The following is a 125,515-nucleotide window of genomic DNA, read 5'->3' as shown; positions in this document are numbered from 1 at the left end:
AAGGGAGGGAGGAAGGGGGGGTGGGAGGCAGGGGTGAAGGAGGGGTCTGACTTAATCTGACCCACTGCTCAGGTCAGTGAGCTGCTTACTGGGTCTATCCAAACATAGGGGCTTGTTTTGCTAAAGCTGTGGAAAGAAGAAGTACCCTCTTAAATCAATGCTTTACTTAGAGCTGTGCACATGCAAGGTTGTTATGCGTGAAACCACAGGAGGCAGAGCTGGCACACAACCAGCAGTGTGCTCCTCTCCTTCTTACTCCCCTCACCATGGAAGCAAAGAAAAAAGGAAACTCGCTTCTGTGCACGGTCAAAAACTTTTTGAATGCCAATAGCTGTATTGCTTCATTTTTAAAGTGCAAGTCTGTGCAATAATTCCCCCTACAATTGGTGTGGTGCACTAAAATGCATTTACAGTTGGGCCCTAACACAGCATGTGCTCTTCGTATGACAAAAGGGAATTGCTCTCTGAAATGCATCCAGCTGGGTGTACTTATCCTTTTCTCTTGACATATTTTCACCAGAAAGTCCGGCCCTGATCTAATCGTGACGCTGCAGAGAGACCAGGCCCAGCAGCTCACATGTATGTTTGTTGTGCACTGCAGGCTGCGAGCAGTTTGTGTTTTTACTCTGCTGTTCAGGTATCATATGATCTAAAGAGGAATGTCAAAATCAGCCAGATTTATTGTTCCTGTTTGACTGAGCGTTTGCAAAGGAAAAGAGAGAAATGTTTTCTTTAGCTTGAGGAGGCATTTAAGGCATCTTTGAAGTAGCTGTAAGCAGGGCAGGGCACTAAACTGCCTTGTTACGGAGAGGGTCAGATGCATTGCACACTACAGAGGTGAATTGTCATTTAGATTGAATTTTTATGAGCACCCAGAGGCACTTCTCTCAAACAGACCTGAGGTTCTTTGCTTTCAGCAAGGTAAGGCGTTGTGAAGTCATCACGCCTGACACTGGAAAGAGAGGAATTCACATTATCACGTGTTTCTTCTGCAGAGGTAACTCAAACAGTTGCACGTACCATATGTATAAAGGGGCAGTAAACTTCGATCCAGGCTGTGTGGGGCTTCTGACAAACAAGGCAAGTGGTAAAAGGCTCTTGTTGTGACTGTAAACAAAGGCTCTAATTCACCATAATGGCTCTATGGGTCCAGTGCACTGGGAGATACACTGGCCAGTCTCAGTAGCTTAATTATCTTTCTAATTTGTATTAGCACTGGCTATCCTCTCAGGGATAATTATGTATCTAGTGTATGAGCGAACTTAATGAGGTTAACTTAAGTCTTTACATGGAATAAGGGTTCAGTCACCTTATAGTTGAAAATAGAAAGGGCCCACTGCTGGTGTGTTTTCCTCCGATACACACATGAAGTCTCGTAAATCCCAGTGGAGAGTTGAAGTAAACTGAACTTGTTCACATGGTAACACTAAAGCAGAGGAGACGACAGGAAGTTAGTTTGTGGTTCTGGTTGAAGGACGGTGTGTTTAATCAGTTGAGAGAGGCGCTCTACACTGGCTAAACCTCGTCCATGCTGATCTGTTGCAGATAAAGGTCAAAGACTGTTCCTATCAGCTCAATACAACCTCTGCAGCACCTCTACCAGCTGAAAATCACTGTGCACTGAAGTGAATCATGTTTAGCAGTTATTGATAAGGCCGATAAGAGCTCTAGCTTGCTTCTCGATATCCTCTGAATTCCCAAAGTCTTGTGATCGTGTCGTTTCCCTCTCGGTTCATGTATGATATACAACGCATCACCAGCAAAAAAAGCATATTTTCTCTTATGACTAAGAGTAATCCACAGCTAAAGAGCCCTCATTTATTTGCTGCACCCCTCCTATTTTTGCTTGCTCAGTACTTAGCTGTTTTTACTGCAGCTTAGGAAGGGAAACCATCTTATCTGTGACTGGGGGGATTTATTAGTGCGAAAAAGATAATTGCTATTCATAGGCCACTGGGGGCTGATTTACAACCACTAATATTTAGGATTCCTAGAGCCGTTTTTCAGCTTTTTTTATCTGCAGCCCTGCCTGGAGCACAGAGGGGAGAGAGGTCAAGATGGACGGGGAGGGATGGGCGGGGCGAGGCGGGGCGAGGCCTCTACTCAGAGCAATTTGGCTGAAGACTAATGTGTGAGGAAGTAGCCGACATGAAAAGGTCTCTTGCACGTAGGTCTGCCTGGAGCTGACAAACACCTGTTCTATTTAACTGGTAATGAGTCTGCAACTCAGATCGCTCTTCTTGTCTGTGACAGCCGTCCTAAGAAAACAAAAGTGTTGATGAAGGAGACAAATCTAGAACAATGCTACTTTAAAATATCTTCTTTTATGTTGAATATATGAAAAAAAACATTTGAATGACCACATCAAAAATTGAACATTACTTAAAAGCCCCTCATTTACCATCATCCCTCTGGCTTCTCTGGTTTGTGACCTGCCAGTGGAAACCTGCCTTGTCCTCATAAAGGTCATACCTTGGTTATGTTGATTATATTAACTGAACCACAGGTAGCATTTTTTTTAGTTTGGGAAAGGTTGGTTGCAGGCGAAACAGGAAATGAAGAGTTTTGGGCCTGTCTGTCCACGCTGATCCTCCAGCTAACCGGGAGGCAGCAGGGGCTTCAGCGAGAGCACTCAGATGTGAGGTCACAGGTTCAAAGCCCAGGTGTTGTGCCTTGCAGCAGGACACTTCCCAGTCTAAACAGTGTAAATGATTTTAGAGAATGTAGAGGTTAACCCAAGATCAAACAGAGCCACCTCTGAAGAAAATCGTTCTACTGTATCTGTAAAGGACATCGGTTTGTTAACACAATGATCTGCTCCGATCTGGTGTGTGTGTCTTTGCATGGGTGTGTGGTTATTTGTTGTCCGGAGTTAAGGACTTAATTTTGGGTCACACCAAGTTTTCCCATTTGTCAGATCAGAGCAAAATCAAATAGCAAATTGAAACAAATCTCCTACCACGTGTTGATGAATGAATGTCATTCTTTGGCCGCTATTGGGTCTCTCAATCAGAACAACAAAAGACCTAGTTTGATGATGTTGTGAAGCAGCATATGATCATGGGAGTGGGTTGTTGTCTTCACCACCTTTATTGATGAAAATCTACCTGACACGACAGACGCAAATCATGTTCATGGATGAGGTCAAGTATTAGTTTTATTCACGTGATGCAGAAAGCGTCGATAAATAATCATGATCCGTTATCAGTGACAAATACAAACACTGGAAGGCAAAAACAGCCTACTGGCTAACTGGCTAGCGTTTTTTCCCCTCCTCATATGTTGTTTTCCCCTAAAGTTACAGCAGAGACGTGCGACGATGAAATCTGAACGCAACCAAAACAAAATGTCCCATTAGCTTGAATAAAATTGGGAATGTCTCTGGGTTTGAACATTGTTGGAAACACTTAGAATAATGTAAGCACAGCATTTCCAACAGAATTAATTTGATCTGTAGAGGTAGTGGAGGTGCACACATACAAACAATAAGCGACACATATTGAGTGACAGGGACACAGACTAAATTTGAAAGGGAAGTTCCATCGTAAGAGAGAGATATCTGTATTTCATGCCTCTTGCTGGTATGTGCACAACTGCAGCTAAAACCATGAGGTCTGGCTGTCTGCAAATACATGTGTAGCAGTGCACACAGCAAGTTAAAGTGTAAAAAAAAAATTGGTTCGTTATAAAATTGCTGTGGGACAAATGAGAATAAACTTAATAGGATAAAATAAATAGGAAATTACACAAGTCAATCAAATTCACAACATAGGTCAAGTTGTTTTTGACATTTAAATGAAGAATTGTTATATTATATCTGTAAACACTTATCAAGTGTAATTTAAAAATGTTTTGTCCAAATGAAAGAGCAGTCAGTGGATATAAACTGTGATTTTATAGCACTCTGGGAAAAAAGACATGCACTGCCTGAGAGAATCCCAAGAACATGCAGCTGCTTCCTTTTGATTCTTCATTTCATTGATTTAATTTCTCATCCTTAAGAGATGTCACTTTGTCTGAAAATGTATTCATCCTGCATATGCGACTCTTAATAATGCTAATCTTTTTGCCAGAGCAGAAATCTCATGGAGGGATAATCTGAGATAAATATAGTTAATTGAGGCCAGGTGAACTTTCTTTATCAGCAGCACAGTCAACCAATCTGGAGTAAATGCGATAATTAGAACGGAGATGTCTTCACCGAGAACAGAGCGCGGTCCTGTCCCGAAGCCATTTCCCTCAAATTATATCTGATTTCACAACACATCAGAAATCTATAAGAAATTAGTGGGCCAGCAAATGCTGTAATGTTTCTATAGACAAATGTAAACATGATCATCTGGAAGAAATAACCAAGAGGGACATATTCAGATTGCATGTTTCTAAAATGACACTGCAACACTTTTATATTAACATTCTATTATAGTAAGTGCAGCAAATAAGAAGAAGCTTCTTCCCTGAAAATGTGTGAAAAGCAAGCACTCCTCTCTCTCTTTCATTTACTGCTGAGCTAAGAAAGGGTGCTCTCTTCAGCCATACATGCAGCCCGTGCTCCGCTGAGCCTGACCACCATTAACACCCCTGAGGAACCACGTCCTAATTACTCATTCAGCCTGACAGAATCTCCTTAATTACAAACTTCATTAGCCTGCAGGACTTTGTTTTTCTCCAGAAAAGGAGGGAGCAGGGGACAGCTCAGGCCAAGGTGCAGGAGGAGGTAAAGCGTAGGTGCTTTAGCACCTTATTCCTCCATGCGTTTCTTCTTTTTTTTTCCAAAGGAGATGTTAAGACCTCAGTCAGAGATCTAATTAGATTCATGGTGAGAATCAGACACCTTTTAACTAGCCTCTGGAGTCCCCCCTAAAAGGACAGTGAGATCCAGGGTAAGAGAGGCACAGAGAATTAAATGGACCCACTGCTGCCTTTCATGTGTGAAGTGGTCTTATTCGCTATGTCCTCACCTCCAAATACAAAATAACCTGCAGCACTTACACGCCCTGCTGCCATTATACCTCGCTTATAAACACATAGGACAGCCCTTGGGGGGGGCAAAAGCTGTAACAAGACTGTGCACAATGGCTTCTGGCTTTTGCACTAATTGGACTTGAAAGGATGTATATTACCATTACCTTGTTTCATATATTGTACAGTCAGTGTTGCACCTGTTTCTTCTGACTGCCGTTTTATAGTCCAAAATCATTTGAGATGTTCGCGTAGATTATTGCACATCACATGGCTTCACAGTCACCCCCAACTTATTTCTGTCAGGTTCACAGTTCACATGTTCATGCTGCATGCAATTATATGCTAGCCCCCACTGCAGGTGGAGAAGTAATCGTTTCACCTTAAGCTTACATAAACCCAAGAAGTTATGCTTGTTATTAATTAGAAGCTCTCAGAAACTCCACTTGAAATCTTTAGACAACGTTAGCATCCCTCTCCTTCAATGGTTAAGCTCTGCAATGTGCAGGAAGAACACTGTGAGTGCATGAGAGTGAATGATTAGCATGTATAATTTGGGTTTGTTTCTCTGTGGAGGTGCTAAGGTGTTCATTGGCCCGTAATAGATGTCACAACCTGAATTACTACCACCAATCATTTACACCGCCTGTCAAGGAAAGCTCCAGCTCTCTGAGGAGTCATACAGAAACCTTCACATTTATGCTCAGGACAAATGGCTAAACACCTTTTCTTCTCTTTCTACTTTGTTTAAACATGTCAGTGTTTAGATGTCACACACATCAGCACGTTGTATTTTACCCTGTAGAACATTTCCAACACATGGCTGTACTTTTTTTACGACAGGGAACTCAAGAACTTCTGCCCCATATTCTCTATATTACTTCCATGCTTTGCAACTTATGCTTCAGGACATTGTAGCATTTTCTTTTCAACTAGGAAGAGCAGAGAATGCAGAGATACCCACCAGCTCCCCACAAATGCAAATGGAGACACACACACCCCGCAGAAAATATTGTTTGTGCATGTTAGTCATGTTAAAACCAACTTCAAGCGTCTGTCAAACAGGGGGGATGAGGGTATTATGTCAGCACTGACCAGAGAATTGGCACAGTTTTGCATCGATGCCGCAAATAACTTCAGTATTGTATGAAAAGCTAATGAGAGCTGGCATTAAGACTTTGGTCAGCATTCACTAAGATGCCGGGTGAGGCTGAGGAGCAGCTGAAATTTCAGGATTAACCATAAGCGTCAAAAAATCCTCGCTATTATAGATGTTTGTTATAGAGTTACATGTTATTATTGTGTTTGTCCCAGGAGAATTTTGAGGAGGGGGGAAAAACATATGTCTCAAAGTAGAGAGGAAAATAACTTAAAGTGCTTGTTAATACTTTAAACTTGTGTAGTTATTATTTTAAATTGTTGCATTTAAAAAGCTCCTATATGAATTTAGTGTCTAAGGTTTCAAAATGTTTTGTGTCAATACACAGATCAACACAAACAACATGTTTTTAATTAATATATAATTATTCTCTTTATTGTTCAATATATATATATATATATATATATTAATCAGCTTGTGTTAAAATGGCATTATAACCCAACAATTGATAAATGTTTTTACACAAGTCTTTATGTGCTTTTTATATATTTTGTTGAAGTTGGGATGGTGGGATATTGCAAATAGCCTTTGTTATAAATAGTGTGTCACTTACCAGTCTGTGCTTGTTTTTATCGTTACAGCTGATTTCAATGTTATTGGTAATTAATTTCACAAAAACCTGTACGTATGAAATAGTTTCTCTAGTTGATGATTAGTTTACATTACATTATTGAAAAAGCAGTATGTAGTTCTAATAATAACTTGACATTTACATGAATAATTTGTCACAAGCATGAACAAAAATAATCTGAATAGCTAAGGCCATAAGATAAATATTATTTACTTGTGAGGTTTATTTGAGTTTAATGCTTCACTCTGTCAACACCAACCTATTTTAAAGTACTTGATGAAAAATCCAAAGCTCTGAAATTACATTTGAAATGTGTCACAAGTTCAGTCGACTCTCACGCTGAAAAAGAATAAGGCAAAGCGATGCACCATCCATTATCCAAGTGCACACAGGCCCCCGTCCAAAAAGTCCACCACTAGTATTTCATACCGCCTCACTTTCCAGACACTAAGCACTCAACTGCTGTCAGATGCAGCCAACGGAAACCTGATATTTCGTGTGTTTTTTGGGGGCAGATTTTTTTCCCTCCCAGCTACCAAGAGGGGGAGACATAGCGAAGTTCAGATGGGTGCAAAGGCAGGGACAGAAGAACAGGTGCCCACAATTTCACCTGTCTGCTCAGTAACCCACACACCAGCAGCTATATTCCATTTCAGCTCTAATTGTAGCCACATTTTGCAGCACTGTCACAGAGCTGAAACTGGAGAAGAAAAGTGGACAGAGAAACTAGTTTTAGACGTGAGCTCATTTCATTGGACGTGATCATATCCTGTCACAGAAAGAAACAAAACACAGGCAGAAGAATCAGCAGCCTTATGGGTTGGACATGAGAGTAATGCAGCTTCAATGAGCTGCAGTCGGCCTACAGCAGGAGGCTGTAAAATCTGTAGTATTATTTTCAAAAGTACCTGCTGGCCATGGCACCGGCCAGCAAGCACACAGACCTGCTGATGGTGTGGAAGGGGACTCGCAGGTCAAGAGACACAGAAGAGTTCAGCAGGCACATGTGATATATTTAGTGAGGCCATTGTTTGTTTTATTTAGGGAGCGAATTGAGGATTTTCCAAACTGCAGGGCCCCTGAGGTATTTTATCAGGTGTACAGTCCACCATATGTTACACATTAGTGTGCAGAGGGGATTGCTGGTTGCAGATACAACCTATAAAATGTTTGCAGTTTGGAACTTCAGAGGACAGGGGGTCGACATTTGCTCTCCTCATAGCTGGTGGATAAGTGGGAAAACACTTATATGCAAATGAAACTGCGTTGCATTACAGGCCAAACTCCCCCCCCCCCCCCCCCCCCCCCCCCCCCCACCCTATCATCAAAGAAAATAAATGTGAGGAATCTATGGCATTTCAGCTGAATATTAATGCAGTCCAAATGGATGTTTACTGCTAAAGCCAATGAAAATAATAGGAGGTAAAAACAGCTAGGCTGTAAACTGTCTGCGGCTTCCTCAAACTGAGCCGTGCCTGTGCGGCGTGGTAACGGCACGGAGCGGGCCGAGTTCAGGCAGATGCTGGAGTTGTCTGTGGAGTCTGCGAGGGGCATTATGGGACCGAGGCCAAGAAGAAGCCCGGAGAAGACGGAGAAAGAGGCGTCTGTGCAGGTGGAAAAAAAGTTTAGTGTTTCTGAACCGAAGCACTCGACGTGAGATGGTCGTTTGTCACTTGTAGGTCTGTGACATCTGTGTTGGTGACCTCAGTGAGCACGGGCAGCGGAACAAACTGCAGAGCTGGGTGTGTCTGAGCAGCTTGTAATGTGGCTGTCGGCTTTGTTCATCTATTAACAATCACATTTTGCTGCCAGGCTCTTAGCGTGTAACCCTGCTCTGAATTTATTGTGACAGCTTAATCAATTGTTGTATCCAAATGTAACTTTACATATTGATGATGTCACTTGACATTTTTTACTTTTTTAAAAACATCATTGCACCTTTGTAGTGTATTTTAGACAAAAGATTGACTAGACTTGATTGTACATAAGCCAATTCACTTAAATCATTCAAGTCCATAGAAATACAAAGTAACGTGCGTTTTAAAGTTGGTCCCTGCGCCTGCGCAGTTGATGCAATAGGAAGTCAGCGGAGCAGCTGACTGACTGACTGACTGCTGTATATGGCGAACTTGAAATTGCTGCATTTGGAAAACATAATCATCAGAGCACATCATCATGGCTGCTCCTCCCTGGTTATTAATAATAAAGAGAGAAACTGGATCCGGGGCCTCGATGTTTAATTTATTATTATGTAAGCTAATTGAAGGGTGATTGTATGGTAATTGCTCATTAGTCCTGTATATTTATCGCTGTACCTTATGTCAAGGCCAAGGGAATTGTGTAGGCTCGATTTCTCTCGTTTCAAGGATCAATTTCAGAGGCAATTTGTGCAACAGGACAGATCGGGTTAGTCGTGCAGGTCAGGGCCCGGCCTACAGGTGCTGCCACCTCTCACGCTTGATATTTATTTCAGCCTGCATGTTTGGAATAAAACCAGCGGCGGACAGCCAGCGGACAATGTGTTGACAAACTACCCAAAGCCATCCTTTCACAAAACACTTCTCCCGATCAATTATTGACTTTCAGCGCTAATGCGAGGCCTGTCCCCTCCCTCTGCCACCATTCACATTAGTGGTGTCAGCAGACGTAATTATGCCTACTAATTGCAGATTAGAGGTTTTGGGTCAGTGGGGTCATTTGATAGGAGCGACTACTCTTTTCAGTGACGGATAATCATTTCACGTTGCAGGCTAAATGTTTAATGCAGCGGGGGATCCGGTCCAAAAATGTCCCCCCCAAAAAAGCCCGGGCTCGGGTGGTGAAGAATCGGGGTTGTTCGGGAGCTGTGCGGTGTTTCATGGAGAGTTTGGCCCCTGAGCGGGACTCAGGCAGCTTAAGTTTAGATAAGCGGGTCAGCAAAGGTCCCGCACAGCCGTGTGGCCCTTTACGCACAGTGTGGAGTGAGTGTGGAAGAAGAGGGATGTGGTGTTTGTGTGTGTGTGTGTGTGCGTGTGTGTGTATGCACGCACACGCTGTTTGAATTCTGTCCAAACCAATTAAATTCACGGGACCTTAGTCTCAAATTGCGCTTGATCGTCCTTTAATAGGATCTAAGCCGAAGAATTTTTAAGACGCAAGAAATTCATGAAGAAAATTTAGCATATGCGCGGTTTACAAACCTACATGAGCAATGCAATTATTTTCCCTATAATTTAAAAAATATCGACCTAATTTCCACTGAAACCTGCTTCACAAAAATGCAAAATATAATACAAAATGACTATTTTTTTAAAAGCAAATGTTTTTTATCCTTTTCGATCATTGCCTTAAAAATAAGACGTATTGAGACTTAATTAGAACAAAGACCGTCGGATACTAGCCTGAGTTTTTTATTATTGTAAAAAACAGTATTAATTTTTTATTTTAACCTTCTAAATTATCATGTCCGCACTTTTTTAAAATGTTCCCTCATAAACAGAATTATTCTAAAGAAATATTTCCGGGATAAATCCAATCACGCGGTGTGAGTCCCTAATGAGCAGCCATGTCTCCTGTGTGTCCATACAGGCGCACATAGAGGGTGAGTCTGGGGGGGAGACAGGGGGAGAATGCGCCAAATTTGTTTGCGGCGGATCAAGGCTCACCGCCTCCACTGCACTTTCTTTATCTTAATTCCAACTTGAAAAGATATAATTATCTAGTTTGAACAGGACTGCTATCAAATCCTTCTTTATAGGCAGGGAAGGGAAAAGCTCGAGTGGATTGTGGAGCTCTGAGCCGCTCCGTGTTGCCCGAGATAGGAGTAATGAAGTTGTGGAGTCCGGAGATACAAAGGGCATTAACCTCATTAGCATGAAACCTTTTCTTCTAACTATTGTGGGACCCTTTCAGTCCTCTAATCCCCCCTATTTCAAAGCTGGGTTTGTAATAAAGCTTTTAGGTTTTTTTTTTTTTCAAAGCTAATGGTATTCTCTAAAGATTTTTATTGCTGTTATAATCTATGGGCCGATTAAGAATTCCCTCCTCAACCCAAACCACATAAACATCTGTTTTTTAAATACTTTATGAAACAATAAAACAAAAACATGCACCTTGCACCAGAAAACACTCAAGTTGGGTTTGTAGGAGAAAAGCAGAATCATAATCCAGTTTTGATTTAAAACTGAGCTTCATTGTTTTGCTGCTGGTTTGTTTGTGTGTAAATAGGGAATCAGTTCCTTGCTGTAAATAGCATCTCTTTTTTTTTTTTTGGTTTAGCCTAAAGGCTGCCTTAAAGAAGTCCTGTATAATGTTCCCGTTCAGTCCACAGCAGCAGCATGATGGAGCCTACAAGACAAGATTTGAAACAAAGATCCCATTTTGCGGGCACACTGCAACCTCCCCTTATCGCGTCGTGAGGGGTAGTCAGATTGTGCTAAATTATGTCCAACCAAGCCCCCTTGGATCCGTGGATTAAGAGATTAAAGTGGACCACTGGGCAATGCACCCCCCTCCCTCCCCTCCCCTCATATTACTCGCATGATAATTGCCCAAACTGATTTGCACCTCCACAAAAGCTTGTGCAGAGTCTTTGTAGCTGCAGCGGAGCCCAGGCTTCAGCAGCGCCTCTCAAGTAAAACAACCTAACCTGGTCCATTCCACACACTGAGGCAGTGGACAGCAGATTACAGGCTGCAGCATTTTCCCCTCTGTGTCTTTAAAAAAAAAAAAACCTCAAATCCATCTAACTCCACAGACCTCACAGAGCAGCCCCACGGTATTCTCCTCCAGAATAAGAATAAAGATCATCGCCCTATTTTGTCAGAGGCCTCCGCTCTGCTGCGCTACACAATCAAAAGCCTTTATATTTTACTGCGCGCAACATATTGATAAAACTTTATTGACAAAATATTGACAATTACATACTTCTTGGAAGTATACTTTGTGTTAAAATTGTAGCAAACTTAACACAAACACAAAAAGTATTTACATTCTGTAAAAGAGGGTTCAACAGAAACATTAACTTTTAGCATTTCTGTACATGGAATACGCTCAGTGCTTTTTTTTAATTCTCCTCAATTCTTGCATTTAGTCCTTCTTGGCAACTTTCACTGGAGGGTCAAGTCCTGACAGAAAGGCTGCGTGCGTGGGGCCATGCACTGCAGCGACACATTGGTAAAGCTTTATGTTAAAGGAATGTCCTGATACCTTCCCTTTAAGTAGCCTCTACTTTTATCTGTGGTCTGATTCACTTCTTTTTTTATATATATAAATCGAAATTCGCTTTCTGCTCTCTTTTCTTTAAAGGAAAAAAAAAACACTATAACGCAGCACCGCTACTTCATATGTTTTCACAATCACTTTTACACGAGAATTATTAATTAAAGACTGCACACTTTGTAAAAAGGAAGAAGCACGACATCTCTCAGTTTGAAAATAGAGTTAAAAACAAAATTGATCTTTTTTTTTTCTTCTTGGTTTGAGAAAAACTTTGTCAAATTAAAACAGCTAGCAGGAAAAAACTATACCATGCAATTCAAGTTTTACAAAAGCAGTTTGGTGTTTTGGTATCTTGAGTGGAAACGTTTTTTTTCTTGTAATTAAAAAAAACTTCTGAAGTGCAAACGTCCAAAATGAATTGGAGAAAAGAAAGAATTGGAGGTGGTGGATGATGTGGGGTTGTAGTGGTGGTGGTTGGTGCGTGGAAGGGTGCAGGTAGGTGGACTGAGACACTGTCAGTCACGTCTTCCCGGCTCATGTGGACTGACGGACCACACGGTGACAGCAGTGCCACCAGCCGGGTTTGTCTCACCCTCAGCTGCCGATCCCCGGAGATCTGAAATGTGACATTGGCTTGTTACCCTCTCATTGTCTCTACACGACATCCTTTATCCATGTCCTCCTTCACACGGACGATCATATTGTCTGTCTTGAGTTTTTTTAATCGTCCGAAGTGACATCAATTTCCTCTGGGCTCCCTTGTTTCGTCGCCATTCTCCACCGGTTTATGTGATGCGATCCTTTCTTCTTCTGCTGAGACTCCGAGCCTTCCTCCTCCAACTTCTGTCGCTTGAACTTCGTCCTCCGGTTCTGAAACCACACTTTTACCTGAGGAGGAATAAAGGAGAAGGAAAAGAAAAGGAAGGGGGAAAAAACAGGGATCAGTATCATGAGATAAACCGCGATTGGCCAGTGCGTAAAAACCACGCGTAAAAGGGACGCATTGTTTGGATACCAGGGCTGAATACAGGCAGACAGTGGGAGTAAAATGTTAACCGTGAAGGTGATGGTTATAAAGCAAAAAACCATCACGATAAACACATGTCAATACTATTCTCATTATAGCATACATCCACTCATTTAAATAATCAAATTACAATTGTTATCCGCATATACAATATTAATTTATGGCACAGAGAGTGAAGTCAGACTATAAAGAATCCGTCAATTCTGTTTTAAAATAAAATGGTAAATATTATCACCACAATATTCACTCAAAAATCAAAAGTAAAAAGGGTAAGGGTAAAAAGCTGGAATAAACTAAAGCTACTTTATATATAGGTGCATATATTAGGGGCATTCTTGTAAAACTTTTACGCTTCACCTAAAGTAGGTCGTGATATTTTTTTGTACACAATAATAATAATAGCTTATTAAGTATTATGTCAGCCTTCAGACTAAATGTAGAATAAATAAGGGAATCAATAATTGAACATATATTTTCACACACTCCTCTAAACCGACTCAGCTCTGATAATGAAAGGTACCATGGGGGATTAACACCTAAATCGATAAATTGTCAGCCCCTGCTTTGTCACTCTGCGGCCTCTCTTTTAGCTCCTAAATGGCAGCCGAGGTGCGTTTAATAAGCCTTCAGTGGACTAATTGAAGTAGGTGACGGTTCATTTCTCCCTTCAGCTCCAAACAGGCCGCGCCGTCCGAGGGAGACGCGGCGGACAAAAGACGACCGGCTGATGGGCTCAAACGGCATCTTAAATATGGCAGGGGGAATTCACTGAACCCGCCTCTGCTCTTTGTATCGCCTATCCCATAAAATGGTTAACTGGTTAATTTGCCCTCCATTTTGAAAGGCAACATTCTCCCCCCAAAACAAAGTAATTCAACCCCTCCTGAAATGAGGTTAGGCCTATACAATGACGGTGGATTGGATCCAACAGAAAGCCTCTGTCTTCCATTGACAACATGCGTTTATAAAGGAACAATTAGGTAGCTGATTATTTTAAATGGTTCTGTTTTAAAAGATACTACGCCTTTTTATCTTTATGCGTCAATACATGGTCCCTTTTTAAAGGCGCATGACGCACGGTGCCATGCACGTTCAGAAAGAAGTAAAAAAAAAAACACACTAAAACAACACATTCAGTCTGCACCAGCCATAATGTGAGAAATATATTTTTATGATGACAATAAAAATGACTATAAAATGCAAGTGGGCCTGTTTAGTCCAAACATCACACAACACACTGGACAGCAGCATCGAAATAACAATAAAAAAAGACCATTTGCTCGCAGGAGAAATAAAAAAGACTATGTGAAGTTAAAAGGGAAAGAAAAAAGCAGGTGTTTCTTACCTGAGTTTCTGTGAGGCTAAGGCTGTGGGCGAGCTGTTTTCTTTCTGCTCCCACCACGTAATGGTTTTTCTCAAACGCGTGTTCGAGCCGCAGGAGTTGCGAGGGTGAAAACGCTGTCCGGATTCTTTTGGGCTTTCTGGCCAACGCGTTGTGCAAAAGGAAGCTCTCTGGACTCGTTTCATTACCTGCAGACGAGCAACAAAACCAGCGCGTGTCATCATCTGCCTTTTCCCCTTATTATTACAATACTATTTTTTTTTACAACATCACAGAACAAGCAGCAGGCCTGTGCGCCCAACTGTGGAACAATGGCGCACCGAGGGCAAGACTGGAAATATGTCACGATGATAATGTCTGAGGAGAGGCTGGACATCCGTCAATAAAAGCAGATCATTTGTCAAAAAGCGTGTATTTCAATAATTGTTAATTAAACTGTGTTCATGTAAGATTTGTGAGGCCACCGCATAAAGGACAGAGGGAAACAAAACAAAGCGGAGGTATAATCCTGGGCCTAATTAAATTAGCTCCAAAATAGTCTTTGTAAACAAAATCGCAAACAGCATAAAAACGTTTGAATGAGCAGGAGACAAAACACAGAAGAAATTAATTTAGGATAATTTCCTGCAAATATGACATATCAGCTTAATTTAACCAGAAAACAACAGTTGAATACGTTAAAATAAGAAACAAGAGGCAACAAATAATAATCGAATTTTCGCAGGGCAAGTGCATTTTTTTATTTTATTAAAAATTACCGCAAATTTGACCCATGTCAGCTCTAGAAAATTAGCAGCAGTCTCCTCAATTATCAGCCATATTGTTTTACTAATTGTATCCTTTAAAATAAAAATATATCTTTGCAGTTAAAATGTTAAATAGATATTTTAAAAACTAAACCGGCAGCAGTGAAATAGTTTCTGTTTGTTTTTTGCGCATGGATATAAATCATATGCTATATATAACCTGCAGACTAACAGTGTACAAACATGTCAGAATCACGAGTGCTCTTTTTTTAACACTGAGCAGACACTTCCAGCAGCAGACAGCTGCAGAATAAACCGAGGCAACAATTATCTCTTAACGCCACATTATTCTGCTTTCTATTATAATTGATGAAATTATCACAGGGCCACTTTAAATTAATCTTTAAAAACGTGTCTGTTTGGGCCTGAGGATTGGAGCTGATTGTCTTTAAAACTGGTCAGCTACACATCCACACATTTCTAATTCCACTCACAGTCTGCTCTGTGTGGCTACTGATGGAGAGGGGAATAATCTGTCTGCACTCTCCAGCCGCTCGGCGTGTCTCGTGCGTAAAAGTGAACCCAAAACCCGAAGCATGCTCTTTGCTCACTTACCTTGAAATCTGTGACCCAAGTACCTATATCTGTGTAATAACCACGGGTAGAAAGTTGAAGGGTCCCTTTGCTGGCTGGCAAAAAGAGGGTGCGGACTGTGTGACGAGGAAAGCGGATGAGCGGCCAGAGCGTGCGGCGGGGCCACCGGGTGCACCGGGACGGAGTTTTGCGGATGAGAGACCGCCTCGGCGAACACCAAGTCCGGGTTAGAGTAGACGCCCCTGCCGCCGGAGTGAAAGCCGTTCAAAAAGGGGTTCATCTGTCCGGAGTTTGCATAGCTGAGAGCCGCTGGCCTGATGGGCTCCTCGGAGCGGGACGCCGGTACAGGATTATCCTTCGCCACTAAAGACTCTATAGTGAAACACCTCTTGGGTGTAGGTTGAAACATGGTCTGATAGTCCAGGTTCCCCAGTTTAAGTTGAAGTCGTCGCGGCGCTCTCGCTTAAAAAATACTCCACACCCAAGAAAAGGGGAAAGTTTTCTGCGCAGTACAAAAATAAGTTGGAGAGGGAAAAGGCTGCAGTGCCGAGGAAGCCAGAAAATAAAAAGTGCTCGGCTTACTCCCAGACTAATCCATGGATGTGATCGTTTTCCTCGCCGGGTTCGTGCAGGCAGATTTGTTAGTTCATGAGCCTAATTAGCGCTGCAGTCCCATAAACAGCTTCCTCTGAAGGCTGTAATGGCATGGTGATTGGTCGCCGCCGCTGCTGCTCGCCTTAAGGTGGAGAGAGGGGGAAGACGCTTAAAAAGTGCGTCAATGGGGAAGCAGGGGCGCGGAGAGGCGGACTCGAAGCGCGCAACACGGAACGGATTCGTCCAGAGAGGAGCCCCCCGCACACACGCGCGCGCACACATGCTCACTCACGCGCACATATCTCCAGGACATTTAACACACTCAAGTGAGCCAGTAGGAAAAGCTGAAGGTAGCCGGTTTATTTGTGTGTGAGGCCTGTGACAGGTTCAAACTTATTCTTTTTAGCGTGGGAGGGATTCTTTGAAATTACGCACAACAATGTGGTGCAAACATCACATCAGCACTAGAGTCTATTTCCCAGGTTTATATCACCAGGTTGTGCCATTACAAGGCCCTCACTTATTCCTCAGTTGTCGTCCTGCATCTGGATATTTCCTCTGGATTTTTCTGTGGAGAGTTCGTTTCCATCAGTCTCCAGGTTCTTGCAGGATGAGGTTCACATTGAGCTCTTGACGGACTGAAAGTCTGGGAGACACCGGAGACACAAACAAGCGTGAGCCAAGATTTAGAGCTTGATGTCAGCTGATGTTAGAGGACTGACTGTGCGTGAAGACTGACAGAGTGTTCAGGATCTTACTAAACACCTTCGCACCGATGAGTCGCACCGTGTCACAGTTATTCATGGCTAAATGCTCATGTGTCTAGTGGAGCTGTCACCTCTCTGAACGTGTGTGTGTGTGTGTGTGTGTGTGGATCAGGGAGTGGAGAGCAGCAGCACAAAGCTGCAGCCATGGCCGCGCACCGAGGGCCTGTAAACACCAGTACTGCACACACTAACCGCACGCCGAGTTGAACCATCCAGAGGCGGCTTACAAATCAACCGAGCTGTCCACCTATATGTAACTTTCAATTATTATTATTATTAATCATCTATTTATTCACATTTCTATTAACCTTTTTAGTTTTGAGGGTGATTATGACTCCATGGCGCGGGGAACTATATTTTCTCATTTATGGCAACACAAAATCGAAATAGAAGATATGTGTAAATTAATAAAAAAAATATGAATGCCACTGTAAGATTATTTATCATTATTATAATTATAATTATTACTACATAGTTGTGTCGCTGATGCAGGTTGTATATTTGTCAATGCGCGCTCCATATAGGCTTAATTTGTGCGGGTGGTTTAAGGCTCTAGATTAAATAGTTTGAGGCTCTAGAATAAAATTGAAACCAAACAGTGAAGCAGTCACGAGCCTCAGCAGCTCTAGAACACACAACACTACCGATCTGACATTTTAAACTGTTATTCTCAACACTGAGAGGAGTCAGTGGGAGTTGTATTTTAACTTGCCTAATATGTTCATTTTGTAAACTAAAAAAAGAGCTATTGTTGTGCAATATTGACTGATTATATCTGTCCGTGTCTTCACCATGATCTGCACTATTATTCCAATAATAATCACTATTATTTAATTATTGTTATTATTCATTATAGCACTTCGTAGCTATAAGTCGGGCATAAGTTGAATTAAAGCCATACACATGTTGTTCTGCTTGTGTGATATTATTGTTCTCATTATTATAACAGTATGACACTGGTTTGTAAACCCCGCACATGTTAATATGTTCTGTAGTTTCAGTGTCTTCTCTGCTGAGCACCGACTCGAACCAACACGCGGTCACACTGAGGCGTCAGAGGCCTCTGCACGGTGCTGCAGGGACCTCTGGTGGTTACAACGCGTAGCGTGGCGAAGCAGTCCCAGAGCTGCGGTCAGAGGAGCTTTAAGTAGCTGGAGAGCAGAGATCCAGCAAGTTTCCAACGAAATGAAAAACTGTTTAATTTCACTGGTGCTGCAGCATGTAGACGTGAGCTGGCACAGAAACCCGGATTGTTTTTGGAGCACTTTCAGTGAACAGTCTGCATCACTCAAATAGTTCACTATTAATACACTATAATTCACTAACATCAATAATACAGACACTATGTTTGTAGAAGGAGCAGCTATGACATCTTAAACCAGTCTTTTGAAGGTTATGGAGGAAATAACTGACACAGGTTCAAGTCATTGTCTCCGGGCACTTCACATAGTGAAGTTTGGACTTCACTATGTTACAGAGGCCCAATAGTTCCCACAATGAACTAATGCTTGGTAACAGTGGAAAAACAAAAAACAAGAAACGTTACAAAACCTGACTCCATGTGGGTGGATGACTGCCTCTACTGGTTGGAGTGGGAGGAGAGAAATGGGGTAGAGGAGAGATGGGTGGAAAAGAGGGGAGAAGAAAGAGAGGAGAGCAATCAGGAACAGTTAACTGTCATACTGGTTGTTACAATGAAGATAATAGTGATACCCACAGATGTAATTGTTACTTATAGCTGCACCAGCTTATAGTAGTAATGACAATACTTACAATAAATAGTATCATGTAAAATAGTAATGTCACCCCCCCCCCCCCCATATGCAAGTCAGTGATGCCCTCTCACTGTTTCGAGCAAGTACATATAAATTGTAGTGAAAAAAGCATTTATCAGACATGAACACGTATGTGTTGAGCAAACATCTTTATTAATAAAGGCTTCATCTGTACACATGCAACCTGGTTTGTTATCAATTGCAGCAAGATAGAAGCACACGCGGGATATTGAACGAGCCCAATCGAAATCTGAAGCAAACGTATCGAAATGGAAACTTCCACTAGATCATTAAGGACCATCTGAAACTGAGATGAAGAGCAGATTATCAGTGAGGCTGATGATTGTTACTATTACAAGTGTTTTATCATATAATGTTTATGCAAAGGTTAGTTGTTCAAAATAGGCATTTGGTGATACACTGAGTTTGCATTGGAAGTTGGAGCAGGTACATTGGTTTTCAGTTTTATCAGCTTCTCCTCTCATATTAGGCAATAACACTCCAAACCACTGGGGGCAGTCATGTTAAGATAGATGGTATGCATGGGGCCTAACTGGACACAAGCTCATTAGCTGATGTTTTTGAGGTGGTAGAAAGCCTCTGTCAGAACAGCTGAAACTCAAAATAAAAGGAAAGTATTCCCGGGAAAACTACCGTCTACAAATATTTCATCCAAAAAATTAACACACATGAATATCAGAAGCCAATTTATCATAAGAGCCAAAGAGATGCAAAAACTGTTGCTCAGCGGCGGACAGTGGTCCAGCCATCATCATCTGTCTCATTCTTGGTGCGACGAGGGATTTCTTTGTCAGTACGCCAACCCCTCTCTCCGTCAGCATCCCCACGTTCTTGTTCTTGGTCCCTCTCTCTGGGACGGTCCCTGTCCCTCTCCTCCCTCTTATCGTCACCTCCACGACGCCAAGAGCTTCCTGAGGAAACAAAGATGATCATCAGTTCATGTTGGTTTCAGAATATACCAAAGCATACTGATGTTTGAAAATGTATATTGGGGAAGGAGTCGGTATGTACACCAACATCGACCCCTGCTGGCTGAATACATCACTACAGGGTACCAAATTATTTTGTAAGACAGGAGTGCTAAATAAAAGGCACCACCCACTTAAGGGATTTTATTCTATTTGATGACCTGATGAATCTATTTGGATGATTAAAAGTTGGTTCGACCAATGCCTGTCACTGCGGGTTTGTTCAGCCATAAGCTGCATGTCGATAAGAACACTAGAAATATTTTAGTTTAGCAGTATTGTCGATAGATTTTAATTACATCGCTTCTTTAAGCAAAACTATGATGCATTCTAATATTTTTGCATCCCTCAATCCTGCTCTGCTTACCTCCATCCTGATCTCTGGGTGGGGCTCTTTGTTCGCGGTCATCCCGGCGGTCTCTATCACGGCGGTCGTCGCGATCACCCCGATCAACACGTTCACCCCTGTCAACGCGATCAACCCGGCCAGTGTCCTCTCTGCGAGAGTCTCTCCAGCCGCTTCCTCCCTCCTCATCTCCTGCTTTTCTCCAGGCACTTTCCTCTCTGTAATTACAGTGACACATTAAAAACAGCTCACTGTATTTATCTAAAAACTTTTAAATATCATCAACAGTTCGGACACAGGTTTTCTGTTAGGCCCACCTTTGTGGACGACGGTCTCTGAAGCGGTCGCTGTCTCTCTCCTCTTCTTTGCCCTCATCTTCATTATCATGGGCATCATCACGGGGAGGTCCCCAGCTGTCCTCTCGGGCCTTCTCCCTCTCACGCCAGCCACCTGCAACAGAGGCATTGGTTCACCATCCTGTTAAGCATTACATCCAAACACAGACTAGTCCCACTGGTAAGTAAGGGTGGTCTGATTGATCGGCCACCGATCGTATCGTCCGTTATTCTCTCTAATTAGTTTGATCGCCGATCTCTATAAACACTGATCAGAGGATCTGATCAGGTGTGACTTTGTGGGTTGGCTCAGTAGTGTTGGTTAAAACTCATTTTGTCTTTCTCTTCAAAAAAACAAAACACATTTCATCTTTGCAAACAGTGTGGCGTACGTGTTTATTTGTGTATATAGAGCGGTTTCTATAATGAGTGGTCTGTCTGATCCGGTTGTATAACCTCCCCTACTGTGGTCTGCTGTGTGCGACTCCAGGGTGAGAGCCACAGCCCGGCAGGACAGACGCTGCGTGGTGTGAAGAGGATGCACATTTCTCCTTTCCCTGGTATTAAATTTTTTCATCATCTATCTGTGATGTGAAAACACTTTAAATTTCCACACAGTCAGAGAAAGTTGTGTCCTGCTCATTTAGTTCAGTTATAAAATCCAGCACAGCATCACTCCTGCAGCTGCTGACACAGACACTGATACAAGAGTTCAATGAATTGAAATAAAAAAAGGAATAATGGACATTTACTAACTAAATTCTAAATAGGATTCAGCCCTGCAGTGTTAATTTGCTTATACAGCAGGGAAGAGAAATTCGATCCTAAGTGGTCACTTGGATCCCCCAAGACGCAAGTAAAAAGGTCCATAGAGCCTTTGATCCAAAATCCTGATCAGAACACCCTTACTGATAAATGTAACAATCACCTATCAGCTGCAGACTTACCAGGTCTACCCAGGGGTTTCCATGGTTTGAGATCGTCACCGCGACGTGGCCCCTCATCCATGCCTCTCCTTCCACCTCCATCCTCATCTCCTCCTCTTCTGGGGCCCCAGTCATCATCAGCCCCACGCCTAGGACCCCTTGAGTCATCCATGCCTCTGCGTGAACCTCTGTCATCGTCAAAGCCACGCCTGGGACCGCGATCATCGTCAAAGCCACGCCTGGGACCGCGATCATCGTCAAAGCCACGCCTGGAACCGCGATCATCGTCAAAACCTCTGCGTGCAGGACGATCATCGTCAAACCCTCTGCGTACAGGGCGATCATCGTCAAAGCCTCTGCGTGCAGGACGATCATCATCAAAGCCTCTGCGTACAGGACGATCGTCATCAAAGCCTCTGCGTACAGGACGATCATCATCAAAGCCTCTGCGTGCAGGACGATCATCGTCACGACGTGGGCCTCGATCATCATCAAAGCCCCGACGGGGTCCTCTGTCTTCTCCGACCCTGCGAGGAACTTCAGCTCGCCTGAAGGGCACCTCCTTGTCCTCGCTCTCTTCATCTTGGCCTTCCTGTTTACTCTCCCTAGAGGAAGAGTGAGGAGAGGTCATGTTAGAGTCGCTCTTACTGGTTAAATGGAAATAATTAGAAGTCAGATGAGTTACCAACACAAACCTGTCAGGCACAGGACGACGCCATTCTGAGTCACCTCCGTCTGTGCGCCTCCTCCATCCCTCCTCCTTTTCACCCCACTCCTGTGTAAGCAAAACATAAAGACACATTGTGTTGTCACAACGTGAACAAACGTCTACAGAGCTAATTCATCCTCATACGACAAGGAACTCTTTCATATCACTAATAGTAATACTTAGTGCAACGTTTCTCTGCAATCTGTCCTGAACATTTTAGTAACTTGTTACTTGTTTTTCTGGTTTAGTATTTCAGAATGTAGAAAACTAATTTATTTTATTATTTTATGTACCTGAGGCTTCACAATATAAAATGTATCTAGGTATCGTATCATGTGAAATCATATTTGAATTCATACCTACAACATATTTGCATCAAATTTCCATCTGTTAAAAATAAAGCTCATTTGTACCTTGGGTCTCTCCTCTGCTGGAGCCTTTTTCTCCTCCTCACGACGGCGCTCTCGCTCCTCGATCTCCTGCTGACGAGCACGCTGCTTGCGTTCCTGCTCTTCAAGCTTGCGCAGACGCTCCTGGTACTCCCTCTCCTCCTCCTCTCGCTGCTCTTGTTCCACGCGTTCACGTTCTTCGCGCTCTGTAATATATATAGAAAAATAACTTGAGGATTCTTCAAACTACATTAACTTGTACTGAAAAAGACCTACCACTTTTTGCAGATTTTAAAAAGTATGGTGCAACACACTTGCTGCCACAATCAGCTATCAAAATATATTTATAGCCGTTTCAAACATGACCTGCAGAGGAACTGGGTCGGGACTGTCTCCAGAGTTTTCCTTTCAAATACATATTAAGCACCAAGGAATTCAGTGTATTTCCGTTTCCTTCGGAACATGCAACCCTACCTCTCCTTTCTCTGTCCTCATGCACATGTGCAAACAGAGATTTATTACCTTTCTTGAGAGACTCCTCATGGATACGCTGTTCCTCTTCCTCTTTCTGGCGGTAGTAAGCATTACGCCTGTCCTCTTTCCGCTGCCTCTTCCTTTCTTCCAGACGCTTCTTCCTCTCCTCCACCAAACGCTCCTGGAAGGCTTTCAGTTTTTCCTTGAAAGACAGAAGTGAACATTAGAGCATTGCTTCAATCACAAGTTCTCAGCATAGCCTGATGAAAGGACTGAATGGTTTCTCCTCTCAACCCAACTTGGCTCGTGGGATTCTGTTTATAATTTTGGGTCTGTACGTCACTCTAAAAGGCCTTAGAATAATGTAGGTTCTGATTTGGCACTACAAACATAAAGTTAAATTGAATTACCTCATAAATGAAGCTCCTGGCATCAGTAATTTTAGACAAAAAGTTCTCTTTGTCCTCCATCATCCTGGACATGCGATTTTTGTGCTCCAGAGCCTTCTCCCGTTCAACTTTCATGTTACTGATCTACAACAAAAGGCAAAATTATTACATTCTGGAAGTCTTGAATTTCCTTGATTCAAATTTGTAAAATGATTTACAAGTTTTCTTGATTATTAAACCTACCCTCTCCTCCTCCTGGAGCTCCCACAGTTCCATGTCCTTGATGCGCTGCTCCTCATAAGCTTTTTTGATCAGAGGAATCTCCTCGAGGCGTTTTGCCCTCTCAAAGTAGTCAATCTGGAGAAAAAAAAAAGTGTCAAATTCACTTAATAAGTAAATAAGAGATCGTCAACACTGATGTCTCACTCAGTTACCTTCTTCTCCTGGTTCTTTAGACGCTCTTGGAGTTCCCTCTTCTCCTTCTCCAGCTGCTCCACCTGTTTGGCCATGATGAAGTCGGGATCCAGCTCCTCCAGGTCCTGTATAACACACATTTGTTATTCTCATGATATTAATTGAATATTGCAATGACGCATTTTTGCTATATAGATCTTAATTTAGTTTATTGTCACTACATTTTACCTCAATATCAATATCTTTGAAGGCCTTGGCCCCAAGTTCAGTCTTCTTGATCTGCTCCAGTCTTTCACGGACTGTTTTCTTCTTGATCTGCTCATGCTCCTGCATGATGCGCTCCTTCTCCCTTTCTTTGGCCTCCTGGCGGAGACGCTCCTCTTCAGCTTTTCGGACTTTCTGCATCTCAGCTTCCCGCTGTTCCAGCTCCTCCTTTTCACGCTGGATGTTCAGGCTCTCCAGGCGCTCCTTACGCTCTTCAATGGTCTGTCTGCGAGCCAGGATGCGCTGGTGATCCTTGCGTGCATTTTTCAGGTAGGCAGCGATGGCCTGCTGGCTGTGCTCCTCACGCTCTTGCTGAAAAGGATAAAAACACCAAATGCAGTTTACAGTGCAAGAATAAAGGCATGGCACTATAACAAAAAAGGGATACATGCCTGTGTTACACGCTAGTATGTTTAAAGTTAATATTGGTCACTGACTAGTCACTGTGCATCTATACCTGAGCTCAGTAAAGCCCCTTTCTCACTCAACAAAAGACCCACTAACGTCTGGCTTTGTCCTCGGTGGGTAATGGTACAAACAACATTCATTCTCAGGTCACATGACTTTGCAGTAGTCACAGGTATTTATCAGCTACAGCTCTGATCACCACTGATGGATCAATACACCGAGGCGGACAAGCAGTTTTGGAATGTCCCCATTCCTGCATGATGCTTTAACGTGCATTATATGTCGTTATAAGTCATATATGCTTGATGCCATTTTAGCCAGGAATTCCATGCATCTCATTTCCAGCAGCACTTGAACATTGCTCAGTCTGCAATGAGCTTTAAGGGACTGTAGTAAAAAATATTTAAAAAGTAACAGCTAAAACATGCCTCCAAGCTGTTTTCCATCCTTAATTATTTACCTATGACACATTTGTGACTTTGAACATAACAGAAAAGCCTTAAGTCAAACTACTGGCAATGGGAAATCTAGTCAACGTTTTTGCGGTTACCCGTGCCTAAAAAGCTGGCATATACATGAATATTTAGTGTAAAAAGGGTATAAGAGGAAGGCTTACCAAGAGGGAGGCAGGCTTGATGACCTGGATTGCCTTGGCCAGAGAAGAAGACATGGCAGTCAGCTGATTCCTGATCTGCTCTGAGGGCATGTTCTGTAGGAACGGGCCAACAGGAGCGTCTTCTTTGGTTGAGTAGTTCAGGTCAGATCCAAAGCTCAGAGTTCGAGAGGTGTGATCTATTCTGACCTGAGGGACAAAACACATCAGATTAGTTAGATAAGAAATTGATTCATCATTTTTAAGTCATAACATCCATGCTCATTCTTTGTAAAAACACTTGCTGGACCGCAAAAAGTATTAATGGTTACAAAATGCCTTAGTGTTTCCTTATGTTGACTTTACCTGCAGATCACAGTGGCGAGCAGCATCCACAATGGAGCGCTCCAGCTGGAAGGCGTCCACAAACGGAACCAGGGAGGCCAGACGGTTGAACTCAATGCTTTGATAGATCTGTGCAACCTAAAATAATGGATGCAGAATATTAAACAATTACTATCATTGATATGTAGATGTTACTAGGTGCATTCCTGAGGAATGAAAAAAAAAAAGGAATACCTGCTGCAGGAGCCTGAGGATGGTGTTGTTCTGCAGGTGAGGAACATACTGTTGCAGATCAGCCTCCTTCTCAGCCTGGTCTTTCACCCAGGTCAATACCTAGTGGGACATTAACTGTTAAATTATGCTGAAATAAGTAGCTACAGTACATTCAGTTTAATGACCATGTTAACTGCAGCCTAAAACCAGCAGTATATTTTCTTAATTTACAGACTTATCTGACAGATGCTGCTCTATTCCTTACCTTGGTGACTCTTCCACTCAATTTCAGAGGATGAAATTCGACCTCCAGCCAGTTGTAAAGTTCTTTGATATCAGGGACAACGTACTGTAGCAAATTAAATCTCACCTAGTATGAAAACATGAAACAAACATTTGTTAAACATAATCAAATATTTATTCGCAGTTTTATAAGGTAAAATGTGAAAGGTTTGACTGATTTTTCATAAGAAGAGTTCTCAAAAGTACAATATCAAAGTGTTAAGGGGGACCTAACCCACAAAACCTAAATCACATAATGTACCATGTCATTGATGAGACTCTGGCGGGTTGGTGGAGACTGGAGACCCAGGAGCGTGGCCAACCTGCGCTGTTTCTCCACAATGATGCCATCCATGTCCAACAGCCGAGCAATATCAGTGCGCTCAGGGGTGATGGGGATGGACAGTGTGGCCAGGAGGACTCTGGTGGACATCCTGAAGATTGAAAGTTTTATTAACATTTAGTCTTCACAGTAAACATATGCACTTCTCTAGAGATAACGACTAAGATACCTCTGCATCTCATCTTGGGTCAGATTTTTACGCATCTCCCTGGACAGGTGATAGAGGCGATGGAGGGTGCAGGCGTGGAAAAGAGCATTTCCAGATTTCCAGAACACAGTTGACACCTTGTTGTAGTAGTTGGCCATCAGCTGAGGTTTGGGAGGCTTCTTGGAAAGAGCAAACAGGCCATGGATGTCTTCAACAGCCTTGAAGGCTTCCTGGAAATAGAAACAACATTGCAAATATCAGTACAAATATCACTCTGCCCAGTGATCACCAATTTTAGTACAGGAGACAAGATCCGATATGTGTTTAGTTATTCTTTAAGTCATACACTACATGATTTGCATTACTGAGCATAATTATGTATGGACAGTTTTAGTCATCTATTTAAGGTCTCAGTGTTAGGAGGACAGACCTGCCAGAGCTCCATGCTTATGGCACTGTCCAGCTGCACCAGCCGTGTCTCCAGGTGCATGGACTGGCTTTCAGGGTTGTTCAGGTTGATGGCCGTGCTCTGGTTATGGTGGCGCTGGATCTGCCCCAGGTGCATACGCAGGTTGTCACACAGCTTACGGAACTCAGCTTTGCGGGTGTACTGAAGGCAGAACTTGAATGCTGCAGAAAAGATGGCCAGATTTTATTAACAGCATTGACTATGCAACATTCAGCAAGTAATTAGTTATCATTAAGTATTAAGTACAATCTTGTCAAAATAAAGTGAATATAAAAGGCTCATTTACATTGAAAATTCAGATTTAAATTTGCTAATGGGAGATATAAAAGATGAACTCCCTTCTTTCCACCTGAGGTGATAGTGTTCATCATTTTTAACATGAGGCCACTTCCATGTACTTTACATATTTTAGCCTTTCATTAAAATTTACCGATATGGCTTCAAAAATATTTTGTTGACAGAATCTTTTATGTAACTTTAAAAGACATCATGTTACATCTAGACATCATAAGATCAGTACAAAATATACTTAGTAAAATATTCAGTATGTGTCTCTACCTTGCTGGGCGATGTCATGGTACAGCCGCTCCACCTTGGAATTGTTTCTGAGCAGGTCCAGGCACTGGCGGTATGACTCCCACAGAAACTTCACCCAGGGAGTGAGCAGCAGGCGATCAGTACGATCCTGAGTGTCCTCTCCGCTCACAGCGCTCAGGAGCACACTGAAGTCACAGCACACTCAACTTTAAGAACGCATCATCGCTTTAACACAACCCTCAAAATGATACTTTACCTACACTGGTGAGATTAACAAACAGTCATCCAACAATACAAAGTTAGAAATCTGGGTCTAAGCAATATAAGACACCAGCGGCAGCCTGGTTCCTGTACGACCCTCACCTTTCTGGGGTCTGGATGTTGTCCAGATCCTCAATGTCCAGGACCATCTGCTGGGACTCCCCCTTCGCCGTCTCAGTCTTCTCCTCCGCCAGCTTCAAGTAAGCCCTGACCACATCCTCCAGAGACTTGATGTTCACCTGAAGGCAGAGAAAGAGATTCCACTTCAACTCTGAACGACTCTGGTGCATAAAACTACCCAACCTGCAAAACCATCACACACCTGCTGGCAGATGTTCTTGTACTGGTAGAGACCCTCCTTGGCCAGGTGGCTCTTGCGAAGATCCACGCAGAGCTCCAGGTACTTGAGCATGATGGGCTCGTGGATCTTCTGCCATGTTCGATGTTTCTTGCTCTTGATGACATCGTATAAAACATCCAAGGCTGGCTGCTTCTTGCCAACCTCGAGAAACTCTGGAAAAACAAATCATAACAACACAAGTCAGTGATGTAAAATAAAATGCCTCTGACATCTCGTGTATCGACTCCAAGCCAACACGGTGGTCGACAGTCGGGCCTGTCAACCACCTGCAGTTACGATCCTCAGATGAGAGCTTGACAATTGTTTCTGTATTTCGTTTTACCCCATCGACGGTGATATGTTGTGGTTTCTCTCTTGTGACAAATGTACTCATTGTAAATCGCTTTGGACAAAAGCGTCTGCTAATTGCCCTAAATGTAAATGTGATGATGCTCGGTGTTAAATGTCCTGCTAATTTAACAGATGGTAACAGAATCTGTAGCGTTCAGAGCGGACATTAGTGTTAACGCTAACATAGCAGCCTGAGTTTCTAAAGTTTATGGCTGTTAACGTCAGTGGAAGCTACGATAACGGCCACGCCGGCTAGCTTAAAACTGACGCCAGCTGGGTGAAAGAGACATGGCTTCCCCGCCATTCATGCTAGCATTAGCAGTTAGCCTAGCTAACTAAGCTGCAGCCTTACGGCGACGAGGCATTAGAAGGGTGAATTCGGCTAACGGCTAGCCGAGTTAGCAGGAGTGTGTGATCTCCGTGAGACGCGAGGCCGCCGCTCCGCTTACCGTTCGCTCGTTTCAGAGCATTCTCCGGCCGCTGGAAATACGCCGGCATGTTGGCGGTGTTCTAGTGAAACTCCAAATGGACTGACTCGAGGGGATTTGGACTAATTTCACCAGCCCATCCAGGCCACGCACTCACTCGCCTCAACGGTGCTGGCTGAGAAAGGAAGAACCTCGTGAACGGCCCAGCTAGGGTTGCCAGATGCGCCACACGCTATCCCCCTATCAGGAGCTGGAGAACTGCAGGTCTGTCTCCGAAACAATTTAGGAACAGAAGAGAAGAACCCGTCCATACGGTCCAGGTTGGGTTGTTTATCCATCTATAGTAAAAACTCAACATGCACACTTGCCATCGCTGTTTTTGATGGTGGTTTGTGGGTGTGGGTGATTGTTGCTGGTGTTTGTGCAAATCATAGTTGGAAATATCTAAAACTTCTTGTTCCTAATGTTGATGTTTCTTATTGATATTTGCTTCCAGGGCAATTAAACAATATCAATAATTACTGCAATATCATTTTCATCAGGTGCAGTATAACAAAATACAACATGATAAAAGTCGATAATGATGTTTTGATATAGTACTTGTGCAAACTCAGTAGGGGAGAATAACACATGGATTATCTTAAAAATTACATCAGCAGATACTTTACTGCACTCAGCGACATACTTTTATACCTAAAACAGCCAATGGTGAATGGTAACATGTGTATTGTGGATAATCCCCAGCTTTATAATACACACGTGTATTATTCATTTAGCATATTACCAGTATCTGTAACTCACTGACATGTGATCAGTGTTGATTCAAATCATATCAACAAATACAGTTTGTAGTAAATACGATATTGATGATTATTCTGAGTGGTCATATCCTATGGGATGGTCCTGAATAAATGTTGGACCATATACTGCAGCTTCATGAAATGAACGTGCACGCTTCAAAACCTAGGCTTCCCAAAAGGGGGATTCAACAAACCTGGCAGCTCTGGGTGTCTAAAGTTCCCGTATGTGCCCTGTTCATGATGCCTTCAGGTAACCCTCCTAAAGTGTCCACATCATGCTTAGCTAATCTTAGTATATTAGTATAATTGCATAATCACACCAAAACCCTACTAAATCAAAAACAGATACTTCTTTTCAGTGTTATTGACTCAGAAGGTGAAATATACGTTATATATATAATATTTGCATTAACAAATTAGTCATAACATGCTGCTGGATAAAAATAAAAAAAATGCTGTAGTTAGTTAGTTTAACCTGCTAGTAAAGGCATACTAATTTCGATGGGGTGTTATTTTATTTAAACAGATCTTTTAAGGATCGGTTGTGTTACATTTTCAGCTTCTTAACTTTGTTCTCCCAGCCGTAAATTTCAACAACACAAACATACATTTTTGCAGCACTTCCTGTATTTTTAATGGCATTAACCGAGGGCCTCTATCTGTGCTAGGCCCTTGGAATTGTAAATATATATATACATGAAACATATATTTGTATTGCTTTAATTTGAATGAATGCTTGATGTAGATGTAGTTGAACTATGCGCAGTGAAGCTGTAGTAAAGATATATACAAGGACACGAACATGTAAAACACTTACTCTAACTCGATTATTGACATTGTACGAGTTTTGGAGATCTATTTGTATGACTCCATCATTCCCCAACCGTGAACGCACCATCGGGCCTGGAGAAACGCCCGCTGTGATTGGCTGTGAGCGGCGTGTCGCTTCCTCACGCGCCACTCTCCGGTCCCGGAAGCAGGAAGAGGTTTCACAGAGGGAAGAGAAAGTGTGTTGACATCGGAAACAAGCTCCAAGTGTCAGAGACAGTTTGAACTCTTGTCTGTCCTCCACTGTCCTCCTCTGTCCTCCTCTGTCCCGGGTCGTGTGTTGGTGTCTGGACTCAGCAGGAGCCCTCAAGGTATCTCTCGGTCACGTGTGTGTGTGTGTGTGTGTGTGTGTGTGTGTGTGTGTGTGTGTGTGTGTGTGTGTGTGTGTGTGTGTGTGTGTGTGTGTGTGTGTGTGTGTCAGCTGCTCCCTGCTCTCTGTGTTAACCTGGCTCTGAACTCTTTCAGGGATGGAACATGGCAGCATCTGAAACACAGCTTATGTTAAGCGTCGGGTTGATCGGTAAGTGTTTTTCTTAAAGAAGCTGCAGCCTCAGTCACATGAGTCCAGTGTGATCTCAGTGTCCCATCAGCACAGCTCCTCGTCCCTCTCCAGCTCACTGCCCCTGCATGCTGATCGTTTTTTAATTAAGATAGAAACGAGAACTGAATTCATCTAAAACCTTCACTCAAAACCAAAGATATCTTCAATCAAAATACATTACATACAAGCTCCTGTGCTGGTCCCATGTGTTAATACATTAACTAATGTGTGGAAGTCTTTTTTTTATTTTTAAATAAGGTGATAATTACATAAATTTGCTTTAATTACTTTAATCTAATGTCTCTTTTTCATTAAATGACCTATTTTATGTTTTGCTCTATTAGTTTTCTGTTGATCTGTTGTTTTGCAACACATTTCTTGTGGAAATTGAATATGTGGACTGAAATGAATGAATGTTTGTCCTGTGTTAATTAGCTGAGCCGTCATGTGATGAAGATTAGCTCCCACATGCTGTAGGTCCTGGGAAGGCCTGTTTAGTTCTCCGTCCATCTTCTAACACAATATCATCCTTTTGTCTCTGCACAGAGAAAGATGTGAATGGAGACACACTGTGGGTGTGGTGCTTCCCCTCCGTGGACTCAGACGTGAGACAGATCCTGCTCAGTAAGTGCTGTCTGACGCAGCAGGGCCGCGACTTCCACACCTTTGTGTTTGGTCAGTTCTGTCGTATGTGGTACTACATCACCACAGTGGAGGTGCAGGAGCCCACAGCACTAAAAAAGGTAGAGCATCATTACTCACACATTAATCCTCCATTATTACTCATCTACTCTCAACTAGGGACAGTGAATCTGGAGCTGAAACCACTTCTATTCAGTTTTTGTTGGTAAACAATGTTTATTATTTTTTTATTTCTTTATATTTGGGCAGACATTTGTATTATAAATCATATGTTGGGAACAGTATGTTCAAGATTTTTAACCAAATATATGTATATGTTTTTTGTTATCAACTTTAATTACATAATTATTACAAGACGGCCATAATTATAATATTAACTGAGAACTTTGTACATTCTGGGAGAAGTAGAGTCAGAATGGGAAAAATCTTAACACGTTTTTAGATTTTTTGTTTAATCCAACGGTCGTATTCACAAATATATTAAATTTAAGATAATGTAAAGTTGAGAGAAGAAGCAAACCCTCACATTCAAGAATCCGGACCAAGCTGTTGTTTTGTCTCTTTCTATATCAAACAGCTTAATTAATGAAGTAGATAACACATTCAATCTCCGTTGATAAACTCTGTTGTTGTTTGCAGGTCACTCATTTTTCCATAGTTGTTACAGCAAAAGACTTCAACCCTGAGAAGTACGCTGCTCTCAGTAGAATCCTCTGCAGGTAATTGTGTGTTGGAAAGGGAAGTTCTCAGGCTATTTCATGGGTAATTCCAACATCATCGTTTGTTTAACCAGCAGAATGGTATGTTTACATATGTTATCCAGGATGTACATCAAGTATGGCAGCCCAGTGAAGATGATGGAGGCGTACCTCACTGTTCTCACTAAAGGAATCTGTCAGAGTGATGAAAATGGCTCGTTTCTTATTAAGGACTATGACGTGCGGAAGGCGTACCTGGCTGGTTCAATCAAAGGTAAGACGGAGGACAGTCATCAGTATTTTTGTCTGATTTCTTTCATTTATGGTTCTATCTTAGATTAGGATTTGTTGATCCACAGAAAATATTCAGCTATTTTGGAAATTAATAAGTTGTCTCGGTCATTTCCACTAAAGACACCAAACATTCACTGGTTACAAAGATATTTTTCTTTTTGATGTCTCATGACTCTCAAAATTTCACAGTCATTGATTCGTTAGTTAGTTGCAGCCTTAAAATACCTTCAAGTAAGCCGGTGCTACACTGGAGTACTTCATGTTAATGTAGGTGGAGGAGGGACTAACAATGATTTGAATTATTGTTTTACTTACAGATGTGATTGAGTGAATGTTTTATCTTTAAATTGTCTGGCAATGTTTAAAAAGATCTTGTTATGTGTGACAAGATGCTTTAGTACTTTCAAACTGGAGGTGATTTATCATAATTTTAGCTTGAAAATAGCTTAAACGATTTGTCTAATTGTTGTGATTAATCTTCCTGTGATCAAATAATTGAACAATTAAACGGTTTCAGCTGTAAATGTAGGTGCTAAAGATTGAATAGAAAATGGATTTCATTCAGCAGCCTGTAGCTGATTTGACGTAGAAAGTGAAAACAGGAAGTTTCAGTCTCTGTCCTTTTTTCATCTAACGTTGAATGGAAGCAGAAAAACTCACATTTAAAGTGACTCATACAAATGTATTACAAACACAACCCATCTCCCTCGGGGATGGAAGTGATTCATTCTCTTTACCTCTGTCTCCACTCCTCCTAAGATGTGGTGTCTCAGTTTGGTATGGAGACTATCATCCTGTATACCGCTCTCATGCTGAAGAAGAGGATCGTCATCCATCACCCTCGTATTGAAGCGTTGTTGGAGTTTACAAGGTGAGTTAGAGACTTAAATAAAGGATTTTGGGGTCAAAAGTGTAAACATATAAATCTTGTTGTTAGAGAGCACTGTCCCAACTCTTAATCTTTTCCCCTCCAGAGTTCTGCCGGCTCTGACGTGGCACAGGAAAGACTGGTCCATCCTGCACCCGTACGTGCACCTGACCGATACCGAGCTGGAGGATTTAAAGAAATGTCCCGGTGAGGCTGCTCCTGGTTCATTTGCTCATCATGCCACCGCATGTGCTGCGACCGCTGTGACCTCGTGGTGGAGAAATGCGTTGTTTATGTTGGTCTTCTTCACAGGTTATGTTGCAGGATTTGTGGATCCGGAAGTGAGCAACAGATCGGACTTGTTTGACGTGTACGTGAACCTCCCTGACAGCGTCATCACCGTTTCCCAGAATGCCAAAGGTACAGTATGTTTAAAGTGATGTGTGTCTGAGAGAGGTACAGAGTAACAGCAGCAGTGTCCCACCACAGAGGCCATGGCTATGGGGAAGTTACACAAGGAGGTTGGTCTCCTCATCGTCCAGTCAGCGGAGGACGCTGAGAGGTCAGACAGTCAGGTGATCAAGGTGAGAACACACACACACACACTAACATGTCTGTCTCTGTACTGTGAGAAATGTCGAATGCAACATGACGACCACACTTTACTGACCAGGACATCTCTGTGAAGACCAAAGAGATCCTCGCAAACCTGGTCGCCCTGGCAGACGAGGGTGAAGACTCTAAAATCACGCTGGAGGGTTTGAAGCAGCATCACTTTCCTCCAGCAACAGAGAACTTCCTTTTTCATTTGGCAGCTGCTGAGCAACTCTTACGGATATAAACCTGTTTTCAGACGCTGCAGAATCACGTTACTCTTCAGCTTTGACTCCGGCTCGAATCTTTTGTACATGTTGGGATAAATACTGTTTTCTAAAAGGCCTGTTCAGACTCCTGCCGTTATCACGAGAGCTTGCACAAGATGTTTATCACAGTTACCTTTATGTGAGGTAGGAAAGTGTCGCTAGCATCACATTTTTACTCGCGCTGTTGCTAATACGAGACACGACTCAACATTCTTTTAAAAATGTTTTATTTTCTCCAGCCAACAAATCCCATGAAATGAGAGAATCAAGATCTTCACAGTGTGATTCTATCTTATTGATTGTCGATGACAAACTATTAGAACAAATGAACGAGCCACACTGGGTGAAAACCACAGTGACCAGATGTTCTAAGAAGTTTAACTCAAATTGAATTGTTTTTAAAGGAATCATGACATTTCAGTGTGTCGAAGTCGTTTCTTATGTAAAGTTGATTCAGGTCTTTTCATGGTATTTGTTGATTTAGAGATAAATATAAGATAATGACAGTTTTATCATTTTAACATTAGTAGTGATGGACAATCAGGAGCCACAGTATTTGTCTCAAATGTTCTGGTGACACAAATAAGTGTGTGGTAGTTCTTCAGCCAGTACATCGATAGAGCTGTCCAGATGTTTGCTACCACAGTGCACATCTGTACTCCCAAACATCACACTTCTTGTTGACTGTAGTGTCACAACTGAAATAGAAGCAGATTGTGTTATGAGGCTTTTTCAAACAGTGTTTTCTAAAATAGAAAGATTTTACAGTGATTTCTATCACACTGTTTGTCTGTTCACATTTTTATTTTTAAATTAATTCATTACAGATGTTGTCTTACTGTTGACATCAACATTTTCTTCCATGTTGCCAAAATCATGATTTTTGTGCCTCAGTATTTCAGATAGGACACAGAGTGCAATTCATAGAAAAGCTTATGTAAGTTTGAAAACTAAATGTATTTTCATGAGCTGGTGAAACATTTACTATCGATTAAAAACATTGAACATTCTAACTAAATACATCTACAATCAGAAATGGTCGTCTGGCTTCTTGAAATGTGTTTTTTAACTGAATATTCCACATGAATCTGAGAAAAGGCTGCATTTCATTGTCCGGTCTGTTGCATGGATTGGAAATATTCAGCTGCACGAGACATTTATTTTCACGCTTTCGAGTTAATTGTGGTGAATTTAGTATCTGTTGTGTGCAACTGCAGCTCAGAGTCCTCTGTGATAGAATAAGTGTCCGTCGGCGGCTGCAGCCTGTAGTTCCTCCTCCAGCGTTTCCTTCTTTATCTGTAAAACAAGGTCAGCGTCAACCGAGTTCATCGCAAAGCAAATACACAGCCGAGAGAGGATCCTGAATCAAACAAACGGTCTATGGCACTTATTAAAATTTAAATTGTGTTTTTTTTAATCTATATTTGGTTGTTTTCTATTCTATTCTTACCGTTCCCAGCTGTGGATAGAGACTGAACGACACAGGGATCATCAGGCCCAGAATGAACGCGATGCTAATGTGACGGAAAGGAGCCATGAGCAGAGTGTTCCTCTGGAAAAGTCTCGTTCTGTAAAGAAAAGCTGCTCTGGTGAAGCTTTACTAACGTGTGGCTTCCTCCAGGTCAACAGAGCGACACCTCACAGTAACTCACCTGCTTAAAAGGAAAATGAGCAGATTCGGAACAGCGGCGGTCGTACCAAACAGTGCTGCTCTCGATAACGCAGTTTCCCTCACAGCCTGAGCAAAAAGAAAAGATTAACACCGGAGGTTTTAAATGAGGCTTATTTTTGTCCATATGCACCATTTTAAAAACCTTTTCTCCTGCTGCTTTAGAGATGCCGACAGGATTTCCATTAGAATCAAACACTTGGATCCCTGCTTCTGTCTCCCCACTTCTGATGGTGGAGACACTGAAGAAGGCCAGAGCAGCTGGAGAGAGACACACACGTTAGAATTAAAGCCTGTGGTGGTTTGCCTCCACCAACCAGTGCAGTTTCAGTCTATATACATTTGTTTTCCAGACTCATGATATGTGGAGTTAAATACAAGCTCTCGAGTGTAGTGTTGTTGAAATGTGAAGCATCACTTTGACATATAAGGATATAATTAATAATTGCCAATTAAAAATACGCCGTCTGCAGTTAAAGACTGAGGCGACTTAATAAGTTTCAGAAAAAAAGACGTTACCTGAGAGCGGGATTGGTAATAAGGACCTGAAGAACGTCTGGATGGGTGCACTCCTCACACCGAGACGGTTGATGAAAATTTGAGGAAGAGCCTGAAGCAGAAGAAACATTAGGAACAGTAGTCTCTGAACTGTAGTTTACTGGAATCGTGTGAACCTCAGGTCGTACACACCCCTGCACACGTTGCGTACGACACAGTTCCAGCGATCAACAGAAGCTGCTTCAGAGACGTCTTACTCTGCTGGTGACAGACCGGAGATTAATGCAGGATTCAAACAAAGAACGGATCATATTCAGGGATCTGTTGTATTTTTACTACTCACTGATTCATTACCTGCTCCGATGAAGAATTTCTGTTTGCATAGTTGAACCCAGCATTGTAACTCTGCAGCAACAACTGAAAGAATCCATTTGAATTATTATGTAACAGCCACATGTGATACATTTGTGTTCATATGGTGAATGTGCTTCCTTACCTGCCAAAACAGAGCTGGTTTAACGCTGCTGTGAGGTAAGAAACTGGCAACCACCTGCAAAAATAAATAAAGTTTGTTTTACAGCCAATAAAATAACAAGAACAAAGTGTGGACGGAGGAAATCTTTGTAGAATGATAGAATATTAATTAGACGCCACACGTACCAAGGGTGCAGATACTGGCATCAAAGCTAGAAGGGAAATGAGAGAAGTGAGTGAATCAACATGTGGATCCTAATTACAGGAAATACCAAGATTTATTCCATTTGAAAGAACAATTTAAACACTTGTTTATATCACTTTGTTTGAGATTGTTATTATGGCTGGAGATCATTAAGTCAAAGTCTCGACTCTGCTGTACCTGCCGGACGGAAAACTAGTGGAAGGACGGCTCCGGAGCCAGCGTGGACGGACGACTGGTAAGAGAGAAAACATTTTCATCACAACATCTGGACAACACAGCTTCAAGAAGACAAAACATCTGGACACATTCAAAGACATAAACAGACTGGACACATGAACTTCAGTTCTGTTAGTATTTGAAGTGTTTGTGGCTCAAATGTCCAAAGACATGACGGTTATTTACTCTTCCAAACAGCAGCTGTCACTACAGCACTGTGGTGTTAAAGCCTTAGTAAATACTGTAGTGGTGATGTTATACAAATTATGATTCATTCTCAAAGTATTTTCTTGTAGAACTATCAGAAAAAAGAGCAGTTTACAGGATTCATTATTAACATATTTAAGTAATCCCATAAAGCCAGTCCCTCCAACCCACCACAGACAGGGGCCATTATAAAAGTGTCAACACAGTAGTGCAAGAGAAAAAGAGCAGGATAGTTTAATCAATCAAATACAATTGATGATACCACTACTACTAATAATAAGAATTAAAATAAATAAAATAATTAAATCTTCTAATTTGTTGAAATAAGATTGATGAGTTGTTTCCACTTACGAGAGCGAGGGTCTGTGCAGCTGCATCCTGCAGAACAAAGAGGTTTAATTCAGTCAGGACGATGAAGCTGACAGAGGAACCACTGACAACCACTGACAGCTAAAACATCCTCTGACCTGTCCCCTCCGCTCTTCGCCCCCCATCAGAGAGTGAGCCCTCTGTATCTGGGCCTGAGGAGAGCAGCAGCACTGGTTAAACATCACACAGCTTCTCCATCAGGATCCCATGAGCGTGTGTCACTTACATCTGAGCAGAGCAGCACAGAGGGGTCGAGGAGACGGAACCAGATCTGAACTCGGCTGAGGAAAGACTGAAGAAGAGCAGGTCAGTGTAAACAACAGAGGAACTGCACCCCCCCTTCATTCATAGTCCACACACTCACCTGACCCTGGCTCTTCCAGTACAACAGGTTCGGATCCATCACTGCAAATACTGCATGTACTACTCAAACATTAAATATATATATATGATGGAAAACTGCACTGATACACTGTATCATGCCTCTGAGGTCAAGTTCTACTTCCGCGTCCAACCACGTGTTCACTTGCAGTCGGAGTCATGCTGCATTCAGGAGCATCAGAAATATCGGAGGCAATAAGACTAAACCACCACATCTACAAAGTCTCTATATATCCTCATGAAGACATTTATATAGCTGGTGTTTGTATGTGGGTGTTCGTTAAATAAAACAGTTTTAAAAAGCACAAGCAGCATGTTAATGGCTGATGCTACAACTCATAAACAGTTTGGGCCTAAATATTTATTTGCTTTAAGTAACAGGAGCGTTTTAAAGCTACGAAGCAGACAAATCAAATATATGAATAAAGCACATTAAAAAACAATCAGAGCTGAACAAAGTGCTGTACAAAAACTAAAGGATACGTCTATAGACTTTTTCCTACTATTCGTTAATTACTTCATTCATTTGTTTTTTATTATTTGAATGATCAGGCTTTTCACAGCTTGTTTATAACTCGTCCCACTTCTTAAACTACTGTGAAAGTTTCATTCTCAAATATATTTGACGTTATAGCGAGTTACTATTTTCCTGAGCTGCGTCGAACACGTACGTAAATGACGCAACAACCTGCTTTAACCGCCGCCGTCCTCTGACACAATCCAAAATGGCCGCCACCATCAGAAGCCTGCTGCGGAGCTCTGTGAGTGAAACTAACAAACATCGTCCACCTGTAGTTCGGTTCTTTATCCACCGGTCGTGAACTCTTATCGATGGCGGGTATCGATGAGTGATCGATCGGTGATCTTAGACAGGACTCACACTGTGGTCCAACCTCTGGTCCACGGCCGCTGTCACAGACACATGCCAGGAACAACATAGTTTAAAGCTAAGAACGAGTTGGTAGTTATTTAGTTATTGATGAGATCATGATTTAAATGTTGTGTAACTGCTAATGTGTTGGTCTTTGTTCCGTTCTGTGCGTGTAGACAATAGATTCAAGTCGCTGTATGAAAACTTTATCAGAAGCAAAGTCAGTTAACAAGGACACTCAACTTAATGTTTCAAACTTCAGCTTCAGATCAGACTTTCACTGTCATTCACAACCCAAACATCACACACGTGCGCATTTACACTGAATGTCATTCTTCTGGTTCACAATGCAGAGAGACAAATGTTAAAGATGAGTGTAAATAGGTACAAAATAGAATGACTTTAAAATACTGCACACGTGTATTGTACACTTGAATATTGCAAAAAGGTAGATTGCTCAAAAAACAGTTGTCTTGTGAAGTGTGCGGATGTTAAAACCTTATATACAGTCAATGGTTAAAACCTGTTCTGTGAACGGAACATAATCCTGTAACTGTCACAGCTCAGTGGAACGCAGCCAACATTAGTCTTCTCACTCAAGCCTGTGTCTTTCAGGGTTTATCAAATGTGATAAATGTTTGTAGTTCGTGTGCAGGATTCATTTCCTGCAGGATAATATCAATTAGACACTTTTTGCACATTGACTTGGAGTTAATGTTTTATTATGACAAAAATAATTTCAAATGAATTCTTCATAACTTATATTAAAAGACAGTTCACTGGAAGAGACTGAAAGTAACTCATGCTTTTTCATTATTTAGTTTTCAAATCCTGTTGTGTTTTCAATATAGGACATTTAAAGGACCTTCGTTTATCATGACCCGTGGGTAAAGTCTGTAGAATTTACGCAGTTTCCCACATGCACAACACAACAGGAGTCTCTGCACGTTCACAGCAGCAAGAAATCTCTGCATTATTCAGGCGAGAGGTGGAGCAGCATGGTGCAGCAGACAGAGACAGGAAGTGATGTATTAACTTAATTAGAACAATCGTCATCAACCCTCCCCCAGACTCGCGGGAGATACCCTGCTTCGAATTCCCCTGAATTTCTACAGACTTTATTCTAGAAGGCCTGAGGGAAAAAGTCACCTAAGACTGTGGAGCCTGTCACTCTCACATTTGCGTTCACACATGCACGTCCTCCTGAGAAAACACAGAATATCTGTGGAGTTCAGTGCGTGTCTGAAAGCAGCTTCAGTTTGGCCTGCAGCAGAAAAAAAACCTGTTTTAGTTTAATGGAGAAGGAATTCAAGTAGTTCAAACACGAGGGAATAAACACCCTTGAATTCATAAAGTGTTGTCAGATTTGTATTACACACACACACACGCGACGACATTGAACTTTAAAAATCCCAAGTTGCAATAAAGTGGCATATTTTCAACCCGTGGCTGATCAATGACTCTTTGTTTTGTCAGGCGAAGTTTGCAGCTGGACGTCTGAACGTCGCAGCAGCAGCAGCTCAACATGGAGTCTCTGGAGCTGCACGAGCTCTCGCTGCTCCTTCCCTGCAGAGAGCCTGTCTCTCCACCAGTACGTCCAAATCCCACATTATAGAACTTTTAGGTCAAGCTCTGCTCTTAGATCCTCAGACTATATCTGTGAAATAAAATCACAATATTAATCCTGTTTAGCCTCGTTAATATACATGAATATAATGTAACCAAAGTTGTGATACCAATGTGTGCAATCTTGCAGTAAGATACAGGAAGAATGGAAGAATTGCCTTGGTTGACTCGTGCAAACTGTGCGTATGAATAAATGTGCTGGACTCGTCTCCATCAGGCTCTTACAGATGGGCTGCTGCTGTCACTCAGCCTGCTCCTGCTTTTAAGGGCACAGCTGTTCTCAACGGGGAGTTCAAGGACATGAGCCTGGACGATTTCAAGGGCAAATACCTGGTTCTCTTCTTCTATCCACTGGATTTGTGAGTAGTGACTCTCAGATGTTCACCATGAGATGAAGTGACTAACACACCTACTCTGCTTGGTGCTCATTTAAATGCTCATCAGTGTGTGTACATGTTAAGTAGCTCTACTGAGGCTGAATGAAAGTATTTCACTCCTCTGCAGGTGAACTGTGGTTATTTTCTGACCATTTTACTCACAGAGCCTTTTCCTCGTCTCTCTGTGTCTCGTGTGTTTGCAGCACCTTCGTTTGTCCAACAGAGATCATTTCCTTCAGCGACAAGGCCAGCGAGTTCCACGACGTCAACTGTGAGGTGGTGGGTGTGTCCGTGGATTCCCACTTCACCCACTTGGCGTGGATCAACACTCCACGCAAGGTACGCTTTTAATCCGAACTCAGCCGCTACTACATGTGTGTTGTTTTGACAATACTTTGTAACAAATAATTCAACTACTGATTTGTCAGACTGGAGGTTTGGGCCACATCCACATCCCTCTGCTGTCAGACCTCAACAAGCAGGTGTCCAGAGACTATGGAGTTCTGCTGGAAGGTCCGGGCATCGCACTCAGGTATGTCCATCAGTTCAACACATCAGTCTGCAGCCCCTATTACAGTAGCCTGGAATTTAACATAATTTAGAATTTCATTTACAGTTGTGTGTGATATGAAGCTATTAAAGTTGCTGGTGACATGCAGTAAATAAACCACAGACCAGACAAACAATTAGTTTACAGATGTGATAAATCCATAGACGGTTTATGAAAATGATCGCAGACTCCAGGTCTGAAAAGTAGAGCCAGTGGGGAAGTGGCTAAAACCTGTTTTCTGTCAAATGACCAGTAGAGTGCAGCTCCTCTGGTGGCAAAAAGAAGTCAGTTTCTATTGAAGTTAATGAAAAAATGAGTGATTTTACTTAGAAACGGGTACAGGAGGAGTAGAAAATAATTATATTATATATATATATATATATATATATATATATATATATATATATGGAGAAAATAGCTGAGACCTTGACTCTGTAGAAAAGCAGTGTGGCTCACACTCCTCAGATGCTCTGCTCAAGCAGGCAGTGTGGCAGCTCTGAGCTGATAACATGAGACGTTGGCCGGTGTGGCCCGGGCGTCAGTCAGGCTCCTCCAGATGTGATCACGGCTGGTTTTCAATAAACCAAGATGGCGCTGGACAAAATGTCAAAGTTAAGGCTTCAAAATGGCAGCTCACAAACTAGTGGCTGACATCACAGTGGGTTGGCACTTCTGTCCCATGTCACTTTTACTTGAGACCATGTTTGCTCCAGCACTGTTTGGTTTCTGACTTTCTGACAATTGTCATCGAGAGAGATTCTTGATCAGTTGTCATTCTTGTCGTTGTGGTGATTCAGGGGTTTGTTCATCATTGATCCAAACGGTGTGGTGAAGCACATGAGTGTCAACGACCTGCCGGTGGGCCGCTGTGTAGAAGAGACCCTTCGTCTGGTGAAGGCGTTCCAGTACGTGGAGACGCACGGTGAAGTTTGTCCAGCCAGCTGGACCCCTGAGTCCCCAACAGTGAGTTCATTCACCCTCTGGACATTTACACATTTCAATGTATCCACCATCAAGATATAAATGTCCCAGTTAGCACCTGTCTCCAACTAATGCATCTCACTCCGTCCTTTTATAGTCAGGTTTTTAAAATAAAGAATTTTTAAGTACTTTAATTTTACACTAGAACATTTCAAATTCAAAATGGATCCTTTAAACTTTATCTACACACTGCATCCTAGGTTTGAAAATGCTGCAGAGACAGTGTCACAGTCACCCGTGTTCCCTTCTTTGGTCTTATAGTAACAACTCGACTACCAGTGGTGAATGCAAAGCGTTGCTAAGTTACCATCAGTAATCATGTACCTTACACAATTGCTATTCCTCACTATTTTTTGCAACTTAACAAACTGCAGAGTCGACAATCTGCTTCCTGTTAACACCTGCACACACGACCAGTGTATGAGTGGTCATGTGGTGCGTGTGTTAGGGTGGATGGAAATGATTTGACACTAATACACTGGTCTAGACCAAGATTGTTTTCATTGTAAAACTAGTGGCAAGTGTGGCTGTAGCCTGGTTGAAGATATTTAATTGTACATCAGTCTGTGTGAGACAGACCATAGTGGAGAGCTGATAGAATAAAGTTCATCTCATATCATTGTGTTTCAGATCAAACCAACACCAGCGGGATCCAAGGAATACTTTGAAAAAGTCAACTGACAAAGTTTCAGCTACAACAGTAAATGGTACAAATGTATAAATAAATGAATTACTTTGTAAAGTTGTATTTAGTCCTACTCAGCTGAACGCACTAATAAATCTATTCTTTGTAGACGACAGCTCTTTGTTTGGATTTGTGTGTAGTGGTTCAGGATAAGTGACCCTATTTTATTCACGGATCTTATTTTCCTGACTGAAGTTAATCACCTGAGCTTCCCCCCGAGACGCTGCCGAAAACGCACTGAACTGCACCACTGTGTGTTCTAATGATAGTAACACACGTCTACTGTGTATGAGCTTATCTAATAAACTGCTCAAACAATATTTACCCTCAGAGTCCAAACCACACTTAATAACCCCTGTACATAAACATGTTTATTTTCTCTTTTTACAGCAAGTTAATATGCAGGTTCAAAATGTCTAATCAGACATCGGTACACAACATGAGGTGCCAAAGTCAACTTCAGTGGGGGAGAACTGGAAGTTAGAAAAAAAAGGCATTGCCCCTTCTCATACAAGTAGGGAACGTACTGTATTTACACAAAATGGAAAAGAAGCAGTTGAAACACTCCGCAGCACTGTGTCTGTGTGTGGTTATGAAAACATCTAGTTTTTAAGTGTACATAAACTTCACTTTGTACAGTGTTTGTGGAAACAAAGCAACCGCCTCATTCCTTTTTGACATTCACAAATGATGCTTCAGGTTAGGCAACAAAAGGAACATGACGGGACGATGGCTTACCCAACGTGTAGAGCCTTTTTAAAGCTTTAAATAATAAACATGAAATGAAGTGTCCACAAGCGAGTCTGCAGATCGTCAAAATGTACCTTCACACTTTGAGACTGAGAGGATGCTCACGATCAGAGAAAGAGAAACCGAAATCAACAGCGCCGACTGAAATGAAAATCTGATGATCCGATGGTTTGGTGAAAACTTCATGCAATTTCAGGCAAGATGTAACAGCGCCACCAGCCCCACCCCAAGCACCAAACAAAAACAACCAAAATGATTCTTAAAAAAAAAAAAACACCCTGTAGTAAATCTGTACAACGAAAATACATTTGGGATCTACATCTAAAGGTACATTATTAAGGTTATATACACTCCCCCCCCCATCCATATATTATCTTTACAAGTAGACTTCATTCAAACCCAGACATTAAGAAAACAAGACTAAACGGGGAAATGGGATCACATCAAACATCCATTTAAAAAAAAATCTGGTCTTATTTACTGTACCTCAACCATGGATCAGTCCCTCTGCTCTCGTCTGTACAGTAAACTACAGCAGGACTAAAATCATCGACTGGATGGACTGCTACTGTAACAGGGAATTAAGAATCGTCAAAATGGGGGGAATGATTCTCAAGTGACGACAGTTTCCTTTCATTTTGAAGTGGAAGTAGGTCTGAACAAACGACTGCACTGTGTGGTCATGAAATTTCGAGTGACTGCAAGAATACAAAATAGAAATCAAGTCAGAACACGGGCACGGATCCAACTCTCTTATATTCTGACACATAGAACAAAAGGCTTTCAATACACTTAAGGCCTCTTCACTGAAGAGAGCTTCACTATTCCATCGATAAACATTTATGTTCTCTGGTCTCAGGTGGGACTGGGTTTTTAAAGAGAAGCCATGTCAGCCTTAACCATTTGCCCCAACCTTTGTTTGAAAGCAACTGATAAAAACAAGACCTGGTGTTTTGATATTTCCGCCACAGGTTTGCTCTTGTTCGCTTTGAGTTTGCGGGCGTGAAAATTCATTCAGAAAAAAAGAAGAAGGAAAAACTACATTGTACGAAGTGAGATTCTCACAATGTCTCTGCAAGAAAGAAAAGTAATAAAGGATGACTTGTGCCCGCCGTCGTAGGCAAATCCATTAATATCCCTGCGTTGCTTCTATGCCGCTTAGTCGATTTTCACATTTGTGTAGATCTTCCTCACAAAGGCACTTGTTCCCATGTATCCAACGGCACCTGCAACACAATGCGGTCTGTGAGTGTCTGTGAAGTGGGACTGACAACTCATGATCACTCTGCAGAAAAATCCATCACAGGACAGGAGAAAGGCGAGCAGTGACATGTTCAGACTGAACAGCCAGATCTCCTACAGACCCAGAAGGCAGCATGTATTAGCGCCTACAGATAAGAGATCGCTCCACTAAAGGTGTTTTAAGATTGATGAGAGACAGCAATGGCTTATCATTCTTCAAGATAAAGAAGGAATGTGACATGAAGTTAAAGGCCCTTTTAGAAACAACATGACAGCAAAACTGCTGCGCATTGTTGCACATTATTCTCAATGGCCTGTGCCGTGCACAAACACTTGCAGTTCCAATAGAACTAGAGATGTTCCGATACTGATACAGCATCTGAGACGCCTCCAATGCTGCTGGAAATGTCAGGTCTAGCATCTGCAAGTACGTAAATACAAAATATTCAAGAACTTTCTTAGTTCTTTCCTCTCACATTATTAATCTCCCTGAGTTACTGCCTTTCTTCATTATTCTGTCATAAAATAAAATCGGATAGATTCAGTTTTAGCAGTATAATCCATGAGTCTTGTACTGCAGCAGACTGGGATCACAGGAATTGGCAAAATGATGTATTATTCCTCTCAGAGTTTTTGTGGTTTAGTGCAGTGTCACAGTATTTAGTCAAACCAGGACTCACCACACATGATTCCTAGAGCAGTGCTGAACACAGCCATGTAACCGAAGTAGAAGGACGTCTGGAACAGCCCGTACATCCTGGAATACATCAGCAGAGCATTTCAACAACATGGAAGGGAGGAATTTGACTTTTCTGTATCATAAAAAGGTATTATAGCCTGTAATGAGGTCATTTAACACAGTTATGTCTGTGAAGATCTCAGTCATCCAGGTCATGGTATATACAAGTGCTAAAAAACAGGACAACTGGACTTCACGCCGTTATGTGATTGACAAATACTGATACTCACTTAGTTTTGAAGAAATAGTAGTAAAAGGAATACATGTAAACGTAAACAGCAGTGGATGCAGCCGAGAGGAAACTTGTCCATTGCCTGGAAATGAGAGTAAAGCAAAAAACTATGGTCAGTAAAAGTGTAATTCTCAATCAGTGAATTCACCATTTCACTCTTTGTTGCCACTGCCAAGGAGGCTATGTTGTCACCCCGTCTGTCGGTTGGTTGGTTTGTGTGTTTGTAAGATCACACAAAATACTACTCCTCGTAGTGTGTGCACTCTGGTGCAGATACAAATAAAAATCTGGATCTAGTGAATTTTATGAGGTTTCATAAAGGGACTGTTTAGCCTCGTTGGAGGTTTGAACTCTACTGAGAGTCATTTTAGCCATTAACTATTCTCAGCCCATGAAATGGGACTTAGTCAGATGAATATAACGTCTGCTGCAAACTGAAAGTGATTATCTTGTGGAATCATCTTGTATGTTCATTGCTAACAGTTACATCCATAAGGGAAATGTCCTTATGGCATTGGGCAAAACACAAAAACACTCACCATCTATAATCCTCAGCATTGAGCAGAAAGTACGTGCAAACGATGGTGACACACACAGTCACAATGCAGAGGATGACCAGGACCAGCATCATGAAGCCGTACACGTAGTAGATTTTGTAGGCCCAGAAAGACGTGAAGATGAAGTACCTGATGAGTGAGGACAATCACTGTTAGCAAGGCTGTGAAGATCAGCTTACAACATATACAACCATCGGTATCGCTGCACAAACTTACATTTCAATGAAAATGGAGCCGAAAGGAAGGATTCCTCCGAGGCAGACGATGACAGCGGGCTCCATGAACCTGATCACAGGATCAAATATGAGTGTTTACGTCAAACTCCCCGCTCCGGGCCGTAGGGATACATGACTTATTGTGTTTTGAGAAGCAAAAAAGAAAAGGTAGACACAGATTGGAAATTCAAGCACAGTCTGACAGTGGCCTTGAGTCACATCTAACATTTCCTGTTGGCAGCAGACCACAGCGCCTGGCAGAGGTTTGTAAATGTTAAATCTACTCGCAGCTTATTGCTTTGCTATTTTTCATTATCCAAAGAGTTTGTGCAGACAGCAAAACCACTTTCTGCTTCTGAGCTGACATCAAACACTTGAACACGAGCCCTACAACACTTTGGATTCATTTCATGCATTAAGAACTGCCCACTCGCTGCCCACTGATCATTCATTACACTTCCCCCTCGCAACAATAAATACAGCATATGCAACGGTGCTTGAAAGCACACTGGAAAATAACTAAATGTGCTTTAATTCTTTTATTCTGATGTTTTTGTGGTTTATTTATCTTTTTATGGTTCATATCATCTAAATCTTTGGGCTTGAATCATTTTTAAGAATGTTATATGAGTAAAAGGATGTTTTATTTCTTAGTGTATAATGTGAACGTACTATCAACTGTCTTCAGCTCTGCTCCGGTGTCACTGAGGCACAGTGCTACAATTTTCTGTAATGGAGAATGAATCGACCCTGTTCAGTTGGGCCACACCTACCATTTCTTCTCGGGGATGGGTCGTGGCACAGCGTTCACTCGGCAGGGGAAGTTTGGCTGTCCCGAGAGATTCCTCCCCAAAATCGTTCCCACGAGGTTTAGTGGCAGGATGACGAAGAAGCAGATACAGCAAACCGCAACCTGTGAGACAAACGAACAAAGATGTATCAACAGACAGTTGGGTTGTCTGTGTTTACAGGAAACATCCAGTGTTTTCATATCGTCCAGAATTTTTATCTTAACTGTTCTTTAGCTGTAGCCGTCAATGTTTTATTATCAATTCAATGACATTAAATCAGCTGTTGAAACTGTTTTTAAAAAAGATGGATCCCCTCATTCCCAGATTTGTATCATTATTGCTCAAAGCCTGATTCAAAAACACCAATGCTCACTAAATCAGATTAAATGAAAACACAGACAGTCTCATGGTTGTTGTGAGATGATTTTTAGGTTCAGCCAGAACAAATTAAAACCCGCCCGCAGAATCTTTCCAGATCTGTTAAAATGAAGAGTTTGTGCTGATACAGTTGGAATAAAGCTTCTTCATAGTGAGATATCGAGATTGACTGATTCTATGTTGTGCTGATAACAACTCTGGAGTGTGGGGTCGAGCCAACAAACTGCTGTTTGTAATTAGGAAGCTGAACAGTTTGGGAGTGAGTCAGGACATGTGTGTGTATATATGTGTTTGTGTGTGTGAGAGCTTTGTAGGTCGGTTTATTGAAATAGCGTGGAAACTTGCAGAAACAAATGAAAATGTGTTTTCTATGACCTGTTTAAAAATGCATTTTCAATGCGATTAAAATAAGACTTTAATCACACACACACATAAACTGGAAACGCTCGACTCGGAGGATGTTGTTCATAACTCTGTGGTTTTTAGGGAAGTGTTTGCTGCATCAGACCCACCATGGTGCCAAATGGGATGGCTCTGGAAGCGTGGTAGTAGATAGCGATGAAGTTGATGAAGAAGGCAGTCCCACACACCATGGCTGGGATCATGAAGGCCCCAATGAACATTTGCTTTATCCATCTTCTGCCTGTGTTGTTGAAACAAATCGAACAGTGTCAGATATAAGGTCAACAGACTCCATGTCCAGGAAATAAGTCAGAGAGAATTTCATTTTTTTGCATTTTCTATTCTCACCTCCTTGTTTTGCATACAAACTTCCCCCAAAGTAGCCATTGACAGGGGAAGTGGCAGCATAAACAAAAATAGCTGTGCTCAGCATGGATCCTCTCCTGTAGAGAAAAAATAAGGCAAGAGTCAAGTCCTGTGAATTCCTCTAGTCCCTCACTGTCTGGACTTTATTATCTCAACCAAAAAGGGTTTTGTTTTTCATGGCAATTTGTTTATTTGTCTGTCAGCGGGATCACTCAAAAACTACTGAGCTGATTTCCATTTTGTAGAGGGGTGGGGCCTGACACAAAGAAGAGTCCAGTAACTCCCTGTCGACACTGATGTGGATATTTTGCAAAACATTTTTTTACAAATGCTTTCCAAGGCATGTGTACATGTAAAACAGAGCTTTTGGGAAACTATGACATCACCGCATACTTCTTGTTTGCCCATTATTGGTTTCAACAATGACTATATACCGGTTTCTCTACACAAGGTTAGTGGATGGAATCGTTGATCTAGACTTTATCGCCATCTACTGGTCCGGCGTGCTTGTCTGAGTTTTTGTTGTCGTTTTTTGGTTCTCGTCTGGATGAAAATTTTTGTAAAAGCAAGGTTTTGAAGATAATGTTTTTTCCTTATTTTGAATTATCCGCAATAGCGTATACGAGGTCTCCATTAAAGAAATAAAGAAAAATTCAAACTTTTATCTCGACATTTACATAAGATTCACTTGAATCCTCTTAAATGTGATTATCTATCATTTAGGCTTTGCTTTCTGCAATTTCACACAACAGATTACTCAATTAAAGGGAAAAAAGGTTTTCCCAGAGGGCTTACATATTTGTTTTTAGCCAAATGTCTTGCCCTTAGCCAACACAGTAATTCAGAGGTGATAAAATATCCGACCCCACCCCATAACTATAAGTAAATAAGAATTCAGCAGTTAGCTGCCAGTTACTCACTCCGTGTACAGATCCTCAACCATAGCGACGATAATGACGATGAGGGAGACGGAGAAGATCTGGCAGCCAGAGCCGATGAGTGAAGAAAAGATCAGTGGGTGGCTTGATGGCCGAAACACATCACCATGTACCTGCTTCCACCCATATTCATCTCCCAGGTCTCTATCCTGTTGGTGCACAGTGACAGAATGACACGATGTGAAGTGAAAAAGATCAGATGAAAGCCAAAACACAGTATTAACTAAAACCCAGAGGGGAAAAAAATTACAAAAAATTAATTTATAAACATAATTTTCATTATAATTCTTCATTCATCAAACAAGTGTGTGCTCATAAGCAAACTTAAAACTTACCATGTCATCCATTTCCTCCTCTTTACTGTATCTGGCATAATCCTTCCTTAGTGTTCTCATGAGAATCATGGACACGAGACCCACCAGGAAAATGACCATCATGAAGGAGTTGAAGATGGAAAACCAGTGAATCTGAAAAAAAAGAGAGAGGAATTGTATGAATGAGGAATAAAAAGTCCAGGCAAGAAAAAGCTTTTTCATCCACAGCCTACAGCTGATGGATTCTAAAAATCATTCTGTTAAACTTCCTTTTAGAGAAACCAGCTGGATTCCTGCCTCGCTGGCAGCAACAGTTTGACAGTCTGCCAAAAAGTTACCAGGTTGGTCAGTTACATCGCACCTAGTGTGGAACAAGCTCGACTTGTACTCACTGTAAGGTCACACACAATTGTGTTGTAACAACATGTCAGTGACGTTCCTGACTGGTATGATAAACATGATATTCAACTCACCCTGTGCTGAAAAAAGGATGGGTCCAGGTACTTGTCAAATCTGTCTTCAAATTTCACATCGGACTTCTTCCACTTCACCTGTGATGAGAAAGATGTATTTAGACCTACATGTTCTCATTCTTCTCTTCATAAAGATATTGCAAAAAGTAAAATGAGCTTTAGCTGATAAAAGGGATCATTATGAACTCACAGAATACGACATTCCGATCCGTGTGTTTGGCACGAGCCGGACTTTCCCCTCGCTGGTCAGATTTACATCAACAATTCTGTTGCCATTGTAGCCAATCTCCAGTTTCTTGTATGTCCACAGATAGTGATCTTCTCCGTTTTCATCTGCCTCACCAACAATCCCTAAAAAGAAGTTGATATGCATTGAATTGAATATCCTGTCATGTAGACATTCCTTCAATTTTATAAAATAAATAATCAGGATGTGGAAATGCCAAATAAAGGTCACATGCTACTCTGCTTGTTAACTTTCTTACAGCATCATCTGTTTTCATCTGTTCTTTTCCATCTTGAGGCTTCAGCTATTGTCAAAGTTTGTCCCTGTTGGCCACTGTAAACAATCGTATAGTCTGAACCAAAATAACAGATGTGAAAGGTGCCTCAGATCATGGTCCAGACCAATGGACCAAATTTTAGTTAATTGCTTGTAGTCTTCAGCTATGACAATATAATGTTTGAATGACGAGGACATTAACTTTGCTGGTAGTAATATGATTACAATATTACAGTGGTAACTTGCAATGAAAGTGAACCAGTTTATTAATTTTCTCCATTCAAATACAAAGACAATGCACTTCATTTAGAGTTGGTGAATACAATAGCCATTTTTTTTTTTTTTTTTTTTTTACAACTTTCCAAAATCAGCTACATGCCCGTCTACAAACCAATCAATCTCAACTATAGGTAGTTGCAGCCCACGTGGACGATGATAGGACGAACATATGGTAAACAATATTCTTTAGTCCACTCCCTTCTTCTATTCTTTAGTTCCTTGCAGTGTGAAAACCAACCAAACCAGATCAAGTGTAACAAAGACATGAACCATGGTTTAGAGTGTGGTCCACACTTTCAAGTGTGACAATGTCATATATGCAACAGCCTTGAAAACCCCCCACTTCCATGAAGGTCTTACTGTTTTTAGTGAAATTGCTCTGGAGAGCTGTTGTGTCCACTTTATGGTCATTTTGGAGGTTGCAGTTTGTGTTGTTGGATTATTTGGCTTTACATGGTAACAAGGTGCTTCTATTATTTTGTCCACCCCGCCATTATTAATGAAGGCAGGATAAATAAGAGAACACATTCCTTTCTTCATTTTTCAGTGTAGTTCAAAAGAAACATTAACTACGTCCTCCATACAAGTTTTTGTTAGCTGATGTTTTTTTGATTATTAACCTCACACATGTGATCTGAGGATGATTGGACACAGGGCATTTTAAGTGTGCTGTGGTTCTAAAGGTTTGATGTGAATAACCCCAGCTACACATGCCAACGTCTCCACATGAACCCTGGTTCCTTTACCACATTGGCAAACCGGACATGAGGTCAAAGTCTGTATCATATAAGCATACAACAATGTGTGGGCAAATGTCACTGACCCACCCACAACCTTCAATCAGATTACACAGTTGTGTTTGAGCGGCTGTGGGAGTGGCACTGTAGTCCAACCCGCTGCCACACTGACAGCTTGTGAGAGTTCTAAGAAGAGTCTAATGACAGTGACTCATTTATATCCTCCTTAGCATAGAACCACAATGGAGCATTTCACTGTCAAGTCTGTCATCCAAAGCTCTTTCCTACCTGTGAATGTACCACAGCAACTCCACACAGGTCAACACAAGCATGCTTTCATTATTTGGCCATTTCTTTAGGGCATCTCTTACCCCAGATGGGCAGGTCATCGATGTACATTTGGTACCAGTAGTGATTCTTTATAGCATAGACAAAGGCATCCCGTTTGGCTTTGTCCAGGTCGATCTCACAGTACGTCGTCTGCATGACTTCATCTGCACGGATCAAAAACACAGCATAATCTGTTAGAAATGTCAAAACGTGTGGACTAGAAAAAAAAAAGTCACCCATCACTAAGTGTGAGCTCAGCAGGTGGTAGTCGGTGCAACGGTGGAGTTACCTTTGAACTTTATGTCGAGGCCACTGAATTCCAGCTCCACTCCCTGCAGAGCCTCTCCGAGCGTCTCATGGTAGTGACTGATGGTCTTCTTGGAGCCCGCGCAGAAGGGCAAAGAGAAGTACTTGTACGTCTCCTGGCGGTTGTGGTAAGGCCCCACTGTGTTCATCCATAAAACGACCTCCTCCTTATCTGTGTACTGCAACACGTCAAACACAAGGACTCTTAATACATTTGCAGGAATGCTACACCAGTTCTGCTCGTCCTGCTGGTTTCATACTGCAGCTATCTGGTATTACAGGGGGAAATAGTTCGACTTTAAATCAGCACAAAATCACACCTACTAATGACAACACAGACACGGCAACGATGGGTTTAAACCCTTTTGAAGATTCCTTCTTTATAGCGGAATTATAATCACACCATCTCTCAGACTGATGACTAGAAGCACGTTATTTTATTCAAACGAATGCAAACACATGGAAATGTTACAGTCTTAGTACAACTCTGATAAAGGCGATGCACTTGAGAAACAGTGGACTGGCGTGTTATCATATTAACATTGTAAGCTAATTGACCAAGCTTTAAATAAAAGTCAGCGATAAACCACAGTGTAACACAGTTTATTAACCTGTTAACTAGTTAATAACGGAGGAAACAGCGACAGGCCCTGCCGCTGTTTAACCAGTGTTTCTGCTTCCAGTCAGTGTTAGCTATTAAAAACACAACAATAGCAGTCGTGGCTTCAGGGGAATTGTTAAGTGACATTTTCCCAAGGCTACAAGGCTCAGGTGTTGTTTGTGTTCGTGGTTCCTACTTTGTTTAGCAACTAACTAGAACGAACGAGTTTAACTTCAGTGCAGTTTCCGCCGGTGCTCAAGGAAAGCTTGTGTGGAGACCGTGCTAACGAGCTAGCAGGCAAAGGCTAGCCATAAGCACTTAGGCCGATAAGTGGAGACAAGTTAGCGAGCTAACTGTGTGTCTGTGTAGGAGAGCTAGCCAAGAGTGGAGAAATAACCCGACGGGCTGCAGCTAACACGGTGTCATGTCTGTAAATCATCCCCCTCTGGTGAGCAGCTAGCCGTCGCAGCTACAGTTAGCAGCTTGCACAGAGCACAAACGTCCATTATTTTCAAGGCTCCCCCTTTTTTTCAATCGGCCTCTCAGACGCTGTTTTACCGTGTGTTCGTGTTCGTCTGCGTCCACCGGTAATAACGAACCCACGATGGCGAGGAGCGCCGCCGCTGCCACCTTCCACCGGGAGGATCCCATCGTTATCGGAGAAAGTGAGCAGAAAGATCGGGGACGTTAGCTTCGCGGGGCTATCCCACCTTCTTCCTGGTTGTATGACAGAGGCGATTTTTTTGGATGCTCTCGTACGCATATGGCGTAAGCGCGTCGCCACCGCACAGCGCACGCACGTCGGATTGGCCGAGTGGAGTCACGTGGCTCGAAGTGTCCAATCCGCGCGGAGAGCGGTCCAAGCAGCGGTGAATAAAGAAACCGTGTCCGCAAGCTTCAGCCACGTCATCCGCCTGCCGGGACCGGAGCTAGAGCTGCGACTGACGGATCTGCTGCAGGAAACACAAGCTCTGCCCCACGCAGCCTGTTCCATTCACAGCCTGCCCCGTGACCCGAGGCCTCCACACGTCTCGGAGCAATATCACCCGCGTAGTTTGAAATGTTCTCACCCGCCACCAACGATGATTTTCTGTGAGGTGTGCATCGTCATGCTCCCCCGAGGATAACACATGCAACTTATACCGGAGTTAAACATGTAAAAGTTCAGTAATAGAGAGGCAATAAGAAAAGTTATATCTCTCACTACCAGAAACCTATAGAGGCTTCAGTTTGCAACTCAGTGATAAAGTTAGTTTAACTCATCAGAACTATACCACTCAAGTTTAATGAAAATTGGCATGTAGTTTTTATTTGACAATGCTCCATCTGCAGTTGAATTTCAGCTGAATTTCTCTTTCACTCTTCAAAAAGTGGGATAATACTAGTTAAAGTCTTCTTTGACAGGTCACATCGTTCTGAGCTTTATAATGTTAAGAAAATAAGAAAGAAAGTTGAGATACATACATGAAACTACAATGGCACTTTGAGGAGCACATAACTCAGTCAAGGCCCAACAGTTCCCATATGAAACCATTTGTAAATTCACCAGATCCAGATTTTTGTTTGGTTCTGCACCCACTTGCACACACTCATACATATCATATCATTCCTCAATGAGTTAGATTTGTAGTAACAGAGTGCACATTAGGCTGTACTGTAGTGTATTACAATTTACAGAGGAAAAAAAATACAGCTCTGTCAAGATTATCAATTTTATTGTAAGCATGAAGCATAGGAATGTGAAATTACCACAGGTAAACTTATACATCTTGACATTTTGATTTCACAGGATGAACAAAGTGAAAGGGGGTGTGGTACAATTTACTATAACAAACTGCTGAATATATTGTTGAACTGACAGCAGTGAGAATACTAAGATTAGGTGTTTTACTGAAACCACACCTGTGATAACCATGCAGGTCAGGGGTCAGATGTTTTCCTGTTTTTCTACTTGTATTATTCTGAGCTGTTACTGATATATACAGTATATACCTGTGAAGCCTTGGATTAATAAATTGATTATCTCATATTATAGATGAACATTGTCACCACACAAACACACCCAGCAGAGGGCCCCTACTGAAGCAATCTCATCTGAAAAATAATTCACATTAAAATTATTATTCATAGTTCTGTTAAGTCAGGATGAATCATTGTTGACAGATAATAAAAAGCCAGCAGTTAAGAATCTAATGCCTCCTCAGCAATTTCAACTTTACAAATAAAAGCTACAGCTATTGATTTGCCGAAATAATTGTATTTTTATTCAACGCAAACATTGAAATGAATCATCTGAAATGTGGCGTGGTTCTTCTGTTTCCATCATCTTGCCCACATTACAACGACAGCACAAAGTTCCTGCAGGGGAGAAATGACATGATGAGATACACAAACATGTGGTAGAAATAAAACATCCCAGAATATAACCACTTGAAGCATTATCAGTGACATGTTTTCTCACTTAATGATGTCAGGCACACGAGGGTCTCGGTACAAGCCGTTGTGCAGGTACCCATGAGAACCATCAAATGAAACTATCTTCACCCGCTCTGCATTCTGGGCACTCACTGCCACCTCGTACAACTGGGACAGAAAGGCAAATTAAGTTCAGTCCTCCAAAAACAAAAAAGTTATCCTGCAGAAGACACTCTGTTCCAGCTCTAATCACCACCTCAGTTTACATAGATGAAAAGAAGCTCTTTGTGCCAGAAGTACCTGCTGAGCAATCCGAATGGGAACTATGTGATCGTCCTCTGAATGAAGGAAAAGTATTGGACTTCTAATTTTCTTCAAACTGCAGGCAGACACATATAAAAAACTATATTACTGGTAGTAACAACATTATTTGTGAATCAGTGTTTGATGTCATGCGTCAGCTCATATTTGACATTAACCATGAGTTCATGAAAACTTACTTTTCCTCATTAGGAAAAACAACCTTGTTTCCTGCCCATGGTTCTGGGAAAAAGTATCCGGTGCCTGGAAGTTTCCAGTAATACTTCAAACAGGAAGAAATAGAACATATCAGGGTTTTGTGTAATTCAGTGGCAGCAGCATGATAATAACAAATCTAATGCCAAAAGTTTGGTGAAGCTACCCAAGTAAATGGATGGCCTGTAATCGGCTGTGCAGCAGTATTAAATGCACCCTCCAAGATGACACCGTCAAGAACTACACCTGAAAACAAGAAATCGTTGCCATTTTTTAATTTAGAAATCACCTCCACTTAATTATGTTTGTCAAATTTCACTGGTAGCAACACTTACCTTGCTCAGTCAGTTTTGCTGCAGTGTTGGTGCCCACGCTGCACAGAGATGTGAAAAACAGCAACCTCAGTTTCTACATTTTGTCTATTACTTCAATGATTAGCTCACTAAAGCGCAAACCTCCACCAAGGACAAACAACCTTACACAGGATTGTCTAGGTCTCATAGTAGCGTATAAAAGAAAAAAAGAAGTGAAAAAAACCTGGCTCTGCCCGTAATTCTGCAATTGCACTGAAATTGAACTGGTTCATATCAGGCCCCATCCCTCCATTAAGTTTGGGTGGAATTAAATTTTTGGTTTTTGTAAAATCCTTCATCAGACACAGGTGACAACCAACCAGAGAGAATTATTATTGATATCAATAATACCAAACAGTTTCTTCTTTAACTACTCCTGATGGTGGCATTTTAGCTGAAGCCTGATTTCGATTACTTCCATCATGAATGATGTATTTTACCTTCAGAGAATCAGTTTGTTTGGTATGAAGTCAGTTCCAGTTTCTACTATTTCTAGTAGTAACAGTTCTAGATGGTGACATATTTCAGCAGTTTGTATCAAGATCCACCTGCAACACTGTGTTTTTGGTTTCCTGTGTTTCTGTGTGTGTGACTGTTGTCATTCCAAAATGGAGCGACACTTGCGAGGTAGTTCAGGCAGTCAACTCGAGCTGAGCTGCTCTAATGATGTGACATGCCTCACTCGCTACAATCCATCTAACATACACACCCTCCGAATGTGGAGGTCTATTTAAGCTATTTAACTCTCCCTTTGCTTTTCAATGCCTCAGCTGCCCTGCATCAGAATCACTTCCTGTTGATTCAGCCCCCAAACTCCAAGTTCTGCTGCTGCAATACATGTTTGAAGTGTGAGTTGTCAAACTGAACTGTTTGTGGTCTACCCTGTTTAAAACTAAGGACTCCCTACTTAACATGCTCCAATCATGAGCTGCATTAGGTAAATAATTTAAGACACTCATTTGTGTAACCATTCCCTATTTTAGAGAAATCTTTGGATATTTCGTTCTTGTGAGTTTAAGTTTTCTGAAGATTAGTGTTTTTGTGTGGAGCTATTGTCTTCATCTCTTCAGTCATTATGGCTCAAGCCAACTGCTACAGATGAAAATCTGTTAAAAATGGATAACAAAAGTTATATTAAAGTGCAAATGTGGCAGTCTGTTACTTCAAAGCTTAATGTAAAAGAAATAAGAATAGTATACAGTGCACGATCTCGACAGCAGTGTACAGACTTTGAGTTGTTTCCGTCTCACCCGGTGCCAAGAGAGTGTCCCCAGAAGACAACCAGGCTGCTTCCACTGCGAGCTTTGACCCAGTTGTACAAGTAAAGGGCGTCAGTGGTCAGTCCGGCCTCAGTCGGCTCCCCAGTGGAGTCTCCAAACCCTGCCAGAGTTTCTCATGTCAGCTGCTGCTCACAGATACATCACGCAGCTGCCTCGCTCTGCCACAAGGTGGCAGTCACTCAGAGGGGACCCTGCACTAGAGGCTGACCTTCAGTTGAACTGCTGTCTATTAACTGTCTCACAACAAGCAAGTGATCAAGCTGCACAGTGACTCTACAGTGATGGTGAATTATATGAAATCAATGTGAGAAGCTCGCGTGCTACAGTGAGAGGGGAAAGACGCATAGAGATGGAAAACATATTTAAAAGAAGACTCATAAATCTTCGTCAGCACCAACCTCTGTAGTCAGGCACAAGCACGTGGTACCCAAGTGCACTCAATATCTGTTGACATAAAAAGGCTTATTTATCATCATAATGGCTACTAAGACGTTATATTTTTTATTACAGTGCCATAAAAATAATATGTTTGTGCTGTTGGTCACTCACTTTTGCCACTCCCACCCGATGAGAGGCTGCCCTGTTGGAATGATTCACACACAACACAAGTGCCAATAAATTGGTGTTTTTGGAGAAAAAAAAGGAAAAGAAAAAATATGTCCAGTGGTGTGGAACTTCTTCTCTCTGCCTCTGCAGGAGCCAACTATAAGACAAATGCATTATTCATTATACCTTGTGCCCGTGTTCCCATGAAGATATAGGAAAACTGGCCTTCCATCGCTTAAAGTGTTCTGGTACCACGCCAAGTCCTTCCCCTGTGCCTCCTTCCAGCGACTTTCAGGGACAGTGTGCCTTAAGCAGTTTGAAACCACAAACTGGCTCAGAGACATGACTGATAATGAGATCATTAAAAAACTGGTATTCTCCTTTTCTTTTTGCCTTTTTTCACCAATGCTGGATAAAGAAACGGTCAAACTTGGCTTATACTCACCATACGCCGAGGGAGATTCCCTCCTCTGATGTTAAGTACATGTTGATGGTGTGATTAAGGGAGAGATCAGCAGGTTGGCGGAGGTCAAGGAAGAATGGCACACTGACTACAAAAAGGAGAACAAGAGAGGTGGGCCCCTTTTCTGTGAGCGAGTGGATGATTTACAGTGCTTGTTAGAGGCAGACAGGGGTTTTTCTCTTACTTCGATGAGTGTAAACAAAGTGCTGAATTAATTCTGGGAGTTTTGTCAGCGAGGTGGGCACCAAAATGAAGACAACAAAGAAGACCAATAAGCTTCTTTTAAGCCACCACCGGGACCTGGACACAGACAGAGAGAGAGAGAGACGGTCTGTTAACCATCCAAGCTTCATCTTAAATGTGTCAGTGAAGGCCAAGGAGCCTCCAGGTGTCTCTGAGCTCCTGTTCACCCCTGGTGTTGACATCTGATAATCCAATCACAGGTGGATCACCGATCACTCACCATGTCCACATAAAGAGGTGGTCTGGTCCTGGTTCAAATATTTGTTGTATTGTAGTTTCATAACTAAGACATACAAGTACAGAACATTTTGGTAAAGTGTCAATAAGTATAGATCACCATCTGTTTATTTAACAATAGTTGTCATTGATTATTTTACCTTGGCCAAGAAAGCTATGTTTTCCCCTGTGTCAAGCATGATGACACAAAAACTACCAGACAGATTTCCATGAAACGTAATGAGACATGGACAGACATGTTTATATTTTGAGAATTATTTTTCTATATATATTTATTACACTATCTACTACGATATTTATACATTCTGTATTGCTAAAATCAGATGTCTGAGAAAGAGCTTGAGGCATCACCAGCAAATAATTCCTTTAACAGGAGCTTTAGGTGTGTGAATTTTCTCTTTTCAAAACATTTTATGATATTTTGTCGATCCAGCACCCATGGGTGGGGCATTTGCCATTAAAGAGCCCATTAAAATATGATGCAGATCTGCAAAAAGGGCAGATCCAGACAGTTGTGAGATTAGGCTCTTTTTTTGTTTATTTTTCAACATTTTCACCAATTTCTCAAAGAATAATTCATGGATCCTGTGTGTTTAATTTTCTGCAGCTTATTTGAATTTAAGGGGTCTCCTCTGAGTGTCTTTCCACTTTGTGATTTGAAATGCCCTCTGGATACCTGTCCAATCTGAAGTGCCACAACACCAAATCATCACCAGGCAACATTGCTACTCTTTAAATCCCAACGTTCTACTTCAACCTCTTTACATCTGAACTCAGCTCAACCTCTGTTTCATTTCAGCTGCAGAGGTGGGACTTTGGGTGATTCAGGGATTGTGAGGTGCATCAGTAAAGGGGAGAGCAGTTCCAGGGTAGTGAGTGCTGTAAAAATAAGTACCTGTAGCTGCATGGAGGCAAAGCTTGAGAAAATATGACCTCCAAACAGCAGCTTCCATTAAGGAGATGGTGAAACCGATGCAGCAGATATAGACCTACATGAGGACACTCTCAGGACCACTGGCATATGCAGAGCTGCTCCGCACATGTCTCACCTTGCAGGATTAATATGGAAACATTAATATAGAAGAGAGTAATTGAATAATCTATTAAGGAGAGCAGGCGGTCATTGGAGTCAGGCCTTGACTCCTTGAAGCCAGCGGCTGACAAAGAGGAAGCTATTCAGACTATTACCAATTAATGGACAATACATCCCACCCCCTCCATTAACACTCTCATCAGCCAGAAGAGCCCTTTTAGTCCAAGACTGATTCCTCCACAGAGCTCGGAGGGAAACACAGAGGACGTGGTTTATTCCAGCAGCCATCCGACTGTGGTCTCATCTGTCCACAGTAATCCACTTTGATATTCAGATCTTTTCCTGAAGTTGGCAGTGAGCTCATATGGGACTTTTTAATGAATCAACACCTGCAGTGTGATGTCTTCTGGACAAACTCTTGTTCATGCAACAGAAATTCAGAATCCTGCACTTTTGCACACTTTGTGTATTTTTAATCTGAGATTTGATGACTTCTCCTAAAGTGAGCCAAAGTTCTCCGAAATCAAAATATAGAAACATCGTACTTTTATAAAGGTGGCACAACTCTTTGTACATTGAAACTGTTCTGGATCAAATTTGCCCTGCATCTACTCAAATGAATTTTAAATCCACCAGAGTGGGTCAAATCAAGGAAAAAATGGTTTAAGGAGAATCTTGAGACTGTGAACCTTAAGGTTAAGGTCCAATAAGCAATTTTTCCATTTTAAATAGTTCTGTGGGTGGTATAGTCTTTTCCCTCCATCACTCTATACACTCATATTGGCTAAGTGAAAACAGATGTAGTCATGTGTCACTAGTGTTGAAGAACTCAAACATTTTACCTCAGTAAAGTACAAAGAAATAGACAAGAAATGGACTCAGGTAAAGGTAGTACATTAACTTCTCTACTTAGAAAACATAAGCAAGCACTTGTTTTTTAATCTATATAAAGTATTACAACTAAAAGTAATTGCTGAGTGTATCCTGGTCCCATTATGTCTGAGGCGGGGTTTTATATTACCTGCCTGCTCTGATTGGATCAACTCCCCTTTTCTTATTGATAACTTATTGTTAACAATATGAATATGAAACACAATGCAGAGCAAAGATGTTCTGGTGTAGAAAGCACAGATATGTGTTTGATATGTATAGTGGAGTAGAAGTATAAAGTACCAGAAAACCAATCCACTTAAGTAAAGTACAGATACATGAAAGATGTACTTAGAACAGTACTCTGCTACATCTCAGCCACCTTATCAGTGTCACATTTGTATTGACTGTGGTCGTTGGATCCTGACTCAATCATTATTTCTTCTAACTATATCTGTAAATAAGTGAGTGAGTGAAACATGATGTCAGACACTAAACCGCTGCAACTTAAAGCCTTTCAAACTTGATTCTCTTGTTTCGTTGATTTGTAAACAAGTGAAAACAGTCATCCACAGTTACTAACATCACGTGCAGAAAGTTAGAGAGGTAATCCAGTGGACTCACAGTGACTCCTCCTTCCTCTGCTCAGTCCTCTGAGCTGCAGCCACTCCGGAAGTCGAAGGAGTCTGTTGAACAACTCGTCTCTTCATGGCGTCTCCTCGTCAGTCACACTGACAGTATATATGATGTATGTGTGTTTGTTCACTTCTCCTCTGGATCCAGTCTCACAGTTCTCTGACTCTTGACGAGCAGCGAACACAAGTTTGATCAAAGTACAGTTAGAACATGACGAAGGGGAGGAACCGGTGCTTGTTAAGGGGGCACTGCTTTATATCGTTTTAACATAAAGCACAATACATGTTGCACACAACGCCACCTTAAATACAGTACACTGATGGAAATCTGAAAATACAAGAGGCTGGATTTCCGAATGTGTCTCTGTGTATTTTATTAGAAGCTTTCAACACAGAGAGTCACAGGGATCTCAGAGTGTTGATGGAGAACAGTCAAATGCAAGCATCCTATTAAGTAGAGCTAAGGCTGTTTGTCTGAGCCACTTCAGACTGGTTCTGTGCACAAACAGTTCAGGTCATAAAAGTTACTTTTCAACTACGAAATGTAGTGTTCCACCCTCTTTATATACAGTCTATGGTTCCACTACTACAACCCTGTGTACTGTTCCTGTCTTTATCCCTTAATCTGCAGTACAGGTCATAAATCCTGCCTCTTCCATGTTAGTGGATGGGACATAGACAAAAACTAAATAAATCTCAAAACAAATCAAATACACTTTTCACAAAGCATGGTAATTGTATCACACTGGTGTTTGTCCGAATGATTTATTTGATGATAGAAGAAAGGCACGAACATCATCAGGGGCCGCACGCATCCCCAACACCGCCTCTTCACACTCACTGCAGAAGTGTGGACGTCCAGGACAACAACACTGGCAAACAGCTTCTACCCACAGGCAATCAGGTCCAGAAACACACACTGCCCCTTAGCTTTAGAAAAAATAACACACACAACAATGCACTTTGTGACCTATCAAATATTGCTTACTTTACGATTCCACTGCTGCTGATCTTTGCACAAATTACATGTATATAAACACAAGTATGTGTATATTTGTGTATGTATATATGCATGAATCTATATATAATATTCATTAGTAAACTAGTCTTGTTTTGTACAGTGTTGTTCATGTGTCATCCATGTTTATTTACGGTCTAAATAAATCTGACACATTGTTTACTGGTCTGGCACTGAAAGTCATGTGACACAAACAAGTATCTTACAATGCGATTAAAACATATTCTTTATTATAAAAATTACATCCTTACATTATATATGGACATATACAGTACATACCTTACTTATATTACTATTTTAAATATGCTGCAATTAAATAAACTTTTATTTAATTAAATTATTTCACACATAATTGTCTGTATTTAATAAATAAAACAGCTGATTCAAATCAATGAGGCTTCTCAGTAACAGCCACTGCCAGGGTGCACAACAACTGTTGTACAGACTGTGCACCAGTAGGAGGTAGAGATGAGTGACATAATGAAGGAAGAACCAGAGTGAATGAGTCACTAAAGGAGGTGACGAGTATTGAAATTATGTGAATCATTTCTGATGGCCTATGAAGTCACCAGATCTCAACCAAACTGAAATATTCTGACTTTTATAAGACGTAGCCCGTCGACATCATCAAAATATTAAATAAGACACTTTACAAGGGCATTTCCTTAAAATTGTCATCCATCTATATTTACCTCAGCATTTGTTTGAAAGGGCTTTATATATATATATGTATATATTTATATACCTTCTATGTAAAATGCCTTGAGATAATGTATATTATGATTTTGCGCTATACAAATCAAACTGAATTGAAAACACACACACTGACTAACCTGCTATCAGCATAACAAAACATTGGGATACACAGCATCTTTCAAAAACTCCACCATGGGTGACCAGCATAGGACCAGTTTTACTACCAGACATTGACAGCAGCACAGCTCATATATACTTTATATTTGAGCATGTCACTCTGAGAATAAAAGTTCTGCTGGCCATGAAACCTAACCTTACTGCTCTTTTCAAATTATTACACATGCTGGCATAAAATATTATGTCCAATTCCGCACCACTTGGGAGTATGTACCGAGCACTGACTGTCTGGTAGGTTCTTTCATTAAAGGGAGAAACATGTTTCTGAATTCTGGAAGCAGTTACAGTGGTGTTGTGTTTGGAATAAATAACAATATAAACCTCCAAGGGTTAAAAAAGTGGAATAGCTGTCTGGGAGGTTAACATGAACAGTGATTAAAGCCTGACTTATCATTTTTGGCCAAAATAACAGCCACATATCCAAATTGTAATTTCGTCACATCCACTTTCCCACACATTCTTTAAAGAACATAATCATGGGGGGAAAAATACAAAAATCTCATTATATTCCCCATTAAAACAGACTTGGATGGAATAAAATGTGAGTGTGATAAGGACACTTAAGAGAACTGAAAGCACTGAGGCTGCAAAGACAGAAAAGAGTGCGATCTACAGAAAGTCCTCACAGTGTATGACGTGATCCAGGACTTGCAGTGCAGAAATGAGAGTGGTGAGGACCAAAGATGTCACCAAAATAAATAAAAGAGGATGTCGATGCAGATGACCACTTCACGAAGTGAGTGGCTTGGGGTGTATGAGGGAGCCAACAGAGAGGGAGCCCTTTGGTAGCTCATGGGTCAGGTACACACCAAAGGTCACCTAAAAATACACAAAATAACAGGCAGAGGGATCGTACCTTTCATGCACAAACACACTGGCACAAACATAACATCTGAGCAAATCATTGTGTTTGACCGACCTTCCCTCCGCGGTAAGCAGACAGAGACATGAGCAGCTCTTTTGTTTTGGTCCCTGTTTCCTGGTCTACTCCCACCATCTGGCACCTTCCACACGGACCTGCGACCTTTGGGTTAATCACACAGAGAGCATATTAATTTCCGAGGAATCCGCTTTTAATGCATGTGAAGATTTCAACATTTATCTCAAAGTGTCAGCTCACCACGAATCGAGTGTTGCCAATAATCAAGTGTGACCAATTATCTTCCTCAAATGGTTCGACTCCAGTGATGACTAAATTGGCTCGGAAGCGACTAATGACATTCTGTGTGTCAAGGAGCTGATCGCCCTCAGAATAGTCCTGCCTGAGGAGAAGAGGGGATGTGGAAATTGCATGTTAGTTTGCCACCCCTAGCAAATTATCCACTGTAACACGAACGTCTGGGCGTCCATCCGTCCTGGTGTTTTTCACTGCATACTTTTAATCACACTTTCTGTGTTCAAACCTGCGGCTCATTTGTTTCTGAATGAGCTCCACACTGGCACGGTTGATCATGAGATACTGAGCTTCATTCACCAGGGAGAGGGGTGTGGAGGTGGCAGCTAGAAAGGAAGGACTTCATATTACTCCATTGATTTATTTGACTTCAGCAAAACAGTCATGTCTCTGGATTCAACCATGTGCATCCCCAAAGAGCCCACAAATTCAGTGGCAAATGTATGACTACATTTATCAATGTTGATCAAAATGCACGCTTATAGCCACATACATGAATTAGTAATCACTATGAATATACCACACATTGTGATATAATATTGTAGAGGTTCATTTGAGATTCATGACATCATCATGGTAATATTACTGGACTTGACAGCTCCTTGAGAGCAAGAAGACATTATACAGTCGTTTACTGGCTCATCATAACATGAACACTGAACTACATGCATAAAACAGTGGGGCTGATAGCCTCCTCTGTATATTAGAGTCTCTGATGTACTAGAAATTCATATTGTCTGATACAGGTCTATACATCAGTCTTTTTCTGTCTGACATATCCTCACAGCCTTTTCACATTCATCAGCAGCACCTGTTCAAAACATGTTCATCTGAATATGATAAAGTGGGGATTATTTATGATGTATTTTCCCCCCACCACTAAACTGCCAGGGTTTTGGTCAATTTAGTCAAGTCATGCTTATCATTACCATATGGAGTTGCAGAAGCTATCTATTTTATTACTAGCATTTATATATTTGTATTTTTTTTAAATCTTTTTTTGACTTTTTAACCATTTCTCTGTGACTTGAAGCTACTTTTACCATGTATTCGTTGATTTTAGCTAATTCAACCATTGACAGCAATATTCCAATATTAACCTGATAAAGGCAATAGTCAAAGATTTATGTTAACATTTACCTTAACCTGAATGAGGTCATACTCTGAACAAGCAACTCAAATCAAGAAATTTAAAGTACTCAAACCTATACACATTAAGTAAACAGTTATACATCATAATCAGGAGGTGTTCTATTTGCAACTCATGTAAATATCATTATTGAAATGACGTCTTATTTGGGAGAGGGTCCATGCAAATGTAGTCAGTGACACCAGGTGGTGTTCAGGTGTTAAAGATGATCTTGTGAATGGATGATTCTTAATCTATAATTTCTTTGAGTTGAGTCTAATAATCTTTCCACCTACCTGGAATACAAGCACCCTGGTTGGGACTCATATATCATTATATTATCCAACCTCCCCTGAATTCTCCTTTTACATATTAAACTAATGCTTCAAAACAGAGTGATTTGCAAAAGCAGAAAAACATGACATTTCTAAATTTCAAGTAAGCAGCAGGAAGCAATGCAAGGTCTCAGCTACAACGACCAGATATTTGCAGAGAAATGTGACCTTGCACTGCTCTTGTACAGATCAATCTGCAAAGGAAGCACAGGAAGAAGAGCTAGGCAGAACAGGTAAAATGTTTATATGTAGCATACCTCCGCTCGGCCTCTTCTTCATGTCTCGGGTGAAATAAGGACTTTGTCTTATCAGGCGGCATGGCTGTCCAAGAAAGTCTGAAAGCCAGGATGCAGCCTCATCCCCACAGTCGACAGTCTCCACCCTGGGGGCAAGAGGGAGGACGATTATATTCAGGAGGCCCTGGGGGAAATCTACAGAGTTTGATGCAGTTTACTATTTGCGGTGCATCTAATCCAAGAATGACTGGATGAAAAGTTTTGTTTTCAGCCAGTGACTCGTCATGCAGGTATCTGTCTGAGGACATTAATATCGTCTCTTGCCCATTGTTTGTTTTTCCATTACAAATGATAAAACAAAAAAGAGGAAATTCATATGAAGCTGAGAGAGGGAGGCCTCATAATGCCATCCACTGCCGAGAGAACAATGGGGTGAGAGAAATGCATTGATATGAATGAAAGATATGGAGCAAATGATATGTGTGACAGTATTTCCTGCAGCGGCTGCTTTCAGATGTTTTAACTTTGCCAACTCACCTGTCACCACAAACTTTGCTCTGACACACCTGATAGCTTGTCTGCTTTTGAGCGTTGTTTTCCAAAGGAACAGAAATAGTGTTCATCCCTGCAGGGCAACAGCAAAAAAATTATAACCAACTTACACTTATTCACCTGCAGGTTAATTTCCTTCGGCTAAGTGGTGTGTTTATTTTCTGTGAGCCACAGACAGACTGTCTGACCTGATGCCTGCAGGAGCAATTGGTTTGAGGGCAGGTGGATTTGTGGGTGAATTAGGCATAAACGTGTCTCTCTCTTCTGACTCAGGCAAACGCTGTTTGCGTTCACAACCATCCAGCCTCTGTCATATAGTAAACCCTGCGGTCCCACCGGCCAGTTGTGGACCTGCATGAAGAACAGCCCAGTCAAAACAGAGACAGGGAAATAAATAAGGAGAGACAGAGAAAGAAATAAAAGTAATGAAAAGAGACTGGGTGGTGTTGTGCTCAGACCTCATGTGCTCCACATGATTTGATGGGATATATGTAGATGCTGGTGAGAGTATAAGCCTCCCCGTGGCTTTCTGAGTCTCTGTGTCCAAATCCCTTCAGTGATGCTTCTGTGGGCTCCTTCTCATCTGCTTTATATATTTCTCCATTTGTAATTTTGATTGGCGGATCTTCAATTGAGCCCAGGGATGCCTCTGTGGTTGTTTTTAGCTTTTCTAGTCTCTTTTCGTCCACTGTGACCGGTTTCTCCACAAAGCACTCAGCAACAAAGTTAAGGAACTTTTGACAGTCTTCAAACGTTGACATGTAACCAAAGGACACGCGAACCGATCCGGTCGGCTGGCCGTCCACCAGGTCGATGCCGTCTCCGCAGACGTGGCCGGCCTTGAAGAAGAAAAAGACAATGTTTTATTCTACCTATTCATGCCTTTAATTCACTTGACATTTTTCCTATTCCTTGATATTACCTGCAGATTCCTCCTCATCTGCTGATTGGTGATCCCGAGGAAGGACTGACAGGCCCCTGTGTTGCAGAAGCAACCTGTGCGCACATGGATGTTGTACAGACTGGCCATTCTGTCCACCTGAGGACAGCAGAGGAATAGTTTAGTATAAGCCCACTGCCTATATGTATAGTACTACCTATACATACATGTGGTATTGAAACTGTTATGAAATAGAAATAAGTCCTATTTCCCTAATTATGTACCTGAGTATACCCAATTATAGATCCATGAGAATCCATGAGGTTAAAGTTTAAAATTGAACCCTGTGTGCTTGGACACTCAAACTGGCCTTTGGTGTAAATCCGAGCCACCGGTCGCCCGTTGCCATGGCAAAGACTTGACAGCAGCATGTAAGTGAAGCGTGCCAGGCCAAACGTGTGCTGTTGGATGTTATGCATGCCCCCTGAAGGCAAAAAGGGTAAAAGACGGGATGCAGTTGATGTTAACCTTAGGCAATTACTCATTAGGAACAACTTGCATATGCATCATTATAACTTTGGTATTAAAGGAGGTTTGTTACAGCACCTGTGATCTTATAAAGAGCTTCAAAGCTGTGATTCAGAGCAACAATGTCCAAGAAAGAAACAGTTCCATCTTCAAATCTGTATCAGGGAGAAGGAAAACATTGCATTTAAGAGTAAGGATGCAAGAACTACAGAGTGCAACTGTAAGCTGTGAATATCAAGGCTTTGGCAGGCTTGTGCAGTACTTTACCTGTCAGAAATGTTTGCTGAATGCACATAATAATCTTCTCCAGAAAGGTAAGCTGCTGCTGTGCCTCCTCCAAAATAAGACTTTGTTAGTATGCCTGCTGCGTCGTTACGCACAAGAAGGGCCCCGAGCCCTGTGGGGAAGCCAAACATCTTGTAGAAGGAGATGGGAATGAAGTCAGCGGGGCAGTCCTGTAGGTTTAGAGGGGAACAGCTGACATGAGAGGCGGCATCGAGGAGCACAAACCAGCGGCCTCGGTGGTCGCACGCTGGGTAGAGGTGTCTTGCATGGATGCCTTTCACATGGCTAAGGGGATACTTCCTCCCAGAGAAGTTGCTCTGTGCTGGGTAACAGAAAAGGTGCGGCGTCGGGCAAATATCATCTTCACCCCACGGCTCATCCTTTGCCCTGTTTTCCACATCCTGTGGGGAGACAGGCAAGGCAACTACCCCCCGGCCAGAAGTCAACCCTCTTATGCCAACTACAGAGGTATGGCTGTCAGTGAGAAAGCAGAAGTGACTCCCCGCTTCGCTCGCAGTCTCCGGCCTCCAGGGAAAGCTCTCTGCCACTAATTTGAGAGCGGCTGTACAACCAGAAGTGAAAATCACAGAGTACTCCTCTGGGTCAGCATTGAAATGCTGCAATACCCTGTAAGAAAATATTCCCTTTTTTAACTAATTTGAAGCAGTAAAGTACAATCCAAGGGTCTCACAAGAGCCCCGTTATAAAGGTATATGAGGGCGTGAATGGACTTTACCTGTATCTGACCCTCTCTATGGTGTCATGTGTCAATCTGCTGCTGGGGTTATGGCTGTGAGGGTTCCCTGTTGCGGAGATAAACAAAACTTAGACACATGGGTGGGTTCAGGAGCCAATTCTGATTGGCCCTTGTCCTGACACGAACAATACATATGACAATCTGTTATTTTTTATTTTATAGGCTTTTTTTAAAGCACACAATGTGCTTGAACAAGAAACAATTTTGAAACATATTCAGTGGTGTGTGGCTTTTCTCAAAGTTATAGAGCTAACAGTAAACAAAGAATGAAGTGCACCTTACTTAAGCAGTTTTCAGACAAGAGCTCAGACATGCAAAATGCAGCAGGAGATTCTCCGCTCAGACACATTCAAGAAACAACCCAGAAATCTCAAGAGGATTCAGGTGAGTGGTGGCCAACCAGGCAGATGCAGGAAGTGATGTATTAATTCTGCTCAAGAGATCACATGTTTTTAATTCTAGTATATCGACACTGGCGTAGTCCGAAAAGATCTCTTGACATCTTCCTCTGTCTCTTCTACGAATATGGCATATACACGTAAAAGATAGACAGATAGATAGATAGATAGATAGATAGATAGATAGATGATGGATGGATGGATAGATAGATAGATGGACAGACAGATAGATATATGTATATTTGTTTTCTTTTTTCAGTTTTGCTTCTGTCACATGTTTGAAACAACATCATCACGCCCACGAGCTCTCAGTGAGTCCTTTGGAGGACCCCCTGCTGTGTTCTCACATGGGCTCATTCAGACTTCCTCTGGAGTTTTCACTCAGGTGTTTTTGTGCTTTCACATATACCACCCCTACAGAGAATGTCAGGAGATTCAGTGTTTGTCTGAACGCAGCTTGGATCAGGAATTGTGCATGGATGTTGGCCATATAATTTTGAACCCTATGTGAAAAGTGGGGCCCATTTATGGCCCCTGATTTTGAAAAATCATAGATCTGCCCTTTAAATTTTGTGGTTGACAGTAATTAATGGCTGCATTGAAAATACTTTATATTAGGGAACACACAAAGTGAATATATCCAAGAACTTGATTGTAATTCATGTACAACAACTTCCTTACTTACTATCAATAAGCAATAATTAGGAGGTTATTAAGGGAAAACTGTAAATCAATGGAGTAGTTGCAGAATAAGGTCATTAAGAATAAGGCATTAATAAGTGCTTTATAATGACTAATAAAGAGCCAATATGCCTCTAATATCCATGCTAATAAGCAACTAGTTAATGGTTGATATGTGTTCCCTAATATAAAGTGTTACCAAAATAACACTTCTCTCACCGTAGACATTCCTCGATAAGTCCAGGCCATAGCTCCTGACCGCAGACTCGGGGTACAGAGTGGCTCCTGCATGATCCAGGTACGTGGTTCCTGTTAACAGTGAGACAGCAGCTATTACAGCGATCGGCCCGTGCTCTCCTGTCACTTCCACCATGTCTGCACGATCTTTACCTTTTACCCGAGCGAACTCTCGCTCGACCACGTCCTCCAGCCTCCCACCATAACCGTAGCGGCCGCAGACCTGCAGCAACGTTTCAAACGAGCAAAGTTTGTGGAAATCCATCGATCGCTGTCTGCTGAGGAGGACAGCTACAGATCACAGGGCAGGACTGCTGAGCTTCCAGACATTTCAACACTCACACGGTCTGTAAACTCATTGACAAGTTGCTGGCTCACACTCCCCTTGTTCTGTCCGAAGTCCCGCTGCTCTCAACCAGTCACACACCACAGCAACTTTAGTCACTCCCACATACTGGAGCTGGAGAGGAGCCACGGGGCAAATTTAGTCTGTAGTAGAAACGGTGCTGTAATAAATGCTCTTCGCCATGTGACAAGCTGGTTTGTCCAGATTTCCTCCTTCCTCCACGACTAAAGCTGATTTATCTGCGACAGCTTGAACCATCAGCTGATAAAAACACACAGACACCGTGTGTTTGCTGGTTGTGGGAACTGTTGGGTTTCACTAAAATACTGTAAGGTCTCGACCTTGTTTTGTAAAATACTGTAAGGGGAAATGTAACATGTTGATCATGCAGAATGTACTCATGTTCATTTCCCCTATGATCATGATTGAGTCTTTACGATGTAACCTTGATCATGCTGAATCCTGTGCAACTGACTGAATCTTGGCCTGATTGCCTAATCTAAGGTATTGTTGCCCTGATGTCATCAGAAGATCCTGACCTTTGGCTTAGAAACGACCTCAACCTGAGGGGGAGGAACGAGCCAAATGTATAAAGAGAAAGAACAGCTTTCCACTGGCATGCATGTTACAAACCAACCTTTGTCTTGTGTATCATGCTCTGAGCATTAAAGTGTGACTGTAAGAGATTTTTGTCTCGTTCCTCGTTGTCAGAGTGGGATCGCAGAATTGCCACGAAAATACCTTGAGATCACCTTGGTTGTGATTTATACAAATCAAAGTGAATTCAATTGAAATACAAATGACAAGAACACATGTGACAAACAAGTTATTTAAAATAAAATTGATATGACTAATTATCTTACTAATTGTGTTTATATACATGAACATGAACATGTTATTGAACTATAGGCTTTGGACAATAATATTAATGTGTATACTGTAATATATACATATACTGTGTGTAATATATTCCTTAACCATGAAATACTTACTCTATGAACTATGTAATCTAATTAAATATGATCAGGGATTGCGAGTCTTGTATTATGCTAAATGTCTGAGAATTAAATGATTTTATTTTATGTCTTTGTTTTTTCCCTTTGATATCTATTTACAGAGCTAAATGATGCTTCAGAATTTACACCAAGTGCTAAGATATGAGAAATGTTTTGTTTTGCAACAGCTTTTTATTTAAGAAATATTTGCTGTTAAAATTGTACATACCAATTTTTGCTATCTTTTTATATGTAATATACTGCATGCTATGCTGACTCATACATTATTATTCTTGGTAAAAGACAAACAGTTACACACACATTATACAATATATGTCATTTTGATAAATGTTGATAAATCAGATTTTGCAGACCAGACCTGAAAAGTTGGTGTAGTACTGTAAGCATTTTAATACGATGTAAATGTTCTATTAGTTCTTTATTAATCTATTTAAGATACCCCAGTCCCTCAATTATTTCAAGGTATTAATTTCAAGAAACTTAAATTCTAATATAATAAGTAATTATAAAAAAACCTTTTCTAAAGTAATAAATGACACGATACAAACTTAATAACTTTCACCATAAATTCAAATATGATTCATTTTAAATCATAGAACAGCATAGAAATAAGTCCTGAGAAGTAAATGTAATGTGTGTTCAGATGTCTGATATGACATTAAAATTAAACATATATTGATAAAAGAAAAACATGATAGCAACTGTCACCTACAGTCTGTTCCTTCCAAGACATTTGAGATCTACTCTTCTTTTAGTAACTGTAACTGATTACATCAACAGGTCTATAGTAATCCCACTACTTATAATCCCGAGCTCCTGTCCAGACTGACACACATGGCTCATGGAGTAAATGCTTGAATTATGGTATTGAAACTCTGATTAAAAAATCTCGATCAGTTTACATTATTCAAGTGTAATGATTACTTTATGGTCAGACTATGCAAACCTGCTGTGTTATTAAATAATGATGAAAGAATCAATCACATTAAATTCAGGTAAAACTAGGAACTCATTTCATTTTTCTGATTATTCCCAATTTGAAATCTACCCCTCTTGCAGTAACAGTAATTGATGACACCAACACTTCTCAGTTATCCCATTACATGCGATCCATGACTCTTTAATCTCATTGTTGCACAAGGCACATGAAGGAGGAAATTAGTCACAAGTGAGTGGCATGAAATACCTGATCATCTCATGGGCTCTGAATTGATCTGAAATAACTGTCACACACTCGGTCAGGAGTCGTGTCCTTGAAGCTCTGACAGCTTTGTTCTGGTTGAGTGTGTTTGCAGTTTGGATGCACAAAGCCACGCTGTTCTGAAAGTTTATTGCACTTCTGTGGACTTTTATTGACCTTTGTTCCACAACCTCAGATCCTAACAAAACACAGACTTAACCCTGCAGAAGCCTTTAAAAGTGAGGAAACATAGCAATATACTCGTAATTTAAAGGATTATTTTCATCTTTCTGTTCTCATGAAGACATTCAGTCCTAATCATAGAAGTATAACTCAGAAGTTGTATTGAGGAGTGAATGTAATGTGGAGCTGCTTAGATGTCTGATAGACGGCCGTGAGGCTCACAGCAGCCATCATTGTCTCTGTGCAACGCACTGAATAGTAATTAAATATGCCACTTATGCTTCACTGATTCATTTCCTTCACATTTTGAAGCTCAGCTGAATACATTTTTTTCTCTGTGCAGAAGGGCTGTATTGTATCCAGTATGGCCTCATTACGAGGGCAAAGGGGCTTGGTGTGGGGGAGGGCAGAGGCGGTGAGGGGGGGAGAAGCACCCCACCAAGACATTGTGCTTAACATCACTAAATAACTCAAACGCCACATTGTCCTTCCCAGCCCTCAATTAGTCGTGTTCCTTGTACAAAGCACAGATTTCATACAGGGAGATTTAGTTTAGAGAAAATCCAGCCCTGTGCAGCCAGGAAGCTCTCTGACAATCTAATGAAGAACACAGCAGTCATGCAGAGTTGTTAGTCACAGAGCAACAGTGGTTAACAAAGCTTCTCTTCAGTGTCTCTCTGTGTGTTTTCGATGCCTGTAAAAGCCTAGACCTCGTTTTTTTGTTGTTGTCGTGGATGTAAGTGTAGCTCGCTCTACATGCTGGACAGTGTCCAGGCACAGAGCCTCTTTGCCCTGCCCTCAGGCCTCTTCAGCTCGTGGATCTCCGTGCGGAGGAACGCCTCTTTGGTGGCTGTGACAGGGAGAATTAGGCAGAGATGCGGGTTCACTTGCCCTGCGTAGGGGCTTATCTTGGGCTAAGCTGAGGGACTAATAGCAAAGCCAGCCTCCGCTCCAGCCGGTCTGAGGGCACAGGGAGCCATCTGTCCACTCTGTGGATAACCAACAAAGGGGGCCAACACTGAACACGGACCACAAAGTAAAAGAACGTTCATCTGGAGATAGAGGAAATAAAGAAGAGGAGCAAGTATTCTGTATTTAAGGTCAGTGATTTATACCACTCATTCTGGTTGCATTCCATGTCAGGCCTTTCCCTAAACCACAGAGAGAAGCTCAGAGCTCAGCTTGTGTTGGTGACCATGTTGTTGTCTACAGTAATGTTGGGTTTTCGCCAGACATGAAGTTGAAATGCTCCTTTTAATTCTGCCTCTACCTTTTAGTTTCTACATATCTAAAGGAAACTGAAGAACACAAGGCTTTATCTTAATACACTACACCTGATTTACACTATATAGGTTGAGTTGATTTGAGCTGATTCTTATTTCTGTGCCCTGATTTGCAGTAAAAGTGCATTTTGTTGATATCTAGATTGAGAGATGGTTTGAGCTGTAATTAATATCACATTAAACCAGACATGTGATGAATCTGCAGTACGGTAACCGTTGTGTTGAGGGAGGAAAGCCATGCTGTTAGGCCCCGTGCTTCTAATCTAATATGCAGAGGCTCACAAATGGTTATTAATAGAACATTCAGTTAGATATTGAATAAGCAGTTACTGTCGTGTTAGAAGAAAAAAAAATAATATTGATAAAGATAAATTATTTCTAACATGCTCTGTCAAAATCTGGAAATTGGAAAAAACAAACTTGTCTATTTAAGTGTATTGTTTCTAAATCACTATCATTTATAATGATGTTCCATACAATAATCTTTGAATCACAATCTTCTGAATCCTTTGTGTTAACCTCAAATTTGAACACATTTTCGAATACGACTCCTCAAGTAATCCACTTAGACATTGTTCTCCAATTCCCTCCAGGATTAATGGCCTGTTTCTTATTGTCTCAGAAACACTATTCTGTATGTCAGTGCTGTGGGTGCTGGCTTCCTTTAGATTCTCTGTTTTATCAGGAACAGTCTGTGGGTGCTGTTGTGCACCAGTGTTTTGTTTGAAAGTCTTGAGTGGGTGCTGACGTGCTCGAGGTGACAGAAATGGGTCAAAAGGGTCTTAGCATTAACTAAACAAATCCCGGGCCATAGGATCAGACAGATATGTTGCTGTTTATTCGACGTATTCACTGCAACTTTATAATGATGCACGGAGCGTCTTGAGTCTTGTTAGCAGGAAGACACCACCTCCACTTATTCACGAATTTGAATTAAGTGTTTTAGTTCCACAGTGGAATGTGTGAACTCAGCTCACGGAGAGACATGTTTTATTATTATGACACTGATGCTGCTACATTTCTGTTGTGTTATCGTCAGAGTAAGCATGCTAGAGTCAAACTTACTCCTTTTTTTTCTTTTTAGGAGTGGAATGGCGGCAGAGAGTTCTGTATTTTTTGGTTTGTGTGAGTATCTCGGCCTGGGTGGGGGGAGGGTCAAAGGTCATGTTAAACATTTTGGGAAATAGGCTTTGTTTAATTAGAGTTAGAACAGAAGATTGTTTCTGCCGTGCTCTGTGTCTATAAAACTGACGTTTTAACACATCAGTTTTTGTAGGAGGATTATCTTTGGACACAGCAGGGATAGGTTTACACTCCATGTTTCCAGCCTTTGTGCAAAGCTAAGCTAACAGTTGTCTGTAGCCTTATCTTTACAGTACAAACAAGAGAGAGTTGTCTGTCTCTTAAAAAAAATCAATCTCTCTGCCAGGGAGCGGATGAGTGTATTTCCCCAAATTGTTGAACTGTTGCTTTAAAATGTCAGAGGGTTAAACCCATGGAGTTGGCTTGATTTAAACTTTGGATTAACTGCCTCAAACACTCACCAATCGCGTGCCGCCATGTTACCTCCTCCCTTGTCTCAGCGGCTAAATCTACAGATTTTAGGTTTAAATTTAAATTTTGACATGTGACTGGCTAATCAGTGGGCCTAAAATCGAAACATCAATTGTACGATTTTGATCTAGTATTAGTTTTCAGTTGTTATTATTTATATATATTTTTATTTTATATAGCAGTTTTTAGCAGTTTTCTAGTACTAGTACTACAAATACAATCTGAGTCAGTTTTCCCGACATAGTGCCTCAAATACTGCACTTTGTCAATCCTGGTATGAGTAAATGTAATAAAGACATTCTCAGAACGATGATAATCTAATAAACAACATGACCTTTTTCTTTTATAGATATAGGATACGTCTGTCTGTCTGTTGTGAGGCCATAAACTGCCTACGCTGCATCAAGTTATTTATTTGTTCTGCAACTACAACAAATTGGATACTCAGCCACAACAGAGCCAACATTGTGTGGTGTCAGTGTGATATTAAGAGACAGTCACATACACTCGATCCTCAGGCTCGCACGGCACAAGAGGCTTCCTTTGTATCTAATCTAATCACAGGGAGTCACACAACTTGTATTTAGCCGGAACGAAAGACACCGTCCCATGTGAAGATTGCACCTAGTGATAGGCTTATCTTCTCCCCGCTCAACTCGATCAGAAGACAAACAACGATGATCCACAACTCTTTAGAGAGCATCAGTCCCCTGATAAATTTAAAAAAAAAGGGAATTTGTCTCCTTTTAGAAGCGTAAAAGCCGCTGAGCAACTTCAGAGCAGTTTCCGGTTACTTTAGAATCAGAATCAGAATCAGAATCAGAATTCTTTTATTTGCCAGGTATGTTTGCACATACAGGAAATTGCCTTCTGCATAGTTTTTTTAAAATCACTGCTTCAGACTGATTTAACAACGATGATGCAACCTTCACCAGGTTCTTGAAAGATTTTACGTAGAATAAATTTAAAAAAAAAGGGAATTTGTCTCCTTTTAGAAGCGTAAAAGCCGCTGAGCAACTTCAGAGCAGTTTCCGGTTACTTTAGAATCAGAATCAGAATCAGAATCAGAATTCTTTTATTTGCCAGGTATGTTTGCACATACAGGAAATTGCCTTCTGCATAGTTTTTTTAAAATCACTGCTTCAGACTGATTTAACAACGATGATGCAACCTTCACCAGGTTCTTGAAAGATTTTACGTAGAATGTGGAAACTCTTTCCCAGGGAAATCTGGTTGAGCCCTGGATATGTTACATTTCCTGCAGCAGTTTGATCCTAATAGACAAAAGAGGAAGAGAGCAGTTAGGAGGAGCAGTGATGATAACTACATAGACTCAACAGACACAGGGGAGGCTGAGGGTTTTATTGAAAAATATATTTGAAATCAATCAAAATAAAATACCATTTCCACCCATCATCTATTCCACTTATCTTTTGAAGGTTGTGGGGGGATGGGGGGCTGGAGCCAATCGCAGCTCACATAGAGCGATAGGTGGGGTACACCAGGTTGCAGCGTATCATGGTAAACAGAGACTGTAGACTGTATATAAAGATGAATGACATCAGTTCCCCAAAAGTAGAGCAAAAGTATCTCAATCCCTACCTGTTGCCTGGCTGCACTATAGGTAATAAATTTCACCTCCACCATGTTAGTAGATGGAATTTGGACCAAACTGAAAAGTCAAAGCACACAGTTCTTATCAACCTAATGAATGTCCAAGTGTTCACTTTTCCAATAAGTGTGGTTTTAATTAGTTATTTGATGCTATAAAAAGCAGGTGAAACATCATGATTGACTGTTGAGATTGATTTAAGATTGGTCGAGCACTTGTAAGGATGGTATCTAGCTCCTGTGGCTCCATCCTCTGATCATTACCATGCAGATTGACAGAAGTTTGTATATTGGATATTTTCGCTTCATTTTTGGATAGTGGGAAGAAGTAAAGATGCATTGTCCATACATCCATTCAGAATCTTCTGTTGACCCCAACTGAACGGGTACTGTGCCACAAGTTTGGATTTTATAGAATAAATCTTTAACTCTAATGTCTTGGACCACCTGAAATACTGGAGCACAAGTTACACACAAGAGCTGTCTGACAATTTCTTTCTTCTTCTTGCAGAGTGTTGACTTTAAACCTCGCAAAACGCAGAGGATGTCTGACAAGGAAGAAATGGCTTCAGATGGGAGTCTGAATGTTACATTGACGCTGAGGCTGCTGATGCATGGAAAGGTAATGGGCAGACGTGGGAATAGTTACAGTAATGTAGTGTGTTTTTGTAGTAAAAGCCTAATGGTTGGGTAATCCTGCTCTAAATGTGAAAAGCTGTTCAGAGAAAATCCTGTGTGTGTTGCCACTTGTTTTACGTGTTATTATCTTTTCACCCACAGGAAGTTGGCAGCATAATTGGCAAGGTAGATTTATTTTACAATTTATCAATATCCATTAATTCATACTGTGTCCCTTCTAGCTTGCTTGTCTTGTTTCCTTCACCTTATAAATCTAATCAAGCCTCCTCTTTTATAATTCCTCACAGAAAGGAGAAACAGTAAAGAAAATGAGGGAGGAGGTGAGGATTCATTCTCATATCCATACTGTGGAAACATATGATTTAATGTGTTCCTTGAGATTAATTCCAGCTAATTGATTCTAATTATGGATATGTGTTTCCAGAGTGGTGCTCGTATCAACATATCAGAGGGCTCCTCTCCTGAGAGAATTGTCACCATCACAGGACCCACAGAGGGCATCTTCAGAGCTTTCTCCATGATCGCACAGAAGTTTGAAGAGGTGCAGCAAAACTCATACACAACAAACTAAACTACAACTTTCTGCAAGTCATAAATAATATCACATTGTTTTACATTAGGATTTAAGAGAGGTTCTTTGAAGACCTGGTGTGAAGTCTGAAAGACAGTGAATGCACCTTTTCCTCAGTCTTGCAACAAAAAAAAGAAAAAAGATCCAACAATATATTTTTGAATTCTCCCTCAGGACATTACTGCAGCAATGACAAACAGCAACGTGACAAGCAAGCCACCTGTGACACTTCGCCTGGTTTTCCCAGGGAGCCAGTGTGGCTCGCTGATTGGCAAAGGAGGCTCAAAGATTAAAGAGATCAGAGAGGTACGAGTCCTTTTCATGTCTTGTTCTCCAAGAGGAAGTTGTTCTGCACCCAAATGGTGACAGAACCCCCCCCACCCAAGGGCTCCGACACTATCAAACACTCCAGTCAAACTTTTGTTGTATCTCTCTGCCTTAAAATGTTTGCAAGTTTTTGTGCTTGCTGCTCATGAAAATCCCTTTGATTATGCCTGTAAAGATCAGCGGAGGCTGAATACTCATCCTGAAAGTCAATATTTGTGTATGCCTCTTACAAATATTGGAGCATCCATGTGCTACTTGGCTTGCAGCTGCTCCCTGCATGTCAAAATGGGTTCAGGGGTAATTTGCAGGGTGCTTGAAACAGAATTTCCATTTGGGTGATGCTTGTGCTCTTTTCAGCAGTAAATAGACTTTGTTTCTTCTGTTGTGTGGCGATGTTAAAGACCACAGGCGCCCAGGTTCAGGTGGCTGGAGACATGCTGCCGGACTCCACAGAGAGGGCTGTCACAATCTCAGGCACTCCACAGGCCATCACTCAGTGTGTAAGGCACATCTGTTCTGTCATGCTGGAGGTAAGCACTGTCAGGCAGCAGATGATCTTCACATTCAGCAGCTCTGTTTAGGTGTCAAGTGTGTCTCATTTGTTTAGGCTGCGGTTAGAGATACTCAGTAGCACATCTAGGGCATTTTCAGTCAGAACGATGTGTTGCTTTTAGCTTACCCTGTCAACTTTATACAAAGCTTTTACAAGCTCTGGCTCTTATTTACGCTGAATAATCAACAGAAATATTTTTTAATTACTTGGATATTTATTTTCTATTCTATTCTATTTATATAATTCTATTTTCTCTATTCTGTCACATTCCATTGTAGCATTGTCAGTGTTTCTTTCTTGTAAAGCACTTAGAAAAGTGCTTTATATCAATAAATTATCATTATTATTTATAGATCCTTATGATTGCATTCAAATAAAACTGTCGTGCATTACTTAAAGGTTTAGTGTATAGAATTTAGTGACATCTAGTGGTAAAGTTGCATGTTGCAGCTGAATACCCCTCACCTCACCCTCCCCTTCCAAAAATGAAAGAGAACCTGTGGCAGCCTGCAGTTGTCATAAAAACTCATAAGGTAATTAGTTTGTCTAGTTTGGACTAATGTAAAAAAGATGACAGCCTCGGTATAGAGGACCCACTCCCAATGTAAAATAGTATTTAAATATAAAGGGCTCATTTTAGGGGAAAGAAAAAAACAATTTGGATAATTTAGATGAAACAGACAAGTGGAATTATCACTAGGATTGTTTTATATTCGATTTCTGCCAAATGTAATTTTCACCTCAATCTTCAATGTTATCTTTAATATTCATGACTCTGAGTAATTTAAGTATTTCAACTTCTCTGTTGGATTACTCAAATGTTGTCATGTACTTTTTAATGTATCAACAGATGTGTTACAACTGACTCAGGTGACTGCCAGCTGCTGGTTGTTACAAATAAAAAAACATCCAACTTTATAACATGATTAGTTTATAAAACCATTTGATCCATTTTTGAAATATCTTCCTCTCTAACAAAAACATGTGGATGTATTATTTATAAAATAAATCTGATTTAAGATTCAAGAGGTTGAGTTACTATGGCTGGGAAGAGTTGGATAGTTGCAATCTCCTCATACTCCTAGTTAGCATGGAGCATAACGACATATTTCAGCATAATGTTATCACTTTTTATAGTAGAAGCTTAAAAATATAGGTAAAATGGGTTCCTTCATGCATTGTTAATCTTAGAAAAAGAATTTAGATTTATGATCAGAGTCGACTTGACAACTTTGAATCGTCAGAAAAAAAAGGTCTATTTAAAGTTGTATCATAGGTCTCTTTAGCCCAAGGTCTCATGTCACGTCCAAGCAGTGACTGGGGTATGAAAAGATTCAGCGAGTGATATAAAAGGGGATATAAAATGCCTCAGTGCCATTCTTTTCTCAGCTGTAGCAGTGAATAATTTTTTCTCTCCTTTTCTGTTGGCATGACTGTGTCTCTAGTCTCCACCGAAAGGAGCGACTATTCCCTACCGTCCTAAGGCCATACCTGCAGGAGCTCATGCAGTATTAGCACCCCAGCACCCTGCACAAGTAAGTACCCATTTGCAGGCTATTTAGCTGTGATTTTAGCCTCACTGTGAAAAAACATAAGCAAATAGGGTCTTTATTATGTGGGTTCTCAGAGTCACATTTATCATTAAGTATGTTTTTTCCACGTGAAGGTCACATCTGTATAATTATTCAACAATAAGCCCTTCATATTGTAATGCTTTAAGCAAAAAGATGTGGTAATGATCTTATTTAAAAAGTATTTGGCTGAGCTGGATGACATCCATTTACATTAATAATTCCCCTGCCGTGTGAAATCTGAAAGATGTCGTGACTAAAGCACGTTTTCTAAGAGCTGGCCAGCCGCTGTCCTGAATTTGGCACAGTCTCTTCTGACCTATCAGACATCTGTTTATGTTATTGGATTTCTGGCCATGGTCAGATGAGTGGGGGGGGACAGCAGATCACATTTAGATGAAATTCCATCAAATCTATACACATTAGAGCTATGGAAAAGAGGTCAGGGATGGATTTTCAGAAACCACTGCACCGAGCATGCTTTTGATACATGTTGAAACACGTCTGCCCCTCTCAGTCACATAACCATGTTTTTACATGTTTCATAACATTCTTTTTATTCCTTCCAGGCCTTTGCACTTCCAGGGCAATATGCTTTTGCACATCAAGATGTAAGTATGCTTGTTTGAGTGACTGACATGTGCCCTAATGACCTACTCCTGCCCACTCCTTCCAAGCCACCACTACGCCCTCTGTGTACCCTACTCTGCGAAGATGAAACTTCTGTAACCCTGATCTCTTGACATTACTAACTCTAACACACGGTAGCAGCATGCGCGGATTGAAATTACATTAAAGAAGATTTTAAAGAGTTCATGATCAGTTGTAGCTTTGTAGCCAGAGATGTGACTGCATTTTCAGATGATTGCCTAGATAAGCCAGCATGCTCTCCGAAGGAAAATTAAACTCTTCGTACTGACACCATCTGTGATGTTTGTGAACTTCAGATTGGCTCTGTTTTGTAGTTGTCAGCTCCTCTGAAATAATCCAGTTTGATTGGTTAGCTCTAACTTCCTTCCTACCCTGCAGTTGACCAAGCTTCACCAGTTGGCTATGCAGCATATCCCCCTCCCTTCCCTTGGGCAGAGCAACCCTACCTTCCCTGGTACGTACCCATGGCTCCCCAGGGAAGTCCATCTATCCCTCTGTCTTCACTCCTCTTCGAATCACACCATCAAAACAACCCTGTCACCTCAGAGAGGATCAAGGATGTCTCCATTCCTTCACAGTTTACAGACTTTCTCAAAGGTTCTTTTGGTAGAAAGTGACTTTAGAGAGATATACATATGTCAAAAAAAGACCTGCTGTCTTATTTGCATCTATTTGTATCAGAGAATCAAATAAAAGATGGAAGAATAGTAAACAGAATTGTAAAGTTTTAAGGTAAAGCCAAAAAAGTAGTTTATTGTCAACAATCTTTAAAGTCAGTTCCTGAAACATGTATAATCCAAAAGACTATGAAAGACGGCAGACAGAATAATATCAAGGTTAGAATACAAAAGAAAAAAGAGAGTTCTCTGAGAGTGAAATGTGAAAAATGGAAGGAAATATTTACAGTAGAGTAAATATTTAATCATTTCTCACTATCTCTCATATCCTCCAACATTTCAGCTCCGTTCGCCCAGTCTCCCTGTCCGAAAAAAATCAAATCCTAATCTTTTGACCCATCCTTCACCTCTGCAACATTTCTCCCCCAAATCTAACATTGTCTTGGCCAAACCATCCCTGACCTGAACCACCCCATGTACTCATATATTTTGCCACAACTAACTGCAAACAAAACAGTATGACTACATTGGCAGCACTGGTGTGATGAAAACCTTTGACACATGCTCACTTTTATTGTTTAGCTTATTTTATTGTAGTTGTGTGAAATGTGTTTATAGGATGTGTGTTGAATATATACGTGTCTAACTAGAAAAAAAAATTGTGCCATATGCCATTGACATGTTCCTAATTTAGCAGTGTAACAGTGATAAACTAGACAAAGTAGGGCAACTTGTCGTGCCATGAAAGTGGAAGCCATTAGTGCCATGCTGTTGTTAGCGTTCCTTGTCCTACTTTGCAGGATTGGATGCATCTGCCCACACAAGTTCACAAGAGCTGGCAATACCTAATGATGTAAGTGCCACCTTGTTTGTCTTCCTGCAGCACTAAAACTCACACTGGTAATCCTCATACTCCTGTCATCAACACTTCCCAGGAGGAAGGCTAATGAGGAATGTCTGGACACTAGTGTTTCACCTCCTGTAAACGGAGCACAAAGTATTTCATCCCTTGTCTCTGTCTGGATCAAATAAATTGTCGCATAAATCCATTGCACACATGGTTGTTGTGCTGACATTATCGGTTATCTTGAAAAAGGAAAAGGAATATATCAATATATAAGTGTTTCTAAGGATTTATAGTATTATCTCAGATAAATGTGCTTTATATTTCTGTAGAATTACACAGAGCAAATTAACCTTTGCCTTAGAGTGATATGTACTGTATGTTAGCCTGGCTAAACCAGGGCTGAGAGCAGGAGAAACCATACTTCCCAGAAAAATGAGCATTTGAGTATATATGACAGTGTAGAACTACCTAAAAGATAATGACAGAAATCTTTATTTACTTAATAATGAACTTATTTTATATTTACTTTGACTTTCTAGTTCAGTCCATGTCCCATCCATTTAGATAGAGGAGCTGAGATTTATGACCTATACTGCAGCCAGCAACCAGGTCATGACCAAAATGCTTTGTCCATATATATACACAGTCTATGGTACAGATATGAGTGTTATAAAACTTTTAATTCAATTGTCAGAAAGAAAGCAAGTAGTCCTCCATATAATATCACCAAAAATATCTGAGTGTTAATAGAGTTGCATGGGTAGGGATCCAGCGATGACATTCTGAATATCCTTACATTCTTAATCTTAATCTTACAATTATCGAAAGGTGTTTTAGTAATATCAGTACAAAGCATCATGAAGATGTTTTGTTAATATAAGATAACAAAGCTAGAAATGTGTTTTCCTCTAGAAATCTACCTGGATCTGTTGTTGCTGCTGTCACCATAGTGGTTACTTCCAAATGCTGAAATCCAATTCCTGCAAAATACTGAAACATGAGCTGTTTTGTTATTCACATTTCTCCCCTTCTAGTTTATTGGCTGCATAATTGGGAGACAAGGCAGCAAGATCAATGAGATTCGCCAGGTCTCTGGAGCTCACATCAAAATTGCCAGCGCCACTGATGGCTCAGCCATGCGCCAAGTCACGATCACAGGCTCGCTGGCCAGCATCAGCGTGGCCCAGTACCTCATCAACGCCAGGTAAGACATTACGCAGGTTGGCCACGTCCAGCAGGGCTTCGCATCACAGTCCGATGATAAGACAGCCAAACACAATGCTATTGTATGAGGGCAGAGTTATTGTGCTCAGGGTGAGGCTGGATTTGTTCCAGCTCACTGCTCCATTCTCTTCACTGCATTAAATTCCTTGTTGTCTCTGCTTTTTAACACTTTCCTTCTTTGATTCTTATGTTTTCTCCTCTCTCTCACCTCCCCTCTCCTTTGTCTCACCCATCCTCCCCGTTCATTTTTCACTCCCTTCTCTAAACCCGTCACTGTCTCCTCCCAATGTCACCAACCTGCAGCTTAGAGATGGCTAAATACACCATGCAGGCCGCTTCCGCAGCAACTTCAGTTGACCTCAACATGAGCTTCTCTCAGTCTGCTCCTACTGCCTCCACTGCTGCTACCTCTATGGCTGTCCTGGCGGCCACAAACCCAGCCCCAACCACCATTAACGTCCACTCTCCTTCCACCTTAGCAGCCATTCAAAACCAACACTATGCTGTACCCGTTTCCAGCCTTCTCGGCATGAAAACTCTGCCTGTCCTGGCTGTCCACCCAGCAGCAGCTTCTAGCTTAGCACAGGGTTTATCCCCTTACACTGCAAAAATGCAGACCTCTGGTGTCAAAAAATCTGACCGCCAGAAGTTTGCTCCCTATTGATGTCTGATTTTTTTACTTCCAGTCAGTATTAGCAGACTGGAAAATCATTATCAAAACACAGCACAGTCAAATTATTTAACATTAAGGACAAAGGCTTGAAAATAGCTTACACCAGTGAGTGTAAGTTTTGCCAGTGTAGCACTTGTTTTCGATAATTCAGGAGAATATTGAGAACATACTGGGAGGACGGTAGCATCAAAACAAATATGTCCTCAGTAATTAAAACAGGCAGGGGAGGTGAATATGTACTCAGTATTATCTGTTGGACATGCATAACAATTACTGTGGGTAACTCAGGCTTGCATTAGTTTCCTAGAAGAAGATATTTTTAAAATGGAGTCATGTTACAGAGCTTTATATAAAGTCTTACACCATGCGTGTTTTCCATGATGCAAAGATTGACTTAGTTTTTTATTTGTGTAACTAGTTTACAACCAGTTTTTCTTAGAAAATCAATAATAATATGATAAGAAGTGGTGCTTTGTTGGCAGCAGGCTGTTAAAATGTTTGTCCTGTACAATAGAAATCAGTGTGTTAAGTATCTTTTTAACAAGGATTGCTCCACTCTTCTGTCATATTTCCCCCTTTTCCTTCACTGTAGGCTCTCATCAATGCTAACAGGCTTGGGTGTTCTGTAGTAACGCTGCACTGTTGCAGTTCTGATGGGATTATCCTAAAAGCCACATTGGATTCTAGTGGATTTCACTCTACACAGTAATCCTGTAGAGCGGGACTGGCCTAACTAACTCATTTATACTGTTTCTGTACGCCGGAGTATTTCCTGTTTATTCTCCAACCTAAATGATTGGAATGCTTCAATTTTCAGCATATAGAGTGAATACAGAGCAGTTATTGTAATAAATGTTTTATGCATGTGTTTCTGGTGCGGGTCTACCCCCCAAACAACACACATTTGTTTTATTTGCTGATGAAATGACTGAAATAAATGGGACTTTTGACAAATGCAGATTCGGTTATTTTGTTCTAATTTTGTTGAAGAAGTAAATCTTATACTCTGTGCCCCTGAATACAAAAACATCAACTCTGTGGAAATATCAGTTAAGTTACGTTTAGTTTTACTCAAAATATACACAGAAAACATAAATTAAATGTTAAAAATACATGTGGGGTGTGGTAGAAACGTGCAGTGGCTTATAAGAACACCACACCCAAATTTAGCTAAAAAAGAATAAATACAAAACATACAAAATCTTCAATACAGGTTATATGTAAGTATGAAAGAGAAAACTGGACATGTGTGAGTGTGACTGAAAAGAATACAGAGAGATTTAGATTTAGATTTAGATTTAGATTTCCTTTATTGTCCCTCAGTGGGGAAATTCACATGTTACAGCAGTAGCACAAGATTTAACTCCAAAGAGAGGACAAACAAACAAACAAACAAACAAAGAATATATGCTATAAATACAGATGAATAACAGAATCCAAAAGAGGTAATTTTCATTGATAATGTTCAAACAGCAAAGCATTTATCTTACATGGACTCTGACACAGAGGAATCTAATAAGTGTTTGTTTAATTCCACAAGATGACCCCATGATATTTAAGAGAAAACTGACCACGATATGTTTTATAAAAAGGTAGATGAATATTCTCAGTCTGTCTATTGTTTGATATTTGTGGAATTGTTAGTTGTTGCCAAAATCTTATCTAAAACAACAATTTAACTTTGTATATTTCACTTTGAAAACAAATGCACATATTTGTAATATGTTAATATCAAAAGTCAAAAGAGAAGTGCACTTGGTGAAACAGCTTTGGAGAAAGTCTTTGCAGTAGCAGCAATATTTTATACAGATATGTTGGAAAAGTCCAGTAGTAGTATGATAAATATTGATAAATTAAAATGTCCCGGTAAAAGGTAAAAAAATGATCATAAAACCTACTGTGTACAAAACCTCTTATTTTTCTTTAGTTACAGTTTTTGTTGACAAAACCACCCTGTTCCATCTAAAAGAGTTTATTAGTCATAACACTTAAAAAAATAATCTCTAATATATTTCTTATTTCCTGCAAGTAAAAATATTTAAGACTTTCCGATATTAAAGGACAGTTTGTTTCCAAAAACTGAGGAGATCTAAATTTACGACATTAATAAGGGTTGAATTTTTATTTCTCAGAAGTGGCTACATCAGGACCATATCTGAATCTACATTGCATTTACAATATCATGACTCAGAGAAAAACATCTATGAGGGTGATATTTTTCTCTAACTTTTTGTCTGATCTGTACAAACCCTAAACACTAGACACAGCATAATGTGAGAGCATATACATATTTTTCATTTTGATAGTTTTTCTCTGCAGAGAAAACCTGCCTCTGCAGTCTGCACATGTAGAACATTAAACAGCAGTGATATTGAAATATAAGAAACAAAGCAGAGCAGTAACAGCAGCCATTAGCAGTTTGCGGCACACAGATGCACAGAGAGTTTGGCAGGTATACATGGACAACCCTGCACAAACGAGAACATTGTCTGATGGATGCAGCTTGTTGAAGCAGAGGGTGCATAGTTCCTGCCCAGACAAACTTTTTTTCACTTTCTCCTGAAAAACAGCAACAAACATGAACTAACCTCACAGTAAATATTCAACACATGCTGCGGCAACATTCTCATGGGTCCTGAAAAAGAACAACTAAACCTCCAGTTGTCCAGTAAAGCATACTGCTAATGGGCAGGTACAGTCTAGACGCTCTATGTTCCCCTGTCCTCCAGCGCTGCCCCAGCCTCTCTGCAAATCTGTCTTCACCCCCTTCCCCCTGCAGGAGGTGGGCACTTCTTCTCGGCCTAATCCGTGGAGTGCCGGGTTGTGAGCCATGCGGGCCATTTCCACGGCAGGGCTCGAAATGCTGAAGAGGAGATAATCAATAGTTAATGGGGCAGAAATGTAATGACAGTGAAGGATGGCATTTCAACCTCAGGGAAGGTGTAGCAGCAGAGAACAGTGCTGCATGTACGTGTGCCCAGGGCAGTTATGAGTTCACATCCAGCTTCTAATGCTAAATTAATGACTTCTCTTTTCAACCTGACAGGAGTGAACGGCTCGTGTTAGGAGCATGCTGCCATCGTGCAGTTTTGAAAAGCAATTTATGGGCAAATGAGTAGATAAATAAACATTTTTAGTGTTATAACCGCTGAGGGTTTGTGGAAAATTAGTTCGCAGGGCTGTTCTCAACACTAAAAACTTGTTTATAGTCTAAAAATAGTCTTCATGTTAATGTTTTACTTTGTCTGTAGTTTTCTTTCAGCAGTTTTCCACAGGATTTCTATTGGCCACTGTTGTTATCATAAAGTTTAATACTTAGAAATGAAAAATAATTAAGTTTGAATAATACTTGAAATAATCTGTTTAACTATGATCTTCCCAAAGATATAGTGAATAGTTGTGGAGACATAGATCCAGGCCTGAGTATCCAGGCTAGGACACTTAAACACACTGAGGTTATTTTGTTAGCATCACTTTCTGTATGTTTTAACACTTAAAGGCAGTTTTCACACCTGAAAGACTGGACCAAGGTTCAGCTGGTCAGTTTTGGTTTCACATTCTAATTGAGGGAGCAGACGAACAACTTTTGTAAAACATACATACCACCTGTCGTCACCTATATTCAACATTGATTGGTTTGTAGTTGGTGTCAGTGCCAGTGTGTATATACAGCTATTGTATATGCTAATTTTTTTGAATAAATTGCAGTTAAAAAAGTACTTTTTCCATTTGAATGGAGAAAATGAATGAACCGGTTCACTTCATTAATTCCATGGCCACTGTAATGTCATTATGGTTTTACTGCCAGCAAACATCAACTTCGTAAATTGTAAATTTCATTCATAAGCAAAAAAGAAGACGTTGGGCAACTAATGAATGTGAACCGGTTCATTAGTTTTCTCCATTCAAACGGAAAAAGTACTTTTTTTCTAACATAATACAGTCTGAGGTGATGACTACAAGTAATCATACACTTCTTTTTCTTCTTCCATTGTTGAATGCTTTCTCAACTTCCTGCCATTGCTCTCGGCCGAGATCACCTCTTATGGTCCGTTGGTCAGGACCGTGGTGTGAGGCCCATCTCACACCTGTTATTGTAAACTAATTGTTAACTTATGAGTTACCTAAAAGTTGTGTGGAAGCGCCTTTTTTTAAAAAAAGTTATTGAAAACAACTAAAGTCATTTCATCATGGCATCAACCTCAGCTTTACTTTGTGCTTATGGCTCATCTTTTAGCATTTTGACAGGCTAAACTGCTGAACTGGCTAAATATTAGCCTACATGCTACATAAAGTACAAATACCTGTACTCTGTACGAACATGCATGTTGTTATTTCTCGCTACCGCATTTAACAACACACACTTTACAAGCTGATTCAAATATTCTTTTTTTATTTAGTATTAATAAATACATTAGTAAATAATAATACATGAATGCAAGAATGTTGCTCCTGGTGAAGCAGCTTCAAAATGGGATTTTAACCTTCATCTTCATAAATGTGTGCGTGTGTGTGTATGGGTGCATGCATATGTGTGTGCATGCATGTGTGTGTGTGTGTGTGCGTGTGTGTGTGTGTGGGGGGGACCCCAGTGTTTCTAAAATCTTAGCGTGGGCCCTGCACACTAATAAATGATGTACCTATATAATTCAGGCATTAACACTGACAGTTATCTACATGTCTAATTCCCTGCTCGTTTAATGTGCTGTGGTCTTTTCTCATTCAGCAACAAATTAACCAGGGACCAAACTGTGACACAGAAACCACTCTCTAATTCCAGATAATGAAGTAAAGTAGTTAATCACATGTGTGCGTGTGTGTGTGCGTGCGTGCGTGTGAGTGTGCGTGTCTGTGTGTGTGTACTCGTTTTTGTTACCTCTGTAAAGGACCTTCTCCAGCATTAACACTCACCAGTACACCTTCAGGAGACCAAAGCCTGCTCATAATGAGGACAAATATCATGTCTGAGGTGCTGGTTAGTGTTAAGATGTGAATAGCGGTCAGGTTAAGGGTTAGGCATGAATTGGTCATGGTTAAGGTTATAGGGATAAGGAGTTTAGCTCAGTTAATGAATAAAAGTCAATGCAATGCAGTCATAGTAAGGACAACTGAGCAAGTGTGTATATGTGAATATATATTATATACATATTATAATTTATATATATATACACATTATATATATACTATGTGTTGAGGAATTTTTGACTATCCTCACACATTACTGCGTATGCCACTATACGCTGTATTATGTTCAAGAGAAGAATGCCTGGCTAATTCCACAGATCCTCCCTTTTCTTTCTAAGCAGTACCCAAGGTCAGGTTATAGATAAAGGACCAACCAACAGTACAGTGTAATGTCTACGCTTAGGGACTTTCATATCTCAGATGCCCCAGACAGAGAGGCACCGACTTCAGCTCTCACCAACTTCAACTCTTTTGCGTATTTCACCAGTGACAAGACGTAAGGACACACTGTGGTTTAGGAATGTATTTAGGCTGAACTATCCAATAGGATGCAAACACATGTAACATAGAGGCTGGCAGCGATTCTAACCATTCATTGATGTGCTGTTAGAATGGGTGACGCAAGTAGAGGAAGATATATGGGATGCTGTGGGAGACATGTTCAGACTTGGAGGTGACAATTTCTCATGTTACTGTGTGTGTGTGTGTAGTGTGTGTGTAGCGTGCATGTCTTTTTATAGTTTAGAGGGCCAATTTTGGTGCAAACCATCAGTGTGAGGACATTTGGATGTTGTGAGGACATTTTGTCTGGTCCTCTCAAAGTCAATGCGCTGTTTGAGGATTAGGACTTGGTTTTAGGGCTAGAGTCAGTTAGAAGAAGGTTTAGGTTAGGGTTAGAGATTGTGTCAATGAGTGTCCTTACAACTATAAAGAGATGTGTGTGTGTGAGAGAGAGAGAGAGAGGCGACCTGTGAAACATCATTGGGTTAATTGACTGCCTGTTGTTCCTCGGTCATTTCGAAGTGCTCCATCTAGTGGTCCCTCGGCTGAATGTGACTCACCACTCTCTCTCTCTCTCTCTCTCATTCTCATTCTCTCTCTCCCCCTGCTCACTCCCCCCACTCCCCTCTCCTCCCTCCCCGTCCATATATTTAATAATTTTTTTCTGCCACCGTGAGAAATAAAGTGCCAGCAGAGCGCAGGGGCATCAGCAGCAGCAGCGCGGCTCTTGCTCACACAGGCGGCGGGTGGATCGTCGCCCTCCTCACTCGCTCCCTCACCCTCTCAGCCCCTGCGCCGATCAAAGTTGTGCGCGTCGCGCTGACGGACCTGCGAGCGTCCTCCTGGGAAACAGTGCATTTGACTGGCTTAACGAGCGTCACTTCCCATCTCCTCTCCACACATCATTTGTTGTGTCCAGCAGTCCGAAGACTGGGCTCCAACCCAGCGCCCTGACGGAGGCGGACGCACTCCCGAGGATCCCAGGTGAATAATGATATACGTGTGTGTTTGCATATTTCATGCACATCGGACTAAACTGCTTGAATGCACAGGTTTCACATCAACTTTGGGAGAGAGCTGCCCAGTGTTTCATATCGGAGTCTCAGGGAGAGATCCCTCTCTGAGGGTTACAGTAAAGCCTGCAGCTACAAACCATAATGCATCTGTCACTGAATCCATGCATGTGCAAAGGATCTTGATAAGGGGAAACTACAACACTTGATTGTTGGAACCTGCAGGAAAAGGCACCTGTAGAGGTTGTATTTACAGTGTGTCAGCTGTGTTGGTGGAAATAGGACTGAGCATGTTCTCAGAGGCATCAGAGGGATTTCAGCGACTGCACAAAGACTCTGGCTGCTTACACACTTCAGGACAAGGCAAACAGTCAACAGTCAGGCTCTATTTTGAAAATATTTGCCTAGCAGCTTGTTTTTTGGGTGGTTGTTGGATTCATTTACAGTTTTTCTTGATTAAATATCAATACTTTGATAAGTCCAAAAGGCAGTATCATCATCTTTTTTTAAAAATCTTTTATAAAATAAAAATCTGATTCACACTCCTCTCTATAACATATTTTCTGCTGCACACTCTTCCTGGAAGCCTTTTGCATATGAGCAAATTCTCACCTTGTTCCACTGCACATAATCCTAAGATTATATGACAGTTTTGCAAGGGCCGTTGGTTTTGCATCGCATGTTTAGGCAAACTTTCTTTTGATTTGGGTCACTCGTAAGATTTAAAGTCAGAGGATAAAATTCAATTAGACAGCCCTGCAGCAATCTTTGCTCACTGGCAGATGGCTTAATACTTCTGGATCCTGCCTATGTGTCCCTTATTGCTCTAATTGGATTTCATCATTTCACACTGTTTATCTGTATAAAAATGAGTTTTAAAAGCATGGCATCATTAATTCAATACTTCCTTCATCCCTGTCAGAGCCAAGCCCACTAGCCGGCACTGTCTAAACATTTCACATCTCATCCCCCCTATGATCTGCTTCGTCATAAATTGTAGTAGACCTCAAAGTAAATGGTTGCTTTCTCCCCATGTGCCGTCGATGGCATGTTGGGATGTTAGTGTAAAGTGGGAGAATGTCTAATGTGCAATAAATAAAGTGCACACCTCAGCGAGGGCACATTTTCTGTCTGACTTTATTCTCTGGCCCGGAGGATATTGTTTCCCTCTCAATGACATCCGGTGTTTTTTTTACAGATGTACCGAGCTGAGAGAGTGATGTTTGCTTGTTTTGGAGGCTCACAGTCATTACATTGTGTACGGCCTTAAAACAGAAATTAAAACAAGGAGAACGCTGTGAACCTCACTGCTGCTGCATTGCTTCCTCTGTAGCTGACATTTTCTGTCAGATCAAATTTGCAAATGTGCCAATTTATTCTGTGAAATGCTGCTCCTTCATATCAGGACCAGTAATTAGAAACAAACAGAGAAAAACATCTTAGCTCGCGTGTGGAAAATTCCTGGAGAAGAGAGCGCTTCCTCAGTACATTTGGCCCTATTTATAGAATTATTGTGCGAGCAAATCAGCTATCAACCACCCATGAAGAAACCTTCCTGAGTGACATCAGAGATGACAGTGAGAGGCAGGTCAACCTCAACACATCTTAACCACCAACATTTTGTACTAGTGACGGTCTGCCAATTAAATCTGGATGAATATTTGCATACTGTAAGTCAAGCTATAGCTAAAATGTGCCTCTGAGCTCAGGTTGTTGTGTCAAGACCTATGGGCCGTATTCACTCTGCTGGGAAATGAAAATGACAATAATGTATGAGTCATAAATCAATGGGATGGTAAGCATCAGTGAACCGTGAACTAACAGCCAGGTTGAATCCTTGCTTGATTAATCATGGTTGCTGCACTTCAACGGTCAGACCGGCCGTTGTCAATAGCCGGAGATGTAAAAAGAACTCTGGCCTCTGATGGACAGATTTATTTTTACAGTGACGATAATGTCTGAACCGGCTGCTGCTGCCAAACATAGAGGCTGATGTTGAGTTCATTGCTCTATGGTCAGGGCAACATTTAAATGTCAGTGCAACACCATTTAAATTTGCACTTTTAGTGGGGGGACATAATAACACATTGCAACATTATTGTATTGAAATTAGAAAACTCTAATTTCCTGCTGCTGCATTGTCACAGTTGCACAATTTGTAATAATTACAAAATGCGTGCAGGATTAAAATATCAAGCCATGCAGGTCACATTCACTAAGGAGAAGAAAAGGTTATGAATGTATGTTAAGTTCGGTCTTGTTAAATTTGCAGTCTGACCACTCCTGATGTGATGTCAGCTTTTTGTGCCAACACCAGAATTTGTACAACTGACCTCATTTACACTGAAATGTCCTACTTACTTAGTGTTCCCCAGCAGAAATATGAATCCCTATTGAAAAAACCCCACACTAACACAGACGTAGATATATTTTGATGGCAGGTTTTTGAGTTGAAAATGGTATTTTTTGCTTCTATCAAAGTCACATTCAAAGTCAAGTTTATTGTCAATCCTGCCATATGTACAAGACACTGACAGATAGAAATGCCTTTTGTCTCTGATAAAGATGTCAGGTCGACACATATGTACACAAGTAATTCAACATAGCAGTACTAATCTGTTATTCTTATTTTCTCTTGCAGTTAAATTAAAGAAATTAAGTGATACCCTGATTATAATAATAGATTATTTTAAATGAATTTTTTTTATTTATAGGCTAGGGTTCTTTATGAAAAAATATTACTTTTATTTATTTTATGACATTTCTATGAATAATATAAATGTCCTTTTTCATAATCTTCCTTTTTAAAAATTGGTAATGAGCTTGGCATGCATAATGCAAGGTTATTTTTAAGTGTCCCAGATTATCAAATACAGGCAGATACATTTCTATATTTTATTATGGATTATTAATTTCATAAATGATATGGGCTGTGCATAAATAAATCTTTATTCATGTTGTTTGCTGGAAATCATCCACAAGCAAAGAAATGTACCCTATGGTGACATGGTAAATATTAATATCTCAGTACCTGTTTTGAACAAACCTATTAAAGTTCCAACACACTTGAAGCATTGACTTGTTGCTCCGCTGTTGAGTTGCCAGTGAACCCCCCGCCAGTGCCAGAGGTCCCTAACCCTAACCCGAGAGGATGTAGAAAATGAAACTGCTCATTTAACTTATCATACAGCTCCATTGTTAAAATGTAACGTTATGAGTGGAGATGTGTACAGGCCCATAGATTTTACTTCCAGCCTGTTTGCCAGTTTACACATGACTTCACTTCTCACAGCCTCTGCTCGCACCATGATGTAGTCATTAAAGATCAGTTTCAAAATAAAATTAGATTAAATTTTATTTTAACAGTGAAGCTTAGAAGTTATTATTATGCTTGTTTACCACAGGAGGTGTCTAAACATATGGTCTAACCCAATACAGTGTAATACAAACTGCACCGTGTTGCCTTTTAACGTTTGGCTTGTATATATATTTCTTTTTTTAATTGACCATCCTGGCCGCGCTTTCATGCTATTTCTGCACTTTAAGTCACTTGGTAATTGCTGGGACCTCTTCAGTGTTTGGCACCATGCAGAGACCTGTCACTGCAGCCAAACAACAAGGAAACTGTATGATCGCGTATCTGTGAGCAGCGAGAAATAGAAGAGAAAAAAAGGTGACTGTTCTTTGAAACAAAAACATACAGCTAATTTTCCAGCATAAATTATTGTTTGTTTTCCAGAGAAATGTATTTGGAGCTGTCAAGTGTTAATTGAGTGTTGTTTTTTCCACTTACAGAGATGAACATTTCTGCTGTGAAGTGGGTGTTCAAATGTATCAGAAGTGTGAATGAACTCTGTGATGTTTGCTTATGTAAACTCTTGCATGCTGCCGATTGGTGGCTGCCAAGAGTTAGTTGGTACAAGGCTGTAGGGAGCACGGTGCTGTATCAGGTCACACCTGTGCAGGGCTTATGAGTGCAACTGTGGCTTATCCTCACTTTGGTTCAGATGCTCAAAGAGACTTCACAGAACCGTGCTCACAGTTTATCACAAATTACCTGCTCATTACACATAAATCAATGCTTACAATTTGTCTGGGTAACAGACCATAGCACAAGCTTTTACCCAGTGCGTCAGAGATGTGTAAGAAGACACTGAATTGCATCTTGACGTCAATTCATAGTTTGTTTGTTTTTTCTCTTTCCTGACAGAATGTCTTTGCAAGTATTCAAGTAAGAGCAGTGAAGCAAAAAAAAATAAAAATAGAAACATTGAATTCTCTGCAGAGCTGTAGGGCAAAGATAAATCTATGACCTTTCACCAAATGGCTCATATGTAACACTATAAATACAAGAAAGTTTGCTTTTCACTTGAACCAGAGTGGTAAGAAAGAGTTTTATAAGGTATCTTGAAAATGTTTAGCATAGGAATTATTTATTTTAGCAGTTTAGCCTGTAACATTGCATGACATTTGACACATAATACGCCCTGTGGCTGAGAATTAAGACATGTATAAATGATATGATTTATATTTAAGATGCTAAGATGGCACTAGGGTGCAATGAATGCAGTAAATGATTTATTTGGCAGATCAGAGGTGGTGGAGATTTTTGTTGTTGTAACCTGAGGGTCGGACATGGGGTGGTTGGATCATTCTTAATGTGAAAAAACAACAGGATGGAGACAAATAACTTTCTTAAGACGCACTTTACTGTCCTCCAACCCTGATCATCAACCTCACACTTCCTGCCTATGACTCTCATGCGACTGAACATGACCAATAAGAAAGCAGAAAGGCTTCAGACGTAAATGTGAGTGAACTACAGAGGCAGATTCAAAACATCGTTACAACTGTTCTTATGATGCCAATGTAAACAATATGCAAAAATATACATAAATATGTAAATAACTTGACTGTAAACATTGTCAAAACATTTTTAGTAAATGAACTGAATAAACTCAACTTCCACCCTCACATCGTTATGAGTTATAACTGGTTGTTATTCTATATATTTTCATATTGAAGATGACAAAAACCAAAAACTCTCATACTTTTTCAAGCCCATTGGTTCTTTCTGAAGACGTAAAACTTTATAAACAGGTCACAGTGTATGATCATTTCTATTTTCAAAAACATCTCTGTGTTTTTATAAAACAACTGGGCGCTGCACTTTTAAACAGAAGTCATTCAAACAGAAGTAAACAGAAGGGGGACTATTTTCAGCCATGGATTAGTACACTTTGGGTGCTTTAGTGAGTGTTTACAGTTCACCATCACCATAGAACACCACTGTAAGTGGCTTGTTAGCGACGCCTCGACTCTGCATGGTGTCATGTCAGGTGGAGAAATATCTATTGCAAGTCTATTTCTGTGCTTATTATTGTGTGGATAGGAATGAAATATAAACAAATGCCGCTCAGCTGAGCTCAGTAACGCCTAGCACGCAATCAAATATCAACAAGTTATTACAGCTGGCTAACAGCTAGTTAGTGATGCACTCTTACACAACTTTATTTTCCCCGGTGCTGTTTTAGTTTTTTTCTTCTTTTCCTCACCGCAGACTGTGTGACATCATCAACACAGGGTTAACACACTGCCATAAAGCAAACTAATGTCGTACTGTGTCGTTTAAAACAAAAATTTAATGTTCCCCTGTATAAGCAACAGTAAAAATAAAAATACAATATATAGAAGATATAGTCAAATAACATTTTTTTTAATATATAAGTGCATCCTCTGCTTGGCTTATTATTTTCATAACATATGCTAAATCATAGGCAGCAACAGTAGCTTGTTAGGTGAGTGAACTAGTTCTTGATGCATGCTTCATTAAATGCAGTACAACTAGTTTTAATACTTCTTAAAAGCCTTTTTCAATGGTAGTGAGTAAGTAAGACATTCAGTGTCAAGCACCAAAATGTAGACAGAGAGCCCAATCCTTCTCCTTAGACATTAAACATAAGATTGGCTTTGACTGTGGCTTAAACAGCTTTCCTGAGCTGTTGGTATCATTTAACACAACAGTGAAATCCAACAAAAGTGAAACACTGTGTGTGTAAACAGGAACCGTCTACATCAACAAATCTAAACCCTCTGCAGACATTTTACAGCAAAGCTTGTGTCTAAGGTCATTATGAGATAATGGACAGTAAAATATAAGGTGCTTTTAATTTTTCGACCTCATAAAGTTCACACTTTTTATTCTTGTCTGGAATTGAAAAGAAGTGTCAGCTTTGTACTGGTTGGGGTGGATTGCTTTTTCAAGTAGAAGGATTCTTACACCAGGGTTCCAGTTTGAGGTGAGGTGTGGTCAACGAATATGCTGTTTAAGGTTGGATGAAGAGGAATATATGAGAAATATCTGGATAAAACCAGACCAGCATTTTTTATTGTCTTTTTATTGTCTTACCCAAGTGCTGTAAGTTCTGAACATAAGCTTTAATAATTCTGTAATTACTACAGTTTAAATGTAATCCAAATCCAACTCACAATTATTGTAAGCAACATTTGCCTTTGCCTTTGACCTCAGATAAACATTTGAAACATTTGGATTAAAACTAATCCGCAGTGTGTGTTTTGTTGTTCAGGACAACACCAGAGCTCTATGGTACAGAGGAAACTGCTTTAGGTACACAGCAATATTTTTAGTATAATAATTTTTTGCTGGTTATGATCTTTTCATTGGATCTGTTGACCATGAGAGAATATAGATCTCTTGGTGACACTGTGGCTAGTTTGTGGCGACTTGTCGAGCGGCCAGAGTCAGCTGGAGCTCAGCCCGTCACCGTATCTGTATGACTGCTAGTAACTGCTGTGAAGGTGGAGAGGTGAGGCTGAGAAAAGCCAAATGAGGTCCTTTTTACTAATGAGGCTTGGTCCCATATCTCTCTCTCTATGTCCCTCTCTCAGCTGCAGCAGCATTATCGGTATGCACCTCATTCTGCTTCCTTTCAGTTCCACAACAGCTCCGAGGATTGTGCCTCAAACATAGCAATTCAGCTAAAACACCGCTCAAATACCACTGGCGTGCCGGCAGTCAACTTCAGCCCTTTACCCTCAGAAAGGATCAGAATTCATGAATATCAAAATGCATTACTTAAAGTATGTGGAAAGACTTCATAGGCTTCAGAGTGGAGCCAGAAAAAATTGAATGTGTCTGTTTGTCCCAACATTATCTCTGCTCTGTCCATGTGTTGCCACATACAGTCTTGATTGCTTACTGTTTGCTTAATGCTTCGCCGCTTCAACTCCTGTTTAGCCCCCCTAATAGGTCTGTTGGCAATTAGCCGTGTTCATCGGGTTTGACAAACGAATCAATACGGTGAATTATTCCTAAACAAGTGCAGACAGGTCTCTGCGGTTAATTGGAGAGTCAGTCGATACGGTGTAATCTCACCTTTCATAATAAGCTACAAATGTCAACACGTCCGCAGCCCCGTTAAACGGAGCTCGGCGGCGACTCCGACTGTTTGGCACGAGGGAAAATGAAAGGAAGTAGGCCACCGCACGCAGCAAAGCGTTGTAACAGGCATTTGAATTTCAACATGCTGCAGAAAATCAACTTGAGGAAGAGATAAAAATAAAAAACAGTGGCTACAGCTTTTCGAAAATGTACAGCCTCTGCAACGTTTGCTCTCAATCCTGGGATTTCACTCAACATGAGTTGTTAAACATTGACTCTTACAGTGCTGAAGACTGAACACAAAGTGATGCGATTTTAAAATCAAAATAGTTAGAAATTTAGAGGGCTACTTTTAAAAAAGGTTGAGGTGTATACAGTATTTGGTGTCTTGTAAACGCTGGAGCAGGTTTATCTTCATTTTGAAACTGAGGAGGCTACTTTCCTCAGCTATGGTTAAATGTGTCTTCTGACTAGAATTATATTTAAAATAAAACAAATATAGATTTGTTTAAAAAATGCAGACATTGATCCTGATTCTTTGTTCTGTGAGAGGAGCAGGAGTATTAGAGCATTAGATTCCGGTCCTTCTTTGGCCTTCTTTTCCTCATACTCCATCACTGCTGGATGTGATTGATGCAGGAAAGTGTTACAGTATAAGCAGCATTGATTTCCTAACACAGCCCTATGAATACTCCCTGTCTTGATGAGCCAATTCTCTGATGCTCCAGGCTTGCGTCACACTCAGCGGGATGTTTGTTCGACATGATGAGCAGTGCTCTGAGGTCGGCTTAGTTTCTTGCAGAGTTCTAGGGCTAAATGAGACAAACCTCACACCTGGAATAGAAAGTGACAAACCGCAGAGCACATAACCCCAGTTTAATTTTCTCTTTCCAGATGGACTGGCTCACACCTGAGATGTGAAGTGTGTTATGTGATCCAAGGTGTTTTCCCACCTGCCTGGTGGTGGGGAGAGATGCTGCACTCCGTTGCCATGACAACAGAAGTTCTCTTTGTTCTTGGGTTCCTGATGAGCAGCACTCATTGTAATCCTATAGCGACCTTACCAGTGAGCCGAGAACGTCTGGAAAGGGTGTTGACCCGAGCCAGCGAGGACAAGCATCAGGACAAGCAGGCCCGGGAGGAGCCACTGGGATATGGCGCTCAGCAGCGGCCGAGGGAAATCAATAATTTTAGCTCCAACAAGACTGCGATGAGTCGCACCAGCACATACCCCAACGTCCAGACACGAGGATCTAAGTCCCAGGAGCTGTGGAGTGAACAGGACAACCTGAACCAAATAGACGAGGGTCCCACCAGTGACGTCACCCTCTCCCTGGATGCTATTGACGAGTACGCCTACCCAGACTACAGAGGGAAAGGCTGCATGGATGAGAGCGGCTTCGTGTTCGCCATTGGTGAGCAGTTCACGCCAGGCCCTTCGACGTGCCCTTGCCTCTGCACAGATGAGGGCCCCCTGTGCACCAATCCAGAATGTCCCAAGGTTCATCCCCGCTGCATTAAAGTGGACACTAGCCAGTGCTGCCCACAGTGCAAGGAGAGAAAAAACTACTGTGAGTTCCGAGGCAAGATCTACGCCTCACTGGAAGAGTTTAAGGTGAGTCCATTAACTGCATTCACTCATTTTTTTGACTCAAAGTTGAAAGAAGTGCTGACGGAACACTCCTTACCATTCAATGGAGTTTATCACAGGCACTACACAGAAACTAGTTACCTTGCCTCACAGCATGCAAGCACGCAGGCAGGCGGATTTATTATGGCAAAGGTCAGCACTTGTCTTTTTTCTCTCACAACGCATATCACCAGAGGCTGACTTTAGCAATGCAGCTTCAGCAGAGTGCTTTTCACTTTCGGTTTGTTGATACACAGAATAGAATTAGAGTTATAGTAATGTTACAACTCTGCAAAGCACGCTGGCACACGTGGCTGTTTGTGAGGAGATGCCGAGAAAGCACCAGCAACATTGTCAGAGTTTCATCTTCTGTCGCGTCTTTGAAAAGCCAGACTCAGGACTGCGCCACAGTCTCTGTGTTACGTCTCTTATGAGATGCAGCATTTATCATCATCTCTTTAAGGAGGGGGTTAAGCCTAATGTGGAGTTTTCTTCCTCTGACTCACTGTGTTACCGACAGCTCTATGTCAAGTCTCTGCTCTGGCGAATCTACAGAAAGCTCCACTTTCACAAGCGGCATACGTCAGCCTTTGTGCCATGGGGTGTGTGTGTGTGTGTGTGTGTGTGTGTGCGTGTGTGTGTGTGGGGGGGGTTCTTTGAAACTAAGCAACAGGCGGGTTTTTATGCTTGATTGCTATGTTCTGGAGCATTGTACTAAGTGCTGCCTCACTCCATTTTTCACAGTGGAGTGCCATGTGGAGGCGCAGGCCTTGGATATTTACGGCAAGGGTGGTAGAATTAACCTTTGCACCGTTGTTACGACTAAAGGTGCACAGTTTTAAACAATTGGCTGCTAAATGAAGCCTTTCACAGGGATGTAATGTAGGGGGGGCTGGGTGTAATTCCAAATGTATGTCAGCAGCTCTAACTTGTCCCATTTTAGTTCTATTTTTTTTACATATATATATATATATACACGTGGATACCCAAGTCATTAATTTCTACTTCTCTTCACGCACAAGAAAACTGGAAGTTTCTCTCTTTTGTTTCGCATTTCTATTGATTTCTCCATATCCCCAGATAGTGAGATGAGTGAGGTTCAATTTCCAACTGAGCTCTTCTTAAAATGAGCCTTTTATTGTCAATGAAGGTGAGAAGGATGAGACTTCCCCATAGATGTAGTTCTGTGACATTGAACGCACAGTCTTAAACAAGCCAGACAGGCCAGAGTATTTTTTGTGTCCATTTGTGTGTCTGTGTGTGTCCATGTGTGTGTCCATGTGTGTGCGTAGCGACTGCTATAGAGAGAAAGGTGGAAGGAGACAGACATAGAGTCAAACAAAAGAGCCAGGGACAAAGATAGCAAGAAATTAATTAAGAGGAGAAGACTGTTCTTGTGTATGTGTGTGTGTGTATGAGTGTGTGTGTGTGGTTATATGTGTATCTGTGAACTGTGTTCATGACAATGTTAATAGCTCTCTGTCTTCTTTCTTCTCTGTTATCCAGGTGTCTCCATGTGAGAAGTGCCGATGCGAGCCAAGTGGAGAGGTGTTGTGTTCGGTGGCCGCCTGCCCTCAGACTGAGTGCGTGGACCCGGAGTACGAGCCGGATCAGTGCTGCCCCATCTGCAAGAGCGGTGAGTGGAGAGGAGACCGTGGAGAGCGCTTTGTTCCATTGCAATCACTCTGCCTGCGGTGGCTGCTGGGTAACACCACCGCAGAGTAGCTTCAAATTCTTTTGCTCAAGGGCACCTCAGCAGGAGTTATGAGGGCGAAGGTAGCACGCTGATGCTCATTTCGCTGACACAAATAAAGCAGCGTTCTGCACTGCAGTGTTTGCAGTCTCTCGCCACAGCTGACTGCATATTTGAAGCAATGAGGTCTGTTTCACTGACGTCACAGCAAAAATGCGGTTAATCAGTCGTCGCCTGTTTTGTGTCATTTTCAGTATTAATGCCAAATAATTCCTCAGTATATCTGATGGACGCTGTGGTGTATGTTCCAAATCCGTCACTACTGCTGCTGGTACGGAGAGTTGAGGTCCGCTTGCATCTTTCAATGTTAGGGGTTGCGAGTTTATGATCCTGTTGGTTTGAGAGCCTTGGCCCGTCTGAGGAGGGATTCTGCGGCTCAGAGTCGATTATCTGAAGTCGTTCCGGATGATTCCAGACAGCATGTCCTAGATTATGTCCCCGTGTTTTCTTGGTGTGACTCTAATGCAACATGGCAATGTCAGCAACATTGCTTCCTTCAGCAAAAAGAATGATGAGTTGCGATATGTATCTCTGACTAGGAATCTTAAAGTGGCGCAGGCTGTCTGTTATAAACAAGAACAAGCAAGCAATGTGCATGAAGGAAAAAAAAAATCCCTGCGATAGAGAAATAAGATATACAGTGCATGCCACATAAAAATGCTTCGTCTGTAGGAGCCACTTATTGGACGACAGTGTGTTGTTTTTGAAACTGCAAGCGAGATTTTTCCAAATGTCTGTTCGAACACATTTGCACATGAAATAAGGAACATGAGATAATTAAAAAGAACAGATGGTCCAAGTGACAAATCAAAAAAAACGAATATTTCCTTAGAAGATAAATTAACAAAAATATCAAGAAAATCTTTTAACTGGATGGAATAAACAGAGTGTCAACAAAAGGCTTTATTCTGCATAAAACTACCATCTGCTTACTTTATTATGACTACACTCAGAATATGACATTAGGATAATTCATGTATCATTTTAGAATCAATCATAGGTTGTCTCACTCAAATTAAAAGCGGGTGTCATGACGTCCGGAGTCGACGAGTTGAAAACTTTGGCAGTCATGAAGCGTCACTTACTTTACTATTAATATTTGCCTGCTGTTATCTTAGGGAATACATGCTGCTCCTTTGTTCACATTTTTTTTTTGCTGTTCACCCACTTTTTATATATGCACATATTGATTATGCTGAGAGTGCTTTGGGCAGAGTTTTGGGCAGTGCTCCATATTTTCCCCCTGTGTAATGCCCAGAGGATTTGCTGGGTTGCACTCGCAGGCACATCCGTCAAGGAGACAGATGTAGATGCAGTACAGTATGTGCAGAGATGTGGCAGACTCTGCAAGAGAGCATGCATCTGTACTGAAAAATCCCACTTAAATGCATAGGCTCGTTCAGCCGATAAGGACTCTTGGTTTTAGGATTGTATCAGTCCCCATTACCATAAGATTACCACACATTACCATTCAATAAGCAGAGCTGAGAGTGTCTAAGAAGCTCAGTTACCTGAGCAGAGCGAACTCCGGCACAGTCTGAGATGCTTGATTTATTGTCGTCCTTTGAGATTCTGCTGTAAAAAGAGGCTCGGCGCTGATTTTATATATTAAGATCAGTTAACTCATCACGAGGAGTACTACTCAGCCTGCTGTAAAAACACTTACATAATGTCTTCTGCATGTGGCTGTGGAGGAGCTGTCTAAACCTGTGCTATAAACTGGGCATGGAGTTTGAAATACGTCTGCTTTTATCAGGGAGCCAGAGTTTAATAAGAGTTGCAAAGTGAGAGCAGCTGCTGGTTCTTGGAAGTATTTCTACCTGACTGTAAATTTCTATTTCAACTTTTTCTCTTAATTACATCCTCAGTGTACCTGGAGCCACTTGGGTAATGTAACAATAATAATAGCATTTTTATGTTTTCTTTTCTTTTCTTTTCTTTTTATCATTTGAATGAATTCACCTTTGTTTGAGATGAGTTTTTTGTGGTATGCGGATTGCTTTAAATACTTAAATAGCCACCAGCTTTGGCCACTGTGGAGGAAAAGCTATGCGGTGTCTCACATCAAAATGGTAGCAAATTCAAAAAAATGCTTTGTTGTTGAGTTTGTGGATGAAGTGCAGGACCATAGTTCCAGAATTAATTAAATTGGCACCGAATATAAAAGCTCAAAAATAATTTAAAGTCCTGGCTCTTGCAAGTTTTCTCAGCAACATAATCTGAACTTCCGCTCACTGTTAGTGGTACACACCACAGGATGCTCCCTGAGAGTAGTGGTCAACTTTTTTTTTATGTACACAGGGTTGCTCTTTTGACTGTCAGTGCCTTAACACTTAAGCTGCTTTCAGACACGCACTGAATTCCGCAGTTACTCCATATTTTTGTGGAGGCCATGTCTGAGGTCATATGCAAATGTTGCAGTGGCAAACCTTGGCCTCCCGTTCGCTTCTGTTCTGCACGAGTAAGGAGCGAATAAAACAATTGCTCCCTGTGGCCTCACAGCCTCAAACCATGGCAACTATTTTTAGAGTGGTTGACTCCACTTCGCTGTTATTGGCTGGGACGCTGGAAGTCAGTGAGCGTCGTGGGTGCTGAGAGAAACTTTTTTCAATAATGTCATATCAAGTGTAGTGCAGCAGAGCGAATACTAACTTGTCAAAGCAGCATTGTACCATATTTAGTTTTGGGCAGTTCACAAATGGAATGCAGGCTTATTCTTTATTAGAAGTTGTGGAGGTTGTCACATTTTATTTTTGTGCAGGTTATACACAGGTAATACACTGGATGTTCTAAAATGAAATAAAAAATAATCTGATTATTTTGCCTTGCTATTACAGCCCCTCATCAAAAGGGATGCTGCAGCCCCCTAAGCACCCCTTACTACCAGCATCCTTGTTATTGACTGAAGTTTACATTGTGAGTCAGGATGAAGGAGACCCAGATATGAGCTGTGTCAAGCCGGGACTTTATGATGTTGCATATAAAAATTTGTATCTTTCTCTGTTCTTCACTTGTCCAACAATCATAACCTCACGTACGTCAGACCACAAAACAGATGTCTCTGCGTGTCACATTCTGTGCTGCTCACATTCAGCAAGCGATGCTACATCATTCACCTCAGCAGGCGATCATCATTCACTGACATATGTGTGACAGAGACCGTGCCCTTACTCCATAGTGGAAATTGTAGGCTGCTGTTTTTGAAGCTTGCCCAACATAAACGGAAAGTCAGGGTGACTTGGTTATTCTGTCTGTCTCATGTGAGCCCTGCAAATTTATTGAAGTGAAATACTAGGTTTCAGGAGGACCCCCCCTTTAGCTTCCTCACATACACCTGCAGGCATGTGGCTATAATTAATAGTCTGCTCCTACATCACCATGCAGCCTCAGTCAGCTCGCTCTCACACTCTTTTCGAGTAGTAACACAGTTGTATTTGTGAAGATGCAGAAAACGCCATCGGCAGCATTTCAGCTCATTTGTGCAGCAGTCAGGCTACAGTGTTTATAAAGTTAGATTCTTAAGTTGAAAATAATAGGATTTTAAAATATGTGCCAATCATATAGACTCCCTTTCTTGTATCTCCGCCCCCTCTTATTTATTTTACACATTCAGGAAAACTGAATATCAGAGCTCCAACTGTTGGTAAGCAGAGTTGAGTATCAGTGGAAGGTGTAAACATGCTCCACAACCAGGAGACATGGCTGCACACCGCCTGTCACCTTCCACCTGCTGGAGAAAAGGGAGTTATCCATCATGGGATAATCCATCAGAAACATTTCACTTTGAGGACTTGATTGTCACAGCTTTTCATTTTTTATTTTTTTGCAGCTCATTTCTCAAGTAAATATAATAAACGTTATGTACATTGCGGATATCTTGTCTTAGGCAGGTGTAATCAGAGGTGATGTGAATGAGAAATCATACTAAATGGAGCCACTGATCTTCCTTCAGCTCGCATCATCGTCAAAATGATTATATATTCAATTTCCCTTTGACTTTTATCCACGATGCTTCTTTGCCAGGTATAACAGACACTGTGATTTAAGTGATGAGGATCGATGATTGTCAACTCCCATCTCGCCGCCGCTGATCACACTGCACTCAATACGAGACGGCGCTCGCTGATGAAACGCGGGTGATGCAAAATAAGGTTACTGGAGGTCGGCGGAGAGCTCCCTCCTCTGGCTCTGTTGTTTTTCTTGTCTGCAGATGTTGTTTGAAGTGTAGACAGATGTTGAGACCTCCCAGGAACATCAGCATCAAAGCTAGGCTCATTAATGGGGACGAATTAATCATCCAGATGTGTAAATGCTGCCACAAGAGGAAAGACTGTCATGGAGTTATAGAGTTAGCATGTGAAAGTATAAAAGTGTAGAAAACTGAACAAATAAGGTGAAATATTGAAAGATAAAGAGAACAAATCAAGCTTTAGTTTTCTCATTCAACAAGTCATCTTTTTTCCCTCTTTACCCTCATTTACAGGCCTCCTCCTCTTAACTATTTCCCTCACTATTGATATAAATCTAAATGAAGTATTTCAGTGTTCAATAAGTTCATCAATTATGCACAGGCATTATCGCGGCCTTTTCAGGCATGCAAAATCGATGCTTATGGCGGGGCACCCTGTCTCAGATGTGTTATTCAGCCTGTGTGCGTGAAGACACTTGGGGAAGAGCCAGGGGAGGGAGATGAAAGTGAGAGGTATCGCTTACATCCGCCCCAGACAGTTGTTCATGAATATCAAAGAACAGCTGTGAATGGAGGCAGGTTCTCATCATTTTTTAGTCATTATCTCAAAGCAGTCGAACACACTGCAATTAAATGGTTTCATATACCCTCTAAAGTTTGCCACCATTGTTCACTTGGCCTCCATAAAGTTTAATCAAACAATATTGATTCATCCGAAGAACACCTCATCAATTCAAGTCAAAGAGGAGAGGAGGGAGAACACACTCTCTGTAAATGCTTTTATTTTTTTGCTGCAAATATATGAAGTGTTATTTTTCACATGTCAACGACATGGAAGTGTTTGTTGTGAATTGCACGCCAAGTTTACTCTGTCTTGAAGCATGTGCTTTTGAAGAATGCCAAGGAAACAAAAATCAATGCAAGAGAAGCCTCTCTCCTCCGCCCCTCGTGTGTGGCTCCCTCCCTTTTGTCCTTTGCTCTTGCGGGGTATCGCCTTGGCAACGCATGAGAAAACAAGTGGTGCTCTTCAAGACTCAGACATTAGGGTCAATGCTAATCTAGGAAGGGGGGGCGGGTTGCGATAAAATCACTTCAAATAGAGCAACACGAGACATCGTAGCCTGGTTGCCAAGAGGGATGGAGACTCATTTAAATTAAAAGAGGCATGATTCATAGAGGACCTTTGAAAATGTGGCAGGGTTTTTCTTTTTTTTTAAAGGAATAAATGAAAAAACACAGGGGAAGTTGTTAAAATGAATGTGGAATAATGTGGTTTGTCAATCTGAGTCATCACTAGTCTCACCCCAACAACACAAATGAGAAATAGTAGAGCCAGTTCTCAGTCAATGAATGTAGTTAATGGTATACGACTGACTGTCAAGCTCTCTGCCCTGACATGGCACACAGCTCTCCATTGGTTATGTGTACCACTTATTCTTTTGATTTGGAAAATAAATCTTGTGCAGTTAAATTCTGCATTTTTCAATTACAGAACTGCTTACATGAAGTCATAGCTCGAGCAATCAGTGACAAATCCCATGTGTAGTGGGACTATTCCTTCCCGTTTACACCGGCACACACATGCTCAGTGTACGTGAGTGGTCATGTGATATGTGTTTTCAGTTGTAGTAGTATGGATGTAGCCTCATTTTACCTGAGCTGCATGTCTTTGGACTGTGGGAAGAAGAAGGGAACATGGAGAAGACCCAGGCAGGCATGGGGAGGACATGCAAACTCCAAACAGAAAGGTTCAGACTGAACGCCGGGTTTGAACCCGGGCCCTAATGGTGTGATGTGACAATGCTGACTACTGCATCACTGTGCTGACATTGCACATATGTTATTTACAATGCTAAAATGGTAAATATGTCTACAGAAGTAAGCTCCATTGCTTCTAGAAAACAACTAAATAGTTAATGTTTCTGCTGAAACTCACTGAGCCGGTTGAGAAATCTGTCTCTAGTTGATCTTTAAATGTTTCAAACTGATTTACTTTGAAATAAAATACCTATAAATTGGTCTTTTACATGAATGATATCTACATAAACCATGAAATCGATTAATATTCATCACATAGAAGAGTAAAGTTATTCTAAAGAATAAGGGAGACACTGTGGCAGGTTTCTTAAACTTTGAGTTTGACTTTAAATCAACCAGGACGAGAATCACCAGCAGAGCATAGAACCTTCCTTTTGAAGATTTATGATTTCTGTCTGTTCCAGTTCAGTCATTATTATATTTGCAATAGGTGATTCCATAGATACCATATCCCATTTGACTGTAGCAGTCATTACTGCAGGTGAATATTGTTTTAGTACATTTCCTTAATGAGCTTTATCAATGCACTTTTCCTGATGTTTGCTGAGATCTCATCCCCAGTGTGGAGCCTCCTGAAGATGACATCAATCTTTCTCCCCAGTTGCACATTAGCAAACAGAGACATGAATCTGTATCTGTCTTAATAAAGGTGTAATGGTTCTGTCCTCAATGCAACTGACATGCACCAAAGGAGTGTTATAAAGTATATTCCTTTGTTGCAGCAGGAGCTGGAAAAGATTCAATCACTTTAGGTACAATTTCAAAAGCTTCTAATGGCCTGACATGGAGGAACATGAACTTCTTTGTGCTCAGGTTTGTTTTATTCCCATCTGTGGCCTTATAGTTAATTTAAAACATGTATAGACCTGAGATAATTCTGCCAAGCTTTTTTGTGTTAGGTTATTATAATCTTTAAATTCATTGAAATTTAAATAATCTATAATCTATATCATTTTACATAATAATGTTTTTTCCTCTGTCTTGTTGGAGGACAACAAAGGTTTCTCACTCAACATTATCTAACTAAGAATCAGCAACTTATTCCTTTAACTTGTTCAAATTAAAGACTAGAGTTTAATAAATTCTCAATCTTCTCTTTGCCAATGACAGACATGAATACATGGATGTTTCCCAACTCGTTATCGACCACTTCAGTCTCATAATAGTAATATAGTGTATAAGTTACATACTGTAACTGTGCAGATATTGTTTCCATTTAACCTGTGCAATTTGTAACCGTTTCATTTATTTGGGTTTCCTTAATTTCATGTGATGTTTGTCACTGTATCTCAGTCTCTGCTTCCTCTCTGACTGATCAGCAGTCAACATGCGGCAATTTGAGTTCCAGGAGATAAGATCATAAAAATTTTTATTCTGGTTTCAGTAAAAAATGGAGAGCAAATCTTATAAATGTCTCTTTCAAAAAATCTAACCAAGGAGATCAAGTTGACAACAATATGGGAATGCAACAGAATCTTTATGATTTATCTCCCGAGCATCAGAAACCTGCATTTTTTAAAGTTCTGTTACGTATCACTTAAGGTTTCCAGTGTTAATGCTAAATGTATTAAAACTGAGATCTGCTTGCTGTTAGGTGAACACTCAACAGAACCCAATAGTTCCATATGTGAGTCTGACTTCATGCAGGACATTTAGATACGTAACCATTGTTAGACACATGGACATGGACAGCAATATTCCACTATTAAGTCTCTTAATGAATTGATTAACATGAATAAGGTTATACATATTGCGACCTTCTTTGCAGTATCTAGATATATATACATATTATTTGGATTCTAACAACTCATTCACAGCATATTGCATCATCAACATATGCTAATTACCAACTGCTTGATGACTCATGCCCTGGGTTTTAAAGTAGTAGGACGTTGCCAGATTAGGCTCTGTAATATGTCAACTGAAATATGAATGGAACATTCTAATAGGCAACTCATGTAAATATTATATTTGAAATAGTGTATCTCAGAATATTCAGAATAAGGTCAATAGTCTGAATGTTTCCGTCCTGATAGGTTGAACATGCTACTTGGTGCAGAGCCAGAGGCAACTCATGTGAAAGCTGATCATCGATGAATAAACAACATCAGCCTCAGAAAAAAACTGGTCAAAGTAAAAGTTACTGCTTTCAGAAGCTTATGCCATTAACTGATACAAACTGTCTGCAGTGCTTTAATGTCTCCAAAGAAATTAAGTTGTTTGCATAATGTTGTGTGTGCTGTTTGTTCAGTTGTGTTGTGTGTGTGTGTCTGTGACATCATCAGCTTAACTGATGTACCTGAGCAATCAGCCGGCACGCCTGGTATTTATCTGCTGCTCTTTCTTTCTCCCCACCCTCCGAGGTTTAAAAGCTAAACCACCACCTGCCTCCATCCCTTTGTCCTTCTGCCAAGTTACCTCACTCTTATGTGACTCCATCAATTATTTCATGTAAAAAGCTGAGGTTCAAGCTGCATGTCCCAGTTTTAAACTCTATAACTTGTCAATCTAACCTAAGAGTAATACAATTACTCTGTGAATAATTTGTTCCACCATCCTGTATGGTGACATGAGATTATGGACAGTTGTAACAAAACACACAAGCCTCAAAACTCCTAGATAATATTGCTTGTATTGGAGCCATTTTCAAACATGCAGAGAAAGACTTGACAGCCCTGTTACTAAGCTGCTATGAGAGATCACTGTGTTCGGCAAGCAGTTAATAATCAATCAGGTATTGCCGCTTTTAAAATCAGGAGTTATTTCCAAGCAATAAGGAACAGAACAAGTAATGAATTCAGTGTTGAGACTGTTCCACAGGTCATGATGTAATCAGGAAAAATAACTTGTGAATACACTGATTTGACTCTTAGATAAAAGTAGGAGAAAAGAAGAAAAAGTTACTTTTGCATTGTCTGAAAAATTCAGAAAAAGCTTCAAATAATTCTTTCTCTATTTATCTCCACCTTTAATCACACTGTTATACACGGGTGTGTTTTATTATCTCGAGGCTATTTTTCTTCAATGAAGTTCATGGTTCTGATAGCAGAGAAAGGCCACTAGAATAAAGGCAGTTAGTCACATTATGTCCTGACAATTATAGTGCTGCTGGGTCAGTGAATGGTTTTCAGCTCTGTTTGGCTTAGGGTGAGGTGCTATTTTCTAAATTGAATAAAAGCCACCGTCAATGTGACATTTAGATACATTTTTCATAATACAGATGCAGAGAGTGATAAAGCTAAACAATAACCACACCCGGATTGACATCAAAGCTAAAAAGATTTATATCACAATGTAATATTAAGTGTGTATATATATATATATATATATATATATATATATATATATAGTCAAATACAGTGAGTATGTTAAAGTGTATGTATGTCTTCCAGTATAAAGCCTGTCACCTGAACACTGCAGTGCTGACTGGCGAGGGTTTGTGGTTTCTTCCCTCTGAAGGACATCGGTTATGACAGTTGTGCAGCTTGTGTGCAGCTAGGTTGTTCAGCCACTGTGATGATCAGTGGGAACAGAAGCTGGAGACAACATATGCACCTATGTGTTACTCTGAAAAAACCCCACAATTTTTTCATATGTGAAAGACAGAGTGTGTTTCACGCAGCATCTCTGAAACAAATTCTTCCCATTGTTGTTAAATCAGAGTCTCTCCCTGCAAGGTTCTCCTGCCTCCATGTCTTTATCACACAAGGTTGTTTTTATTCTGCATTTATAATGCAAATGAACTCAAAAAGTGCATTAAGATAAGTGATTTCTGCCATTCTTTTCCCTTCCATTACCTTATAATGGAGCTCTGCAGGTTTTTAACATCAGAATTAAGAGGTGTGATGATCAGGACGTGTCCTTGCTTTCCTATCCATTATCTGGCGCTGCTCGAGAGCCAAAGCCACAGGTGCTAATGGCTATCTTTTTCACAAGCTGCCCATGCCAACTTCTGACACGCTGTAGTGACAGTTTGGGTCCAACTGTTCATGCACATGCACAGTCCATTTGTCTCTGCCTCTATGCGTCATTGAAAAGCTCTTGTGAAGCGCTGTGCCCATAAAAATCTCTTTCTGTCACAGAGAGTGGTGGAGAGATGAGGATATATTATATTAATGAAGCGACGACAAAAAGGTGGGCGTAATATGAATGGCAGAATAATAGGGTGATGGCAATGAGTAAGCACAGTGGCACCGAATCCATGCATTAATTAACACAAATGAGTCTCAGGCAACCGTGAATGACTGGCTGACAGGCTCCAGGAGGAAGTACTTTTGATTTATTCTGTAAAGTGCATGATTATTTTTCACATTTTCTCTCGCAGCCTATCCTTGACATATGCGTCTTTTATTTGACACACTGTGTTCTAAATGCTGCTAATGATGATGAATCAGTAGCGACAGCGGTCTGGGCCACAGGATGAGTTGTTATTCAGAAAGGGTGTGTGCGTGTTCATCTGAAGACTTATAAATGTGTTAGGGTTGACGTTTTGACAGGCCTCGGCAAACTGTTCACATTGATTGATGTGCCAACACGTTCCTTCTGGGTCCTGGCGTCCAATGAAACGCGCCGGTTGCAGCTGAAAGACTACCCATTTATCAGCATCTTAATTATACAACAGAGGGGCTCAAGACCTTGTTAGTCCAAGGAAAATAGCTGTTGTTATGCCGTACCTGATGTTGTGGAGGCAATTCCCTCTGTGTTTATATTTTGCCGTGCAGCTTTAGAGATAATGGATGATTTATGAGGACTTTTTTCCAGCCACTAGTTGAGGACAGAGAGTCTTTCACAAAGCAAAGGCATCACACACTGCTGTAGTACCAAGGGGGTTGACAACAGGACTTCAGTGCACATAATGTGGGGAGCAACAAAATAAGGCTCTGCTCGTAGTCGTTTTTTTTGCACATCTCTGGATACTTCCACTGCTCATTTCTTAACAACTTCTACCGAACATCAACATTTCCATTAGTGAGCCAATTTCCCCCAAAATAATAATAAAAAGGGAACAGTCCCTTGGGGTGCACTTAGAGACCATATTAAAGTACTGCAAAACAGTGCTTAATTTGTTTTTTATGAACAATTCCACTGTGCGTTCCTACCTTGACATTACATTTAGAGATGAGCTGCCTTCAGAGAGATTTATGCTTTATGTGGTTTGTAGCTGGTCTAAGGAGTGTGCAACAAAATATCATTAAAAAGCGCTCATGTGAATGTGTAAAACTGAATCAAATACGCAGAGTCCAAATTAAAACAAAAGGGTTCGTGAATGTCTTGAATCACAGAACAACAGTGGAACAGATAATCATTTGAATCAAATCCTTAAAATTCAGTGTGATCACTGTAATCCCAGGATGCATCTCTCCGCTTTTGCTTCTTGAATGAAAATGCTCCTCTGCATAAACCATGAGTGGCCATCCAGTGGTCTAAAGAGCATGGCAATAATGATCAATGGAATTTTAAAAGCAGATATGAAGCAAATAGTAGATTGGTAGATTTCATCTTTTATAAACCTGAAAAATACTTAATATATTATATTCATCATGTGATTATGTGACCAGTGTTGGTTTTATCCATTCTGTTGGAACTGACCACCAGCACAACAAAATCCTGTTCATAAATCCTGATGCCTGTGTATCTATTATTCTTCTGTGCCTCTTATATTCCCATAACCAGAAGGCTATTTTAGGAAAGAATCGATGAAAGCCCAGATGTGAGGGCCCATTTTCCTTTGAGAGAAATGAAATGAAGGGCAGCGAAGTTGGTCCCTCATGTTCATTCTCTTTTTTGACTGACTGCATTCAAGTTCACTGAGATGTCTCGAAACTATCTTAAAGAAACAAGCTGAGCTGACTAACTGAACACGATATGCAAATGTGGTCATTACAGCAGTTGTTGCATCTAAAAGTAGCACTAAAACAATAACTGAAGTCCTGTCCTACTTTCTAACTAGCTTCGTGTCCCATTGGCCTTTGTTTCACAGTGTATTTTCATATAGATAAAGACAAGTACAGGCCCACTGTGAAGAGACACCAAGAAAAGAAACAGCAAAATTCACCATGGAATTTAGGCTTAAAGAACTTTTGTCTTAATAGGGGACTGTGCTCAGTGTGATGGCAATAACCACAGTCGAAAAGCTACACTTGTTGTGCATGAATGTTTGGAATACTGAGAACAAACTCACGTAATAAACTAGACACTAGCACTTAGTCGAGTGAATTCCTCAGCCAAGGCCCAACAGTCTATTTATATTCAGTCAAGCTGCACCAAATTCCACACACTCATAGATATTCATCCCCTGAATATCCCATTTTTTCTCTGTGTTGTTTTGTGGTAGACTTTTCTGTAATGTTTGTGTAATCTTACTAACAAACAAACAGCAAACAAAAAAAGACACACACACACACACACACACACACACACATCAACCAACCAACCAACAAACAACCAGACCTGGGTGAAAATAGAACCTCCTTGCGAATCCAGGTAATTGTGAATTCGCCATAATTGTTGCGAACTAGCTTATAGGCATATTGATAGGTCTTTAGGATAACCATACTCTGTATATAAATAAAATGTGAAAAAAGTGAAGCAAAGCATCTCAACACCTTCATGTTAGTGGATGGGACATAAAACATTTATTTAAAAATGGGATGAAATGGCTCGAAACATCAGCTAATGTATGCGATTGGTTGAGTGCATATATCGCTACGGATGACTACTGTGCAGACTCTGGCTTCATTCCTGGATACAGGGAGGAAGTGAAGACGTGTTCGACCACCTTTAAACACATTCTATATGGCTAACTAAAGCTAAGTGATATATGGAATTGCTAGACTGCACAAGTCAGTAGCAAGGGCGTGAATCATTTTAACTTATGCATGTGTCCCAGCTAGCCAGAAACACTGTTCGTCAGTAAATGTTCTTTATACTATATTATACAGTATCTTTGATGGTGACATCTACAAATATCAAGCTTTATAAGCTATATAATAGAGCTATATTGTCTATTTCTTCATTTGTAAGTGACAGTATCTTTCTTCTATCATATGTCACCTTGATTTAATTGGCTCTGATCCGTGCACTTGTTTTATCTTCAATATCAAGGTTGTGGTGCAGGTCACATCAGTGCACATAAAGGAAAAAGTGTTTAGCAGCACTTGGCGAGGGTGAAATTGAGCATTTACAATAATACTCTGTTAGTCTGGGTCAACGCATTGATGCTACTAATCCTGATATTCACTGTCACTGTCTATAAACAGAACAGCAGGATTGAAAGGTTGTTATATTTTGTTAGTCACCTGCGCCCAGACTGACGAGGGTTGTCTGTGAATTTAAGGAATTTTAAACAGATCAGGATCCTTCGAGCGGCACGAAGAAATGTGACTTTGAATTGTGTGCTCAGTCCTTTAACTGCTTTTTCACACACAGAACAACGACCTTGGTGGATGTAGTAGCAGAGAAATACCATAGATGAGTGCAGCCTCAATAACACGGTTATTACTTCTACAACAACATACAGAGGTTTTTTTCTTTGTACCTTTGGACGACTCAGGATGTGAGCAATACATTAAATCACAGGGGCAAAGCGAATCCTGCTTTTTTAGTGTTAAGAGCCTGACCTCGATTATGTGACACAATGCAAAAAGCACTGCACATGGAGTCAATCTGAAAATGTTCCTGTTTTCTCTTGTACCACCCACAGGACCAAACTGCTACGCGGACACAGCAGTCATACCAGCCGGCCGAGAGGTGAAGATTGATGAGTGTACAATCTGCTACTGCACATACGAGGAGGGCACATGGCAGATTGAGCGTCAGGCCACCTGCAGTAAGAACGAGTGCCAGCGGAGCTAGAGACTGGCACGCTGAGGGAGGACATTGGCACACATCACCAGCGCCAGTCCGTATGTAAACTCTCGGCCTTTCACCCAGTCTGCAGGACATCAGGGTCGGACAGCAGCCCTCAAGCAATTCAGCATTTATACTGTAGTCACTCCTGCATTACAGAAAAAATGCTTTTATGAAAGTTTATAATCCACTCACAGAATATCTATTTATCTATGTATTAAATTATTTATAAGTATATTCAAATATAGGGATCATTAATGCTTAACTAGTGAAAACATATTTTTTATAGCCTCTGTATTTTAATAAGCAATGTATTGGACCAGAGGTCAATAAAACAATAGAATGTATAGAACACACACAGCTGTCTTTGAAGGTGAAAACCTCAACATGTCGACATGTGGCGTCATCCAACAATCCAGACACCTGCCCCTCTACCACCAAAGTGCACACTAGACTTGTGCGATATGTTTTAGAACGACGGGTAAAGATTTGCTGTGCAGGACGATCATGAGCAGAGACTTTAAAAAATATAAAGAGAAACAGGAGACTTCAAGATGATCAGTTTTCTGATTTCTTATCTTTTTTGGATGTTCAAATGTGTTTTGATTTGAAAGTGCTTTTTTGTATTTCTCTTGGTACTGTGTGTTGATGTTTCAAATAAATGCCAATCTGTGCTCGGTAAATGCGTAAATGGTACTGTTCAGCTGTACACCAAGGTTTGCTGAAGGGGTGTTTTACATCGACAGGCTGATAACACATTTTACAATTTCAACTGGTTAATCAAATAATACTGGAATGAACCATCAGGATCAATCCTATGGAATAAATTTCGGATATCGCAGGAAGCCTTTGAATGAGACAAACCTGAACAAATCCACTCTCATTTTTCCATTTGATGCTCTAGGATGAGATCTGTTTTGTGGGAGAGCTGCAAGTAAATATTTAATAACTCAACCAGAGCATATTTAGTTATTTAGTAAAACTGTGGTTTCATTCCCAACAGCTGCAATCATCACAATTTACACTTGAGAGGTGGGATGTTTTCAAGCTCCATTAATAAAGCTGGACTGGATGTTTCAACGCACTGATCCCAATTTGCTTCCAGAAATCAGAAATTGAAAGGTCTTGTGACTCCTGCCTTCATCTTCAATTTGAGGATGAGGAGTAATGAATGCATGCATCTGGTAGAGCCATGGGGCCCCACAGACCAGCAGATCAAAATGATGATTCAATTATTTAAGACCAGGTAATGAACACTGAAGGGCAGGCTATGATAATTGGAGGCAGATGCTGTGTCTCTGCGTTTTCCTGTTATCTTTTGCATTAGCAGTGTGGTGCTCTGTGTCACCCTTTGCAATGTGCCGGCCACGCCACAGAACTCTTTGATCAAGGGGTTGCCAGACAACGACGGTGCATCTCCAGCAGCGAGACGTGCCTGTCAGCCCGTCGTCAGGATTGAGGTAAATAAGCCTAAATGCATGTACATGCAACATGGCAGGCTTCTCTTGGAGCAGCGGGGGAGCAGTGGCACACATCTATTAAGGTTTTGTGGTCATCCTTAACTCCCCTGTTTCAATGACTCTGTGGGTGCTCTCAGACCGGAATCATTCATTCGAGGAAAACAGGCCTGTGCTCACGCATACAAGTGGCAAATGATCGTGGGATTTTTCTCTCTTTCGCCCCTTCAGTTTTCTTCTATTTTAAGATATTACTACTGTGTCATCGATACTCAGTTACTTCTGATTCCTCTGGCAGCTACCTGGTGCAGTCTCAGCCTGGGAAGTAATGACTCTGACCCCAGATGTTATCCATCAACTCCGTCCGTTCTGTCCGGGCCATTAACATTAACAAACGGCTTTAGATCAATTCATATTCCAGCGGTTATTTAAATTCAGTTCTGTCTTTGATTGGAAAGAGGAAAGCTGTGATTAAGACTTCCTATAAAGTCTTCTCATCAGAGGCACCACTGGGTCTTGTACTCTGACATGAAACTCCCAGCAGTAATAAGCATCTGAACCCCTTCAAAGACCTGCCATTAACAGGACCCATCTGTTGGAGAAACCCATGAGACTATAACTTGCTCTTCCGAAATGCTGCAACTCTGTAATTAGGCCTCTGCCTGTTCTGGCCAATGTGCACTGCTGCACATTGAGATGAGATGTTTTCATATTACAACACGTAATGAAATGTATTATTCTTTTATAGCAATCGGCCAGCTCTGTCATTTCCAAAGAAAGCATCATAAACCTTCTGGTCAAGAAAAGAAAGTCGAAGCTTTGAGAGTGTGCAGTTTCACTTTGGGACTTTTATTAACTCATGAACATTAAGGAATAAAAGAGTTTTCCATATTGGCTTTTGCTGAAAGATAGTAAAATATGCTGTAACCTAAATGAAAGAGGAAACCTAATCTTACTCTACAAAGTTAATCAAATCCATAAACTCTTCAACACATCCTAAATGCATCATCAGTTAAATTTTTCTTAAACTTTAGCATGCTATTATTTGCCAGCATGGTAATATGATATGACTGAGAGACTCTGTAGCAAAGGTTGTAGAGTGATGAAAGATGATCTTTTACTTTGTGCTCAGTGAACAATCTCATAACTCTCAAAACAAAACAATTTTAGTTTCAGGGACATGAACCTCTAAGGATTCCTGTGCTCAAATAGTCTACAGTTAAAACCAAGTTCTCCAAGGTTCACAAGCAACGTTATCTGAACTTGTACCTCACTCCATGTACACCCATGTACTTAATGGTTAAACTAAAGAGAAACACTAACTTTTATACGTATTCTGAGAATCACTGTATGCTCTGTAAAAGGGCTTGATAATATATCAACTACATTTTATCTTATGGCTGCTGCATTCTTACTTTTTTTTTTCATTTTTGGCATCTGTGATATGTTTCTCAGAAAAATTGTTCCTTTGAAAAACTAATTAATGTAATACACATGATTGAAGAAGAAGCTGATCTGAAAATGATGAGCAAATCCTCCAGATGCTGGTGGATTAAGTGCTTTAAAGCCTTATTGAGTTTTTTGAAATGATAAATCCTTATTGTTTCATTAGATTATTGTGTCATATTGCATCATGATATAAGACGCTAAACACAAGCAGTTTTACAAACACGTCCAGACGTTCATGTGGTGATTGTAAAGATTTATTCCCAACTGGCAAAGTTTCCCTGAACGCGAAGAGCAACAACTTGAAAAGTTAACGAAAAATACTTACAGGAATTTGCTGATGTCAGTACTTATGAACCCAATGACATAATTTTTCAGTCAGATCTGATCTCAATAGTCTTTGTGAATTTCTCAAATGTGTATTTTTCTCTCACAGGTTCAACACCTCACTTTTTGTGGAGCATTTGAATACAGAGTTAATATGAAAGTTTTTGCAGTTGGTGCATCTTTAAAGTTCAGAATAAGAAAAATGTCATTTGATCGCAGCTTTAGATCAAACCACTTCAAGGCCAACTTCAATCTAAAGTTTTAAAAGTGCTGGTATAAGATTTCCCACACAAAGGTGTGTATGTCAGTGGTCGTGCTGTCTGCAGTCTAATGGAACGCATTAAGAGCTCTGAGAGACAATGGTGTGACAGAGGTGAAGATGTTCTCTGAGCCCATATTACAGGAAAATAAGCAGGTTCACAGTGCAGTTTACCTGCCTGCATCTATACCAGACAGTGATATTGAACTGCACATAGATTTCACTCCCCCATGATACTAAAGTGATATATTTATTAATAATTATTTGGGATTATAGTTTTTTGTTGTGCATTCATCTTCAAATGCTGCTTGTATGTATCTCTACAGGAAGGAACTGTATGACAACTGAAGGTTATGAATATTTAATGTCACATTTGCAGCATTTATTTCAATTTCTGAGGGAGCACTCAGCTTTTAAAGAGAATCACTTGAAATAAAAGCCTAGTTATCTGTAAGTGCATTTAGACTTTCTGCTTAATACGGGACCGTTATCAACGGCGCGGTTCATTAGTAGATTTCCGATTACCCTTTTTTCATAAAACTGGGCCTTTGAATTTCCGCTGTGAGAATAGAGAAGAAATTCCAGCTCTCTGTTTCTCTGACAGTGTCTTTATTCGTCCAAATTCCACTTTTCTGAACATTAATTTCACCGGACAGCTGCTAAATGCTGGTAACATGCTTTGAGGTTTCCATTTGCACCTTCCTCAATGATTTCTAAGCACATCACCTCAAATCCATTAAATCCAGCTTTGAATCTCTTGACAGTTCAGCGAGTCATCCACATGTAACATTCCCATGTGATTACGACGCTCCTTGATCAATCTGAGTGAATCACTTCATGATTGAGCGCCTGAGTCTCCAGAGTCTGGGGCCTGAAATTGTCCTTTATAGATTTGGTATTATATCTGCAGTGGCACTCCTTCTCCGCTGTTACCCAGTCTTTCACATTTTCAATTTCACCTCTCTGCCTTGTCTTGCCTCCAGATGAGTGTGACACTGTTGCACCGCTGCGTTGTCTTCCCGTACATACATCTGTGGAGCACATCACACCTGCAGGGACTGATACTGTTCAATTAACTTTGACTGGGTTTTGGAGGGATGGGAAATAGGAACCAAACTAACTTGGTTCTGCTTTTGTGTTTAAAAAGTGATCTAGGCCCGAGAGAAAGCACATCCCCTATTTTCTCTCTAAATAACGTCGGTTGGGTTTAGGCGACTGCAGGTTCAATCTGGCCCTATCCATCACAGACTGTTATAGGGCAGGTAAGTGAGTGATAAGACTCCGAGCATCTTGGAAGGACAATGTTTCAGCGTTTCATCCGCGACAATGTGACCTGCTTGCTGAACACATTTTAAGGGGCGTCCAATTCAGTGAAGCACTGCTGAGCCTCGCACATCTGCATAAGTTGCTGTCAGACTGAAGATAGTATTGTGAATTGTTAGGTTATCATAAGAGAAGCCGCTTTTGTCTCAGCCCTGCGGAATACTAAGTTTTATATTTGCAGGGCAAACATTCATCCTGGAGTGTTCTCCTTTTTTGTTGTTGTGTATTTCCTATGGCCCTTGTATGGTAATTCATCATCCAGCTCCTGATACATACTGTGAGAGTGCCCAGTGAATGTATTAGCTACCAGCTCACATGCTGCTCCACATTACCTTGGGATATTTTGTATATGAAAACAGGAGGGATGACAGACCGCGATGCAATGCTGTTTTGCATTCTCAAAGAACATGAAAAGCCAGAGCTGACAGAAAGGAAATGGAGGCTCAGGCTGTGGTTGACCACTCTCTTGCTTCTTTCCTATGTTTGAGTTTCAAATGCAGGTAATTTCACTTTGGGCAGAGGTAATGGAAACAACCTAGGTGGGCAACACGCTGGAGGTTTAATAATGGAAACCATGGTCTCGAGGGACAAGTCCATCTTTGTGAGCAACAGAGAAAGTCCATTACCCTCAGTGTTTCTTGTGGCTAATGCAACGTCTTATTCGTAATTGAAAATCAGAGGTGTGTTATTGCAAACTGATGAAAATGTGGAGTGGTGCCCTGTACGCCACCCTTAGACAACTTGTGACAGATCCAGAAATATCCTTAAGACTAAAAATGATCTAAAATGGTTCTTCCACCCTTGTAGATCTGACATAAAGTGAAGTATTCCTTCATTGGCACCATCCCTCATGATTTTAAAGTAGATGTTAAGTGACGCTACATAAGAGGACACAACAAGAATATTTTTATACGGTTGAATTTTGAAGTTAGTTGGGGGAAGTTTGCTTTTCTTAACTTACTGGGAGTCAAGCTGCACCTTTACATTATTTATGCACCATTTTAGCCCAGTATTTTTAAGTGTCTGTCCATTTCTGTGAACTTTCTTTTCTAATATTTATACATTAATTTCAGCAAAGTGTTTCCACTGTATATCCATTACTATTTGCCAACTTAACTTTTTATTCACAACTTTTTGCTAAAAGTTTAACCTTTTATCTGTTACTGAATTTAGCTGTTTATCCTTTCTTTGAACTAACCATTAAGACACATGCTGTTTGGCCATTTATTTTAGTTATTAATTTCACCTTTTTATCTAAGCCCTATTACTTTTAGCCTATATTCTTTTCATCAATTAGGCTTTTAGGGCTAGATTCCTTTCTAGCTACCTTTCTTTAGTTTATTAGTTGTATCTGATTTTACTTAAAGTTGATCTTAATTCAAATGTACTAAATGGAAAACTGTCAATTAGTCTATGTAAGTAAGTAAATAAACAAATAAATAAAAAAATAAACTAGCTTAGATCACGTATAGCTGCAAAGATTTTAGCATTCAGACTTTTACAGGGATCATGAAACATATTGACTTTAACCTTCTCTGCATCAATAAAATGAAGTCTTGAATGTTGATGAAGTCCTGTGTGTCCTAACTTTTGCTTTGCACTTACAAATCCTGTGTGTTAGAACTGACTGTGTTACACAATTAAAACGAGTCTTGGACAATATTGCAGGAAGTAACATTGTGACCACTGCCAGGATTTTAAGGTAATTATTTATTGCTTATCAATTATTTATTAGCTAATATTTTAGCTGTGTAGTTGGTTTGCCTGCTAACCAGGCTTCCTGCAGTCTGCTGGGAAAACCACGGCCTGCGGGTGTTGACTCAGACTTGTGTGAGCTGTGCAATGTAGCTGGCCATACAATTACAAAAGAGCAGCAGCACATCTCTTTGTAATCCAGGCTCAATGCTTATTATCTCCCAAAACAAATGAATGAAGTTATTTGTAAAGATATGATCATTTAATATTTTATATGCCCTCCGTTCACTCTCTCAGCTGTTTGGAAATCTCTGATCTACAACAGCTCAATGCCACCTTTTTCTGTTTACAGCCGTGTGTCTATGTGTTTCTATGCAAGATAAATGCTTTAAGTAGTTTATTTGAAATTATTACAAACCTTAGTCATTTAGGTAATTACTCGCTTGTTGATTATTTCTGAAGAGCACTTCATTTACATTAATCTTTGAATCATTATGCTTCCCTGTCATACCTAATAGTCCTCCATCTCTGGAAGCTCATGGGTCTGCTTTCTTGTAAACTAATTACTGTAATGATGTGAAACCTGAATAGGTGACTCACGGTACAGTGAGTTTTTTTTTTTTTTGTCATGCAACCTTCTTTCCAAAAAGAGGACTGGCATTGATATCCCAACTTACTCATGATGTGCAGCTGTTTGTATGACTGCTGTAGTCAACGTATTTATCGTTGCAAGTGACATTGCATTATGCTGACTCTCCCCTAGGGGCACATCGTGCTCATGCAGCATCATGATAACCCCCAGGGGGGCTTTGCTTTGCGGGGGAAGAGCGTGTGTGAAAACTTTCATATTAAAAGCATTATCAAGAGCAGATTTTTCCACTCCCACCTCCCTCATGAAAAATGTACAGCGGCATATTCATTACTTCATTGAGCTAACTGAGTGCGACAAGCGGAGAGCTGCAGTGACGGAGGGCAGGAAAGCAGTACTACAATAAAGCTTTTGGCCACTCTCTGAGGACATGGCTACCCCCGCCACTCATGGCAGCTTCATCTCTGCACTCTGTTTAGATTCTTCCAAATGGGTGAGAGTGCCACATATGGCATGAGACAGAGTTCACTTCAGCCAATTTGCCCTCTAATCTAATGCTTCCATAGTCATCGGGCAGTAATCAATTCTCTGCCTTTACAGTGTGATGAATATGACCCGTGAGTGATGACTTGGGGCCCTTGTGCTATAAATACAACCATGCATTTCCATCAGTTTACAACACACATAATCCCAGAAGTGGATGCATTAAGCAACAGACACGGGATCTTGGTGGGAGCTGCATTGCAGGAAGCTTTTTATAACTGTGACCAGATATACAGCCCTATATACGTATCTGCAGGTGCCTAGATTTGCTTTGTATAGAAGTAAGATGAACAAATGCAACCATATCAGTGTCAGTGTTCCCATTTCAATTCTTGAAGCAATGGCTCCCCAGCACAGTTCATGTTGAATGATGCTGTCTGTCTACATTGTGGAGCGTCCTCTCCGCTCTTGGATGATCCATTCCCTGGACTTTGAAGCCATATCTCCTCCCGGCCCTGCCTGTCTGATCCTGGGGTGTCATCCTGGGTCACCCTCTGCACTGTTAGTCTGATTAACAAAAAAAATGCCCTGCCCAGAGCAGCTTATTGTCTGCAGCCACAACATTACAGTGGTGACTTTGCTTTGATGACCCTCAGTCTGCAGCAGCAGCAGCAATGCCTTTTAATCCAGAGCAACAGTTCCTCTCAGATGAATATAAGCGGTGTAAATTAATGGATACTGCACTGTGGAATTGGGCCTGGCACCATGGGCAAGAAGTGAGATTTAAATAATTTCTGAGACCGTGGAGGAGTCT

The 125,515-nt window shown here is 41.0% G+C and overlaps 10 protein-coding genes across 17 annotated transcripts; 4 read left to right on the top strand and 6 right to left on the bottom strand.

Moving 5' to 3' along the window:
• Window positions 1-11,555: 11,555 nt before the first annotated feature.
• Window positions 11,556-16,319, bottom strand: emx2 (empty spiracles homeobox 2). 2 transcript variants are annotated; one of them, XM_020088469.2, is made up of 3 exons: window positions 15,622-16,319; window positions 14,264-14,448; window positions 11,556-12,779 (listed from the first exon to the last, which is right to left on the bottom strand). In XM_020088469.2, exons 1-3 carry the CDS (start codon window positions 16,007-16,009, stop codon window positions 12,612-12,614), a joined length of 741 nt encoding a protein of 246 aa, XP_019944028.1. In that variant the 5' UTR covers window positions 16,010-16,319; the 3' UTR covers window positions 11,556-12,611. The 2 variants fall into 2 exon arrangements, with proteins under 2 accessions (XP_019944028.1, XP_019944037.1); XM_020088478.2 differs by lacking the exon at window positions 14,264-14,448 and having other exon boundaries at window positions 12,488-12,779; window positions 15,622-16,145.
• A 2,551-nt stretch (window positions 16,320-18,870) lies between these two features.
• Window positions 18,871-28,916, bottom strand: eif3s10 (eukaryotic translation initiation factor 3, subunit 10 (theta)). The gene is made up of 22 exons (XM_020093626.2): window positions 28,710-28,916; window positions 27,892-28,082; window positions 27,672-27,808; window positions 27,330-27,493; window positions 26,733-26,932; window positions 26,324-26,532; window positions 26,074-26,245; window positions 25,795-25,899; window positions 25,551-25,649; window positions 25,338-25,454; window positions 24,996-25,181; window positions 23,936-24,283; window positions 23,728-23,832; window positions 23,537-23,650; window positions 23,315-23,437; window positions 22,953-23,106; window positions 22,455-22,636; window positions 22,028-22,107; window positions 21,354-21,937; window positions 20,389-20,521; window positions 20,093-20,289; window positions 18,871-19,668 (listed from the first exon to the last, which is right to left on the bottom strand). The coding sequence occupies exons 1-22, from the start codon at window positions 28,756-28,758 to the stop codon at window positions 19,481-19,483; spliced, it is 3,837 nt and encodes a 1,278-aa protein (XP_019949185.1). The 5' UTR covers window positions 28,759-28,916; the 3' UTR covers window positions 18,871-19,480.
• A 1,509-nt stretch (window positions 28,917-30,425) lies between these two features.
• Window positions 30,426-35,258, top strand: dennd10 (DENN domain containing 10). Its single transcript, XM_020097990.2, has 10 exons — window positions 30,426-30,627; window positions 30,782-30,836; window positions 31,404-31,600; window positions 32,139-32,218; window positions 32,323-32,471; window positions 33,251-33,362; window positions 33,466-33,566; window positions 33,672-33,779; window positions 33,849-33,943; window positions 34,033-35,258. The coding sequence occupies exons 2-10, from the start codon at window positions 30,791-30,793 to the stop codon at window positions 34,198-34,200; spliced, it is 1,056 nt and encodes a 351-aa protein (XP_019953549.1). The 5' UTR covers window positions 30,426-30,627; window positions 30,782-30,790; the 3' UTR covers window positions 34,201-35,258.
• Window positions 35,008-38,397, bottom strand: sfxn4 (sideroflexin 4). 4 transcript variants are annotated; one of them, XM_020097998.2, is made up of 14 exons: window positions 38,225-38,397; window positions 38,087-38,152; window positions 37,959-38,012; window positions 37,843-37,869; window positions 37,246-37,300; window positions 37,050-37,075; window positions 36,886-36,939; window positions 36,744-36,806; window positions 36,582-36,650; window positions 36,411-36,501; window positions 36,037-36,152; window positions 35,875-35,960; window positions 35,673-35,790; window positions 35,008-35,518 (listed from the first exon to the last, which is right to left on the bottom strand). In XM_020097998.2, exons 1-14 carry the CDS (start codon window positions 38,261-38,263, stop codon window positions 35,441-35,443), a joined length of 942 nt encoding a protein of 313 aa, XP_019953557.2. In that variant the 5' UTR covers window positions 38,264-38,397; the 3' UTR covers window positions 35,008-35,440. The 4 variants fall into 4 exon arrangements, with proteins under 4 accessions (XP_019953557.2, XP_069395012.1, XP_019953564.2 ...); XM_069538911.1 differs by having other exon boundaries at window positions 35,673-35,736; XM_020098005.2 differs by having other exon boundaries at window positions 36,582-36,647.
• Window positions 38,398-38,886: 489 nt separating this feature from the next.
• Window positions 38,887-43,446, top strand: prdx3 (peroxiredoxin 3). Its single transcript, XM_020092832.2, has 7 exons — window positions 38,887-39,002; window positions 40,589-40,703; window positions 40,956-41,097; window positions 41,319-41,454; window positions 41,544-41,647; window positions 42,463-42,628; window positions 43,277-43,446. The coding sequence occupies exons 1-7, from the start codon at window positions 38,967-38,969 to the stop codon at window positions 43,325-43,327; spliced, it is 750 nt and encodes a 249-aa protein (XP_019948391.2). The 5' UTR covers window positions 38,887-38,966; the 3' UTR covers window positions 43,328-43,446.
• Window positions 43,447-43,684: 238 nt separating this feature from the next.
• On the bottom strand, window positions 43,685-54,252 carry tm9sf3 (transmembrane 9 superfamily member 3). Its single transcript, XM_020092812.2, has 15 exons — window positions 54,042-54,252; window positions 52,866-53,061; window positions 52,618-52,740; window positions 50,919-51,079; window positions 50,729-50,806; window positions 50,277-50,408; window positions 49,924-50,090; window positions 48,986-49,080; window positions 48,748-48,878; window positions 47,840-47,979; window positions 47,068-47,136; window positions 46,834-46,980; window positions 46,293-46,376; window positions 46,004-46,080; window positions 43,685-45,307 (listed from the first exon to the last, which is right to left on the bottom strand). The coding sequence occupies exons 1-15, from the start codon at window positions 54,132-54,134 to the stop codon at window positions 45,240-45,242; spliced, it is 1,761 nt and encodes a 586-aa protein (XP_019948371.1). The 5' UTR covers window positions 54,135-54,252; the 3' UTR covers window positions 43,685-45,239.
• Window positions 54,253-55,181: 929 nt separating this feature from the next.
• Window positions 55,182-62,304, bottom strand: LOC109633178 (lysophosphatidylserine lipase ABHD12-like). The gene is made up of 13 exons (XM_020092823.2): window positions 62,064-62,304; window positions 59,241-59,356; window positions 59,039-59,144; window positions 58,780-58,899; window positions 58,597-58,627; window positions 58,446-58,491; window positions 58,018-58,147; window positions 56,750-56,787; window positions 56,581-56,660; window positions 56,399-56,481; window positions 56,199-56,277; window positions 55,945-56,066; window positions 55,182-55,841 (listed from the first exon to the last, which is right to left on the bottom strand). Exons 1-13 carry the CDS (start codon window positions 62,147-62,149, stop codon window positions 55,820-55,822), a joined length of 1,059 nt encoding a protein of 352 aa, XP_019948382.2. The 5' UTR covers window positions 62,150-62,304; the 3' UTR covers window positions 55,182-55,819.
• Window positions 62,305-63,303: 999 nt separating this feature from the next.
• Window positions 63,304-71,572, bottom strand: mocos (molybdenum cofactor sulfurase). Of its 2 annotated transcripts, XM_020088011.2 has the most exons (15): window positions 71,311-71,572; window positions 71,140-71,229; window positions 69,821-69,887; window positions 69,067-69,711; window positions 68,878-68,954; window positions 68,556-68,755; window positions 68,314-68,430; window positions 67,850-68,230; window positions 67,580-67,742; window positions 67,377-67,464; window positions 66,861-66,985; window positions 65,369-65,465; window positions 65,086-65,227; window positions 64,885-64,989; window positions 63,304-64,784 (listed from the first exon to the last, which is right to left on the bottom strand). In XM_020088011.2, exons 1-15 carry the CDS (start codon window positions 71,420-71,422, stop codon window positions 64,695-64,697), a joined length of 2,499 nt encoding a protein of 832 aa, XP_019943570.2. In that variant the 5' UTR covers window positions 71,423-71,572; the 3' UTR covers window positions 63,304-64,694. The 2 variants fall into 2 exon arrangements, 1 of the variants encoding a protein (XP_019943570.2); XR_011246087.1 differs by lacking the exons at window positions 63,304-64,784; window positions 65,369-65,465.
• Window positions 71,573-74,387: 2,815 nt separating this feature from the next.
• On the top strand, window positions 74,388-86,957 carry LOC109629204 (poly(rC)-binding protein 3). 3 transcript variants are annotated; one of them, XM_069538932.1, is made up of 14 exons: window positions 74,388-74,982; window positions 76,250-76,290; window positions 78,842-78,952; window positions 79,111-79,134; window positions 79,257-79,289; window positions 79,394-79,510; window positions 79,715-79,846; window positions 80,269-80,397; window positions 81,866-81,955; window positions 82,561-82,602; window positions 83,021-83,096; window positions 84,060-84,112; window positions 85,141-85,310; window positions 86,596-86,957. In XM_069538932.1, exons 3-14 carry the CDS (start codon window positions 78,875-78,877, stop codon window positions 86,630-86,632), a joined length of 981 nt encoding a protein of 326 aa, XP_069395033.1. In that variant the 5' UTR covers window positions 74,388-74,982; window positions 76,250-76,290; window positions 78,842-78,874; the 3' UTR covers window positions 86,633-86,957. The 3 variants fall into 3 exon arrangements, with proteins under 3 accessions (XP_069395033.1, XP_019942350.2, XP_019942342.2); XM_020086791.2 differs by having other exon boundaries at window positions 74,390-74,982; window positions 85,634-86,957; XM_020086783.2 differs by lacking the exon at window positions 76,250-76,290 and having other exon boundaries at window positions 74,390-74,982; window positions 85,634-86,957.
• Window positions 86,958-91,381: 4,424 nt separating this feature from the next.
• On the top strand, window positions 91,382-117,805 carry vwc2 (von Willebrand factor C domain containing 2). Its single transcript, XM_020090397.2, has 4 exons — window positions 91,382-92,453; window positions 100,779-101,499; window positions 103,021-103,150; window positions 116,977-117,805. The coding sequence occupies exons 2-4, from the start codon at window positions 100,858-100,860 to the stop codon at window positions 117,126-117,128; spliced, it is 924 nt and encodes a 307-aa protein (XP_019945956.2). The 5' UTR covers window positions 91,382-92,453; window positions 100,779-100,857; the 3' UTR covers window positions 117,129-117,805.
• Window positions 117,806-125,515: the final 7,710 nt, after the last annotated feature.

Source organism: Paralichthys olivaceus, chromosome 14 (genome assembly GCF_024713975.1).
Source record: "Paralichthys olivaceus isolate ysfri-2021 chromosome 14, ASM2471397v2, whole genome shotgun sequence".
NCBI lineage: Eukaryota > Metazoa > Chordata > Actinopteri > Pleuronectiformes > Paralichthyidae > Paralichthys > Paralichthys olivaceus.
Note: the sequence above shows the minus strand (reverse complement) of the source record. Positions and strands in the feature narration are given on the sequence as shown.

What these genes read in the sequence shown, in the direction of transcription:
- emx2 (XM_020088469.2), bottom strand. Translation starts at nt 16,009, where the DNA reads ATGTTTCAACCTACACCCAAGAGGTGTTTCACTATAGAGTCTTTAGTG. An exon ending in CTTGGGTCACAGATTTCAAG is followed by an intron (nt 14,449 to 15,621) that starts GTAAGTGAGCAA and finishes GCTCGTCTGCAG; the next exon opens with GTAATGAAACGAGTCCAGAG. An exon ending in TTAGCCTCACAGAAACTCAG is followed by an intron (nt 12,780 to 14,263) that starts GTAAGAAACACC and finishes ATTCCTCCTCAG; the next exon opens with GTAAAAGTGTGGTTTCAGAA.
- eif3s10 (XM_020093626.2), bottom strand. Translation starts at nt 28,758, where the DNA reads ATGCCGGCGTATTTCCAGCGGCCGGAGAATGCTCTGAAACGAGCGAAC. An exon ending in TAAGCATGGAGCTCTGGCAG is followed by an intron (nt 26,533 to 26,732) that starts GTCTGTCCTCCT and finishes TTCTATTTCCAG; the next exon opens with GAAGCCTTCAAGGCTGTTGA. An exon ending in CTCGCCACTGTGATCTGCAG is followed by an intron (nt 25,182 to 25,337) that starts GTAAAGTCAACA and finishes TTTGTCCCTCAG; the next exon opens with GTCAGAATAGATCACACCTC.
- dennd10 (XM_020097990.2), top strand. Translation starts at nt 30,791, where the DNA reads ATGGCAGCATCTGAAACACAGCTTATGTTAAGCGTCGGGTTGATCG. An exon ending in GCGTTGTTGGAGTTTACAAG is followed by an intron (nt 33,363 to 33,465) that starts GTGAGTTAGAGA and finishes TTTCCCCTCCAG; the next exon opens with AGTTCTGCCGGCTCTGACGT. An exon ending in GGATTTAAAGAAATGTCCCG is followed by an intron (nt 33,567 to 33,671) that starts GTGAGGCTGCTC and finishes TCTTCTTCACAG; the next exon opens with GTTATGTTGCAGGATTTGTG.
- sfxn4 (XM_020097998.2), bottom strand. Translation starts at nt 38,263, where the DNA reads ATGGATCCGAACCTGTTGTACTGGAAGAGCCAGGGTCAG. An exon ending in AACCAGCTCTGTTTTGGCAG is followed by an intron (nt 36,807 to 36,885) that starts GTAAGGAAGCAC and finishes GGATTCTTTCAG; the next exon opens with TTGTTGCTGCAGAGTTACAA. An exon ending in CTAAAGCAGCAGGAGAAAAG is followed by an intron (nt 35,961 to 36,036) that starts GTTTTTAAAATG and finishes CTTTTTGCTCAG; the next exon opens with GCTGTGAGGGAAACTGCGTT.
- prdx3 (XM_020092832.2), top strand. Translation starts at nt 38,967, where the DNA reads ATGGCCGCCACCATCAGAAGCCTGCTGCGGAGCTCT. An exon ending in GAGAGCCTGTCTCTCCACCA is followed by an intron (nt 40,704 to 40,955) that starts GTACGTCCAAAT and finishes CGTCTCCATCAG; the next exon opens with GCTCTTACAGATGGGCTGCT. An exon ending in GGTCCGGGCATCGCACTCAG is followed by an intron (nt 41,648 to 42,462) that starts GTATGTCCATCA and finishes GTGGTGATTCAG; the next exon opens with GGGTTTGTTCATCATTGATC.
- tm9sf3 (XM_020092812.2), bottom strand. Translation starts at nt 54,134, where the DNA reads ATGGGATCCTCCCGGTGGAAGGTGGCAGCGGCGGCGCTCCTCGCCATC. An exon ending in GTTGAGGATCTGTACACGGA is followed by an intron (nt 49,081 to 49,923) that starts GTGAGTAACTGG and finishes TTTTCTCTACAG; the next exon opens with GAGAGGATCCATGCTGAGCA. An exon ending in TGCTCTAGGAATCATGTGTG is followed by an intron (nt 45,308 to 46,003) that starts GTGAGTCCTGGT and finishes ATTGTGTTGCAG; the next exon opens with GTGCCGTTGGATACATGGGA.
- LOC109633178 (XM_020092823.2), bottom strand. Translation starts at nt 62,149, where the DNA reads ATGAAGAGACGAGTTGTTCAACAGACTCCTTCGACTTCCGGAGTGGCT. An exon ending in CAGGCCATCCATTTACTTGG is followed by an intron (nt 56,482 to 56,580) that starts GTAGCTTCACCA and finishes TCCTGTTTGAAG; the next exon opens with TATTACTGGAAACTTCCAGG. An exon ending in CGTGTGCCTGACATCATTAA is followed by an intron (nt 55,842 to 55,944) that starts GTGAGAAAACAT and finishes TCTCCCCTGCAG; the next exon opens with GAACTTTGTGCTGTCGTTGT.
- mocos (XM_020088011.2), bottom strand. Translation starts at nt 71,422, where the DNA reads ATGGATTTCCACAAACTTTGCTCGTTTGAAACGTTGCTGCAGGTCTGC. An exon ending in ATTGCTCCTGCAGGCATCAG is followed by an intron (nt 67,465 to 67,579) that starts GTCAGACAGTCT and finishes GTTGCCCTGCAG; the next exon opens with GGATGAACACTATTTCTGTT. An exon ending in CTGCTTACCGCGGAGGGAAG is followed by an intron (nt 64,785 to 64,884) that starts GTCGGTCAAACA and finishes GTGTATTTTTAG; the next exon opens with GTGACCTTTGGTGTGTACCT.
- LOC109629204 (XM_020086783.2), top strand. Translation starts at nt 78,875, where the DNA reads ATGTCTGACAAGGAAGAAATGGCTTCAGATGGGAGTCTGAATGTTACA. An exon ending in TCGCACAGAAGTTTGAAGAG is followed by an intron (nt 79,511 to 79,714) that starts GTGCAGCAAAAC and finishes ATTCTCCCTCAG; the next exon opens with GACATTACTGCAGCAATGAC. An exon ending in CAGTACCTCATCAACGCCAG is followed by an intron (nt 85,311 to 85,633) that starts GTAAGACATTAC and finishes ACCAACCTGCAG; the next exon opens with CTTAGAGATGGCTAAATACA.
- vwc2 (XM_020090397.2), top strand. Translation starts at nt 100,858, where the DNA reads ATGCTGCACTCCGTTGCCATGACAACAGAAGTTCTCTTTGTTCTTGGG. An exon ending in CCTCACTGGAAGAGTTTAAG is followed by an intron (nt 101,500 to 103,020) that starts GTGAGTCCATTA and finishes TCTGTTATCCAG; the next exon opens with GTGTCTCCATGTGAGAAGTG. An exon ending in CTGCCCCATCTGCAAGAGCG is followed by an intron (nt 103,151 to 116,976) that starts GTGAGTGGAGAG and finishes TACCACCCACAG; the next exon opens with GACCAAACTGCTACGCGGAC.